Source organism: Rhipicephalus sanguineus, chromosome 8 (assembly GCF_013339695.2).
Source record: "Rhipicephalus sanguineus isolate Rsan-2018 chromosome 8, BIME_Rsan_1.4, whole genome shotgun sequence".
Lineage (NCBI taxonomy): Eukaryota > Metazoa > Arthropoda > Arachnida > Ixodida > Ixodidae > Rhipicephalus > Rhipicephalus sanguineus.
In genome coordinates this window covers 141,074,401-141,190,675 of record NC_051183.1, presented here as the reverse complement: position 1 = coordinate 141,190,675, position 116,275 = coordinate 141,074,401, and the positions used below count along the sequence as shown (strand labels likewise).

General features: G+C 47.2%; 1 protein-coding gene and 1 non-coding gene across 2 annotated transcripts; both read left to right on the top strand.

Annotated features, from left to right (window-relative positions):
* The first annotated feature begins 27,803 nt into the window (after window positions 1-27,803).
* LOC119402989 (A disintegrin and metalloproteinase with thrombospondin motifs 16) lies at window positions 27,804-84,116 on the top strand. Its single transcript, XM_037669977.2, has 9 exons — window positions 27,804-28,024; window positions 45,294-45,332; window positions 45,409-45,533; window positions 50,362-50,433; window positions 50,495-50,625; window positions 57,097-57,146; window positions 63,443-63,551; window positions 66,323-66,463; window positions 83,774-84,116. Exons 1-9 carry the CDS (start codon window positions 27,985-27,987, stop codon window positions 83,901-83,903), a joined length of 837 nt encoding a protein of 278 aa, XP_037525905.1. The 5' UTR covers window positions 27,804-27,984; the 3' UTR covers window positions 83,904-84,116.
* An 11,047-nt stretch (window positions 84,117-95,163) lies between these two features.
* Window positions 95,164-95,235, top strand: Trnat-ugu (transfer RNA threonine (anticodon UGU)). The gene has a single exon. It is a non-coding gene; the product is annotated as a tRNA-Thr (tRNA).
* The last annotated feature ends 21,040 nt before the right edge of the window (window positions 95,236-116,275 follow it).

The window sequence follows — 116,275 nt, the reverse complement described above, 5'->3', positions numbered from 1 at the left end:
GCATAACCGGCTCGTGTACACGAAACCTTGACATCTGCATCTATCGTTAGCCCTCTACGACAGCAGTGGCCCAACAGATTGCGTGACGAGTCCCCAGCATCCGAGCGAAGCCTTACGCCGCCTTCGAGACGACCACGCCGTTCGCCATTGCGTGGCAGAAGCGTAGAGTCGCGCCAGGCGTCAAAACTTGTGTATTGTGCAACGAGCGGGTGGTTTAAAGCTACCCACCCCTTACAAAGGGAGCAGCTGCGAGGGTGCGCGTGGAAACTTACGGCCGCGCAGTGGGTGCATGGTCAGTTTTCTGAAGGAAGAATTATCGCGTATTGGGCACCTAACAACTGTACTTGCAGGATGCATTCTAGGATAGTTTTAAACGACCCATGTTGCGCGCACAGTCGTTCGTTTCCTTTCGGCACGGTTGAGGCATTCACCGAAAACAGAAGGCAGGCTAGCAATTGAGAATGCCATGCAGGGCCCGATTACGCTATCGCGTTCTACTCTTGAAGGTGAAGCTCAAGCGTCCTCCGAGTTTTTGTAGCGCAGCAATGAATTTTGCTTTTCTTCAGATCGCTAGTACTATTTCTCTGTGAGCATGAACCCCAGATCTCGGTATATAGAGCTATTGCTTCCAGAAGTAAACCAGTAGGTAGTGCCCGCTCATCTTTGTCGCCTCGTCTCACGTACTTGCGTTTGGGTCCGCCGCTCCTAGACGTTATTCATGTACCAACTAACCCAGCAACGCACTTTATTTACTAAGGTATTCTCATATGTATCATTCTGTTCCTCTCCTTTAAAGACACGGTACACTTTTGCTGCGCACACACCACAGGCCGGCTATTTTCATTGTGTCGTAGGTCTGAAAAAAAATCACAGTTTCGCCGCAAGGGCGAAGCAATGAATGCGATAGCAAGAAACTAATGTCATACGAAGTGAGGCTCGCCAATGGATACCCTCAGTTTGAACAGCGCTCCTGTTGCAAAGGCGGCCGAAGCAGCGAAGGAAACTAGCGTGCTTCAAGTGTCGAGCTGTGACACTTGATACTAGTTCGCGCTCATATTCTGTTTGTTCGTTTAGCGTCGTCTCTTGAGCTTGAGTGACTTTCGTACGCTCCGTAACATGAGCGCGGACATCACGGTGAAAACTTGAAACATCCCTCTTGCCCCCACCACGAGAAGACCGCGCGAGCAGACAGCGGAAGGCCAAGGTTCTCCCTGCGTAAATATAAGAAGCGAGCGAGCTCGCCGACAATTTTAAATGCACCCGTCGCGCTCCTAGCGCCATCTCGCTGGTAATGAACAAACGCTTATAAGCGCCGGCCGTCTCTGAGTCCGGCCCGCGGTAAAGGGTGTGTATATAACGCTCGCCGTTAGCTCCGTGGAGGATCTGCGTTCCGTGGCGTAGTGGTCAGCGCCACTCGCTGCGGAGCAAGAGGTCCCTGGTTCGATTCCGCGCCTCGGAAGCGTTTTTCTTAATCACATTTCTTTAGGGCCTTTATATATATATACATACTTATGCATATACGGTGCATGACGGCGACGGCAAAATCCAGCCGAGACTGTCCATATAATTGCTATCGCAATAAAAAAAAATGACCCACGATTGCGATACTGCCTAATGCCAATTCTTAGCGCAGCATCATGTTGGGGCAAAGGCAACTGTATTTGAAGTTTTGGCTTTCCGCAAGATATTGACCACGCCGTAAATCATAATTTCTGTGAAGTAGGACAGCATTCTTCTCTCCGCGGATAAGCGAGGTACCCGGTACACACGTGTAAAGTATTATGTGCACTTTGTTGTTGCTGCATGTGGCTGATGACGATTAAGAATTATGGCTGAGCACTTTGAAGTGGGTGGGAAGCATTAAATCACACACTCGTTGCGCAATTAGCATTGTGTGATGACTGGTTGTTATTTTCCTCTTCATCCGCGCTATATTACATAGGTTAACGTGATTCCTTGCCCGACATGACGCCTGTATAGGGTCTTTTTGCAAATGCGTTTTAAGCACCACCCACAGACTATACGTTACCTTCTCCCTACCTCTCTTGATGAAGTGCCCTTTGATATGTTTTTCCTTACGGGAATGCACAGTTTGTGGAAAATCCGCCATGCAAGATCTTAATGCAGGACCAACCACTGCTTCAAGTATGCATTTGATTAGTATGACTTCATCGCAAGGACATTTATGAAGAACTTGACATCAGACCAGACTGGCACCCTATCTTGATGAGGTACTCCTCCTTACCGGCCTTCCTGTGCGACAGGTTTTGAGGAAATTTCTTGTTTTTTTGGACTTGTACCGCATATATTTCTTAGCATTAGAATGCCTGTCCTGCAGTGCTTGTGCGACTAATGTCACTGAGTGAATGCATCACTAGGTCATAACATTTGTGATAATTTCAGATACGCATTATAATAAATACCCTAAGAGAAAAAAAAAGCCATTGTGGGTCTGTGGTAGGATACTCGATTGCCATGCAGAGGGCCCGGGTTCAAATCCCATTCGGTCCTGGGTATATTTTTGTCATTTCATTTTTTCATGTTTATTGGTTACGCCACCGACGGCGACGGCGACGCCGCTCACAGCGGGAACGGGCGCCTACGAGCTGCACTCTAAGGAGTATACCTGTAGCTAGATGCTGATGATAAAATACCTAGATGTAGAATGATATGTGACTATCATGGTCGATAATGGGCAGGGGCTATAGTAAACATCCTTCATTAGAACAGTTAGAAAACTCAGTTGATCATATTATCCAACTCAAGTTCTAAATAAAGACGCAAGCATGATAAATGATCTGCATGGTGACTATATGCAATTACTAATCTTTTGCACCGTTACTTATCATCTGGTGAACGTTGTATTTATAACGTGTCTAACACCTTAGTAAACATTAGGCGAGAGTACTGGACTAATATATTTAGTTTCATTTGTACAGATAGAATTTGAATTGGCCCATGGAATCCTACGGCGCATCACAAGCTTTTAGATCATTCGTCGATTAAGGATTAGAACTAATGGTTTCCTGAGGTGCTCAATGTATTAGGTAATCTCAACGATTGATTGAGTGTATAGATGTTCCCTTGCTTTTCGTTAGCACGACCATTCTTGGAATACTACCTCATCGAGCAACCTTTATTCTTGAGCATGAGACTAATGACAATGTATTTCGAAGTCAGTTTCTTTGTTGGACATGATATTTAGTTGGGTCCTTCAATCGTCAATAATGTTGTGCTAGGAAAAACGATTTCGGAAGAGATAGACTCTTGTCCATTATTACTGTCTGTGCAAGTAATTCGGCTGGTACATTTGTAATGCGATCATGCATGGATGTATCAGTGGGCTTTTCATAATTGCGGCATACGATGGCTGCATATTCTATCCGTCTCAATTGATTTAGCCGCATAAATGTTCTCCTTTGTTGTGTATTTTATTAGCTAACCGGACCTTTTGAATACTCAGTAACATGATTGTTATTATCAAGCTTCACGCAGATGTTCATCATATATTTCGAACTAAATTTGTTTTATTGTTAGATTCCCACACGTAACACTTAATTAGGCGCTGTAATCATTATTGCAATATGTCACGAAGAAAGCATTGAGAAAGAAATTGGCTGTTGTCAGCTAGCAAGTTTAATGAGAGTAGCATTTGGCTGCTATATAGGCACGAAATGCGCGCACGATTGTATAAATATTTTAATTATTAGGGCATACGACGACATGCGGAAACAATGATTGATAGAGAGCAAGTTTTAATGATAATTCCAGATATGTTAGCCCTGCCTAACGATTGGCTTTCTAGTGCTAGAGTGAGATTATGACCATGTATCATAGGTCGGCAAAAAATTTGGAGCTCACTCAGACTCCCTCATGAAATATATTTTGCTCTGCGAGCTCACTCGGACTCAGACTCACCAAAAATTTCCTCAGCCGGACTCACTCAGACTCAGACTCACGAAAATATTTTTCAACCGAACTCACTCGTACTCAAACTCAAGAAAATTTTACTCACTCGAACTCACTCAGACTCAGACTCACGAAAATATTTTTCAACCGAACTCACTCGTACTCAAACTCAAGAAAATTTTACTCACTCGAACTCACTCAGGCTCAGACTCACTAAAATATTTTCCAACTGAACGCACTCGTACTCAAACTCAAGAAAATATTACTCACTCGATCTCACTCAGACTCAGACTCACGGCTCGATCTGAGGCTGAGTGAATCTGAGTGAGTCCACTCATGAGTCCGTTAGCGTATATTTAGCTTTTTCGACCAATGTGTCAAAGCTTTTTAACGCGATTATCTCGCATAATCGGTGCTCTAATTGGCATCTTTTTATCTCATACCTTCATATACGAGTTACCAGTGGTTACAATCAAGTAAAATCATTTTTATTGCAGTATTATACAAATGGCGCCAACCTTGTTTTTCGCGGTGAAAACAAAGTCAACATCGCGACGCGATCCACTTCTTTGACGCGATTAGATAGCGCATGAATGTACAATATCACCGCGAAATATTTCTTGTATAACGGCCGTACTTTTGAGGCACACTCTTCTCCTGCTTTTACGGCCTTTAAACATTTGAAGCTGGCAGCAGTATTGGCAATTACTGGTTATTTTCTCTTTTTCTTTCTTTCTATCACTTTCTTTTTCTCTCGCTCTGTCCTTATTTTCTTTCTGTTTCTTTCTGTCTGTTTGTTTATCCCTATTTTTCTTTCGCGTGTTTGACATGCTCCACTTCCCCGAGAAGAGTTTTCGTTAAATACTCGCACCTGCTGTACTCTGCAGTGGGCTTGCCCAATTCCTGTCAAACATACCGACCTATGGTTTTCTGTGGATACCGGAGTTCTTACGCCTGCTTAAACAGGTTCATGTGTTAAACATGATGTTGTTTACGATGACATAAGGGCGCCATCATTCGAATATAGAAGTGCAATTGTCCCTTTTCCCGCACGGTACACAGAACACGGTTTTTCCGTGTAGCATGGTGAGTATAGTGTACACTGTTGAATCAACCCACTTTCGGGTGTATTTATTTTCTGCAAGACTTTGAAGGCCAGATCAGGAGCGATAGCCAGGCCGCTCAAAGACCAGATGGGAGAAATGAATGCCGCGCGGCGGCGCATACCGACCGGGGCGTTCTACTTCGCTGCTGGTAAAGGTTGTTTTCCGGGAGTTGGTTGAATTAGAGGACGAGGTTGAACCACTTAGATTTCTGAACAATGCTGCCCGATAACATATATAACGATCTCAAACTGCATCCGAAAGAGAAACTTGAGGCTAAATAGCACTGATATAGGTGCCGAATTCGAAAAATAGGTATTCATAGGCAGTTAGACACAAACGACAAAATAGGCATGTAGAGGCACTATAAAAACGCTCTAAAGGCCCTTCTTAAGCTCTAATTCAAGCTCAGTTATTAAAGTGGTGCAATAGGAGCGCAAGGATCAAAATAGTCATTTGCCTAAAATTTGGTTTTTACTTATCGTGGTTGTGTAATGCGCCGGTGCATCACAGTATAGGGAACTTCTCAGGTGCGACCACGTCCTACATAGTTTACAAAAGCATGTCTTCACTTCGTAGCTCTCGTCTTAAAGCCAAAGAAAATTGCATTGGCAACTACTAGAAGACTTATTCGTGCGACATCGATTCTCACAGTACGCGAAATTTATTATACAATAATAACTAATGGCGTTTCTACGCCCCGAAACCACGGTCTAATTATGAGGGACGCAGTCGTGGAGGGCTCTGGAATTTTCGACCCCCAGGGCTTCTTTACCGCGCACTTAAATCCATGTAATACAGGAGCCTGCAGCATTTTTATCTCCATCGAAAATTCGGTCGCCGAGGCCGGGATTCGATCCCGCGACCTCCGGGTTAGCAGCCGAGCACCATAAACACTAGCCCACCGCGGCGGTTCAGAATGCGGAATGTGTCTTCTAATATTTATTGGTGTTTCTCCGGTGCAAATATGCCCTGCTTCTATGTAACTCGTGTGTATTCGTGTTTTGATGGTCAACCCGTGGGGAGCGCCGCTACGCCAGTAGCCGTTATACAAATGGCGCGGCGTCAGCAGGGCGTAGGTGACAAAACCGGCCAGATGCATCACCCATCGGAAACCCTTCGTCACAGCAACATAAATACCTAAACAATTTCAAATTGCTTTCAGAGTGGCGCTAATTTAGGCGTGCATTGAACGTTGCTTAGTGTTCAGCCTGGACCGATGCTCTGGAGCGTGCAACGTATCAGTACGAATTCTGGCTGGGAGCTTCTGCTTCAAGTAGTGCTGCTAATAACAAAATTCTTGGCTTTAATCGGGCTGCGGCGGGTACTAACTAAAGGGACTAACTACCGAAGCATACTAATTAAGGAGCAAGTCCAACAATTCCAGGGGTTCGGAATTATTGCCTATCGTTACATTATGGCATTTCACATAATTATGTTGTACAACAAGAAATTAAATGTCGTTATTCAATAAAAAAAGTCATAGTTTCGCCGCATGGCGAATTAATGAACGCGATAGCAAGAAACTAATGATATACGTAGTGAGGCTCGCCAATGGATACTCTCAGTTTGAACAGTGCTCCTGTTGCAAAGGCGGCCGAAGCAGCGAAGGAAACTAGCGTGCTTCAAGTGTCGAGCTGTGACACTTGATAGTTCGCGCTCATCTTCTGTTTGTTCGTTTAGCGGCGTCCCTTGAGCTCGAGTGACTTTCGTACGCTCCGTAACATGAGCGCGGACATCACGGTGAGAGCTTAAAACATTCCTCTTCCCCTCACCACGAGAAAACCGCGCGAGCAGACAGCGGAAGGGCAAGGTTTTCCCTGCGCAAATGTAAGAAGAAGCGAGCGAGCTCGCCGACGACTTTTAGGTGCGCCCGTCGCGCTCCTAGCGCCATCTTGCTGGTAATGAAGAAACGCCTATAAGCGCCTGCCGTCTCTGAATCCGTCCAGCGGTAAAGGGTGTGTATGTAACGCTCGCCGTTAGCTACGTGGAAGACCTGCGTTTCGTGGCGTAGAGGTCCCTGGTTCGATACCGCGCTTCGGAAGCATTTTTCTGAATTATTTTTCTTTGGGGCTTTTATATGTATATATATACTTATACATATGCGGTGCAAGAAAAAACCAGCCTAGACTGTCCATATAATTGCTATCGCAGTAAAATTTCTCTCGCAGCAACTCAAGGAGCTACCACATTTCGAAGCAGTTGAGCGTCACGGCCTTGACAACTACTGTGGAGGTACCCGCCCTGTTCATCCGCTGAAGAGAGAGAAAAACAACAACAAAACATATAGGATCATGTTGTAAACTGCCCACTGAATCTGTGGCCGTTTCTTGGAAATTACATTTCGGATGCAAGCGCGCAAGTAGTGGGAATTATATGTGAGGGAAAATATGCAGGTAGGCGCTTCTAGAAGGGAAGATTTCATGGGCATACTTCTATAGCTATTTGATAGCGCGAGCAACTGATGGCATGTTCCTTGAGGACAGGCCCCATTCGCGGCCGAATGGGGGCTGTCTATAAGTTCTGAAAAACAAACAAACAAACAAACAAACAAACTAACGAAACTAAAACATAGAAAAGGAGGTTGTACTAGTTGTATGTGGAAGCTAAAGGGATGAGTGAGTATAAGCTTTCTACTGCGAAGGGCCAGTTAACTGTAAAAATAATTAATAAAATAATTGGATGCTATAGGTGCTGCGTATCGAAACTACGGAAACGAACAGATGGGTTCGTCCTAAGTGAATTGATGTTTGGTAGGTACAGTTCACTCACCAGTTGACTCGTTACTACACACCAGTGCATCATTTCACTAGAGGGTGAGAGAAGAAACTTGCCAAGCTTGAAGACTGGGCGTGTTGGTAAAGCATCACTCTGTAGCGCAACTAATCGGCGGTACACTAGAAAGATACACACACAACAATCTATAGTGAGAAACGAGCTGACACACACCGTAGAGTGCGCCCCGTCCAGTGGCGCTTACGTGGAACACACCCGTTGCTGTCGCGCCGGCGCCGGCGTGACCTAAGTGCCAGGCGTCGCCTAACACGCGCTTCGCGTAACGCCCCTTTATCTTTTGAATATACCAAACACCACAACTTCAGCTCTGCCGTCGCCGCGCGACCTCCTGGCGGCTGGCGCGACGTGGCGAGCTTTGCATGGTGTGTTTTTCTGTACGTTGTGCTAGCGATGTGCTGTGTCCTTTCGCATATAACAGCAATGAATGATTGTGCAGTTTTAATGATGGCACAGGAAAAGCTTCAAAGCCTACACAACAAGCAGTGACTTTACAACATTGACTGAAAGAACGCTGTTCCGGCAAACAAGTGTCATTTGCGAAGAAAGGGGAGTTTCTTATAGCTGGTACCAAATGGTTCCCTATTGATGCATTTTTACAGCGAAACCTGTTATGAGATCATTTCAGCGGCCGTTTTTGGCGCCGTAGTTGTCCGCCGCCGCCGCCGCCGCCGCCGGTGTCCGTAAACACTATCGCTCGGAATAAGAAAAAAAAACAAAATAAGAAAAAAATTCCAGGATATGGAACGAGCTTCGAACCTGGGCCTTTTGCGTGGGAACCCAGTATTCAACCTCTGAGCCATGCCGGCGCTTGAAACTTCTTTGCAAAAATGTCGTATACAGGCTTCATCTCGGGAAGGAACCACATTAACATATGCAATGTAGCGTGGTATAGGAGTAAAATAAGCACCAATCATCGCACAACCCGAATTATGTAACCAGGCGTCACACAATGCGAATTGCGTAGCGAGTAGGCTGTTGAATGCTTCCAACCCATTACAAAAGGCTCCGCTATAATTCTTCATCGTCATCAGGCACAGCATCAACAAAGTTCTCATAATGCCTTACATGCGTTTAGCAGGTACCACGGCTCTCCGTAGAATGACGAAAAATAGCGTAGTGCCTGCTTCCCTGCTTCTCAAAAATGACTATTTATAGCGTAGTGGGTTCCTCGCAAGTGCACTTGTATTGGTTGCCAAGGAAGCCCATAAGCCCATGATCCATTTCCTCGGGGTCACAGTAAAGTTCTTTGCCCCTCCCCCCTCTCTCCACACGTCAACGTATATTATACAGCATGGCGGGAGAGGGAAATAGCGACCGGGCGTCACCCAATGCAAATTACATAACTGGTGGGCCATTTAAAACTTCCAACCCATTACAAAGGGCTAAGGCATAATTCTTCATCGTCATCAGTCGTCGCGTCCACAAAGTGCACATAATGCCTTACAGACGTGTAGCTGGTGCCTCGCTTCTCCGCAGAATGACAAATAATGGCTTAGTTGGTGCTTTCCAACTTCACAAAAATTGTGATTTATGGCGTAGTGGGTACCTTGCTAGTGTACTTGTATTAGTAGCCCCAAGAGAGCTTACAAAGGGCTCTAGAAACGCCGCTCTTCCAGCTTTCGCTGTCACTATGCTGGGGTTTCAGCGCAGGCCTGGCGTTTTTAAGTATACTGGCGTGCTAATCAACGTTTTGTTTTGGTAATGCGTATGTCAATTAAAAATAAGGTTTTTCTCAGTATGCCGAATATATTGAGTGACTCCGTATAACACCTTGGGTTCGTCAACTGTTATTCTGTCAGAAATTGAACGCCATATAGATCTTGATTTCCACCGTGAACAATTCTGTGCGGATATACAGCGTCTGGATCGCATTCTTCGTGACTTTTATGATCAGGCTGCCTGCTTTCCTGATAAATCAAAATAGCGGCTTACAGTGGAGTTATTCTCTCTAGATAAGTTCGCTGTGTGCAGCAGTAACTTACGTCCAATGAATGCACGCCCTAAAAAATAGCTAATCACAAGTATATCACAACGTTGGCGGTCCTTCGTGATCACACCGTGGTTTTTGGGCGTAAAGCCCCAACAATTTTTATACAAGAACGTCATGACACACGGTCCACGCTGTTGATTGGAAGGCATACTACACAGTTGTTTGCCGCTTTGTTTTTCGCAGTATCCGACTACAGAGCTCATAGAATTAGGAGCTTTGTGTGCATGTTCTATATGAACAAATGTCAGGTGCATCCGGGCATTGTATATGCTTTGCAAGTAGCAGCTCGCCTCAACAGAAAATGCGATATCTCTTGTACCTACAATTGGAAAGGAGAATCAGTTAGAGCAGCATGTCCTCGTTGGCAAACTTTCGGCCGCACTGAAGCTGTATCATGCATAAAACGGAGTTGGTTCTGCGATGATGTACTACTGATTGAGTTGTGTTTTCGTGTGAATTTTCTTTTTCTCAGCTGTCATCCATACTCTACAAAAAATTTCTATAGAAGCATAAATTTCGATGCTAAGTGTTATATAATGCTCTTCTCAGTGACGCGAATCTTCTTTGCAAACGTTCTTGCGCATGTCCGAAAATAAAACGCCGTTTTAGTAGCACTACTACATATTGTAGAGGCATTTTGGTGCGAACAAACAGAATATACGCCTTGTGCACCGCCTATAGAGGCGCCACTGATAGCCACCTAGCGGGCGCCGCCGACAGTACGTGCGGGAAGCCGAGCAGACGACAGCGCTTTGCACAGCTTTGCTGCGAGGAGATGGATGAAGTTCACGGCTGCTATTTCCCCTTCGTACGGGTGCCAGACAACTAATTCTGCACTGGCAGCTGCAGGAAAGGCGCGGGCCTCTACGAAAGTGGACTTGTGCACGATGTTTTTCACGAACCAGCGGTTAACTAAGCGCAAGTCGCCGATTTCGAACGACGGCATGAAAACCTGGCGCTGACGGTTCGTGCGCGACAGAGCGCGCGCATCGAAAAAACAAGTATAAAAAGGCGCCGGGAGCGCGCCCGTGCGCCCGCGCGCCTCTTACCCTCTCCGCAGAAGACGCCACCGACACAGCCAAGGAACGCGAAAGATCGAGATATTCGAGAAAGCAAAGCCGAGCCAGCGGCGCCGTCTGATTCCGCAGACGAATCGGTGGGAGGATCTCGCCCTTTTCCTAGCTTTCGCTGTGCTACGCACAGACGAATCATACGCACTTTCCAGAACCTAGGCGCGAGCCGATACAGGCAATGCAAGCGCAGCAAGCGCGCGGGGGCAGAGTCAGTCAGTGAGGAGTTAGTCGGCGTAGATGTTATGTCGTTCTAGTGATAGCATCGTTCGCTCTACCGCAGAAGACGTGTTGTTTGATGATCTAGTGCTGTGAGTTAAGTATCAAGAGATGACAGTGACAAGTTTTGAAGAGGGTCGCCGAGAAGACATGTGGTGACCGACTGCGGAGGAGAACGAACGTTCACGTGGAGTGAATCGTCATGCCGGTGAATATCAAAGGTGCGTCGCTCAGACCAGCGTAACAAGATCCAGCTATGAGGTGCAGCTCGTGGCGAACATCCGCTTTGTTTTGTTTGCAAAGGTGATGTCTCAATCACTTCTTGTTCTTTCTGAAGTCAACCATTGCTGCATTTCTGTTTCTGTAAACAATAAATATAGAACTTAGCTTGTAATAGCGCGGTACATGTACCGCGCTAGTACAAGCTAAGTTCATGGATGACCAACTCGCCCGAACTACAACACTTCTAAAATATAGAACGTTTGAGCGAAGTGCCCTGCACGGCGGCCGAACCGAACCAACGCATGCTCAGGCTGATAACTTTGGTCGTCTACCAGTGTCAACATGATCGAGTGCATTCAGCGAGCACCGATATAGCAGAACGAAAGCATTAGAACAAGAAGCGACGTGTTAACCCGCACAATGACGAAGCGGCTCGTCTTTGCCAACGAACAGCGGCGATCCATTGCTTCCGTCGCTCTTGCTCAGGAGGCCTTGCGGTAAGTGAGAAAAACCGTGTTCCGGGCGCGTTTTTGTAGGTGTTTGAGCATTCCACTCCACAGCAATTGTTATTCGACATCCCTTGAAGTTTCGGCCACCACACATACGACGAACGTTGGTTATTTCACTACGGAAACGTGAACAACGTGGAAACACACGTACAACGACGTAGGAAACCACGGCGGCCGTCTGCTTGCTTTCCCGAGAGCAATGATTGAGTTCGCCGCCTATGGCGCTTCCGTCGGCGCGCACTAGGCATATACAATGTGAAAAGAAATTTTTCTCGGCTAAAAAATAGAGAATGCTGCCTTCTCTTTAGGTGCATTTTGTAGTTTGTAAAAGCTTCCTTCACACCAATACTTAAATAATATTCTGCAAATCCTTCACCTTATTCAGCGTTGCCTAGAGATGGTAGTTTCGGAACATTCCAGCCAAACAAGTCAGTAGTACATTAATTATTAATGACGTTTTTCCCTAAGGCCGCAGATCGAAAATGATTTGTATATAGTTGCCATAACACCGGTCCAGCTTTAAGTATGGTGAAGCATTCCCAGGAATTGGGCACATTTGTGGTGTGGCGCGATCTCTTGGCGGTAGCAACGGCGTCCTCCCATAAGTGAATGGGAAATGGGTGAAAAAATATCGTATCTCTTGACAAAAGCAAGCTATGAAAAACGACTCGATGTCCCCTACAGTAGAGACCTACTGGAATATTTCGCTAAAATTGCAGAATTTCACTACAAAGCGTGTGGCTCCCCAGGACAATTGAACAGCGCCCATTAGAAACACATGGGGTCCCATTGTAAAATTTTGAACACTCCGGGAAGCCAAGCGGTTTGGGGTGCGACACTTGAATTTTAACAGAATGTCCAAATAAGTCTCTACTGTATAGAACCGGGAGCCGTTTTTGACAACTAACTTTTTTCGTCAGCTAGAATGTTTTTCCCCTATTTCCCATTCAGTTACGCAAGGTCACCGCAGTCAGCGACGAGAGATGGCGGTACGTGCATATGTCCCCAAAGCCTGGCCATGTGTGCTTCAAAATGAACATTCCATTTTGACTTCATTGTGGATGGCTGTTTTTCTCAAGGTCATACGAAAACACACGCTGCACATTCGCTATTGAAACTGGTGCGTAGCATTATCGTAGACAGTTAAAAGGGTGAGCAACGTGATAGCTACGCCTTTGCCAATATGCGCGGAACTCCTTCACTCCACCTTTGCAGGCGCTACGCCCGCTGCGTTGGTGCGCCTCAGTGCACAACAGAATACTGGCAGCATCGAGGAGGGAGATGTGTGCGGAGGAGTGTGTCCCTATCATAGAGTTTCCTAAAACTAACTAGAGGGGACTCTGGCGCTGCGATCGTTCAGCCACCATGGGAATGATGGGTAGTACACAAATTTGCCTAGTCTTCGTACTTCTGGGCTTCGAACGCACTTGTGGCTTTGTTTGTTGGTGTGTTTTGGTTTTCTTTTGGATAAAAGACTGGATCGTTGTGAACTTCGTGACGAGATTTGAATTGGTGAGCCTAAAATGTTAAGTGGTGAAGTGGAACTGTTGAAAGTTTGTTGAACTTTGTCTTGCGACAAAGCGAATGCAGGCGACGCCCAGCCAAACGGAGCCGAAAGTACGATGTTTAGACAAATCCGTGCACTAGCCATCATTCCCATGCTGGCTAAAGCGCCATGCGTTGCAGCTCCCATAGACACTAGCGCCATAGTTCCCTCTAGTAAGTATTGTAGGAAACTCTACGGTCCCTACATTGCAAAATAAAGGGGCTTTAGCTTGGCGAGGCCTTCGTTTGGCGGTGGGCCGTTTTCCTCCATGTTAGAGTTATCGTGTATGCTACCTTTAGGTAGCAGAGCTGCGCATCTGTCTTCCAAACGCCGCTATCAACGATGCATTGCGGAGGACCTGATGTTCGGGTCAATTTTCCTATTTCTCGATGGCGCCGTTGCAGCGAACTTGATTCACACTAGTTGTTCACAGTAACGTTAATCACCGGTCTCCGGCACACCAAACATGTCGATCGGTGACCCGGTAGGCATGTCGCCTGCAAAAACGGAGTGCGCCTTCGCCGCATAGCTGTGGTTGCTTGCCAGACCTATGCGCAACTCTGCTATCAAAAGAGTAGCATATACAGTAGTAACTCTACTCCATGTTACAGTTACTGTACGTGCTACCTTTAGGTTTCAGAGTTGCGAGTCTGTCTTCCAAGCGCCGCGGAATCATGCGTTGCGGAAAGCTGATGTTCAGGCCAATTTTTGTTTTTTTGCGACGCCGCCGCTGCAGCGACTGGACTGGCGCTAGTCATCGACGGTCAAGTTTTTCACCGGTCTTCAACACGCCAAACATGCCGATCGGCGACACGGTAAGCATGTCGCCAGCAAAAACGAAGTGCGGCTTTCCTGCATGACTATGGTTGCTAGCAAGACATAGGCGCAACTCTGCTGTGGGGTGTCGGTACGGGCTAGTTGGTATTCCATATTGAACTTGCGTAGAGCGTAGAACAAGACGAGGGGACAAAGAACCGACAAAGACGAGCTTAACTCTGCTATCAATAGAGACAGTGCTAAAGACGTAGGACACAAGAAGACTTAACAGCACGAGCGCTGACTGACAACTGAATGCTTTATTCAAACGGAACAGAAAAAGAGAGGGAAGAAGAAAGAACAAAACATGGGCACGCAACCTATGCACATGACAAAAGACCACACTGTAACATCATTCTGTCTTCTCCAAGTACGTCAACTCGCAATCAACTAACGTAATCGACGGTGCGCTGACACACGTGTCACCATTTTTGCAGATAGCGAAGTCTTCAGATATCTCTCTTATGCGAGAATCCATGTATAAAAGCGGTGGTCGTGCGGAAGAATTCTGGGATGCATCCACAGGCGGCAGAGTACGTAGACAAATGGGAAAACGGTGCACCCTTTAAAGAGCTACGGTGCTCACGCAGGCTAATGTTGAGGCAGCGCCCCGTTTGCCTCGCATAAACCTTACCACGTGAAAATGGAATGGAATAAACGACATTGTTTATGCAAAGGCCAAACGTCATGCGGTGCTTGATTGTGCACGTTCTGCTTGACGACATATTCACACTCGTGGACAACTTATCAATTCTAGCACACAAGCTGTTGAGCTTATTTTCGCCACCACCGTGCAACATTGCCTTCAGAAAGACCACGGGCATAGTATTGTGCAACGATTGCAAACCATTCTGCCCACCTTCCGTCAGATTTCTGCCCCACATCTAAGCCAACGATACCTACTTGGTGCTTCATTGGACCTGAAGTGCACCTCAGCGTACCGGGAATCAGAAAAAAATCTGAGCTCTCATCTCCAGTGCTGAAACAGCTATCTCTGATTCTTTTGCACGAGAAGTACGCTGATCACGTGCATGTTTATACCGATGGTTCAACTACCCTCCAGTGTTCGTCCGGAGCAGTAGTTGTCCCAGCAAAAGCTATTACCATCAGTTTCAAGACAGACCACCCAACGACATCGACGGCAGCAGAACTTGCCGCTCTTCGCGCTCCACTTTGTGTAGTCAACCACGAACAGCCTCAACGATGGTCAATCTTCTGCGATTCGAAGGCAGCCCTGCAACCTTTGCTATCAGCCCTGGGGCACGGACCATACGAGCAATTGGACATCGAGGTTAGGTATCTCCTACATACTTCGTTAGAGAAAGGACACCACGTGGCTTTACAGTGGCTGCCAAATCCCTGCGGCCTGATAGGCAATGAACACGCCGACAATGATGCTCCATCAGCTCTTCAAGGTGACAGGCTGGAGACAATACAGCTTAATAGTATACGTTGCTGGGCGAGTTGGTTCATAACCTTCAAAAATGGCTAGCACGAAGTCGATAAGGACTACGAAGGAACACAGATGAAGGAACACAGCGCCTGTCCTGTACAACTGTGTTCCTTCGTAGTCCTTGTCGATTTCGCGCTAGCCAGTTTTGAAGGTCGAGACAATACCCCTATCAAGGACCGATGCTGCTAGCCAACTTCGAGTAGCCGCACAAGAAATGACTTCCTGCACTTGTAACACAGCAAGCAGACTGCACAACAACCTCTACGGGACCATGCCGAAATGATGCCACTCTGATTTGCCATTTATGGCTAAGAGTGCCTTTCTGAAAGTCATTCCCCTTTCAAATCGCAATGGCTGACAACCCGTTTTGTGACAACCATGGTGGCGAAGAGACACTACAGCACATCTTCTGCGACTGTCCTCACTATAATGCGCAGAGCAAATCACTTGCAGTCGCTCTTGCTCGTATAGATGCCAGACCGATGACGTCCCCAGTGGTCATCGCGGGTGAATGCGACGAAGGCAGTGCTCAACTTATTGAAGGCATCAGAATTCCACAGGCGGTTATAAACCAACGACGTTAGCTTGACTGTGAGATGTGTGTGACTTTTTGTGCGTGCGTGCTCTCCTTCTCTCTCCCCCTTTCTCTATCTTTATATCTCCCTCATCCCTTCCCCCATTGCAGGGTAGCATACTGGTACCTCTAGACTGGTTACCATCCCTGTCTTTCCTTTCTCTCCTGCTCCTTCCTTTGGCGGAAAAGTGAGTATCAAAGTTGAACTTGTCGGCAATCTTTTTATACTGTGAGAAGTACCACGGATATACGGAATCACCGCTAGCCTCTTACCCATTCCTGATTTTGCATTACGTGGTCCTGCTTGAACAGCATCTTTAACTTTGTTCAAAACTTTTGATGATGCGGAACCAATGGCATCACGGCAGAAGGCTGCATGTTCCAGACGTTGAACTTGCTATAAAAGGCTGGAGGACATTTTTGCGAACACAAGACTGTGTTAAGGCACAGAAAATGGTGTTAACAACGGTGCCAGATTTTACAAGTTTGGAATGACTAGAGGAATAGAACAGCAAGGGCTCCCTGGACCTGGGGAAAACTACCAGCAAACGTGGTCCTCAGTAAACGTAACAGACAAATCCAAAAACTGAATAGCCCCTTCCACATGACCTTCACACGTAAACGTCGGGCCTTGTCTTCTTTCTTTGAAGCATTTCACAATATTGGTAATGTGGTGTGTTAAATTTCCTTTTTGGATGAAATAATCATCCACGTAGCGAAAAATCATCACCATTCCTTCCAGATCATTAGTCAAAACATTGCCAATGCCTTTTTTTACTGACAAGTGCATGGTTTATTCAAGCGAAACAGAAAAAGAGAGGGAAGAAGAGAGAACAAAAGAGGTGCACGCAACCTGTGCATATGGCAAAAGACTACGCTTGTAACATCATTGTAACTACACTTGTAACATCAACACAAATCAAGTAACCCAACTCTCTTTTGCTACCAATAGAGGTAGCATATACAGTAACTCTACTCCATGTTGTGTTCTCCTCCACCGCCTCATCCCGTTGATCTGCGGGCGCGTCAGGACACGTCGTCATTTGCTGCTCTTGTTGTGCTACTAGAAGGACGTGCACTTGCTTGGCCCATGGACAATGAAAGCCCACAGCGGTGAACAAGCAGGTCCTAGTGAATTGTGTGCGCCCACTGAAGCGATCAAAGCCGACGAACAAAAGTGGAGGTCTACCCAAGTCAACCGAAAGTGCCCCAAATGCTACGGCCTAGCGTCATTAAAGACACAAGTCCAATATTGCCTTCCTTGTTGCGAAAATAAAACTTTTTGCACATACCAAAATTCCAGTATTTTTAAATACAATAAATATGCTTTCAAAATGCAGGCGAAAGGAGGAATAATCCGAAAACCAGGAAAACTTAGCATTATATCTAGAAAAAAAATGAGTGTCCACAGATGTGGACGCTGGAGACACGTTACGCTAGGTAACTTCAACGTACATAGGAACCTTGCTTGCCGACAGCTACGTTGCAACGCGTTAATATTTATTGTCATCACCACCTATCATAATCGACGCCTTCACCATCACCTCAACGCGTTCATAATCATGATAACCGTTCACGGGGACTCTGCTTGCTAACAGGACTGGATCAACACGTTCCTCATCATCGTTCATTGTCGCGATTATGAACGCGATTATCCTCATCTTCAACGCTTTCATCGTCACAATTCAAGGCGTATTTTCTTGCCCACAGCTCTGCTTCTACGCGTTGATCATCAATGCGTTCCATCGTCACAATCCGTCACAATCACTATTTGTCTTGATCCATCACGACAAGCCGGCTCGAAACAACAACCGCGGCCCCCTAGCGGACATTTAGAAGGACGTATGTGACAAGTAGTGGACTGGGCTACCTCCGCTTATTTGGTGCCAGCGTATATTGAGGATGTCACCTGCATAAGTGGCAAAACATCTAAGTAATTTTGTTGATACGGTTGTGTTGTGTGAAGTTGGAGTAAATCTTTTAGAATAAAGAAACAGATAATCGTCACACATCGTACCCAAAGAATAAAGTGTGCACTTGTGTATATCAGAATGCTTGCCGATTTTCCTGATTAGATTCTGCTTCGGCGCGCCTTGATTCAAACTGTGTCACTTCCTTGTCATGTGTAGTTCCGGTCTTACGTAGGAGAGAGTCCCCATTTTCTGCGCGCCGGGCGGGTAGGTTTTGATGTCGCCCTTTTGATGAAGAATACTGGAATTAGGTAAAAATCCTGTGATTTCTAAAAAACGATTATGTTATAAATTGGCACACGCTACAACTTTCTAATATAAATGACTACCAGGAAATGAATAATTCAAGGTTAATTATTAGTCGCGTCAATGCCACTTTAGCTATGGCGAAGAATTTGCGCCTCGACATAGAGTTCGTGTGCGAAAAAGACAGGAGCCTGACTGTCATGCAATTTTTATTTAAAAAATTGTATTGTCTAAAAAAACACCATGTATAATTACAAGTACATAACAACTGAGCCACATTGAGCACCCAGACATATTTTCATTACAAGATAAAATTTCCTCGAAAGTACAAGTAAATAGATACCAGGAAAAAAAATCTGTCGAAGTTTGCACTAAGCAGGCTTGGAACAGAGAAACAGGATAATTTTGAAGGCTAATCTGGCTGCTTATAGGTTGTTTTTGTGCCTTAGCTAGGTGATGCAGGTTCTTTCTAGCTTGCTTCTGGGTCGGAGCTAGGCTTTAGCTAGGTGGTGCTAGGTTCTTTCTACGTTGATTCTCAGTGCATAGAGGTTCGAGTTAAACCACAGACAGTCACAGACACGACACGGTTGTCTGAACTCCTGAGACAGAACCTTGCGCTGAAACCAAGCGTTCGCACCTCTCACAGATCTATGAGCACGGCGTCGTTGGCGTAGGCCTTCCATCGCTTCGATGTCTTCTAGCAGCTTCCGTTGCCTTTCCCGTACCCTAGTATCTTCTCCTTGTAGGTACTCGGGGTCTTCGGCTCGCCGCCGTCGCTTCGCAGCCATTTGTTCGTGTAACTGTTGCCTTCTTTGTTTTTAGCGGAAGTAATTCGTAGTGGGATTTACCCAATTTCTGTGGCCCATCTCGTTTATGATGATTATAATTATCTGATGGGCCGCACACTGGCACATACCCGTTTCATGACGATAGTTTAAATTTTGTTCTTCATTTTTAGTCGACCAATGGTGAGCGGTGGGATTTCTCCAGTTTCTGCGGGGCACAACCTTTTATGATGGTGATAGTTTTTTTGTTACGGGGTGAACAAGGAACGATTCGCTAAACAGCTTCGGTAATAAAAAAAAGCACACATATTTTGAGTGCTATTGATTTTCTCTTTGTCAACCTGAAGTTATTCGTAGTGTGAGAGTGTACGTGATTCGCCACGTACTCTGAAGGACATTAGATTTTTACAACAAACACAGACACCTCCTTTGCTATTAAGCTTTTTTGAGCAATTTTCGCGTCTCCCAATCCACGTTTCAATATCTGACACTCCATTCTTGAAATAATGGTTCACATCCGCAATCGTCATGGTGCAACGGAAAATGACAATCTGGGCAGCAAATTAGGTTTTGCCTGTGCTCCAATAATATGACATGGATTTATCTGCTTGTCTGCATTATGTACACGAATAATTAACTGTAGGGGTTTGACGTCCGAAACCCACGATGTGATTATGAAGGACGCCGTAGTGGAGGGCTCTGTTTTGAAGACCGTAGGATCTTTAGCATGGACCTAAACATAAAAACACGGGCCTCAAGCATTTTCCGCCCCATCAAAAGAGGCCGCCGCGGCCGGGATTCGATACCGCGACATCCGGACCAGCCGTCGAGCACCATAACCACTAGACCACCGTTCCTGGAATGTGCACGAATCAGCTGGTGCAAAACAGGCTAACTTGTAGTTGAAAATCAATGTGTGATGTCTTCGATCCTGCAGAGTACATAAACATGGTCTGGGTATAATGTACACTCAGCCGCATGACAACAGGAAGCTATAAACAATTCCTGCTGTGCAGGACATTAAAGTGGCCTTTCGCGCATCCTCGGTGGCGTGTCTTTTGAAATGGATGAGTAGCCCTGGATATGCTTGATAGTCTGCGTCGAGCTTCGAGTCTTACGTATACTTCAGCTTTACTGGCCACTTTTTTAACCCCATGCTTGTATGGCAAGACTACTTTCCTTCTACCTTCGCTAATAGGCTCTCACGGGCCACCCGGTTCCAATAGCATTTATATAGAGTTTTCTGTCGCTCTTTTTGTCTTCAAGAACACTCAGGTATCTGATGAGGGCGGTGCCTGCACATGTATTGAAAAAAAATTCGGTCAATTAGGGCTCGCTTAACCAACTTTGAATGAAACAAATCAAACGGTAGTGACATCTTTTTTCCCCGAGAGCGATATACCCAGCAGCAAAGATTTATTTATTTATTTATTTATTTATTTATTTATTTATTTATTTATTTATTTATTTAAATACTCTCGATTCCATTTGCAGCATTAAAGATAGGAGTGGTGTTAAAAATTTTTTTTATGTGTGTACGACTTATGTACCTTCAGTATCTGCCGGCGGTAAGTCATCTTTTCGTCCACTTTACTTTCTTCACATTTATATTCTAAATACTACAGATCACACCCCCTATACTTTCCTTGGCGTTATTGTCTGTTAGTTCTCCTTAATATTGTGTCTAACAAAGATAAAACGAACCCTTGAAAATCATCTCCTTTCATTCATAGCAAGGGTCTCGTCCTGGCAGACTTAATGCCTTCAGGTAGTATGCGAGGGATTATTGGTCAGCTGCCAGCTCGTAAAAAGATCACGTGCTACGTGACACCAATAGGCAAAAAAAGAGTGTTCCACACTCGCCGCCATGGCTGCGATTGGCGCTGACTAACACTCCTAGGTTTAAATCAACATATTGCCACGCCCGCTTCTTCTTTTATTTTGATGTGTTCGAGTTTGACCAGCAAGGACGGTTATCAACGCTCGACGCTGGCCGTGAAGCAGTGTTCGAGAAGCTTCACGATTTTAGTAGATCGTTTTGTTAAGATTGCGTGCCGCACGCGAATGTTCCAGCTTTGTCGAGAGATAACGCCGCCACCAGCGATGGAAAGTTCCATAGCGCCCGTATAAAAGCCGACGCGCTTGACCGCTTGTCAGTTGATCGACGGTCGACTCTCTGTCCGCCGCTATCAGTGTATTGCTGTAGCTTTCAGTTTCTCGGCCACAAGTTCGGCCTAATAAAGAGTTTCATCTCGACTTGCTGACTGCTGCCTTCGTCGACGTCATGACCACGTGACATCTGGTGGAGGTGCTGCTTCTTCCGTGATCCGGACGCCCCCGCGAAGTGCTGACCCAAGCCCAAGCCGCGACGAGGACGACGGCAAGGAGAACCCGGATCGTCGAACAAGCCGCAGGCAGAAGGGACTGCCGCCAGAGCACGGGCTCCTTCCCGAGAAAGACAGACAGCCGCAGATCCCAACATCGACCGCAGCGACGATGACCGACCCCGTGCAGCCTGCGCCGATCCTTCTTCGGCATCCCAAGGAGCCGCCAACCTTCCGCGGATCGTCGTTTGAAGATCCGGAAACCTGGCTTGAAACATACGACCGTGTCGCCATCTTTAACAACTGGACCAATGAAGACAAGCTGCGTCACGTGTACTTCTACCTCGAAGACGCGGCCAGAACCTGGTTCGAGAATCGGGAGTCCTCACTGCAGACCTGGGATCTTTTCCGCAGCGCATTCCTGCACACGTTCACAAGCGTCGTCCGCAGGGAAAGAGCCGTTTCTTTGATGGAGACGCGGGTGCAGCTGCGAAACGAAAACGTCACCATCTTCACGGAAGAGATGACTCGACTTTTCCGTCAGGCCGACGCTGCGATGGCGGAAGACAAAAAAGTTGGCCTGCTCATGCGGGGTGTCAAACAAGAACTTCTCGCGGGACTTGTCCGCAACCCGCCCACGACGGTCGCCGAATTCCTCACCGAGGCTACGACTATTGAAAAGACACTGGACATGCGGACGAAACAGTACAACCGCTCACCGCTGTCTGCAACCTATTCTGAAGTGCACTCACTAGCCACCGACGATTTGCGCGAAACCATCCGAGCGATCGTGCGAGAGGAGTTGCGCAAGCTGTTACCTTCGCCGCAGCCTCAAGTGGATTCGATCGCCGACATTGTCCGCGAGGAAATCAAAGAGTCACTGGGTGTTCCTCAGCCGGCACCGCCGCAGCTTCAAGCAATGAGTTATGCTGCTGCAGCCCGACGCAACATCCCCCGTCCTCGCCCGCGGCAAGACGCCGCGCCGCACCAGCAGTTCCGCCGCCAGGCACCACCGCCGCCACCACCGACGCCATACCGCCCGCCAACCGGCCAGCGATACACGCCGAGGAAGACCGACGTTTGGCGCGCCCCCGACCATCGTCCACTCTGCTACCACTGCGGAGAAGCCGGCCACACCTACCGCCGCTGCCAGTATCGACGGATGGGACTGCGCGGGTTCGCCATCGACGCGCCGCGTCCACAGCAGGGTGAACGACCACGTGACATCACCGACTATCTGGCAGGGGCGCAGTGGACCCCCCGAGGACATTCCCGATCGCCGTCGCCAGGCCGCTACGCCTCTCCCCAACGCCGCCAGTATACTGGCCCATTCCGGGGCCGGTCGCCTAGCCCGTGTCCGGAAAACTAAGGGCAGCAACCGATGGAGGTGCGGTTGCTGTACGACGAAACATCGAAGATCCTCCGCCGCCGACGACGACGCCACGACGAAACCTTGAAGACCCGACGCTAACCAGACAGAGCCCTGACGACGAAGCCTCGCGGACCGAAGTAGACCTGACGACGCAACGTGGAAAGAGCGGAACAAACCGACGTAGCCGTGACCCGACGCCACGACCTAACTGCAACGCAAGACGACGAACTAGCGACCTCGACGTTCTTATCGACGGCCACAGCGTCACAGCCCTCGTCGACACCGGAGCCGACTATTCTGTCATCAGTGGACCGTTCGCCGCGAAGCTGAAGAAAGTTAGGACAGCCTGGGAAGGCCCCGAAATCCGGACAGCTGGAGGTCACCTCGTAACGCCAGAGGGAATCTGCACAGCGAGACTCACCATTAACAACCGGATTTATCCCGCGAACATCGTAATCCTGCCGCGTTGCTCGAGAGATGTCATCCTTGGTATGGACTTCTTAGGCCTTCATGGTGCAATCATCGACCTGAGGTCTAAGTCAATAACACTGTCCGCGGAAAAGGCACTACCGCCGCACACTCCGCCAAGAAAGCACGCCTTGAATGTGCTGGAAGACCAGGTCACCATTCCACCTCGCTCCAGCGTCATCATTTCCGTCGGCACTCAGAAATCAGCAGACCTCGAAGGCGTTGTTGAAGGCGACCAGCACCACTTGATTAACCGCAAGATTTGCGTCGCAAGAGGAGTAGCAGAGCTGCGGGCAGGGAAAGCAACAGTTATGCTCACGAATTTCAGCAACGAGAACAAGCACGTGAGCAAAGGCACGACGGTCGCCTACATCGAAGAAATCGTAGAAGCCAGCAATGCTTTCGGCCTCACCGATTCTCCCGAGCCTACTCCGACGAATAAAGCGCCGCAACCAGCTTTCGACATCAATGCCAGCCTTCAGAAGCACAAACAAGAACAGCTCAAAACCCTGCTCTTGCAATACAAGGACTGCTTTTCGTTGTCGTCAAGAATTAGGCAGACTCCCGTGGCAAAACATCGCATCATAACAGAGGAAAGCGCCAGACCACTCCGTCAGAGCCCGTACAGAGTTTCGACGCGAGAACGCGAGGCCGTGAAGAAACAGGTCGACGAAATGCTACGCGACGACATCATCGAGCCGTCGAAGAGTACGTGGGCATCCCCGGTGGTGCTAGTGAAGAAGAAGGATGGGACTCTACGTTTTTGCGTCGATTATCGTCGCCTGAACAAAGTCACGAAGAAGGACGTGTATCCCCTTCCCCGGATAGACGACACCCTGGATCGATTACACAACGCAAAGTACTTTTCGTCGATGGACCTCAAGACCGGTTACTGGCAAATAGAAGTCGACGAGAGAGACCGAGAAAAGACTGCTTTTATAACAGCAGACGGCCTGTTCGAGTTCAAGGTCATGCCCTTTGGTCTTTGCTCGGCACCTGCGACTTCTCAACGGGTTATGGACACAGTATTGGCCGGCTTGAAGTGGCAGACGTGCCTCGTGTACTTGGACGACGTCGTTGTGTTTTCCTCAAACTTCGACGAACACCTTCGGCGCCTTGAAGTTGTACTTCAAGCAATCAAGACCTCCGGACTCACCTTGAAGCCTGAAAAGTGCCGCTTCGCGTACGAGGAGCTCTTGTTCTTGGGTCACGTGATCAGCAAGGATGGTGTTCGCCCGGACCCGCGGAAAACAGCTGCCATCGCTGACTTCCCGACGCCCACCGACAAGAAGGCCGTACGCCGTTTTCTCGGCTTGTGCGCCTATTACAGACATTTCGTCAAGGAATTTTCACGGATCGCCGAGCCACTGACGCAACTCACGAAGGCCGATGTCGAATTCAGGTGGGAAACGTCGCAAGTTCAAGCATTTCAAGAATTGAAACGACGCCTGCAGTCGCCTCCCATACTTGCGCATTTTGACGAATACGCCGATACGGAAATCCACACCGACGCAAGCAGCGTAGGACTCGGCGCCGTCCTTGTGCAAAAGACCGACGGATTCGAAAGGGTCATCAGTTATGCTAGCCGGTCGCTATCAAAGGCAGAAATCAACTACTCCACAACAGAAAAGGAGTGCCTGGCCATCATCTGGGCTACATCGAAGTTTCGCCCCTACCTCTACGGCCGGCCCTTCAAAGTTGTGAGCGACCACCACGCCTTGTGTTGGCTAGCTAACTTGAAGGACCCTTCAGGTCGCCTCCCACGGTGGAGCCTACGACTTCAAGAATTTGACATAACCGTCGTTTACAAGTCTGGAAGAAAACACTCCGACGCTGACTGCCTGTCCCGCGCCCCCGTCGACCCACCGCCGCAGGACGACATGGAGGATGACTGCTTCTTGGGAACCATAAGTGCCGAAGACTTCGCCGAACGACAGCGAGCGGACCCAGAACTCAGGGGCCTTGTGGAATACCTCGAGGGCCGGACCACCGTTGTTCCCAAGGTATTCACGCGAGGACTGACGTAATTTTTCTTGCGCAACGGTGTTCTCCTTAAGAAGAACTTCTCGCCGCTTCGAGCCGATTCCCTTCTCGTAGTGCCCTCGACATTGCGACCAGAGGTCCTCCAGGCTCTGCATGACGACCCGACGTCTGGACACCTGGGTGTTTCTCGCACGCTCGCAAGAATACAGGAAAAGTACTACTGGCCGCGCCTTGTCGCCGACGTAACTCGCTACGTCAAGACCTGCCGGGACTGTCAGCGACGCAAGACACCGCCGACTAGGCCAGCCGGACTTCTGCAGCCTATCGAGCCACCTCAACGGCCGTTCCAGCAAATTGGGATAGACTTACTGAGGCCGTTCCCGACGTCCAATACCGGAAACAAATGGATCGTCGTAGCTACCGACTACCTCACCCGCTACGCCGATACAAGAGCCCTACCCACAGGCAGTGCCGCCGAGGTAGCAAAGTTCTTCGTTGAGAACATCCTCCTGCGTCATGGCGCCCCAGAGGTCCTCATCACGGACAGAGGTACGGCGTTTACTGCTGACCTAACTCAGGCAATACTGAGATACAGCCAAACAAGCCACCGTCGGACCACAGCGTACCACCCACAGACCAATGGCCTCACCGAGCGGCTAAACAAGACCATCGCCGACATGCTGGCCATGTATGTCGACGTCGAACACAAGACGTGGGATGCCATCCTTCCGTATGTGACCTTCGCATACAACACGGCCATGCAAGAGACGACGCAAATGACGCCGTACAAGCTGGTCTACGGAAGGAGCCCGGCAACGACGCTCGACGCAATGCTACCAACCGCCACCGACGAAGACGATCTCGACGTTGCCGCCTATTTGCAACGTGCCGAAGAAGCTTGACAGCTCGCCCGCCTGCGCATCAAGAACCAGCAGAGGGTCGACAGCCGTCACTATAATCTTCGACGACAACACATGGAGCACCAACCCGGTGACCGTGTGTGGGTCTGGACGCCGATACGCCGACGTGGGCTCAGTGAAAAACTTCTTCGGCGATACTTCGGCCCATACAAGGTGCTTCGACGTCACGGCGCTCTTGACTACGAGGTCGTCCCACACCACACCCCACAAAGTGGACGGGAGGATTGGCGCTGACTAACACTCCTAGGTTTAAATCAACATGTATACCCCACAAAGTGGACGGGAGGATGACCGCCGCCGTAGCTCAGTGGTAGAGCATCGGACGCGTTATTCGAAGGTCGCAGGTTCGGTCCCTGCCGGCGGCAAGTCATCTTTTCGTCCACTTTACTTTCTTCACATTTATATTCTAAATACTACAGATCACACCCCCTATATTTTCTTTGGCGTTATTGTCTGTTAGTTCTCCTTAATATTGTGTCTAACAAAGATCAAACGAGCCCTTGAAAATCATCTCCTTTCATTCAGTATCTTAAGTGTGTCATGTGTTGCTTGTGCTGATCGCAGTATTCCTTTGTTAGCGCTCACGTGGTTTTATGATGCGTCAAAACTTGTTTGTTTGTGCTTATGTACAAGAAATATGTTGCGAACTTCAGGTACAGAGGCCTTTGTCAGGCGCATCAAACGCCTTTTGCCTCTGTTCCATTTTCTTGTATTCCAAGAAATAAAATAAATAAATAAATAAACTTTAGAATGGCAGTCTTAAATGCTACATGATCAGGGTTGCTGGTGATAGAGGCAGGGAGGTGATTCAATTGAGAGGACGTCTTCAGCACGTATATGTGGAAGTACATGTTGGCCTGGCAGAACGGCACTTGAGCTTTGAAACTATGGTAGACGTGAGATGAAACGTAAGAATGTGCCGAGTTCAAAGTGCCTTTTAGTTCACCATTCATCAAGAACATTTAATGAAATAGGCATAGCCGTGCCTGCTTCTTCCTGTTAGGAACGTTAGGGAGGTCTAGAGAAGCTTTTATTGGAGTGATACTGGCAGTACGGATGCAATTAGCGACAGTGAAACGAGCTGAGCTATTTTGGATGGTTTCTAGTGCGTTTAAAGTGTACAAGAGTGAAGATCCCAGATTGAAGAGGTGTACGCGCGTTTAGACATGATTAGTGCTTCATAAAAAAGAAGAGCCAATGCGAAGTTACGACGCAAGAAGCGGACAGCACGGTTCGCATTGCTAATCACATAGTTAATATGAGTATGGTTAATACCACATAGTTGATATTGGTGGTAAAATTGCATTGATATTTAAAAACTGCAAGATGGTGCAAGACACTGCAGGAATAGAGCTCTTCCGTAATGACCACATTGTCAAGATATTTAAGCAATAGGGCAACCACAGTAATTGTTCATGAATGATTACTTTCCCGACTACTTTCATAGCCTATTCAGCGGTGTGGATCATCAGTCATCATAATTATTAGGTATAAATAAATCTCCTCCTTCCTGTAGCTGCACGGGGCTTCCGGAAAAACGCTGCACCTCTGCCAGATAAGTAGACCTGGGTTTATTGTGGCGGAAGATTAGCATGTAAGAAAGCGTGTTTATATATTAACATATAGGCAAAGCTTCAGAAAAAAATCCAGGCTACCTTGACACGCACACGTACACAGCCTTCAAGCCAGCGCTATACTATCAAGCCAGAATGTTTATTCTATACATTTGCTGCTGGACTGTAGCAGTAGGTAAGGTTCCTCAATTTATTAAGATTGTGATTGTACTCTTACATGTACGTAAAATATGATAATTGCTTATCGACCAATGAAGCTTGGTATGTAATTGTAAGACCTGTGACACTCCAAAATTGTACTGTCATGGGGGTGTGGCAATGAAGAATTCGAACGCAGTCCGACGAAGATGCAGCTCTTTACTTGGGGAACCTACGCCTATAAAAAATAGGAGCGGCGATTGTAATCGTCGGTGCTCGTTAAACTGGTCACCGGTAATGCACGTCATGTTTTATGCTGGCATGATCCAAGAACGCAGCGTTGTCGTTGGCCTTTAGGTTATTTGGGGAAAATTATAATAATATCTGGGGGTTTGCGTCCCAAAACCAAGATATGATTGCGAGAGATGCCGTACTGGAGGGCTTCGGAAATTTCGACCATCTCCTGCTTCTAACGTGCACTGAAATGGCACAGTACACGGGCCTCTAGCATTCCGCCTCCATCGAATTACGACCGCCACGGCCTTTGGAGGTTATTTGGAGAATAAGTCAACTACATACGTCGTGCGTGCAGTCTTAGCAGCAAATTTTAAAACAAACTTGAAGCTTCCCCTACAATCCGCGAGGTCTCAGTCAGGCCCTTACTTAGTACAGCAGACTGCGAAATTTGGTGCATTATAATGCCATTTTGGTATAGCGACGCTTAATAATAACTGTTGGGGTTTAACGTCCCAAAACCACCATATTATTATGAGTGGTGCCGTAGTGGAGGGAGAACTCCGGCAATTTCGACCACCTTGTGTTCTTTATAGTGCACCTATGTCTAAATACACGGGCCTCAAGCATTCTCCATGCAGGCGACAATGCGGCTGCCGCGGCCGGGGTTCGATCCCGCGAGGTGCGGGTCAGCAGTCGAGCACCTTAACCACTAAACCACCGTGGCGGATTATAGTGAAGGTCAGTTTGAGCGAGAAGGAAGGAGAAAATAGCAAGGAAGGGAATGACAGGCAACAGTATGAGCACTTATTGTCAACATGTCCGCCGCGGTGGTATAGCGGTTACGGTGCTCGGCTGCTGACCCGAAGGTCGCGGGTTCGATCCCGGCCGCGGCGGTCGCATTTCGATGGAGGCGAAATGGTAGAGGCCCGTGTACTTAGATTTAGGTGCACGTTAAAGAACACGAGATGGTCGAAATTTCCGGAGCCCTCCACTACAGCGTCTCTCATAATCATATCGTGGTTTTGGGACGTAAAACCCCAGATATTATTATTATTATACTTATTGTCAACAGAATTAAAGCTCATCCTGTTGCTCGTCGTTTCCTTCTTTGCCATTGGCTCCTTCCTTCTTGCTCAAATTGAGCTGCACTATAGCAAAGTCATTACCTCCGGCAGGCGTTGGAACACGTGTAACGGTAACGTGGAAATAAAAAAAGTCACAGTTTCGCCGCAACGGCGAAGCAATGAATGCGATAGCAATAAATTGGAATGTAACGCGAAGAACGGAAAGCAGCTCGAAATTGCCAGCGCGTCGCTCGAGCCCAAAGGATGCACGAAAAGAACGCACACAGGACGAGCGCGAACTATCATGCGTCACAGCTCGACACTGGAAGCGCACTGCTCAAACATAAAGCAGGACGAACGAAACGAACGAACAGGTACACACAGGACGAGCGCGAACTGTACCAGTCGTTACTTATTTCCGTTTAGCGCGCCTCTTTCGCAAACGCGGCCGCTGCAGCGTCGAAGCGACCTTCGTACGCTCTGTCACTTCAGCGAAGACATCGCCGGAAGAGCACAAGACATACAACCCCCCGCTCCCCCGCCAACCGCCCCCTTCTTTCCTCAAGATAAGCGCACGAAGGCGACCACGTTCGCAGGAACGGGGTCACGATCTTTAAAGCGCGCCAGGCGCGGACATCGCGCCATCTACGTGGTAACTCAGAAAGGATACTGATGCAAGATGTGTATATAAACAAGACGAGCGCGAACTAATTGTGACAGTTGTTACTTATTTCTGTTTGAACAGCGCGCTCCTTTCGCAAACGCGGCCGCTGCAGCGAGCGAAGCGAAGCACCCCACCGGCCGCCCCTTCTTTCCTTGAGATAAGCGCACGAAAGCGACGACGCCCTGTAGAGCGAACAGCAACGGCGTTCGCAGGGGCGGGGCGAACGATCTTTAAAGCGCGCGCGCACGTCGCGCCATCTATGTGGCCACTAAGAAAGCAACCTGAACTACATGGTTTACATAAAGAGCTCGCCGTTAGCAGGCTGAAAGACTGTGCTGTCGTGGCCTAACGTCTAATGCGGCGGGCTGCAAAGCGAGAGGTCGCCCGTTCGATTCCGCGCGTCGGGAAGAATTTTTGAATTATTTTTCTTTGTGGCTTTTCTATATATATATACACGCATATACATATACGGTGAATGACGGCGGCCACCGACGGCAAAAATCAGCCGAGACTGTCCTTATAATTGCTATCGCAATAAAACGTGCGCACGTGGTAATGTTCCACACTAAAAAAGCATTGTCCCTATGCTTAACACAGGACATCGAAACAAAAAGAGCAGGTGCAAGAAAGAGAAATGACTAGAGCAAGCAAAATTAATATTATTGTCTCAAGGCGCACGATATGTACGACTTGAGGCTTTGCGCAGCGCCGCTGAGAGATTGTGATGACGTCGGGTATAACCTAATGGAAAACGCCAAACCATGGAAGTACTTTGTATGGCCAGAAGCACCGTAGAAGTTTTAAGTGCGGAGCAGTTAAGGAGCCCATGCTGTCGTCTCATGTCATCACTTGGCGTCCCGCTTAAAGAACCAAAATGAACCAAAAGAGAACAGGTCAAGTCAGTACCAAAATAAATCAAATGAGGGCGCTACAAGGTAAGTCAAACCCAAACTAGGTCATGAGAGGGCGCCACTGGATCACAAATTAAGGTTTCCGTTCCCGCCACGGAGGTCGAGCAAGCTGCACGTGTGGAACACTAGCTCTTGCTTGCCCAAAAACGCCAGCATCGCCGAACAGCTAACTAGCCTGGTCGAGCCAGCGAAGCAAGAGCGAAACGCCAGCGCTGAGACTTAGACGTAGATTACGGAAGAGAGTAGGGGAGGCGGAACGCCAACGAATGCGAGGTAACCCTCAGCTTCGGAAGACTCAGACCCAAGCTGAGCACCTAACAGGCGAACCGGCACCATGGCTTCCGACAAACACGAGCCAAGAGTCAACAGAGGCAGGCGAATCGTCAGCTCTGCTGCGTAGTTGGTGCAGTTTTCTCGGTGTGGAACTGGCGCAATTTTTAAAGACGATAGCCTTTCTTGGGGAACTCAAACGCAGAAATTTTGGTCTGTCTGTCTGTCTATCTTTGGTGTACGTCGTCCGCGTTTCTGCGTCTAGTCCCTCATTTCTCGACATTTCTGTCAGTTCGATCAGCGATCCTCGGACGTGGAGACCGTAATTGAGTTGGAATGAAAAGGAACCGAGGCTTGCTTGTAGGATTTCGCTACACGCCAATATCAGCAGGGCGAAGTAACTATCCCAAGATCGAGGTCTCTCTTGGTACATTCTCTTTAACACAGTCTTAAGAGTGCCGGTAAACTTCTCTACGAGACCGTTCTCCACTGTGGGATATGGCGTCGTGTCTTTTGGCAAGCCGATGCGGGAAAAAAATCTCGATCAGTGCTTCAGCAACGTGAAGTGCGTCAATTGCAGGCAGTGCTACAGCGTTAAAATAACGAATAGGAAAATCGATTAGTGTTTGAACATATCGGTTCCCGCGGTCATCTCTTGGTGAAACAAGACCTATTAAAAAAACCGCGAACAATTCAAAAACTGCCCGGAGAAGAGGCATGTTGGCTAGTGGTGCGACTCCCACTTTTTTTCTTTAGGGGTAGTTCTTTGGCATTTGTCGCAAGAGTAGACAAAACGTTCTACGTCCCCGTTCAGATCAGGCCAACAAAAATCTTCCAATGAACGATCAGCAGTTATTTTGGTGCTTTGGCGTCCCGCCATAATGATTCAATGAGCAACGTCTAGTATGCCTTCCCGGAGCACTTTCGCGCAGGTCGCGGGATTGAATCCCGGCCGCGGCGGCCGCATTTTTAATGAAGGCCAAATGCTTGAGGCCCATGTACCTAGATTTAGGTGGACGTTAAAGAACCCCAGGTGGTTGCAATTTCCGGAGCCCTCCTCTAGGGCCTCTCTGATAATCATATCGTGGTTTTGGGACGTTAAACTGCAACAAGTATTATATTGTTGATTCGAAGTGGTCATCTGCTCAAACGTTCTGCGAGTAGCAAGGTAGTAACGACGATAAAGCAATCCTTTATCGTCAATGAATCCGTAGGTGTGGCCTTTTCTGAGTTAAACTCTGTGCTAACTTTAGCAAAGGTAGCTTTTAGTGTCAGGCCCTTCCGTTGCTCCTCAACGAGTTGGGCTGCGCTAGAAGCTGTTCTTGGCTCCAAATGTAAGCAAACACTGCAGCGGACTGAAGAGGCCACCCATACCTTCAAAAGAGTCAAGTGTACCGCCGCCACTGCTATGCTGTTTAAACACCCCAAGCCAGACGCATCCATAACCATCATGACAGACGCTTCCGACACCGCTGTGGGCGCGGTTCTGCAGTAATTCATCGACAATGTATGGCATCCACTCATTTTGTTCTTAAAGAATCGGAAGCCTGCGAAGTCCCGCTAGAGCGTCTTCCGCCGCGAATTATTGCATGTTCATCCGGCTCTCGAACATTTCCGACGATTTTGCGAGGGCAGTAAGTTTACTGTGTTTACAGATAACAAGCCACTCGTGCAAGTAATGAGCCGCTTGATGTCCTGTTACTCGCCACGTGAGACCCGACACCTTACCTACACCTCGGAGTTAACTAGAACATTCCATCACATCAAGGGCATAGAGAACGTCCAGACGATGTCCTGAGTTGCGTCAGTACTTACCGATCCAACGTCAGAGCACTTCATCGATGTTGATCTACTCGCCAGTCACCAACGTAATGACGCCGAACTTCCAGCCATCCGGATTTCATCATCAACCTCCCTGCAATAAAACGATGTCGTGCTCACTGTAAATGGTACACCAGTCATCTGCGACACTTCTACTGGTAGTCTTCGAAAATTCATTCCGGTATCGCTTCGTAGAGGCCTGTACGAAGCCGTACACACGTCGTGGCAGCCTGGAACTGGCGCGACGCAAAAGCCTCTAATTCAGTCATTTCGTTTCACCTTGGCTGAACGCATAAATTCGCAAGTGGGTCTGACGGTGTTTGCTAAGTTAACGCTCCAAGATACAAAATCGTCCTGTTGCTCCTGGTTAGCCGGTTTGTTCCACCGGATGCTCGTTTTGACACGGTGCACATGGATTCACTCGGCCCTCTTCCAGGTTTTAAGGGCTACTACTGCATGCTGACACGCATAGACCGCTACACACTATGGCCAGAAGCGACAGCCATATCTCACAACTCAGGGCGAGAATCTTGAGCAGCTTTTGTGTCTACGTGGATTGTCATATTCAGGTGGCCACTACGATATTCACCGATCCTGGTCGGCAGTTCGACTCGGCCCTTTTCAACGAACTTCTCAAGATGCTCGGAACAACACGACTGCTTACCAACCACAGTCAAATAGATTCCTCCGAACATTTTCATCGGCGTCTCATGTGCTCGCATGGGGCATGGATCTCCAGAGAAGTGAGTTCTCCAGTTTCCTCTCTTCTTGCATGGCATCAAAGCCGCACACAAGAGTGACCTGGACTGCTCTTATATTAAATTGGTCCACGAGACTCAGCTGCGCTTTACATGCGGTTTCTTTGCCGCAACCTCCACAACACCTATACCATCATCAGTGGACTAGGTTTGCGAACTACAAGCCTTCTTCTGTCACATACAGGGTTGCCGTTGGGTGGATTTGCAAAGGAGCCAGAATTGAATGTAAGGTGCCCAAAGTAGGCATGCCATTTGAACTTTATCGCCAAATATGTAGTCAAAGAGTAGAAAATCACTATTTTGACTAGAATTATGATTTTAATTCAATAAATTTGATTTTGAACATACCAAAATAGAAAAATACGGAAGATCCCACACCTTGTGGGAATCGGTTTCATGCAAAGCAATCAGCGAGTAGTTGTAGGGCGAAAGCGCTCTCCGGCAGCTCATAAGCGTTGCTTGTCGACTGCGCTCCCCGCTCGCCCTATGAGAATTAACGGCAAGGCTAGAGGGAAGACACGACGCGCGTAACGTTCTTCTTCACGTTCCACGATGCTTTGAATGGATGGATGCAGGTTACGGCGCGGAACTTAGCCCCAGCTTAAGGACCTGGTGAGCCAGCTCCTAAAAAAACGCCAGGCCTGCGCGGAAAGCGCAGCACAGTGACAGCGAAAGCTCGAAGAGCGGCATTTCTAGAGCACGTTATAAACTCTCTTGTGGCTACTAATACAAGTACACTAGCACCGTACCCTATACGCCACAAATCAATTTTTGTGAAGTTGGGAAGCACCCATCACGACATTACTCGTCATTACTCGGCATTATTTGTAGATTATTTATGCGACGGCTTATGACGATGAATTATGACTGAGCCTTCTGTAATGGGTTGCAAGCTTTAAATGACCCACTAGTTACGTAGTTCTCATTGTGTGACGCCCGGTCGTTATTTCACTCTCCCACCACGCTTTATAACATACGCTAACGTGAGAAAGAGGTAGAGAGAGGGGAATAAACTCTATTGAGACCCTCAGAAAATGGATCATGGGAGCCTTATGGGCTTCCTTGGCAACCAATAGAGGTGCACTTGCGAGGAACTCACTACGCTATAAATCGTAATTTTTGTGAAGTAAGGAAGCAGCGACTACTCAATTTTTCGTCATTCTGCGCAGAACCGTAGTACCTGCTAAACACCTGTAAGATATTATGTGCACTTTGCTGATACTGTGGCTAATGACAATGAAGAATTATGGCAGAGGCCCTTGTAATGGGTTGGAAGCATTCAACAACTCGCTGGTTGCGCAATTCGCATTGTGTGACGCCTGGTTACAGAATTCGCGTTATGTGACACTTGTTTGTTATTTTACTCTTCTACCACGCTGCAATACATATGTTAATGTGGTTCCTTCCCGACATGAAGCCTGTATAGGGTCTTTTTGCAAAGCAGTGTCAAGCACCGGCATGGCTCAGAGGTAGAGTACTGGGCTCCCACGCAGAAGACCCAGGTTCGAACCTCGTTATATCCTGGAAATTTTTTCTTATTTCGTTTTTTTTTTTATTTTGAGCGATACTGGTTACGGACACTGGCGGCGGCGGCAGCGGCGGCAGCGGACAACTACGGCGCCGAAAACGGCCCTTGTTGTGATCTCATGACAGCTTTCGCTGCAAAATTCTGCTCAGAACATGCCGCATTTTCGCGGGCGCCGATTGCGGCTGCTGCCACGGGCACATACATACCGGCCAGTTGTGTGGCTAGCCGTCATAAACAATTATTATTATTTCGTGCAGAATTTATATTCGTTTCAGGAACCGGTTACGTGACGTATGCATAACCAACTTGCGGAGCCACCTCACGTGGAGCATTCACGTGTTCCACTGGCAGATTTGGCTTGGTGCACTCCCGGTGCTCGCTCCAGGATTTCGGCGGCCGCTCCGGATCTTCCAGTGGAATTCGCCATTAATTTCTAGCCAGACGGGCTCCTAAAGTAGCCAGTTTGGCGCAAGGTAGCCACCAATGGCCAACCTGGTCAGATACGCAAGTGCCAAGGCTGTCGCGGCACTTTGCGCCAAATTGGGGACTTTTCGACCCCATCTAGTGACGAAAATATCAGATTGGCTCCATCGCTACCTTCTGGTTACTTTTGAACATTTGTTCTGGAGCATTAAGCAGCCAGTCTTCACATTTAACACGAAAGTGTTTTATGCCGGAGTCCACCTAAACTTTCATGACGTATTTCTGTCACGGAAGTACGTCAGCAAAATGAACGCCATCAGATGGCAAAGAACAAAAAACTAAAACGTTCTGTCGACGGGAGTCGAACTCATGACCTCTCGGTCAGCGACGACGGCCGGTGGGCGTTTAGCCCACTGAGCTACCGCCAAACACTTTTTTATTATGGTCTTTAATAGAATGCGTATGAAAACAGTACACAGTATCACAACAGTCTATAACACAGAGTTACACTACTACAGTCACTTAGCGACAATGAAAGTACAAGCACTGCTACCGCCAAACGCATTACGGGGGCTACATTAACGCGCCTTTTATCTTTCACGCTTTCTTCTCGCAGTGCTCTTGAATAGATGGATGGATGCTATGAGCGTCCCCTTTATAACGGGCAGTGACATCTGTGCCACCAGGCCCCAAAAAAAAAAACGTGCCGTTGCTTCGACCATCCAGTTCGGCGCGTTTCTAATACAAGTTTAATTTCGTCAACGCTTTAACACACCGTGAGATGGCAGCTTTAGTTCAAGCCTCGCTCATAGCATCCATTCATATAAAAAAATAGCTCTCCGACGCTCGCCTGGCTCTCGCACTGCGTTCCCCGCTCGCCCTGTAAAAAGGAATGACCAGGCTAGAGGGAAGACAAGCCGCGCGTAGCGTTCTTTTTCGCGTTCCACGATACTTTGAATGGAGTGATGCAGGTTGCTTTGAATGGATGCTTTGAGTAGATGGATGAAGGGATCGATGCAGGTCACGACGCTTTCAAGGAGTGCATATCGAGTATCAGTGTTTATTATGTGCTTGTTCATGCCATCTTTCCGCGGGATTCACCATATGCAGTGTCCACCTATATGTTAAGAACTTCAGCTACTGCAAAGGTTAAATCATGATCATAGGCGTTAGTCATCGGTACGAAGACGAGCCACTAGGCGTCAACGTGAGCGAGATGCGTCCACCCACCATCAAGCGGTGCTTTATCTGCCAAACAACAGTAGACATTGTACACGCTCTCATATACGAATGCCCTATAAACAATAAACTACTTCTGTGACGACACGTTTCACTTTCGTGTTATACCGATTCCCATGACGGAAGGATCAGCCATGATTTTTTTTTCCCAGCTGTTCTTTCGTGTCAGCCAATGAACGTGCGTTCTCCCCCACAAGCAGGCTGGCGCATCGAGGCACCCCAAGGCAACGCGCGGGGAGCCTGTAAGTGCCAGCTGGCTGTTGCATGCATAATGGCAAACGCGTGGCTGCACGCTGCTCACCCTGCCCGCCATCTATACTGATGTTACAGGCAAGTTATTATTTTGACGCGCAGCGAGTGTTCTGGTGTGAAATTCACAAAACAGAGGTTCGCAGGAAAATGAACTTGGCTGTTCAGCTTGTACAATACAACTTAGCAATGTGCATGTTTGGGCTAGTTGGTAGTACATTGATGCCACTCGTACTATTGGCCGCGAGATCGACCTATAGGTGGCAGCACTGTCACCACGTTAGTGTGAAGAGGCCTTCGGCGGCACGTATACAAATGCCCACAGCGGCGCTTCGTTGTGAGCGGGTTGAGCCTATTGTCGGCGAATAAAATGCGTTCATTGAAGCTTACTGGTAGTATATACGCTCTTAATTGTTGAATCGATGCACAAAGATCATCCAACGTTACTATTCCTAGTAAGAGAAGCGCAATCTGTCGATGAAAGGGATGCTCGCCCTGGATGACTGTCTGCGCTTACGCACTATATGACGTTTTTGGTTGTTTTCTCTGTACGTGTTTAGCTTGTGTTCTGCGTACTACGCACTGCTGTAGCACGACCGCACTACTTAAATGTTTATTTCTTGTTCTTTTGTATACCAGCCCATATTACTGTGGAATGAGTTCAATCGCACTGTTCGCGCGAATACGCATACGCATTTGTGTATTGTTCAGTTCTTCATGAAATATAGGGCAGTTGATAAGTTAAGTCAGGAAAGCTACGTGATTGACAGCGCTTTAGCGCCACGGAGTCGTTCAACGCGTGCGCACTTGTTCTTGCTCCCGTAACAGAATAAAAAGGTAAGAGTTTAGCACAGAGCTGTGGTCGATTGATTACGCGCACGACAGTGATGCAACAAAGGTCCGGTTCTTTCGTGGAATAATTGTCTTTTCTTTTTTTTTTAAACTAATAATGTCCGCTGCCTTCCATCAATTTCTAACAACTCCACACAAATGCTCAAGATAATGTAAAAAAAAGGATGAGGTTTTGCGTGAAATTATAGGACAGAAATGTAAGGCACGCCGTCGGGATTAATTCTGAATATTGGGGTTCTTCAAAGCATACCTAAATCTAAGCACACGGGTGGTTCTGCATAAATTTCGCCCCAAGTTAAAATTGCGCGTGGAAACTATTTTATCACTGCCGTGTCATTCCATTGCTGTTTTTTAGGGGACAGTTTGAGTACCGAAGTGTCAGACTTCACGTGATAGAAATGTTTCGCTGTAGCGGGACCACTACAATAAATGAACATCTTAAGCATAACTAAGGATCATCGCATAACCGATGAACTACACAGTGCCGCAGTTATACACCTAACAACCACGCGAAAGTGCATGGCATAGAGCCTCGTTTTTGTTTACCAACGAGTCGCTCAAACGGTGCCTTCACGCACCATTTAATGCTCCTCACGTTTGGGGCTATGCCAAGTGCACTTTAGGATGTGCTTGAACCAGGAAGCGGCACCAACACTGAAATGATTCTGGCGAACGAAGGGTACGACACAAATACACAGCCCTCTCGGAAGTCGCGCTCACTGATCTTATTACAGTGCGCATGCAGCCGAGCAAGCCCATTTGCTCCTGCACACCATGTTAGGTATACGTAGGCGCAGTTAAACTCGCGGTAACATAACAGAATACACCAACCTTTGAGAACGTGCAGGACGCACGCGCACCTGCAAACGCCACGTGGCTAGCAGACGACGCAGGGAGCAATCCACACTAGGTGCGCTTCAGCCAGTAGCCACCAGGCGGCGACTCCGCTCGATCTCGCGGCCAATAGCCCAAGCTTCAGAGACGAGGGACGAAAGAACACCACACACACAAGCGCTTGTGTGTGTGGTGTTCTTTTGTCCCTCGTCTCTGAAGCTTGGGCTATAGCAGCATCTATCTTGAGCAGGATTTTCCTATCTTAAGCTGGACTGGTATTACGTAAACTCCACAAACTCACTGCCGTAGCTGCAGAGGCTGCTCTCCTAGGTTATATCAGACTGCTATTATCGGCAGGAATGTTCATCAGCTGGAGAGAGATATTGTAGAGACAGTGACAATTGCTTCAAGGAGATGTGGAGTTTTTTAGTTCGCTGTCGGTCTCTGTTACTAAATACGAACTTTTGTTTCTTTGCACGTGATATTTACGTGGTCGGCACCTCTACGGATTTCAGACGTTTATCTAGAGTCCGCTTCGCACATTTGTTGAAGCTTGATCTGTTATTTATTGTTTTTGTTTTGCTGTTGTTGTTGTTGGATAAACACGTGTGTCTCATCTACGTAAGCTCGGCGTTGTCTCATTAAATGAAGAGGGATTTTTCAGTAATGCTTCGGGTTATCTTTTTCAGTGTCCCGTGTGCTTGGCAGCTACTTTTCCTAATCCGCTGATGAAATTCGTTCTGTGGATTCATGCAAAAAATAGTTAAACGTTTAATAATTGTACTCACTTGTTCATTGGAATGTTCCAATATCACTCTGCATCTGGCAAGAATTCTATCTATTCTATATGAACTGGATGGAGGCGCGCTGAATGTAGTATAATTTATTCATTTATTTGCAGCTTATCTTTGGCTTGAAGACCAAGCAAGAGGAAAACAAAGAGGGCTCTTATTTCTATGGTCTTGCATATTCAGATCAATGATAAAATCGTTATTAATATTGCCGCTTCTTTTTTGTTTAGCTACAAATTCGAGTATAAAGTTAATGGCATGGCTACTTTGCCTACTTTTGGCTTGAGTTCAGGCTCCTGCTCAAACCCACCCAACGGCAGCACTGCCCCGTGCGTAAGCGTTCGCTAGGAACAGTCTGCGTACATTTCCCCAGAAACCACTCCTGGTACCCACGGTTTGGTGCGTAATTGTGCTCTGCGCTCGCCTCTAGAGCTCACTTCTGGGGACCTATCCCGTTCTCGAGCGACGTCGACCAACCTTCATCATGAATGTACATATGTACATGGCAGAGCCGGTGCAGTTGCCCTTCGACGGCTCAAGTCCGCTTACCTTAAAAGATGCTCGCCGTCGTCTTCACCTCTGCGCGATGCAATTCTACTGACTACCTCAGCGCCGTCTTCATACGTCACCCTCAAAAGCGTCAGCTGGAGTTTACATCCCTCGTCAGATTCTCCTCCTCTCTAAGGCTAAGCCCTCTGTAGCGGCAGCAGCATCGGTGGCGCACGACAGAGACGCTGACGCTTAGGGCGAGACAGACGGTCCGATGTTGCGTATGATCCGACGTGCGGCATCAGACGACCCAGCATGCGGCGTACGACGATTCCGCGCACATGAGGTGAATGATCACCTAGCCGCAGGCTTCACCCATATACAGCGCTTCGGCATGCACACTCGGAATACTTCGTATCTTCGGAATGAAGCACAAAACAAACAACTGCGCACAGGCACGCTTCGCTCTATCAGAAAATGAATGAAACTACGCCTTCGCTAGCGACAAGCACATCGCAAGAGCGCGCCGTCAGTCACGACTCTGAGAGCTAGGCCTAACAAGGCGGCCGTCGCCTACGTTCGTGATGAAACGCGAGCTCGTCATATAGCTCTTGTATTACAGCGATAGCAAATAGACGGACACTCTCAGCTGCTTTTGCCGTCGCCCTTGTGCGGTGCCGTCATGTCCCGTGTGTATATATATATATATATATATATATATATATATATATATATATATATATAACCCCCAAGAAAAACACTTCAGAGAAATGTTTTCCGAGGCACGGAACCGCACGGGTGACCTCTCGCTGCGCAGCGCGGCGCGCGGCGTTAAACGGTTACGACACGAGGCGAACGCCTTTCAGGATGCTATCGGCGAGCCATTTATATACACGATTTACTAGGGTGTGCGAACATTCGAAAGTTTCGAATATTGGTCGAATATTACATTCGAATATTCGTATTCGATTCGAAAATCGCGTATTCGAAAAGTTTCGAATATTTGATAACTTCGAATATTCGGAAAATTCGAATATGCGATTCGATTATCATGCATAAAATTACTCGTCTTCCACATTTCTGCTGCGTTCGTATCACTAAAAACGTTGCCGAGAGGAGCGATAAACATCGTAAGTACACGGAGGCACGATATCTGCCTGCGACGAGCGCCCCAATACGTATGATTTATTGCTGGTGCATCTCCGACGTGCTGCGTTGATGGCGATCATGTAACCGTACATTTTCAATATTATGCGGCCATAACGTGCCGCACTACCACTCGTTCACTATGCGGGACCACTTCTGAAGAAAGACAGTGACCCACGTGAGTGGTGGCGGACTGTAGGCACCTTCAGATGCCCCAGTCTGGCAAAGCTTTGCCCCATGTAACTCCTTATACCGGCTAATTCTGTTCCAAGCGAGCGTGCCTTTTCAGTGGCAGGGGGGGGGGTGTCCCTGTTACAAGGGAGCGCCTGCTGCCTGATCATGTGGAGCAACTCATATTTCTTGATGATAACATCTAGTCATTACTTTCATTGTGCCGTGATATTTGCTTGTGTTGTGATGTGCATTGTGCTAGCCTGGACATTGTGTTCTGGAGATAGCAGTGTATGTTGTGTTGCCAGTCAGGCTGTTAATGTTTTTTTTTCATATAGCTACATGTTAAATAAAATATTGTTACTGTGGAGGCATTTTTCCTTTGATGTTCGATATTCGATTCGATATTCGAAGGTGGGTATTCGTATTCGATTCGTATTCGAAAAATCACACCATCTCCCGCTAAAGGGACCATGAGGCGATGCGAAGCAGTGTTTCGGCATGTAGAGCCCTCGTTTCAGAGGTGGAGTGGTGAGGGGGAGAGGGGAAGTGGAGAGGGGGAAAGGGAAGGGGCAAGGGAAAGGGGAGAGGTGATGTGGAGAGGGAAAGAGAGGAGGATGAAAGGGGCGTGGGAAAGAGAAGTGGAGAGGTGATGTAGAGAGGGCAGGGGGTGAAGGGGGAGGGGAGATGTGCTGTGGAGAGGGGAAGTGGAGAGGGTTTGCGCATGCGCAGTAAGGGTGGTCATGCCGCACACCCACCACCACCACCGCCACCACCGGATTGAACTCCGCTATAACATGCTTCACATTTAAAATTTGATATTCGCACACCCCTTACCATTTACTTCAGTGTGCGTTCTCGGTCATCAGCGGGATAGCGCGAAGAGCACGAGGGGCACGCTTTAAAGGTTGTCGCGCTGCTCGTTGGGATGCGCGCGTGCCTCCAGTGAACTTTGCCCTGCTGGGCATGGTTGCCTGCGCGCGCGCTTATCTCGTGAGGGGGTGCTTTGTATGTTTGTGCTTTCGCCGCGATGCCCGCGCTGCAGTTACAGAGCATACGAAGATGACTTCGCTCGCTGCAGCGGCCGCGTTTGCGAAATGAGCGCGCTTTTCTAACAGAAACGAGTAACAACTGTGACAGTTTTTATTTCGCGCTCGTCCTGCGTGTAGTACTTAGATTTAGGTGCACGTTAAAGAACCCCAGGTGGTCGAAATTTCCGGAGCCCTCCACTACGGCGTCTCTCATAATCATATGGTGGTTTTGGGACGTTAAATCCCAGATATTATTATTATTATTATTATCGTCCTGTGTGTACCTGTGCGTTCGTTTCGTGCGTCCTTCTTTATGTTTAAGAAGTTCGCTTTAGGTGTCGAGATGTGACACTTGATAGTTCGCGATCGTCCTGTCTGTGTTGTTTTTGTGCGTCCTTTGCGCTTGAGCGACGCGCTGGATAGTTCGAACTGCTTTCCGTTCATCGCGTTACAATTCAACTTGTTGCTATCGCATTCATTGCTTCGGCGGTGGTGGTGAAACTGTGACTTTTTTACCAAAACGTGAAGCGTTGAACTCTTACGCCACGCGTTTGTGTATGTAAATGAATTCGTCGACACCCTCAATGTGAAAAGCAAAAGTGGATGCGAAGCGAGCCGGCTCGCCGAGACGGCCGGTGTCGCTGTGTTTACTTGCTTAATAGCTTTGCATCGCTGCTCGCGATCTCGCTAGTGATTTTAAAACGGGCGCTGTCCTGTAGCAATGGCGCACTTCAGACATCAATTTATTCAGTTATGAATTATTTGGTGCCACAAACAAATTATACTCGATGTTTATCACGCCGCCGCGAGTGGCGATGCCGGCAAGTGCTCCGAGGCTCACCTCGCCATTGGCCACGGTGACCGGAGTAGGGATAGGTGCGCTACCAGCGGCGTCACACTTCCCCCGCTCTGCCAATGGCTGCTGCCGTTCGACGGTCCGATGCGGAGACGAAACTATCTGCCCGATTTGATGCAAGCGGGGCTTGCGATCCGGCGGTCCAATACGACACAACGTCGCCATTTGGGCAAACCGTCCGCATCGGACGTCGGATCGCATAAAAAATCGGACCGCCTCTCTCGCCCTTCACTCACGAGCGCAGGTGCCACGTTCATGCGCCAAGCGGGCTAGCGTTACAGAGAAAAGAATTCGCAGGTTGCGTTATGGGTCTGCCGAACACGGCGAGAATGCGAAAGCCATTTTCTACATCTTGTTGTTAGTCTATGATTTCGCACTGGCTCTAGGATCGGAGGCAGTGCAAGCCTTCTGCACTTCACCTGGTTTTACACTTCCTCAGTGATCAGCGCAGCTTTGACAAAGCGACGATGTCATGTGATGGCGTCAAGTGACGTCACGTTAGGTTGCTTACTTTTCGCGTAACTCGTGTTGACGTTGACGGCGCGGGTAGACGGTCTACGTTGATGGCCAATTTTCGCGTTGCATGAGGCATCGAAGGCATTCGCCTCAGTAAACGCAGCGCTGAGCCATCGCTGACCTGTTGACTTTACTCCCTTGAGAACTCGCCTCTACGCGGTCGCTCGTCGCCGCAGTTTCAAATTAGTCCGCCAAACATATTTCGAAAGATCTCGGAAGCAGGAATCAAATAAACAGGAGTATTGCTATGTTCACATGCACGCTTGAATTGTTATATAAATATTGATTCTTCTGTGATGCTCCTTAAGTTGTATCTGATCACACCCATATGCTAATGGCGTTTGGCTGCGTGAAGCAGTTTGGACACCGGCGTCGGGCGTTTTATGCTGGGGTTCACCAAGACTTCAGTGACGTATTTCCGTCACGGAAATGAAATCTAAAAAATGCACATGATCAGATGGAAAAGACTTGGAAGGAAAAGCTTCCATCAACGGCAGTCGAACCCATGACCTCGCGGTCCACGGCAACATATGGCGGGCACGCTATGCACTGCACCACGGTCACACACTGTAGAGGCTTTACAAACGCGCTTTTTATATCTCACACGTTCCTCTCACAGTGCCGTTGGTCGGCGGGGTTGTGTCGCTGTCTGGGAGCGGTAAAGTAATGCGTCATGACCTCCTTGGCCTCCGCGATTAGCTTCTGCAGCGCGTCGTTGCTACGCGTCCGTTCCATTCGGCGCGCTTCTAATAGGAGAAGTGCAATTTTGTCGAAGTCTTAACAAACCGCGAGGTGGTGACCTTACCCCAACCTTGGCCTCGCTCATACCATCCACCAACATTAAAAATAGCTCTGTGATGCGCGCCTGCCTCGCCTGGCTGTAACACTGCGTTCCCCGCTTACCCTCGACCCGACAAAAATCGCGGCCGGGCTGAGGGTAGACACGACGCGCGTTGCGTTTTCCTCTTGTTCCACCGTGGTTTTCAGTTCCTCTTTAACATGCGGCAGGCAGGATGGCGACATTAGTACAAGTTCTGCATTCGATCAGCGACGCTCTTCTGGCTGTCACACCGCTTTCTCTGATTACGCACTCACTGTTAACTACTATAGCTACTACAAGGGTTTGTTTAGTAATTGGTCATGGACGTTTGTCATCGAGATGGAGTTGTGCCGCCAACCGCCAACATGGGTGCGTCCAAGTTGAACGGTGCTATGTCTGCCAAACACCAATAGATCTTGTGCAAGCTCACTTATATCAATGTAAACGTTCAAATTTCAAATATAGTAATGTAAACAGTAGACATGCAACTATTTTTGTAATGACACATTTTACCTTCGTGTTATACCGATTCCTACGACGGATGGATCAACCATGTTTTGAATTGCTGCGCAGTGTTGTCTTGAGGCAATATATCCCCTTCTTATGTGCCATTATACTTGATTGTCGCTATTGCAGAAGTTCGAGCTCACACGAATGGACATGTACCCCTTCCAGGTTTGTACGCTACCACTGTAAACCTTCATGCTGGTTTCTTACAAATGCAGTGAGCATGCTACTTGTTTCTTATCAGATGCAAGGACGCAGTCTATTCCACTTGCCGTTGAGGCTTACGTCATCAGCGATTACAACCACACGGTAGGACTTCAAATGCTGTCGTTGAATGCCTCAGAATACATGGAAACGTATATGTACAAGGTAAATATTTTTCTTACTTTTTCATCCTTTTGCATTTCAGGCCGCAACTGCTATGGAATTCCTCGCGCATTTCATGCCGGGTTTTCGAATGTACGATTGAACTCTCGGGACATTTAGAATTTAGTAATATTGTAATCTTCTGTACCATTCACTGCGCATGCGGTCTTATGTTATTTATCATTGCAGGAACAAAAAAATACCCGAAATTCAGGAAGTTTTTATGACAGTGAAATACAGCAACATGGAGGAAAACGCGCTGGATATTTATTTTAAATTAGAACAGTCTAGTCTGTCCACTATTCTGCCATACTGAAAAGCGTAGCGGAATACCAGATAGCATAGCAACGCTCGCAGAAGAACGTTAGCTTACGTGCGAGCAAAATACTCCATCAATGTCAGCTATCTGTTAGTCGCCGCATCGGTGTATGCACGATGTAAACAATAATAAGCTCGCCATCACTGCCACAAACTGCAACATTGCAGATAGTGCAGACGCATGTCTCTTTAGCTATTATAACTCTCTACTTGCTTTATTCACGCGCCTTGAGGTATCTTTTGAAATAAGAATTAAACAAACCACCAGCGTGAAGTGGCGCCAGCTGTGGAGGATAAAAGAAACCACCAAACGAGTAATCTATGCCCTCTGAGAATCGGGAAGCGCCGATCGCCACTCGCGAAGCTTATCGCAATATGGCTCTCACTAGCGGCACTGAACGACACGTATACTTCACTGTCGAAGCTTACGAACATGAATCTAAAGCAAATACAAGCCTGAGTTTGGAGCTAACGAGCTACAGCGCGCACGGCAGCCCCATGATAGATTGCAGGTGGACGCCAACCGTTTTCGGCTGTGCGGTCATGTTTCTCGGGCGTTTCTAGGCGTATCCGGCGTTTCCAGTAAGGCTCGCGCATGCGCTGTTCACACACTCTCTTCAACTATACGCAAAATTCTTTACGTATAGCGGAATACCAGCCAGATTAAACGTTCCATTTACAGCGACTTTAGCGCTCACTGCATTTTTATGTGCGCTGTCTTTCGTACGTCATTTAATATTTCTATAGGTACCTCCAAGCGAAATTACCGCTATACAGTCTTAATGCCGCATAGCAGAATAGGAGACGGAACAGAACAGACGGAAAGACGCGAAGTATGGATTCATTATGAAGCATTCACAGCGCATGTCTGAGTAGGAAACTAAAAAGAACAAACACAGGCAAAGAGCGCCCTTTGCCTCTATTTGTTCTGTCCCATTTCCTAATCTGGTATGCGCTGTTAATGCTTTATAATGCATCCAAATTAACTTTGCCAAGCTTCAACTCTTTCAAGCTTTGCCACCTTTGACCTGTTTTCCATGCCGCTGCAACATTCTATGACGCCCATCCGCTGTCAACGCGGGGGCTAACTAAACTGGGCGGGTTGTAGGGTCTTCAGACCTTGAATTCTACATCCAAGTTTGGAAGTGAGTAGCAGAGTAATCAGTGCAGGGCCATTCTCGGCCCGAGTTAGGATACAAGAAAATGCGCAGACACGAGAGTACGGAAGCATTTCGACGGCAATGAGACATCGCTTCTGCGTCTTGTTAAAACGGCACCTTTCATGCTGAAATGGTGCTATGATACAACCATCGAATCTGAGAGCACGCGGTGCTTAACCGCGTACGCGACAGGCAAGAACGGCTACGCAATGTCTATTCTAAGCATGTAACGTCATGGTTGGAAAACGAACATATACCCATCAACACTGCATTTAACGATTGTGTAAATGTGCGCTGTGAAGTGCGGGCAAATGTTTCTATGCGCACAGACGTTCCACTAACGTATCAAGGCAAAACGCTTCCGTATGGTACGCGATGCGAATGCGGCGTGTACTTAAATCAGTTTGAAAGAGAGCGATGTTGCCAGGCTTAGAGAGACAATTGCCTCATCAAGCTCAGCAACACTGTTACTAAGGCGCACTCTCAGGTAGCAGCGAATTACACAGTACCAATAAATTTGCGTTTTGTGAGGAAAACGATCAGACAAGCAAGCACTAACCTGGGGAATATGAACTTGCCTGCCTCTGTAATGCTTGAAGGAAGGAAGGAAACAGAAAAAAGAGAAGGCAGGGAGGTTAAACAGAAACACTTCCGGTTGGCTACCCTACACTGGGGGATCGGGGAAGGGGAATAGAAAGACGAGAAATAGAGAGGAGAGAAGAGAGAGATAGAAGAGATGCAGCAAATTCACTGCAGCGTGCGGGATTGCACCACAAGTCAGAGGCGTTCGCACAAGCCCGTCGTTCTCAAAAAACACAAGCGTGCTTTCACTGCCTTGTGGGCCGTCGAGAGATGTGGACGGTGCTGTAGTAGCACCTGCACGGAAATTGGCCGATCATCCAGTCGCCGCAGTGCGTTGGACAGTACTTGTCTCTCCAAGGCAACACGAGGGCACTGGCACAGCAAGTGTTCGATGTTTTCTTCGGTGCCGGAAACATCGCATGCCGCGCTGTCAGCCATTCCGAATGACGTAGCATATGCCTTCGTAAAAGCAACTCCCAACCCAAGGCGATAGAGAAGCGAAGCTTCGCGTCGATGAAGGCCGGATGGAGGTTGGAGTCGCAGTGAAGGGTTCATTTGATGTAGTCTGGTATGTGTTATGCTTGGTGCGTTCCACTCCATCATTGTGAGACTGCGGGCCATTTGTGGAATTTGCCTTGCAGCGTCTGTCCTTGAAAGCGGAATTAGGACGATGTTTGCTTCCTTATGTGATGAGCGAGCAGCGTGACCGGCGGAATCATTTCCACTGATGCCACAGTGGCCAGGTAACCACTGGAGGTCAATATCATGGCCTTTTTGAATTACGTGGTGGTGAAGTTTCACGGTTTCATACGTCAAATGTTCGTGGCATCCTCATTGAAAAAACTGACCGCAGGCACTGTAACGCCGGTTTTGAGTCAGAAAACACAGCCCATTTAATTGTTCTTTCAGTATCAATAAATTCTAGTGCGCTGCGCAAAGCCGCGACTTCTGCCGCGGTAGAAGTCGTCGCATGTGAAGTTTTAAGACGCAGAGTTATCTCTTGTGATGGTATAACCACCGCACCACCAGAACTGGACGACGTAGTTGAGCCATCCGCAGAGATGTGGACGTGGTTATTGTAGTTTTCGTACAGTAGGAGTAGGCTCAATTGTTTCAGTGCATGTGTCGGTAGGTCTGACTTCTTCCGCACTCCCGGAACCGTTAGGTGAACTCGTGGGCGGCTCAAGCACCACGTAGGGAACACTGGTTTTGACGCAGGTGCGTACCAAGCAGTAAATGATGAGCGAAGTTTGCCGACAGTGGAACTATATGTCGTGCGGGGCCTTTCAACAGCGAGGCTCGCCAGATGGTGGGAAGGGGTCCTGGCATAATGCCTGAGGTACGTGCGCATTGTCTCTGTGATAATGTGTGTCGTGATTGAGTAGTCTTGCGCGATGGCAATGGTTTCAGCCGTTGACGTGCTGCGGGGTAACCCAAGGCATATCTTAAGAGCTTGGGCTTGAATGCTCTCAATCGTGCGCAGGTTTCTCTTGCCGGTGTTCGATATTGCAGGTAAACTGTACCGTAGGAATCCAATAAACAGAACCCTGTACAGTTGTAACATAGATGGTATCGGCACTCCCCATTTTTTCCCTGCAAGGAATCTGAACATGTGACATATAGCCCTCAGCCGCTTCTTCACGTAGTTCACGTGTGGAGTCCAAGACAGGTTTCTGTCAATTATGACTCCCAAGAACCTGTGACAACTTAGTATTACAGTAGCTGAGGAGTCCCTCAAGGAGGAGTTCTAAGCCCTACCTGTAATGTTTGAAAAATCGACGAACCCAGCACCTGTAATGCAAATAAAATCTGGGGCTGGTCGGTCATGCATGCCCTTGCGCCACAACATACTCCCATCAGCGTCCTCTAATGTAAAGGTAAGAAGAGCACTTTAAAAAGTTTCTGGCGGCCCGCTTTCTGTGATATGAAATAGCGAGTGCTAAGAAAACGTATTAACGAATTCCTGTGCTTTGGTCGGACTCTGCGCAACTTTCTTGCATGGGGTATTTTGGATCTGATCCAGCTGCCGTCAATTACCTTCTTTTAGGGCATTTTCAAGGAGCTTTCTTGCAGCGTATTAACAAAATTAATTTTCATTTCTGTTAATTAAATATTTATTACCACATTCTTGGCAGGTCCTTCAGGGTGGCTGTGAGCCAAGTATCTTCGGATATACGTCTGCATTTACCGATGTTCCCTAGCTCGGCTGCTGAAGCGACTCCTAAGCTGGCATGTCCACGCTGCATAGTAGGCCCTCTGAATAGTTCCGTATGTACACTAGGGGAAGTAAAATTCGGGAGGGGGGTCACATCACAGGTAAGAAGCAAGAGGGGCCACGAGAAATATATTACACATTGCTTATGAATTCGCGATTGAGAGCGTGGACCCCGAGACTAGGTAGCAGGTAGCAAGAACATAAATTTGGAGCACAGGTTGACAATAATAATAACATTAAAAGAATAAGATAAAAAAAAACGTTCACGTATGCCCATGCCGCTCTCCAAGCGAAGGCTATATAATCATGATAATGCGATTAAAAGGCTTAAGTAAACCATTCATTCATCTACTATGCTCACGCAGCTTTCGAAGAACTCCAATCAAAGACAATAGCGCCCAGATAAAAGCGCGTGTTACACAAAACGATGGTGTTAGCATCAGCGTACTGTTATAGATACTGCACTGCATACAGTGGTACGTCCTCTACTGTGTCTCCAAGCAGCATGACATGTTACTCGTCCCAATTACAGCCGCTTTCGTTTTTCTGATCGCAGGTGAGCCTGCAGCTACAGCAGTTAAGTCCACCGGTTCATATCGCTCTAGTAGGATACAGCACCACAACTGAGGTAACTACTAAGACAAGGAAGGTACGTCTCATTTGCATACAATAGAATGAAATGTTTGCAGGGAAACGCCGATTATATAAGCTCCACGGATACTGGTGACCTGGACGCGGATGGCACAGTCACAAAACTAAGGCAGTACGCGGGAAAAAGCACTTCAGTTCAACAATCTGATTTGGTAATTTTAGTCACGGGGTAAGTAAACTTTCCCTCTTTTCCAACGTCTAATTTGCACATCCGAAGCGATGTACGAAACCTCGTTATAATTGAGTAAAACACTAGCCAACAGAGAAAATATGCGGTTCATCAAACACGGCTCATAAATGAATCTATATCTTGCAATTTAACAATTCATTGCTTATGCTTTCACAATGGAAGCACGCGTCCCTACATCTCTCAAAACTCTCACTGCGTACGAGTTCTTCGATGTCTATGCAGTACTGTGTAGCATAGCTAAGGGCTCGGCAGACTAGCCACAATTTCGATATTGTCACGTGGTCGTGACGTCGACGAAAGCAGCAGTCAGCACGCCCGAGATGAAATTCTTTATTCGGTGAAGTGCGTCGGTATTTTACATGTGCCGTCGAATATTCCAGCGTTATCTCTGGTTGTCGTGGAAGTTCTAGAATAAGCTCGAGTTTTCGCGTCTTGCGCGCAATCTTAACAAAACCATCTACAATAATCGGGAAGTTTCTCGAACAATCAGGCGCGGTTTGCGCTGAGCGTTGCTGACAGTCTTTGTGGGCGAAAACCGAATACAGCAAAAGTGATAATAAGAAACGCCCGTGGCAATATCACTAGACTAACCAACTCGATGTACTAGACTCATAATGCCTGCATAAGTGGTGACGTTTCGACCGAATCGAATGCTTTCTCGCAAGTGGTATAGACTATGTATAGGGCGTAATTGTATTCTCCGTATTTTTCTATCATTTGGCTGATACCTGATACCTATCACCTGATTGAGTGTGAATACTGTCGGTTGTCGAGGAGCCTGCTTGGTCCTTTGGTTCTAAGGTTATGCTGATATTTAGATGCGAAGTATCTTAAGGCGGAGCTCAATCCGGTGGTGGTGGTGGTGGTGGTGGTGTGCGGCGTGACCACCCTTACTGCGCATGCGCATACCCTCTCCACACACCTCCTCTCCACTCACCCTCTCCCCTTTCCCTCTCCCCTCCTCCTCCCACACCCATCTCCACTTTCCCTTTCCACTTTCCATCTCCCCTCCCCCTCTCTCCTCCCCCTTTTCCTCAGAAACGCGGGCAAGTCATGCCGAAATTCTCTCCTGCGCAACGCCGCGGTGAGATCGAGCGCATGCGCGTCCCCTCCCATTCTCTCTCCTCTCCTATGGTGCCCCCCTCTCGCCCGCCTGTCGACCGCGTTCCCCGCTCGCCCTGTGAGAATTAACGGCCAGGCTAGATGGAAGATACGACGCGCGTAGCGTCCCTCTTCGCGTTCCACGACGCGAGGTCGGTAGCATGCCCAACGATCGCCAACGGAACGCGATCGTGCAAGTGCTCCGGCTTCGCATCGCCTCATGGTCCCCTTTAGCGGGAGATGGTGTAATTTTTTATTGGCAGCTCCCTTTGTAGATAACTGCCCGCAGCGGACAGTAAGCTCATCAGCTTGTACTTTTTCCAAGATTCTTGTGTGGTCATGGTGAAAATACAATGCGTATCCGGTCGCCAGTTTTTTTAAAGAACAATCTGCCCTCCGTCATTCCACAGATCTGCTCTTACATGATCCTCACCAGCTCTGTACCCAATTCACCTGAACACCAATTTTGACAAAGTGGGTCAATTATCCTTTGGTAAAAATGGCCAGCTTATGTGGAATGGTGTAGTAGTGCGTTCGTATGCAGGCAATGTTGTGACCAGCGCTGTTCTGAGATTGCCGTACGGCGGGGGATAGACACGCCTGCGGTCTCTATGTCAACCTGGCAAGTCATTCTATGGAGTGACCGCCACACCAGGGGAAGCCGAGTACGGTGGGCGCATCTCGCGGTTTGGTAAACCAACGCCTCCTCTATTTTTTTAATGTCAGCGCAAACGCTCGCTCCTCAATAGGATCCGTTGGTCCGCCTTAGTTGAAGGAATTGTGGTGCGACGCCACGTAAGGACACGACTGCTTACATCACACGTGCGTCTGAGAGCGTTCCCGTGGATTCGCGGTAGACATGCCGTCCCTCTCCTATTCACGCGTCTGTCAGATTTGTTCCTTCGTACTCTTCCTTTGTGGCTCGAAGCAATGCCACCGCCGCGTCACAGCGCTTGTGTTGGCTCGTGTGGCACGTCTTAAAGCCAATACATTCAGTAGCGTAGCAGTGACGCCTCCTCCCGCATAGCGCTACGAACGGTGATGCCTGGCTGACCACGCTGCTGAGGAGGCGGAGCATCTCGCGCTTTCTATGGAGACGTGCTGCTGGTGCCGCCATCTTGTCGCACTAGTCTTCCACCTTTGGAAGTCTGGCGCCTTCACAAGTGTCCCTTCGTTCACGGTATTTCTGGATCTCGGCTTTGTCGCCCGCTGCTGCTTCCTAGGTGCCTATCATAGATGAATAGATAGGACGAAGGAGACTGAAAACATGGCGTCCTAATGGTCACTTCTTTTGTGGCACACGAAGTACAAACCTAGCCCTTTCGGCCCTGGCGGTGTCAATTGACACCACCAAAGAAGATTTCCCCTAGCACCCCGGAAATGAAACCAAAAACCAAAACTGCTCATTCTCGAGGGAATACTTATTCAATGATTCCCACTGCGATTGACACCAGAATTGTGGCACGTTCGCGAAGCTTGGAGTGGCAAAGAAGCAGCAGCGTGACTGAATTACGAAAGAATATGATGAAATTTTCCCCCAAAATCTCAGTTACAATCTCTCAGATTTTTGAATAACAGGTTAAAAGATTACTTGGTACATGTAGAAACAAAAAACATAATCGCCACTGATGCTTCTGTGAATAATCAAAAGGCAGGCGTAGCGAATTGCTTCCGCTTTCCTTGGCTGGTCATTCTCAATGAGGCTGCAAGATTTTACTCCTGTTCTTGAAGCTGAGCTCGTGGCTATTATTCTGGCGCTTCGAAAACTGCCTTCAACCGAAATTAGTGCAATCATCATATCAGATTCTCTTTCGGTATGCACAGCACTTACAGCTTCGGAACAATCACGAACCCTCATGACTTTGCGCACATTAGTACCGCCACAGATGAAACTCCTGAAATTATTGGGGGTCCCAGGTCAGTGCGGGATGCAATAACTGAATTGGCCGATTCCTTTGCCCGGGCTTCCATTTGATGGACGAATAATCTCGGTACTCACAGAAGTAGAATACATACCAGCGATCAGATATCGAAAATTAGGAATTTGTACAGATATGATAGAAACTACAACTAAATGGACAGAATATCAACACCTTAAATTACCATGGAAACCTAAGTGGAGTCAATCTAGAAAGCTTTGAAGTTATTATTACCAAATTTCGATGCCGTGTCCCCCAATAAACTTGTATTTACACAGAGCTTGTCTGGCGATATCACCCATTTGCCCAATTTGCGAAGAAACAGAATCTGTTGATCATTATTTTATATCATGTCGCAACGATTCAATAATCAGGAAAATACTTCTGGTTATTCCGTTTTCGACGATAGGTTTGAACTGCAGAAAATGTTCTACATTTCAGTGCCTCTGTTCCTGAACATTGCGACAGAGATATTTTTGACGCTGTGTGTAATTTCATTCTAGCCACTAAACGTATTCCAACATAATGTCTACTTTAAGAATCTGGAAAAATACTCGTCAATTATTTATAAAATGTCATTATAGGTAAGGCAGTCAAATTTGGTCGTGTCAGGTAAACTCAGCTATCTGGTCGGCTCAAAATTTCAGACTTCCGTTATTATAATACCACTTATTTCCTTCCTTTTTTGTAATTAATGTAATTATCATCCGCAGGCTACAATACCTTTTGTAAATTTATTGCACTTTATCTTTGTAATTTCTTTTGCTTCTTTAGTGATAGAGAGCTAAAGCTTAATACAATTGTCATTCATAGGCTACAATATGTCTTCTTGGCCAATCCCCCAGAGTGGGTATGTGCCAAACTTGGTAGGCTACAAACAAAGAAGTCATGGGGGACGCCGAGGCGGGTAAGCTGAGGAGGGTAATCGCCGTTTTCGGGACGACGTACCGAAGCTGTTTCAAGGAGTATCACACTGAAAAATAAAACGTTGGTTTACATTTTGGGTACTCTGGTGAATAGCCGGAATAAAGAAGTAATTTATCCCATTTCACAACCACTGAGCCCTGATGACTTACTTTGACTCCATGCCTATTAATCCATAAATACTTGCACCACTGGCTCAATTTTCCGTTTGTGGTCTTTTGAGGTCCTAACTATTAGGAAAACACGCCCAAGGAAGGTCTCTGACCAAAATAAAAAATCCAGGGCTGAAACGGCTAAAAGCTCAAATTACACAAATTATATATATGCCGAAAAAGAACAGACGTGAAGTTAGCAAGCAGAAATGTAGTTCACTTGCACCATGATTGATTTACGACATATAGATTACAAATGATTTTAAGTTGCCTGCAACTTTAGCTTCAAGGGGAGTAGAGTTCCAGATTTTCGTGCCAGTGAACCGAAATAATCTTTCGCCGTACGGCTTCCTGCAGGTAGGATGATGGAAGTTGCCGTTAGATTAGCAAACAAAACGAGTTCAAAGGCAGGGGAAAGTTAGAAATATTCGTGAAATGCCACTTCGCCAATGTCGTTAATATTTTCGCCCCGCCTCGTAACGAAATACGATGGATCACACCAACTCTTTGTTTCCTGGTATCTCAGAATTGATTTCTCGTACAACACCGCATAGACTTACAGTTCTGCAGAGAATACAGCCGTTCGGCCGGACATGTGGATACCATTTCTATTATCTCAACGAAATGTTCATATTTTAGATGCCCAAGCGCTGCTGTCGCATGGCGTGCTTAGTGGCAGCGGCAGAGCGTAGAGCTCCGGCAGATAAAATCGGCTCGGGAGCGATCGGGTTAGAAGCGGTGTTGAGCGTTAGCTTACGCCGCTTTGAGAGGAAGTTTCCCCCGCTTTCCGCTCGGCCGATTTGGTCGCTCCGCATTCGGTGTGATCAAGCCTTTACACTTCGTACTGAGGCCTGACTTGCCACGAACAAAACGCTCTTTAAATATGCACTTTAACTCTCTTTGGAGAGCCCTGCCTCCCACGATCCTCCTAAGAAAGTATAAAGATCATACTCACTGAAAGATAATAGAACTATCGTTTGTTGAGTACATATACTGTACGTTTCTTTGAATACTGTAAAAATATTTTTTTGGCTTCACACTTAATACTAACGGCCAACGTGGATTGTTTAGAGAAGAGGCTCGGTGCTTAACCGGGAGCTCTCGAGATCACCCCAGTATGTTGCAGTACATAAGCAGTGATACCGAGAATGGTTTCTGAAGTTTCAGGCGTATGCACGTTCAACGCGTTCTTCTGGCAATCATGACGCGCAATCATAAGGAGAAGGTCGTTCGGAACATTTCAAATCCAAATATATAAGCTGCGCCAAAGCTACATCGCAAGCGTGTTGAAAACAAGGGTGGGAATAATATACCTTATCGCATTTCAGTGTCATCGTGGAAGCGCAGCTCCAGGTTATCCGCAGGCGCCTTCAACTCGACAACCGCGTAGCTCCATTTCCCAGAGTCACTGATCTAATCGCCTATTTTAAAGAGAGAGCAGAGCAGTAGTCGCACTTCTGGAGCAGGCTCAGCATGGGCAGTCCGCTCATTGCTGAGTAACGTTAATCAGCTTTGTTTTTCGCTTACTGATCCTGCCTTTTAAGTGCGGAGCACTTTCGGAGCCCGCGCTGTCCTATAGTGATGCCGTCTCGTGTAGCTTCGCGTAACGCTGGGAAAACCACGTATAGCTAGCGATCTGTAGCATATTGAGATCGCGCTCGCGCCAAGGAATAGTCTTCTTCCTCTTGTTCTTCGAGCGCCTTGATGATGATATCAAGTGCGGAACACCTAAGGATCAGGGCTGTAGTTGCTGTCGTCGATTGACGTAGCGCCTTCAAAACCACGAATAAAAACAGAAAAAAAGCAGGAAGCAAGCGAGAAATAGAAAAAAAGAGAAAAAATAGAAGTAAATAGAAGTAAAGCGAGAAAAAAAAGACAGAAAAACTGGAAAAGAGAAAAAGAAAGAAAGTCAGGAGGAAAGAAAGAGAACACCAAAGACAAACAAAGAAGGCCGCCCAGCTCCGCGCTTCCTTCAGGCTTTTTTCACCCCTAGTGCGAAGCTGACAAATTTTTCAAATCTACAACCTCAGAAGGCTTCATTTATGAACCTGAGAAGACTTTCTGTTAAGAAGGATTATTTCTTACAAGATTCAATTCCTTGCAGCGATTTTTTTTTATTTTTGGTATTTAAGATTTACCGATAACCTGATGAACATCTTCTGAAAAGTGTACTGACGACTAGACGGTTCAAAGGTAACGAGATTATTAGAACGCAATTGTCGGATGACTATGGACGTATTCTTTATGCTATCGAATGATATTTTGGTTTTGAAATAGCAATAACTACTGTGGCTGAAAGCCTAGTTCTTTCTCTCTTAATGATCATTACCGAAAGGCTATCTGTTGTTTTTCAGATCACGGATTGTTGACGTTTCAGAGAAATTTGCGGCTCCGGAAATGCTTGGTAAGATTATTAAATTTCGTTTGGTCTTTTCTAAAGATGAACTTGTATATTATCCACTCAGCACACGTTCTTACAAGGATTCGCGGATGATGCCAGGGTTTTACATGAAAAGAAATACAACTGCAGTAAAAACGTCATTCACCCTATTTTCTCAGGCAAGCCTCGAAGCACGCCGTTTCCTTTAGAATGCTGCATCCTTTCGTGGAATATTCTACGAAACGTGTCCTTCAGCTCAACGTTACTAGGCTAGAATCAGTTGTCAAACTCTCCGCAGGCGCCGTACATAGTGGGCGCCCCTCTGCCTTGCTCAGCCTTGGTTTGCCACCAGATGGCGCGAGCGTAGCAAGGAGCAGTACGCTAGTGCACCTCTTGAACTGACCAACACACTTGGGTCCACCGACTTCAGTGCTTGCGCGTTCATCGGTGCTCCCACCTCACACTAAGATAGTGTCCGAATCTGAATACCTCGCGCATTTTCCACTATACAGTAATTGCTTTTAGCTGCAAGCATTACGAAGCAGTAAACGGTAGGCTGTCATGAACAGAAATATAGTTGAACATGTATCTTTATATAACGCGTACTTGGGAATTAGTACCAGATGCTTGGCCTCAACAAATCACTGCTAACAATTTGATGAGTCATCAGTTACCCAGGAAGGTTGTTTGTGGTATGTTCCTTAAATTTGTAAATACTGGAAAGCCTCTTTTATTCTTTATGCCAATATTGAGCGCATATCTGAGCAATAAATCTGGAGCCCTTACATGGCACGGGTTATATTTAACCATCTTGCAAACACCAAACAAAACACATCAACAATGTGGTATGATTGCTAGCGTAAAGGGGAGAAGGACGTGAAGAAAGAAGGTATGACCACACTAGTTTCATGAACAACGCTAATTCCGTGAACACCCTTGTTAATGGTCGCATGCTCCTTCTTCTTGTCCTTGTCACCACTATGCTAGCAATCATGCCCTGTCACGCTCGATACCACCTAGTCCAACTTTCTGCCTTAGCCTAGGTACATTTGTCTACAGTTTGCCTATTGCTGCTCACGCCGTCTAAGCTGAAAAATTTGCAAATCCATAATGATCGTAGCATGCAGGAAGTGGTAGAATGAATAGACTGTGCAAGAGATTTTAATTTTCGCAGATTATCCGAATTGAATTATTCAAATCGTGATCCATAGGAAGTTCGTTTTCTTTTTGCATAGAAAACATCATTTGGGGAAAAGTACGTAGACTTCTGGATTTCTTATACACCTCGGTATTCTACGTGCCAAAGTCGACGTTATGAATGGTCACAGATAAGTTCCGGGATACGTTGAGAAAAACGTAACCTGCGCTGATTACAGAAGAACTTCAGCCTGGCCTAGTTGGTGCTTACTGTTTGACTGTTTTACTGTTTGCGCTGATTACGTTTGCACCAGTCGTAATGACAAAAAAGAAGCCCAGGTTAAAGAAGACATGCTTGGTGACCAGAAATCATAAACAAAAGTGTTGAATAGCGCAAACAAGATAACGACTAAAGGAGGAGACGACGAGACACAGAGCGTAAACTACCAACAGAAGTTTATTTCCTTGAACACGCAGTTTTTATACAAGCGCAGAAGCGCCATCACACATGTAGATTTGCTCGGAAGATTTCATGACCTACGGTTGCTTCGTCGGCGATGCCTGCCCGCCGAGCACCGCTCGGCGATCGGGGCTTCGCCCAGTCCGCGATGACCTCGCGCCTAAGTCCTCTCGCCAATCGTGGCCCCGTCCGTGAACTTCTTTGACCGCTTCCACCCGTTCTTTCGTATCATTCTTTTATCCCTCCTTACCCCTCCCCTCAGAGCAACTGCTGAGGTTTGATCCTAAGAGAGAAACTTGCGGGGCTCTCCATTTAGGGGCGAAGCTCCTACGCTGTGGCTCAGTCCCTCCGTTGTCGTAGCCACCCCAGCTGCTTCTCGCAATGTTCACTAGATGACGCTGCGCTGTGACAGTACATGAATTGCTCACTAGATGGCGTGGAGGCGCGCGCTGCGTGTGGGGTTAGTGTGATAGGAGAGCGCCAGATGGCGCGTTAGGACTCGAAAAGGCGCTCGCTCTTGGCGGGCTTCCTCTCTCGACGCTGCGCCATGAACAGCGAAGACAAGGCGGCGGAGCGGAGGTCACGGAAAGCGGCTGCGGCGCGCGCTCGCCGACAGGATTCGGCGGTGAAAGCCCGCGAAGCCGAAGCTGCACAGAGGCGCCGAGAAACGGATCCTGACGTTCGAGCCTGCGAATCAGAATGTGAACGTTGACGGCGAGAAGCGGCGAGGTAACGCGCGTACAGGCGTGCGGATCCCGAGGCTGTGCGAGCGCGGGAAGCTGCTGCCAAGCGCCTCAAGCGAGCTCTGCCCGAAGGCGCAGACGCGCGTTTCAAGCGCGACTTTCTAGACAACAGTTTCGGCGAAAGCTGCAATGTCTGCGACAGATTGTGGCACCGGAGCTTCGCCCACTCATCATCATTCACCCCGTGGATCTGCTGTGATTTTTTTCTTCACTTCCTATTCAATATAAGAATTACCGCCAACCCCCTATCACACATGTAGTAATAATCGACTTCATAGAAAAGCAAGCCCATCACTTTATAATTTAACAGACGGCGTACTGACGCATTCAGGACCTAATCTTACAATTTTTTTCAGCTTCTATGATCTCCATTGTAGACTTACATATGGCTGAAACAACAGTATATGCGCCAAAAAGAGGTTGACAGCCACAGGTCTTACAATGAATCGCAATGAATCGTGATTTATTGTAAGTCATGTGGCTGTAAACCTGTTTTGGTGCATGTACTGCTGAATATAAGTGCACAAGGGAGATTATAGAAGCTGAATACATTATAAGATTAGGTCCTGAGTGTGTCACAACGCCGTCTGTTACCTTATCAAGCTTGTTGTTCTAAAAAGTTGTCTGTTATTACATATTAGTTGGCACTTCAGCGGTTGCATAAAAAAATTACACCATTTCCCGCTAAAGGGGACCATGAGGCGATGCGAAGCCGGAGAACTTGCACGATCGCGTTCTGTTGGCGTTCGTTGGGCATGCTACCGACGTCGCGTCGTGGAACACGAAGAGGAACGCTACGCGTGTCTTGTCTTGTCTCCAGCCTGGCCGTTAATACTCACAGGGCGAGCGGGGAACGCGGTCGACAGGCGCGCGAGAGGGGGGCAGAGTAGGAGAGGAGAGAGAGGGGGAGGGGACGCGCATGCGCTGGCGCTCATCGCGGCGTTGCGCAGGAGAGAATTTCGGCATGTCTAGCCCGCGTTTCAGAGGAAGAGTGGAGAGGGGGAGAAGAGAGGGAAATGGGAAAGGGGAAGGGGAGATGGGAAGTGGAGAGTGTGAGTGGAGAGGGTATGCGCATGCGCAGTAAGGGTGGTCACGCCGCACTACCACCACCACCACCGGTTTGAACTCCGCTATGAGATGCTTCGCATCTAAAACAGTGTATTCAAGGAAATAAACTTCTGTTGGTAGTTCGCGCTCTGTGTGTCGTCGTCATTTCCTTTAGTCGTTGTCTTGTTTACGCTCTTCATCATTTTTGAAGATGAACCATCATACCCAATTGTCAGCCATTCAGAAATCATGAAATTACTGTCATTTTACAAACATAACCCCAAAATAATGATACATGTTTTTGCAGCTTTTCACTTTGATCGTACCGAGATGTTTGAATCGTACTATTGGGATAGCAATAATTGAAGCGCCACTGTATTTTCTAGCACACATTATGACGACATATTTGGAATATGGTGTGAAACTTCTGAGTTCTTTTTATGAGATGGGAGCTCCAGTCGAGGTTCATCTTGCGAAATTGCGTGCGCCATACGACTCAGTGAAATAAATGTTATTTACTAATTCATCTAGCCATATTCAATCAAATTAGTCAGAAAAGTCTTGCCACTGTTTTCGACACAGTTGTACAAGCCAGCCGGAAAAACGAAAGCGCTTTCTGGGGTGTTTTCTAAAAAAAAACATGGCTGATCCATCCGTCTAGGAATCGATATAACACGAAAGTGAAACGTGTCTTCACAGAAGTAGTGATTGTTATGTAGTGGCATATGAGAGCTTGTACGATGTATATTCGTATTTGCCAGCTATAGCAGCGTTTGACGTGGACGCACCCTTGTTGACGCCTAGTGGCATGTCTCCATCGCGACGACTACCGCCCGTGATCACGATTAAACCGTTCTGGTAGCGAAAGTTCTGGACATATATTTGGGCACAGCGAATCGTGAATCCCGCCTAAAGGTGACATCAACAAGCTTATGCAGTGAAACCTCGGTGATACGAATCTCACGGGACCACCAAAAATATTCGTATCATCCGACATTCGTATCACCAGAAAGCATGGAAAATTAGAATGCTACAAAAGAAAGCTGGCGAAGATATTATTTATTGTTTTTAAGGGCCGCAGCAACGTCAGAAAGAACCCTGAATGAATGTCAGTTAAGTTTTTAGATGTCGGCCATCATACCAGCACTCGTAAATATACGGCCTGTACGCGCGTATTTAATTAATGAACCAGGTGTGTTGTGACCCGCGACAGCAGGGGCCCCTTCGAAATTTTTGTATGCTTTTTTGCATCACACCAGAGTACTGCAGCAAACGTAACAACAAAAAGCGCTTTGACGCGATGGATGAAGGCCACAAGATTACAGAACCACGGTCTTGTGTTATGATTTTGTTATCACGGAGGCGTTGCGGATGTGTTTTGGGAGATTTACGGCCGTGGCCACACAAGTGCGACGTTGTGAGGCCTGACTCCTTCGCCAATGCACGAGACAGGCACGTCTAAACACAGTACAACGACAGCAGCCGACGTCGACGCGTTAGAAATAAAAAAATGCACGGCGCTAATGTCCTGTAATCTAAACGCGCAGGCACACGGAGGCACATAGGAGCCTCAATGATTCGCGCACACAATCTCGGAGGCCGTGACGCGACTCTATAGGTTTATTCTGAGCGTAAGGAAAGTGTTTTTTTTTAACACCGTGATTCTGACGATGTGCCGATGAGGCGAGCATGCCCACGCTTGCGGTCCCCCGCTCGCACGTGCTTGGCGCGTCTTCCGCGATAGCGCGGACAGCACCTCTTCGTACCTGGGCGGTAGCGTACGTTCATACCAAACGTCGCTGGGTGAAAGTCGGTTCGCAACAACCGTACTTCATTACACTGCAGGCCAATGGGCCTTGGCCGGGACCAACGAAAAATTCTTATCACCCCGTTTTCGTGTGAGCTGTGATCGTATCACCGAGGTTTCACTGTAATCAACACTGGTACACGCTATGCACTCCTTCAAAACTTCGTCAATTAAGGAGAGGAACGGCACGGTGTGCGCTTTCTAGTAATGGGTAACCGACGCCTGTGCTCATGAGTACACTACCACAATGCGCTTCAGCAACGCGGGAAGCAGAGGTTCATAGCTTGAGCCCCAATCGCGTGCGTCCCGCTGGCCTCTGTCTCGCTCCACCAAGGCACGGCATTCGCTCATCAAAATCGTATGCTTTCTACAACGCGTATTGTAGCAGTTTTGTTTCTCGGTGCTCTCGCAATCGAAGCAGTCGGCGGCGGAGAAATCCCACTGGTGCATGTGGAAGCTGCACTACTCCCATGAGCCGGGACACGCTAACACGAAGCGAAAGGCAAAGAACGTAACTGCGTCTAGGGTGCCTTGACGTCGCCAGCGCGGCCAGTGTCTCTCGTTGGTATCGAGACGCTTTATTCATGACGTCTGATGTCGAGCGCGGTCTCGGAGTAAGCGCTAGTAAGTGTCGATCGTGTCGCATTACTTCTTTTCACCTCTCTCAGACCACGGCACCGCCCCGCTAAGCCCCACTTACTTGCACCGCCAACAGAGAACACCGTGCGAGAGAGAATGTGTGAAAGATAGAAGGTGTGTTTGTGAAGTGTCCAGCTCTGCCAAGGTAACTTAGTCGGTTGAGCATCGGACGCTTACCGTCGCGGTCGCAAGGTAGTGGGTTCGATTGCTAGATGCGGATCTTTCTCTTGTTTTTTTCTTTCTCAGCCGTTGACGTCCATTTTATCAACGTCATATACGTAAAGGAAGTACTTGGTGGACGCCGGCATAAAACACTTGCGTGTTAAAAAAATATATAGTGATTAAAATCCAGGTACGTAAAAATATTAGCACACTACTTGCCTCTTATTGAATGTAGTCATCCAGTTGTCTAGCTTGTGTTAATGGTGCCTTAACATTCCTTCGACAAAAGCGAAATAATTATTTATATTGCTTATTATCCACGCAGGAATTGCACCCTTTGAGGGAATTTGCAGCAATTACAGTGTAGCAGTAGTAAAGGACAAGGCTGGCTGGTACACCGGTGTGCATTCAATGGTCCACGAAATGGGGCATCTGTAAGTGCATCTATTATTTAGGCCATGTGCTTTAAAACCAAGCTATTACATTTATAAAACTTTTTGTAGCATATGGGGTTGCCTACCCGGTTGATACAATTTATTTTTGCTAAGCTAAACACGGTTTGAAGCAAGTTACTTGCACATTATTAGAGTAAAACTATGGGCATGAAATGTACGCGTTTGTGCCTTCGCCAGAGGCACACCAGGCGTCGTTGCATGGTCATGGTATTGCTGTTTTTGCGAGAATTGACTTAAGTGTGGCGCTATAAAACTATCAAGCTGCGTGACGAGAAGCTGAACATCCACTTGTACGAATAAACACAGTTACAGTCAAAAGCGTAGTACGATAAAGCGCTACTGCCACCATATAGCTTAACATACAGTAACAAATAAAGAATAACGATACAACACAGAAATAATTAGAAAAGACTTGCAAACAGAGAAAGGCAATTGCACGACGAAAATCTGCATCATATTCTCTGATTTTACGGCTTTCGCGGAGCGGACTTGGTTCGAATTCTTTTTCATTTAGCAGGCAAAGGCAAGAACCTCCCATAAATAAGCCCTCTGGGTGGCAAAATTTCAAAACAAGCACGGCTGTCTGAAAATAAACTGCTGCGGAGAATAAGAATTTGTGCATATTGAAGAAGCGGCAGTTCTCAAATATCTCGAGTTGAAAATATTATTTCCTGAAGATGGGCTGCGAAGTAGAACTTTCAAGTAATAAAGCCTCATGACAGCAAAACTTCAGTCTCAGAGGCAGTACCATTCGTTCATTAAAGAATAACTGCCCTTCCACTGTCGCTACCAAATATCTGTACTTTAACTGCAAGTATTTTCTCTTGATATCACGCGTCACTCGCTAAGGCTAAAAGTTTTCGGTTTCATATTGCCACGCGGTAAGATCCGCCGTTCTCCTCTTTGATTTTCGAGGATGTCGCGTGGGGTTGTTCCTCGAGGATCTTACCGGAGAACAGGCGCGAGATTGGCGTCGAGTGCAAACTAACACTTACCCTCACTTACAAGGACAACACCACATACACCCCACAATGTACGCGCGCGGCTGTCCGTGGTGTGGAGAACGGCCAACTCTCGCCCACATCACGTGGGAGTGCCAATCGCGGCCCCCAAACGTCAATTCTCCCCTTTTGGGGACACAATCTCGATCAAGGCAGTGGGAGAGCTGGCTTGCTAGCAAGGATCGGGAGAGACAGCTGGCTCTGCTCGACCAAGCCCAGCGAGCCGCAAAGGCCAGTGGAGCCCTGGACTGAGGACCCCACCCACTTGCCCAGAAACGTTATATAGGCAATAAATGTTTTTACTACTACATATTGCCGACGCACGCTTTTTTAACACGAAAGTGTTTTATGCCGGGGTCCACCACGGCTCCACCGACGTATTTCCGTCACAGATATGACGTTGTAAAATATAAAGACTAAAGGTGGGCAAAGAAAAAAAAACCAGAAGAAAAAGTTCCGCCAACCGGGAATCGAACTTACGACCCCTCGCTCCGCAGCGCGCAGCGCGAAACGATTCGGCCACGGACGGCATGTTCTTCGACCTGCTAACGGTGAGCTATTTATATACAGCATTTGCCGGTGGCTGTACTCAGAGATCTGTGTTATATCGCGCGTTTTCATCATCACTAGCCAGATGACACGAATGGCTCAAATAGCGCGCTTTAAAGGCCGTCGCCGTTGCGACGAGCGGCCGCTTCTGCAGGGTGTGGTCGCTACTGCGCGCGCTTATCTCGTGATCGCGGTGGTTTATACGTCTTGCGTTGAGGGCACGAACGTCACTTGGTTCACTGCAGCGGCCGCTTTTGCGAAAGGAGCGCGGTGCTAACGCAGAAATAAGTTACAAATGTGACAGTTAGTTCGCGCTCATCCTGTGTATGTTCGTTCCGTGCGTCCTTCCTGCTTAAGCAGCGCGTTTCAAGTTTCAAGTTACTTGCCGTTCTTCGCGTGACATTACAATATGTTACTGTAGCATTCATTCCTTTGCCCTTGGGGTGAAAGAATACACAACAAACGCTGAACTACGTCTGTGAAGACACGTTTCACTTTCGTGTTATACCGATTCCTATGACATAGGGATTAGCGATGTTTTTTGTCATTTTTATGTAACTATTCCGTTGCACGCGTAGCCGCCGCCTTGCGCAAGCCGCGCCCTTATGCCCGGGAACCTTCCAGATTATTTTAGAATCTTCTTATGGCTCGCCCCGCCACGGTGGTCTAGTGGTTATGGCGCTCGACTGCTGACCCGAAGGTCGCGGGATCGAATCCCGGCCGCGGCGGCTGCATTTTCGATGGAGGCGAAAATGTTTGAGGCCCGTGTACTTAGATTTAGGTGCACGTTAAAGAACCCCAGGTGGTCGAAATTACCGGAGCCCTCCAGTACGGCGTCTCTCATAATCATATCGTGGTTTTGGGACGTTAAACCCCAGATATTATTATTATCTTCTTATGGCTTGAGCGCGCAAACGTGAACAGTTGAGATTCTTCTCGAGCTAACGCAGCCACCAGCGATAAGGCTCGAATGTTCGATGCTGCATGTATAAATGCCGACGCGCCTTACCGCAGAGCAGTTTATCGATGGCCGACGCTCTGTTCTCCGCTATCAGTGCACAGTGTGTACTGCTGTAGTTTGACTTTCCGTTTCCCGGCCACAAGCTCGGCCAAATAAAGTGTTTCATCTTCGACACGCCGACTGCTGCCTTCGTCGACGTCACGATCCCGTGACAATATATATTCCATTCTTGATGACAGGTTCGGCTCCTGTCACGACGGCGAAGACACAGCAACAAGCTGCCCCGCCTCACATGGCTATATTATGAGCCCAAGCTCTCATGGAAACCACAGTGAGAAGTTCTCAGATTGCAGTAAAGCAGCAATTTCCAAATATATCAGGTAAGTAATTTCTTAGGCTACCTATAGAACAGCTGATGTATTCCAGTGCATTAGACGTTTCTCCCGGTAAGCTCAACAGATATTTCAACATTGTCTGCACTAACGGACGGCACCATAAATATATCTAAAGGCTACGCGTGACGCTGCCTTCTCAGATTTTGTGACATACAAGTTTGCATCGTATGCATCGCAATGCTCTAAAAACAAGTCTAATTAAAAATAAGTAAATGAATAAATGGTTGAATAAAACCTGTATTTCGTCGAAAGGAATGGCTCTCGGTCGCAGTTGGAGAACTGGTGTAAGTGTTCGTTCGTCCATATTGAGCGCAAAATTGTACCTCCATCATCACATCTTCTATTTAGACAAACCGAGGCACTCACCACACTAGAAAATTCCCCAGTTCAAGTTGTTTGCACAGAGCTAGCATAGCCGTGTATTGTATGGTATTACAAAGGGGTAGGAAAGGGTAGTGAGGGTGAGAAGGAGTGATGCTATTGTGAAGAGGAGAGTAATGAGGAGGGAATAGTGCGCCACTGAATCGCAAATGAACGTTTCCTTTCCCGCCATGGACGCCGAGCAGGTGGTACTTTGGGAACGCCAGCGTCGCCAATCGGTCGGCGAGTCACTGCTCCGTAATTCCTCCAGCTTTCAGGTTGAGTGAAACTACCAACATTTTTAGAAAACATGGTGAAGGGCTTCCCCTCACGCATGACACCCCCTTCCATGACAACTGCGGCCTTCAATTTGAATTGTAACATCATCACGGAGAGAAATCTACGGTACAACTGGCCGAGATCATTACTGGACTTCATACACGAAGCAACTTTGTATGTGTATTTTTGTATCAATAATTATTATGCCTAAGGGCAGACTTTCGAAAAAAAGGAAAAAGAAAAGCTGGGCGCGCTGCCGCAAAAGGGTTTCAACCTTCGGTTAGGAACCTAGTAGTCTTGCTAAGAAGTCACTAGCCTGCATGTACCTTCAATTCTCGTTGATGTGGTGTTGTGCTCACAAAATTGAGGGTAGTAAATACAAGGTCGATAGGCTACGTTCTGAAGGGAACCTCTGTTTTGCCATGGTAGCAGCGAAACCTCCTTCAGAAACTGAAGGGTAAACTGAAAGCAAATGCGCGAGCGAGAATTAAAAAAAAAGCCTTAGCACGTACCGCGTATGCACAAAGTGGCCCACCATTCAGTGAAAATGCCCAACTGGTACAAGGTACCTATTGTTTTTTGGCTCGAGAAGGCTCCATAAGATGGCTGTAAGGTGGCTGTGAAGTTTTTGTTGCACTTTTCTGTGACATACGCACGCGAGCATACTTTGTCAAGCCTTGCATATTTCAAGAGCAAGCATAGCTAGAAACCATAGAGTTTCTTACAATATTACCTACAGGGGAATCTGGCGCTAGTGTCTACGCGAGCTCCTTGAGCGGCGCTTCAACCACCATGGGATTGATGGGAAGTACAGGCTTCGGATTTGCTTCGGATGGATTAGGTTCTTGAGATTCGCAACGCTTGTTTACCGAGTGTAAAACAAAGTGATATGAAGTTATATCGAATTAAAACTCGCTTCATTCTTTTGTATGTAAAACTTATTGCAAAAACGTTTGCGTGACCGTGAGATGGAACTTTAACCTGCACAAATTCAACCACCAGGGTATGCATTGCTCTGCAATTGTGTTCTAGATTTGGCATTACCAAATATTTAATTATATCTTTACAACACTTGAAAACAAACCCGCTTGTTTTTCCCTCGAAAGTACGCATTATGTATTTATGGAAATAACAGTATTGTATTGAGTGAGAAACACTTAAGGTATCGTCTGCTGCGATGTCAGGTGCGTCTGTCCAAGTGGTCTGTCTCCAACGCATCTCTCTTTTTGTTGTGAAGTCGAGTCGGAGATACGCGACAGGGCATCTACTTAGCTTCGCCGTCGTATTGCAGTCGATTTGAAAGAGTTTTGATAAGTAGCGCTCATCACAAAATGTGAACTCTGTGCAATTTCCTGCACTGGCATGGGACGCTACATCTATGCACAGCGGTGAGTGCACGACGCTTTGCTAAAACTGTCAAATAGAACCTGTAAAGCTGCAACGTCGCAGCAAACCAAGAGATCCAGCGGTCTTCAGCCTCTTTCAATAACAAAGACACTGCTTGAGTGCTTTGCAACGCACCCCACTACACACGCCTCGCGAAGAACGAAACTGAAACTGTAGAAAAAGATCCGTAGAAAGTTCGCTAGCTAACGCAATCCAATCCGAAGCCAGTACTTCCCATCAATCCCATGGTGGTTGAACGATCGCAGCGCCAGTTTCCTCTCTAGGTTATTGTATGAAACTCTATGGCTAGAAACAGATGGAATGTAGATGCACGCCGCACAACTTACTAACGCGATAGCGTTACAACTGGTTTTGGCGTGGGTGTCGGCGTCGTTGGTTGTGTGAAAAATGAAGGTTCATCGTCAGCGAAAAACACAGAAAGATGCAAATAAAATAAATAATGAAAATCTTTGGTTCAAGCGAGAATCAAACCCAGGCATTCTGCGTGGCAAAGAAGTGTTCTACCAGAGAGCTATGCTATTGCTTGAAACTACTGCAAAAAAAACACTATATTGCCATACAGGCTCCTTTCTTTCTATGTTTCCTGTTACCAGCCCATTGCACTTGTAGCTCTTGCCTTGCGCAAAGCGCGCCAGAATGTCTGGGAAGGTTCCAGATCGAGTAGATCATTTTTTAAGATTGTGCACATGACGCGAATAATCAAGATTATTCCAGAGCTTGCGCAACCACCAGTGATAAGGTTGGAAGGTTGGATGCGTGACGTATAAAAGACGGCGCATGCCAGCGATTTTCAGTTTTTTCGACAACCGACGCTCTGTTCGCTGCTATCAGTGTATAGTGTGTATTGCTGTAGTTTGACTTTCCGTTTCCCGGCCACAAGTTCGGCCAAATAAAGAGTTTCATCTTCAACACGCCGACTGCTGCCTTCGTCGACGTCACGACTCTGTGACAATATGAGTGTCATGTAGCGGGAGGAGTCTCTTTTATGCTTGTAATATTGCGTGGCAGAAGCGTAGAATCACGGCAGGCGTCAAAACATGTGAATTGCGAGACGAGTGGTGTTTTAAGGGTCCACCCGTTACGAATCACTCAGACATATTTAATCATCATCAGCTGCAAAAGCATCATCAAAAAGTGAGCAGCTGTGAAGGTTCACGTGTTGCGCTACGGACGCATAGTGGGCCCTTCGCTGATTCACAAAAGGAAGAGTTACGGCTTAGTGGGCACTTCGCAACTGTACTCGCAGTAGGCATTCTAAGATGGTTTTAAACGTTCAGTTTTGCGCGCACAGAAGCGCTTTTCCTTGCGGCACGGTTGAGGCATTCACCATAAACCGAAGAGGCTAGCAAATGAGAAAGCCCGGGGCCTGATTATGCTATCGCGTTCTACTCTTGAAGGCGAAGCTCAAGCGTCCTCCGTGTGTTTGACAAGCTGTTGAGATTCAATTGGCGTGGCACTTTGGTTGAACCATTCTTTGCCAGGGAGAAATAAAAGCGACGTCTTTCACACTGCATGTTGCGTTAATTTATGACCCCCCTTCCCCCCTCTTTTTTTGACTGCGAGGGCTCCCTCATCACTTCCGCCGGTCCACCAGGGGTTCTGGCAACATCCATGGCTGAGAACAACTGCGCTAGACTATAGCTTGCTGAGTGACAGGCGTATCTAATTATGTAAGCGTTTATGTGTCACATCCAGCTCTAGAACTCTAACAAATGATATTATCACGCGCGTTTATTGCTTTATCTTGATGTATTCGGGTTTCATACACAGAAACTGTTAGCAACGCTCGGCGCAGACCGCGCCGCAATGTTTGGGAAGCTTCGCGATTGTTTGAGATCATTGTGTGAAGATTACGCGCAGTACGCGAGCAGTCGCGATTATTCGAGAGCTTACGCGAGCACCAGTGATAACGCTGGAAGGTTCGATAACTGATGTATAAAAAGGGTGTGTTTCACCGGTGATCAGATTACCGACGGCCGGCGCTCTGTTCGCCGCTATCAGTGCAAAGCGTATATTGCGTGTACATTGACTTTTCGTTAGCCATTCTGCCCTTGCGCATTGGCGGCTTGCAAATTTCCTGGGTCCACTAGCTCCTTGGTTTCCAGAGAGAGAGAGAGAGGTTTATTTATAGAAAGGCAGAGAGGTCGGGCTGAGCGATATTATGCTGTAGCCTGCTACTCTACACCGGGGGTGGGGAAAGGGGAGAAAAAAGAATGATGGATGACGATGGTAAGTAAGAGAGGTGAGTATGTACAGTCCCGTCTAGGTGGTGCTGTGCTATAGCCGCGCATCCAGTCCAGTCCTTGGTTTCCAAATTTTTTTTTCCAAATTTTAAAGCTATCTAGTGTTTCGTCGGAGTTGGGATGTGTGCCTGTGACTTCTACTGCTTGTACTTTAACAAACAGGGCGTGGTCGCCCGTGCTCGCGCGCTTACCTCTTGAAGAGGGAGGTTTGTACGAGTGAAAAAACAGCGCTAAAAAGACTGGACAAGAAAGGACATGTAACCACGGCATTGCGGGCGTTATGATGGCGGTCAGACAGGGCGGTGCTCTAATGACCACATGCGCGAGCATTCGAACAATGTTCAGAAACAAGCTACAGATAGTTATCTCTTCATTTTAACAATGGCGGTTGCTATCTATCTTTTAAACACACCAATTCCCTATCAAACTACCATGACGAACGCGCGCGTGTCATTTCACAAGCTTAGCACATCCACAACAGCGGCGAGGCATGTGTAAGCCTCCCCCCTCGATTTCCCTCCTTCCGAAGGAGATAGAATTTATGTCCCATTGATGGCCTTACTGCCTTTGCGCAGGCTGTGTCTTCAATTTTCTGTAGTTTCATTGCGATAGTGGTGAAGTATATTTATGCTGACAGAAGGAATGAAACACATTTGATTATTATTCAGCGTCATGGCCTCGTGTCCTTTCTGGTCCCGTCTTTTTAGCGCTGTTTGTCACTGGTAATCATGAACCAACCAGCCCAAATGCGTACCCTACTACAGAGGTTTGTACATTTTGCGCTTTCACCGCTAACTTTGCGTTGAAGCTGTGACCACAGGAAGGACACGTCGCTCGCTGCGGTGGCCGCGTTTGCGAAAGGAGTGAGCTGCTAGCTAGAAGAGCCAATGTTGTAACAACTATGACAGCTGGTCGTCGAGCTCGTTGTGCAGCTGGAGTTTTTCAGTGTGACTGCAGCGCCAGAACGCACAGCAAAAACAATATTGAGACGGGTCCGGACAAAATGGCACGTGATGCGCGCATCTCCCTCCCCGCATGAGTGGGCAGACTGTGGCCAGTCTGGAGGGGAGATGCGTGCGCACTACTGTTTTCTGCGTGCCCGTAGTGAGGAATGTAAGCAAACTCTGGAGGGGTCACTGCTAGCAATGCAGGTCCCTCTGGTCAGTGGACGGTGCCTTGTGTGCGTTCTCTTCACGCGTCCTGTTTTATGTCTGAGCAGTGCGTTGAAAGTGTCGAGCTGTGACAGTTGTTAGTTCGCGCTAGTCCCGTCTTTGTTCTTTTCGTGCATCTTTTGTGCTTGAGCAGCGCGGAGCAAGTTTCGGAGCTGCTTGCCGTCCTTCGTGACACCCCAATTTGTTGCTATCGTATTCATTGCTTCGCCCTTGCGAAACTGTGACATTTTTTTCCATAGATTTGATAGCGAAAGAAATCAAAGAAACAAGAATTATGTTTGCGTTTCTTAGCTTGCTCTTCTCGACGCACGGTGACGTCATGTCGCGAAGAGGTCATCCAGACGCGTTCCATTCCTCGGAGCACGGATGCTCGATGTTGTCTTCCAAGCTGTCAGCGTTATCTAGGATGCTGTCTAGGGTTGGAACACAACCTCAGATTGCAACAGTGAAGATACTGCTCTTGATCCGAGATAGAGAACGCGTGTCCAAGCCAACCGTGCAGCCGCTGGCTAGAGCATTTGGAGGCTAGAAGAGGATACACGTCAGCGCATCTCTGAGCAAACTACAACCGTAGGAGCAGCGGTTGTTAGGTTGCTCGGTGAAGCATCGCAATCCGGCCGTTTCCTGCACCTTTCGGGTTGTTTATAGGATTCCCCTCTCCTGCTTCAAGGCGTACATAGACCAGTCTGGTAAATGCATTATGGAATTATTTAGCCAGCACAATACCTTAAAGGGACCGCCAACGTGACGTGTTTCAGCGCATGGGAAGTCGTGTGCGTGTAACCCTTTTTTTTCATTAACACAGTGATCATGATGAAGCACAAAGATAAAATGGCTTGTGAACTCGCGGAAGCGTTCTTCGTCGAAAGTATGGGGGAAGACTGCATATCTAGATTGCGAGATATGGACAATTAGCCAGGGCTTAAAGCCTCCCTTGATTGGAGGGGGGCCCTCATAAAGCACACACACACACACACACACACATATATATATATATATATATATATATATATATATATATATATATATATATATATATATATATATATATATATATATATATATATAAAGATCACCTAGCAGCGATCTTTTCGCAGCAAAACCGATGCTGCTGCGGTCTCAGCGGCTCTGCAACGCGCAGATCATGGGTAGTTGGAACGCAGTGCGAACTAGCATACCGAAGAATAAACGCAGGATTCCTAGACCTATCGGTCCAGATCCGCTTTTGTCGTCGTGTTATCCAATTTTGGGCAAACATGTGACCGTATTAAACGCATGAAAATGCATTATTTCCAAGGGGTGTTTACCTGGACTAAAAACAAACACGTATTAGGCTGAAAAACGTAATGTGCAGAATCGTATCAACGAGATTCCACTGCATATATATATATATATATATATATATATATATATATATATATATATATATATATATATATATATATATATATGCTATAGATTAAGCGTTAAGAGACGGGTGTTTGCGATGATCACAGTGCACTGAAGCCAGCTGTCTCTAGAACTGAACAAGTGCTTATGAGGTCTATACAAATAAATATACCATTCCGAGTGTATTGCGGGCATTTATTCAACGTGTCAATCGAATCAAGCAATAAATGAATTATTTCGGGAACAATTTTTCAAAAATAACTCTGGATGTAAAGGCGTAAGACATTTTGAGCTCAAAGTAAGCAACATTAGTTGACTCACTGCATTCAGAATCTCAGGCACGACAATGCTATATTTTATTTTCACTACCACTTGCCTAATAAATTAGGCATAATACATGCGTCCTTGCAATTACAACATACTTTTCGTTCACAACTAAAAGTATGAAAATTGAGTGGCAAACTAAACAATCCAAGGTAAACCATTACTGATTCATGAGCAGGTACCTTCAGGCTCAGGTGCCTCGTGAAACAGTATGCTGTGCCAAGACGATCTGTCGAACAGGTTGGTGACCCGTTGTTTCAGGAGACGTTGCCCGTGGTGTTCACTGTCTCAGTGATTTACATTCAGCAGTACGACGATACCTGTTTTCTTCTGTTTTGCTGACGCCCCTTCAACCAAATATTCGCGAATAAATCATTATTCGGAAAATTGCAGAGTATAATTACCCCGCAGAAAGCATTACTGCCAAAATATTCAACTCCACCACTTACCAAATGGGTGCCGCAGTGCCACCGTCGGACTGCCGAGGTGGGGCAGAGCCCCTCCTTGAAAAAATCACAGCATATCCACGTGGTGAATGATGATGAGGGGGGCGAAGCGAACTCGCGCTGCAGCACGGCGATGGCACTGGCACGAGCGTGGTCCTTCTTCATGGAAGATATTAAATGCGAAGCATTTCTTAGCGAACCTCTGGCACTTTGAGCGTTTCTATCTACGTATCTATCTATCTAGCTATCTAGCCGCCTACGTCTCGGCGCTCTCATGATCACCTCCTTAACTTGGTATAGACCAAAATTTGCATGGGAGGGTAAGAGGATTTGACGAATATGATTCTCGGGTCATGACATGCATAACGTGAAAATCTTGTCGCGTACGTCGCCAAACCCTTTCCCCTAGACACGTGAGGCACATACCCGTTTACCACGAGCCGCGGTGTACGGGTATGCGCCACAGGTGATTGACAGTTTATGTCTACCCAGGAACGGCGAGAACAGACATTGGTAACCTAAATGCTAGAGAGTTAAGTAAAACAAACATCGGCAGCGTTGACACAACGAATGGAAATAATGAAAATTAGGATCCCAGCAGGAATCGAACCCAAGCATTCTGCGTGGCAATCAGGTATTCTGCCACTGAGCCACGCCAGGTCTATAAATTGGTTTGGAAAAACAGCCTACGCAGGCGTAATATCGGTGCAACGTCAATTGTGGTTGTGGTGCTGGCTATCTATTTTGACAAGAAAGCAATAAACACTACATGATACTCTTACGATAAGTACTCCTACGATAGAGGCGTCATATCAGGTTAACGTCTGTAGTTCCAGTGTTGGCTCCGCTTTTATAGCAGTCTAATAAACATTACGTTTGTATTCCTATGATTCAGCAAGCTATATTTAAGCATTGCTCAACCCCGGAGGAATACATTAACGAATGTTACATATGATATCCACATCACCGCATCGTAAAGTGCACTTCATTCACCAGAACGACGAAGTGTCCTCTTCATTTCTTAAGAGGCTGGGCGATGGCCGCATGCTGACCGATGATGATGTCAGATTGATTGACAGCCATTTGTAGACTAGGCTACGTAGGCCACATACGCCCAGGTAGTCTACAAATACAACGCCATCCACTGATGTTGGTCTACGTAGCACTATCCAGGCCTACGAGCCTCGACGGCCTATGCCTCACCAACGCGAAGGGTGGCTTCAGGTTCCGACATGTCACCGACTCTGTCAACAGACAATTTGTCGACGAAATGACCGAGGCATCCACGAATTCCAACAGCTCTGCTATACCACATACTTCAATACATATGGACCCCTCTTCACCACGGTAACGACCGAATTCTATAACAAGTCATGACCAGCTGCTGGTGCTCACTGATCACGGTGATGATGCCCTTGTTCAAGAACTGTCAAGAACTTCTTGTACACATGCACACGGGTTCGTGAAACGCGCGTGCGTTCTCGGGACACGTATAAGCACTACATATCAGCTTACCGCTTCTGGTGTTGGTAATACCCACGTTGTCATTGGCAGCGTTACCCAACCGTAAACAACTGCTTATATAACACATATGCAGCTCTTCAACATATATATGTGTGCGTATAAGATATATACAAATCTTTAGCGTCATTTCGTAACGTGTCGCTCAGTAAAAAAAGTTACGCCACAGTCACCTACCCGCCGCATGCTTCGCATAACATGGACTCCCACGGTACGTGGGATCTGCCGAATTTTTGTGACTAGATTGTTTGAGAACCACAATCTGTTGCACACACCTCAACTATGGCCGAAGCTGTTATCAAGGAAATCCCGATGGAAGCGCGCGTCGGCGCCTTCGGGCAGAGCTCGCCTGATGCGTTTTGCAGCCACTTCACGTGCTCGCACAGCCTCGGGCTCTGCCTGCCGGTACGCGCGCTTTCTCGCCTCTTCACGGTCCTTCACATTTTGAAGATCCGATTCGCGCCGCAGCCGTGCAGCTTCGGCCTCGCGGGCTCGAACGGCGGGGTCTTCTTGCCGCAGCCGTGCAGCTTGTCGAGCAGCTTCGGCCTCGCGGGCTCGAACGGCGGGGTCTTCTCGCCGCAGCCGTGCAGCTTGTCGAGCAGCTTCGGCCTCGCGGGCTCGAACGGCGGAATCTGCTTCGCGGCGTCGACGTGCAGCTTCGGCCCCGCTGGCTCTTACCTCAGGATTCTGTCTGCGAGCGCGCGCTGCCGCTGCCTTCCGTGCCCTCCGTTCCGCAGCCTTGTCTTCCATCTGGCGACTCCGATCTAAAGAGAAAGCGTGCCAAGAGGGAGCCTCATGGCGCGTTACTTCTGAAATGTCTTCGGGCGTCGTTGAAAACACGAGACGTAGTAAAGAAGAAAGAACGCCACACAGGCGAACACGCACGAGAGTGTCACTCGTCAACGTCGTCTTCTTCTTTTGCTGCATACCAGAACGCGCGCAGTAAAGAAGAAAGAATGCCACACAGGCGAACACGCACGAGAGTCTCACTCGTCAACGTCGTCTTCTTCTACTGCATACCAGAACGCGCGCTTCTCACGAGCTAGAGGTGGCTTCTACAACGCTACAAACGGAGGATGGACAGACCCAGGGTATAAGGAGCTTCGCCCCTAAAATGGAGTGGGGACTAGGCCCCCACGGCCCCTCCTGACTTTCAGCCCTGCGCATAGCAATTTCTTTCCCGTGACGTAAAACACTGCGCACTCATGGTGTTGGTTTTTCGTGCGCTCGCTTTTGTTTCAATAAGCTTCAATTGTCAGACAGCGCTCGAACTGTGTCCTCGTCTTGCGTTTCCGTCGTGGTCGCACTGATTTTCCAAGTATGCACCGCATCTTTTGTTGCAAAGAGACGAGGTGCGGGAATCACGTAATCAGATCTCTCGATCGCGCTCCGAGATCAAAGTGAGAACGCCTCAGAGCGCTCTGAGTCGCAGCATGGTGCTCTGAAAGAACCAACCGAAAGAACCAACCGAACGTGACGGGCTTCGCCGCAACGCTAAAAAACGTCACAGTTTCACCGCAAGGGTGAAGCAAAGAATGCGATAGCAGCAAATTGTAGTGTTATACGAAGTGAGGCTGGAAGCTAACTGTTTTGTATCCAATATTGCGTAACTACAAAACGCTGGTGTAAGAGAATACGGCCGCTCCAGGGAGACATGCTCCCCGTATAGTCACTTCGCGTTGACAGCACAGCACGTAGAAGGGTATACGAGCCGCCCACTGTGATGGCTGTGGAGATAGAGCGCGCGCCAGCGATCCAGGCCGCGCCCTCCGGTTCGAAGTTCAAAGTTGCTCCTCGCGCGACACCCCCACCACCTCGAGTCTTTTTATGGTTGTTAAAGACGGCGGCGCGTTTCCTGTCTACTTCGACGGCAGGCCCCCCGAGTGTGGTGATGTTATCGCATGCACCCTCCGAGCGACGAAAATGGGCCGCGCTCGTTTGATCTCTACTTGGGCCGCGTTCGTCGCCCCCGCTCGCGCTCTTTTACTTGCGGTACAACATACGATGCGCGGGATATCTTTTCAATTTGGACTTCATACGTGATGGACATGACGGCGACGGCGACAGCAAAAACCCGTCGAGACTGTCCATATAATTACTATCGCAATAAAACGAACAGTTGAATGTACCATGTCTGTCTGGCTTTCTCTCTCACACACCACTGATGAAACGGACAGACAAGTAAGCCAAGGAAAGCATAGGGGCCATTATTTCTGCCTTCTTAACAATATTGTAATAATTATCGAAAGGTATTAAAGCGGACGAAAAATAACCCTTTTCGCCGGGGGGATCAGGACGCACAATCTTCTAATTACGTGTCCGATGCTCTACCACTTAAGCTACGATGGAGGGCGCTCCCTTGTCCACTCTCTCGTAGGGTATTTATGTGTACTTAACACTTGGTACTGTTAGCCAGCGTTACTCGTGGCCCAGGGGAAGATTGTGGAGTACTCTTTTTTGCCAGATGTTGTCACCGGGCACGTGGTCTTTGCACGAGGTGGCGGCTGACCAATAAGCCCTCACATGCTGCCCTAAGGCATCAAGCCTGCCGGAACCAAGCCCTCGCTCTTAAATTACTAAAGAAGGGGAACTTTCCGAGCGGTTCGTTTTCTGTGTTATACACAACTAATGAAACCGCGTATTTCGAAGGTTCAGGGTTCGGATCCGATCGACGGAAAGTGTGATTTTTCGTCCACGTTAATTCCTTTCAATTTAAAGGGACGGACAACCAATTTTCTCGACATATTTTTTTACGGCGCGACAGAAATCTCACCCTTCGCAGTGTTTGTAGCTGGAGTAGTTAGTCCCAAAAGCACGTAGTTATTTTTCAAGTAGTATTTTTAGATCTGAAAGGCTCTAAACATCGACGTACCTTTCCTCCAGCAACGCTGAGAATTGATAGCGATGCCGCCAGCCCATCGCGCGGTTTGTGAAAGCTGTCGTTGTTCTGCTTTCGCAGAAGTTCCTGTAACCATGCTTAACCACATTTATTTAGAGCGTTTCTATTCTTGAAAATAACAAGCTGTTACAATGAAATGATGTGACATTATACACTTTCCCTCTATTTGCAGTACGTTGTGTGCGCATGCGTCCAAGGTTGCCTGCGCCTGTGTCATGGGTGGCTTGTCCCGGTGTCGTTACTCTGTCGATGCACGAGCCAAGCCAAGTCATAGAAAACATCACTACGCATAGGTGCGGCCGCGCCGAGTAGCAGCGCGCGTCATTTCTGAGACGAAGTGTAGGTAGCAAAGCTATGTCGCTCCGAAATCTCAGCGACTTAAAAACTGCGTGCACGGTTGCATGAGCACGCTGAAAAGTTGCTCGAGACGCGCTGCTGAGCATGGTATCATTACGTCACGCGAAGGCAGCGCCACTTTATTGCATACTACTAACGGAGGCCTATATGCACATTTTATCGAGTAATACCTTTTAATATAAAGAAACGAACAATATTTCAATACGAACAAAAAAATCGTCGTCTGCGTAGAGCAATCAACGGTCACGTGGCAAGGTACATCGGATCGTTTATGTTTTTGCCGCTAGAGGCGGCACAGGTCGGTTTTCGAGACTTTCAATTAAGAAATAAAAATATAAATCTGCCCCTCACGAAAAAAAGACAGGGTTTGTTTGAGTCAATGCGACGGACAATCTTTCCATCAGTGGAGTGATCTCACTTCATGTTCTGGGCAGTTGTCGGTCCCTTTAAATAATAATCATTACACTACAGTTGAGAAACCACAAATGATATCCCCTATACTTTGCTTGGCTTACTTGTCTGTCGGTTTCATTAGGGGTGCGTGATACAGAAAACGAACCCGTCCGACAATGCCCCTTCGTTTGGATTCCTATCTATCTATCTATCTATCTATCTATCTATCTATCTATCTATCTATCTATCTATCTATCTATCTATCTATCTATCTATCTATCTATCTATCTATCTATCTATCTATCTATCTATCTATGTCTGTCTGTCTGTCTGTCTCTCTTACTGGCTGGCTGGCTGTCAAGCCACCTATGTATGAATGTTCTCATGGTCGCCTCCTTAATGTGGTAAATACTGGTATTGCCACGTGATTGATTCACGTATAACCATCAAGGAACGACAAGGGGCGTCAAAGGCGAATGTCACGGAACGGCGGTCGTCAAGCAGGCAAAATCCTGGCAAGCGCAAGGTCGGGTCACGTGGCTACCACTAATGTTGTGGCTTGCTTGCTTTACTGTTTCGTCGTCGTGTAATGTTTATTACAGTATAGACAAAACTGGCATTTGAGGGCGTCAGCGTGTGACGTACACGACTGAAAGGGATGACATCAATAACATGATATGCCTGTCATGTACGTTATGAAACCTTTCTCACAGTCACCTGTGGCTCAAGGGTGGACGTCTTTCTTGCCTTTCTTGGCTTTCACTCCCGCTTTCAATGGCCTTGATTATATTCACGGATCACAGGCTGTAAGTGTGGGTCATCCTGTGTTGTCAAGAAATAGGCATGTTGTCTTCATGGCATTTTTCTAGACTATTCAATAGAACTTTGTTACGAGTTCACATTTCAATGGCCCCGTTCTCGTACGCGAAAAATTCAGCGCTGATTCTTTCAGTGTTCAGAAATGCGTGCTCGAAGGCGCGCCGGCTTCGTGAAGATTTGTATGCGCGGTTTTCCAATAATTGATGTTTTTTTTTTGCAGGCTTGTCCGTGATCAGCCCGTTTCTGATATGCAAATATAATTCGTTATCGAGTTCTCTTGACATTTCTGGTTGCCACATTTCATCGTTTCCTGGATATGAACGCGTGACCTCACGTTCCGGCGCCGGCACCGGAACGCGAATCATAAGGCACGATGCCAACTGCGCAAGCACGCCCTCACGCCACGGCCGAAATCAATCAGAGTCGTTTAGCATCCGCCAGGGATATAAAGGACAGAAACAAACAATGACACAAAGAAAGAGAAAAGTGGTAGGTCAGGCATCCACACGCCAATGTTAGCCTACCCCCATTCCTTGATTAGGGAAGGGCTCCTGAATTTTCAAGCGAAGCCTGTATTTTTCACAGGCGGCTGCTGAGCCGATTCTGTAGCAAGCTATATGCCACCAAAGTTGAGGCATTTCCCGCACAGATCACATTCTGCATGGCTGTCGGCTACGCTCGTGGCTGCCATGAGAATGTAAGTGTATTTGTAATATATAATAATGATCTTTGCCCCATTCCAGATTGCTCCAAAACTAGTAATGTACGCGGACGATACTAACATCTTTTTTGAGGGTTCTCTTGTCGAGTTTGAAGGAAATGTGAATATTTTTTTTTAACCAGCTCTTATCATGGCTAAAGCTCTACAGCACTTAAACGCTAATAAGACAAGGTCATTACATGCTGTTTGACCCCGTGAATAAGCCAAGAAGTTTTAACATGAATATCACCTGCCAGGGCCACATACTGGCGCAGGTACTCTGAAGCTTCCATTTGTGAGGTTTCGAGAAGGCTTACGTTGGAATGAACATATAGAAAAGTTAACGGCATAATTAAATCGATGCAATGGTTGTTGACGGAGGTTAAACTCTTTCATAGCATTGCGGCTAAAAATACACTTTATTACGCTCTGTTCTACTCACAACTCTCTTATTCCGCAATTGTGTGGAGGACAACAACACTAATGAACTATTCCAAACTTGTTATTTTGCAAAAACTGGTCCTGAGAATCTTCAGAATTTTCATGGCCCCACACGTTACTAGCAGACAGAACCGGTATTTTTGAAGTACCTCACGCTCAAAGCCCGTCAAATTTATTATTTAAAATTATTTCAGTTTATGAAACGCAATAGACTTATGATTCGCGGGATCATCGGGGTTCTTTGTATTCTTTTCATATATATGCTACTAGGATTCCAAAGATTCAAATGATTTACGGACTGCACCACATATCATTTCAGGTGAACGTCTTTCAAAATAAAATCGCAATCTTCTAAATAAGAATAGCATAGTCTCCAAGCAAATGATCAGGGTGGCACTGATTAAAAGCAACATTCAATTTCAGTCTGTCTATGTTGAATCACATGTGTTTTTGCTGGTGCAAATGCTACACCATGTGACTATTCCTAAATGTATCTCTGTCTTTTTTCGCCAAGGACCTCGGTGTTTATTCGTTTTCTTTGGTTTATATAAGGGCGATGAGCGCTCACATCTAGTATTTTACTAGTATGTTTAACGTTGCAAGTGTTGTAGTGTATTATATGCATACCACCAATAATGCTTTGTTATTACTAAATGCGCAACAGTATTTTGCACATGCTCCTTTTTTTTATTTCTGTCTGATTCTCATTATATGTATTTACAAATTGTTTATGATGACCTGCGTGCCGCACTGCATTTGTAGCAAAGGCTTTTTGCCAGGCTCCTAAGCTTTCTGGTCTTGCTTCATTTGCTGTTCTACAGAAATAAATAAATAAATAAATAATAAATAAATAAATGTTGATGTAATAATTATTTAAGTATTAATCATTATTTAAATATATAATAATTTACTTCGTACAAGTTAGCCCAGCAAATACTTCATCATCAATTTGGCGCCTTGGCTGCTGCAGTTTTCAATGTCACAACAATGTGACAGCATAGCCCTTTATTTTTCTGTCTTGCCAGTGTAGCAGACAACGTCGCTTGCCCCGCTACGGTGGTCTAGTGCTAATGGCGCTCGACGGCTGACCCGAAGGTCGTGGGATCGAGTTCCGGTCGCGGCGGCTGCATTTTCGATGGAGGCGAAAATGTTTGAGGCCCGTGTACTTAGACTGAGGTGCACGTTATAGAACCCCAGGTGGTCGAAATTTCCAGAGCCCTCCACTACGGCGTCCCTCATAATCATATCGTGGTTTTGGGACGTTAAACCGCACATATTATTATTAATTAAGAGAATGTTGCCATTAGTGAACACTTCATAATCATCACTTGCTGTCCTAACATCATTGAGGCGAAAGACGTCCCAGCTGACCCCTCAAAGTTCATAAAAAAGGCCCTGATAGGGCTCCTCGGTCACTGTAATTCAAATTACACATGTACACAAACAAACGTGAGCTTCAGTCGATGTCCGCCTTTTCTTGCGCCCGCTGTTCCTACAGTCGTGTATTCCAAAAAACCCAACTCACGTTTCCTTTAACTCACGTTTCCTTCACGTTTCCTTCATTCAAACAAAAGACAACGAAGGTTAGAAAGGTGTAGAGGACCTTATTTGCAGATTCTAACTGTATTTGTCCTGTAGCTCAACAGAACAAATGTCTTATAACACCACGGAATGAAAACAAAAGACAACGAAGGTTAGAAAGGTCTAGAGGACCTTATTTGCAGATTCTAACTGCATTATAGCAATTATGGCATCAACTGAAAGCAATTAAAATTATTAAAATGAACTTCCGGAGGGTAGGAACCGAACCTGCCAATCCCGCCTCTTTCGTTTATTCATAGCGGGGGTCTCGTTCCTGCAGACATGATGCGTAGGTAGTACGCAAGGGTTTATTGGTAAGCTTTCAGCTCGTAATGAGATCATGTACTATTTGACGCCACCTGGCAAGAAAAGCGTGTTCCACACTCGCTGTCACGGCTGCGCGTGGCGCTGGCTAACATTGCCAGGATTACATAGACGTAAATACCCAATAAAGTGGGCGGGAAACATCCCGCCACTGTAACGTAAATGGTAAAGCATCGGACGCGCTGTGCGAAAGTAGTAGGTTTGGTTCCTGCCTGCGGCAAGTGGAGATTGCGTCCACTTTAATTCCTTCCAGTTTATTTCGTAATAATTATACTACAGTTAAAAGCTACAAATAATGTCTCCTGTACCTTCCCAAGCTTCCGTCTAACAAAGCAACGAACCCTCGATCGACCCCCTCTCTTAGTTTAAACTACTACCGCTACTTTTAAATCAGACAGGAAAGGAAAGTTTACTGTGGAGTAACCCATAAACTTGGTACTTTTTCAAGCAGAGCTTAAGTTTGGTTGAACTGGTGCTTCGTCTATGGTTGTTGAAAGCAGAGCTAAAACGTAGGTGTCGACACATAGGCGGCCCAACGTGCGGCTGCGTCCTTTATAATAATTTCGAACACAACATCGCGTCGTAAAACAATGAGATATTTTCGATTACAATGAGTCTCTTATCTCTTCCTTCATTGCAGTTCAGACGCTGCGAGGTGCTTGAGATACGCAGCATCAGTCAACGCTATCGGTGTCTACCCTCGCAAGTTTACATTTCCGTCACATGAAGATACATCTGACTACGAGTATGAGGAATCATACGAGAATTAGGTACGTCACAACGAACTATAATGAAGCCAACCACATGGATATTGGAAACGTCAACAGTGGTGTTTCTTCACTGCAACATTTTAGCTTGAACGTTTTTCTAATTTTTCTAACAAAATAACACTGTAGGTGAGCGCAGTAAGACGTTTCTTGCGTTTACCTTATATTTGCTCATAATGTGCTCTGTAATAAAGTTGCGGTTGGTCTTTTTCTTTATTTTCGTGAAACGTGCCACTTCTGTTACGTATCTCCTAGACTTTCTTAACCTGTCAATCACCCTTCTCTCATGATATGGTCTTGTCTTTATTCATGTGTGATGAACCTCTAAATAGTGAAAATGCGACACAAATGCTTACGAGCAACGACCGAGCGATACACATTCTCGTACTCATTAATATAGGCCAATTGCCACGCGGAAATACGCGATGTCCACAAGGGTGACGGCTTGAAACCTAACATCTGCGCTAAACAACGCATTAACTTTTGCTGTCATTGTCTTACTGACTTTGTCGAAATGCTTACGAAGATTAGAATAACAGACAGCTGAGCTAGTTGGGAAGTATTCATTCTAAAAAGACAGGGCGTGCAGACATGGACACAAGAAAGAAGTCAGGACACCGAACACGCCGACTAACAACTGAAGAGACGCAGAACGGCTGAAAAGAAAGAAGGCACGAAAACTTATCTGCGCATGCCCATGCAGCAGGCGAACCTATCAATCCGGCACGCGTGGCGGTCTACGAGGAAGATAACTGTTAAGGCATTTGATTTCATCTTTATGCAAGTTAATCGACGATTGGCTCACCCATGCGCTACCACTATTCTCGCGGGCGTGCGAACAGAGAACGGAAGATGACGTACAAGATGGAATGGCCCTAAGTAGACAATAGTGCTGTGACGTCGCTCCTCTACGTAGACGACTGTGCTCTAACGTCGCCAACAGTAGAACGTGACGCTGCGATAATTATTTGACACGACGTGTATTTTGTGTAATTTGATGCTTGAACCATAGAGTTTCTTACAAAAATACCTAGAGGGATATATGGCGCCACAGTCTATGCGAATTTATTAAGGACCGCCGTTGGAGCGCTGGGAATGACGGTATATGTGCCTGCGAGGCTTGTGTTGGCTGGTGTTGTTCGAGGCTTCGGCTCAAAAGCGGATACGACTGCGCAAATAAAGCTTCTCTAAAACAAAACTTTTATCGGCGGATCTCATTTACGCGTATTATATTTTAAAATAAACGGCCACTCACCTTGACGGCATAACCAAACGGCGAAAGAAAGAAACAGACGACGAGCAAACGACGAACCCAAGGACAAACCACGCGAAGAACAGTGGCAGAGGGAACACTGCACGCCTTTGTCGTCTGCCCGCCAAGTTTAGCAGCCGTTGGTTACTTTTTATGCTTTGTAAAACTATACGTCGACGCAGATGTTTCCAGTGTTAAATAAAACTCGTTTTTCTGCAATAATAAAAAAAGAAAAAGCTCACTGCGTGCTCCTTCAGTAAGAAATCAACCACTTCGACGCAAGGAATGCGTTGAAGCCAGACGTGTCTTCGAGGTTTCTGGGCTCTACGTGAAGGATACGAATCCGAGTCAAGTTCGAAGCTCACATATCCCGGCATTCCCATGCGTCCAACAGCTCGCAGCGCCACTTTTCCCTCTAGGTAAGTGTAGGAAACTCTATGAACAGATGAATAAAACTTGAGAGCAATAATAAAACACACAAACGGACTGTGTGCGTTTTTTTAATTATTACAGTAAATCGCAGCGTGATGCGAGACTAACGCCACCCCTTACAAAGAAACTATCGTGCACTAGAAAAATTTCCTAGTGACGCGTCCAGGAGAGAGGGACAATAGGCCGGTTGAAGCAAACGCCAGTAGACGCCACTGGTGGCATTGCTGCGCTTTTTTCTAGCCGCCGAGCGAGTTCCCACCGGTTTGGGCCGGTTCAGACGCGCTTTGCGGTTGCTTGCTGGTGTGCGTCCCCCGCGACGCTACGTTCAGCATGGTAGTTCTTGTGAAAAAAAATGGTGGATGACTTCTTTTTTAGGGGCGAAGCTCCTTAAGACGGCACCCGCTCGTCCCTCGTAGTCGTAGTCGTAGTAGTCGTAGTGCGTAACCAGTTTTACGCTTTGACCTCCAAGGTGGTGCCGGTGGGAGATTTTTCCTGTGCGTTGTTGAACAATAAAACATTCGCAGCGTGCGCGTTAACTAAAAGCCGAATTCTTCTGTCTCTCATTCCCCATTAGCAGCCATTGGCATGTTCCAGTAGGAAACGTTACTAGAAGTAGAAGTGTAAGTGTTAGCTAAAAGCCGACTTCTTCTGTCTCTCATTCCCATTAGCAGCCATTGTTTACCTCCAAGGTAGTGCCTGGTGAGATTTCTCCTGTGCGTGATTAAACAATAAAAATTTTGTTCAAAACGCCGTTGACTGATGAAATAAACCAACGAAAGACGCCAGATGTTTTCTAAAAGCAAAACGAAAGAACGCCAGATGTTTCTAAAGCAAAACGAAAAGACGCCAGCTGCTTAACGAAAGACGCCAGATGTTTTCTAAAGCAATGGTTTTCTAAACAATGAAAATTGACAGCGTACATGTAAAATTAAAGTGAGCTGCAAGTCGTCATAACTCATCGAACCTTTAGTATCAACGCGCCCGATCTCACGTCGGTGATGATGTACTGGGCAGAATTCACGGAAGATTCACGGTTTACCGATGAACCTTCGCAGCTTCGCCCACTCATCATCATTCACTCCGTGGATATGCTGTGATTTTTTTCTCTCTGGCGCTTTATGTCGGACGCTTTCGTGTAGTCTCATTACACGCCGTGAAATAGGGTAAGTAAACGCCGGAATGATTTCATTTAGCTGCGTTTCTGTAACCTACAATAAAGTGCGAGATGTCTACCACTGTCAATATGGGTCCGTTGAGGCCGTTATTTAATTGTGCGCCTTCTGGCAGCGTAGCGTAGATGTTGCTGCACACGTTTGTGTAGTTTGTGAAAAGCACGCGATATAATTGTTGCGCAAGATATTGTACAATAGAATCAAAACAGGCAAAGATACTCCTATGCTCGGTTTGTGCAAATGGATTATAAGAAGAATGCGAATACATACTGCTGCAGGCGATGTCCCAAATGCAATGAATCCGCCGGTCTGCGGCATATACGCTAGCAGACGACGTTGTCGATACTGGTGTGTTGATGTGGTTTTCGCAAAATTTCTTTAGAAATGCAGTCTTTTTGTGCAGCATTAAAAGAATCCGGCGCTTAAAGAACGCCTGCAAACACGGACAAGGACAACGTTCAACACAGCGGTAGAGACAGCGGCCGGTCTACAAGAGAAAGGCATAGTGGCGGCGCCTGGCGGCGTCTACACAAAGGGGCACGCGCGCTCCTTCTCAGACACGTGACAAGGAAATTATTCTCGTACACTATAAAATTTTCTACCGCGTTTCAGTGCTCACTAGCCTCATTCATCCTCCCGCGTCTAACCAGATGCTCATGTAGGAAAGAAGATTTTCAAGAGCTTGCTTTTCTTGGTTATACACAATATTAATGAGAACTAATAGACAATAAGGCCAAGTAAAGTAGAGCGAATGTTATTTGTAATAATTGGTCTATAGATGTGTACAAAGTAAAGTGTACGAAAAGATAAGTTGCCGCCGGCAGGGACCGAACCTGCCAACTTCGAATAACGCGTCCGATGCTCTACTACTGAGCTACGGCGGCGGTCATCCTCCCTTCCACTTTATGGGGTACCCAGGCAGCACACAACGTAGAGCCGATATTGGTTTTACGGCGGCTATGCGAGGCCCAATATCGGCCCAGTGTTGCCGGCATTGAGCCATTGTTGGCGGAGCCGCTGAATTTGGCCGGCAATGCTGGGCCGGTTTTGCCACCTTTCATCGAATATTGGGTTTTCACCGGCAATATTGGGCATGGTTTGCCGCCGTCCGCCGAGATCGGCTGAGCCAATGGCTTTCATCGGCAAACATACCGCCAGTTTTGCCGGTCTTCAGCCTATGTCGGCAGAGCCGTTTGTTTTCGCCGGCTAATATTGGGCCACTTTTGCCGTTCTTCAGCCGACTTTCGATTTCAGCATCTAATATCGGGCCAATATTGCCGTCCTTAAGACAGTGCAGAGCTCAGGGACTCTCTATTGTCGGGTATAGTCGACCCCTTATTGCCGCCCGTTTGCGCTCGACCTGATAATTAAGATGCGATCGAGATAACCATTACCGAAATTACATTAATTTATTCTATGTACCAAACAAACATCGAGCGTGCTACGTACAAGTTTCATTGCCGGAACATCACGCGTGCACGCTTCTGAGTAGTTTTAAATGCGAAGCATTTCTTAGCGAACCTCTGGCACTTTGAGCGTTTCTATATACGTATCTATCTATCTATCTATCTATCTAGCCGCCTACGTCTGGGTACCCTGGTGTAGACCAAAATTTGCATGGGAGGGTAAGGGGATTTGACGAATATGACTGCCGGGTCATGACATAAATAACGTTAAAATCCTGTCGCGTGCGTCGTCAAACCCTTTCCACTAGACACGTGTGGCACATACGCGTTTACCACGGGCCGCGTCGTACGGGTATGCGCCACAGGTGATCGACAGTTTATGTCCACCAACGAACAGCGAGAACAGACATTAGTAACGTAAATGCTAGAGAGTTAAGTAAAACCAACATCGGCAGCGTTGACTCAACGAATGGAAATAATGAAAGTTAGGATCTCAGCAGGAATCGAACCTAAGCATTCCGCGTGGCAATTAGGTATTCTACCACTGAGCCACACCAGGTCTATAAATGGGTTTGGAAAAACGGCCCACGCAGGCGTAATATCGGTGCAACGTCAATTGTGGTTGTGGTGCTGGCTATCTAATTTTACAAGAAAGCAATAAACACTACATGATACCCCTACGATGTGTACTCCTACGATACGGGCGCCATATCAGGTTGACGTCTGTAGTTCCAGAGTTGGCTTAGATTTTATAGGAGTCTAAAAAACATTACGTTTGTATTACTATGATTCAGCAAGCTATATTGAAGCATTGCTCGACCCCGCAGGAATATAATGACGAAAGTTACATATGATATCCACATCACCGCGTCGTAAAGTGCACTTCGTCCACCAGAACGATGAAGTGTCCTTTTCATTTCTTAAGAGGCTGGGCGACGGCCTCATGCTGACCGAGGATGATGTCAGATTGATTGACAGCCATTTGTAGACTAGGCTACGCAAGCCACATACGCCCAGGTAGTCTACGAATAGGACAAACACCATCCACTGATGTTGGTCTACCTAGCACTATCCAGGCCTACCAGCCTCGACGGCCTATGCCTCACCAACGCGAAAGGTGGCTTCAGGTTCTGACATGTCGCCGGCTCCTACGACAGTCAATTTGTCGACGAAGTGACCGAGGCATCCACGAATTCCAACAGCTGTACTATACCACATACTTCAATACACATGGACCCCTCTTCACCACGATCACGACCGGATCCTATAACAAGTCATGACCAGCTGCTGGTGCTCACTGATCACGGTGATGATGCCCTTGTTCAAGAACTGTCAAGAACTTCTTGCACATATGCACACGGCTTCGTGAAACGCGCGTGCGTTCTCGGGACACGTATAAGCACTACATATCAGCTTACCGCTTCTGGTGTTGGTAATACCCACGTTGTCATTGGCATAGTTACCCAACCGTAAACAACTGCTTATATAACACATATGCAGCTCTTAAACATATATATGTGTGCGTATATAATATATAGAAATCTTTAGCGTCATTTTGTAACCTGTCGTCAGTAAAAAAATGCCAGGCCTGCGCTGAAACCGCAGCACAGTCACAGCGAAAGCTGGAAGAGCGGCGTTTCTAGAGCCCGTTAAGCTCTCTTGGGGCTACAATACAAGTACACTAGAAAGGTACCCACTACGCCATAAATCACAATTTTTGTGAAGTTAGGAAGCACCTGCTAAGCCATTGTTCGTCATTCTGCGGAGAAGCGAGGCACCAGCTACACATCTGTAAGGCGTTATGTGCACTTTGTTTACGCGACGACTCATGACGATGAAGAATAATGGCTCAGCACTTTGTAATGGGTTGGAATCTTTAAACGGCCCACCAATTATGTTTTTTGCATTGGTTGACGCCCGATCGCTATACCCCTCTCCCGTCATGCTGTATAACATACGTTGACGTGGGAGAGAGACCGGGGGGGGGGGGGCGAAGAACTTTACTGAGACCCAGAGGAAATGGATAATGCACTTATGGGCTTCCTTGGCAACCAATACAAGTGCACTTGCGAGGAACTCACTACGCTATAAATCATTGTAATTTTACTGAGACCCCGAGGAAGTGGATCATGCGCTTATGGGCTTTCTTGGCAACCAATTCAAGTGCACTTGCGAGGAACCCACTACGCTATAAATCATTGTAGTTTTTGAGAAGTAGGGCAGCAGGCACTGTGCCATTTTTCGTCATTCTACGGAGAGCGTTGGTACCTGCTAAACCCATGTGAGGCATTTTGCGCACTTTGTTGATGCTGTGCCTGATGACGATGAAGAATTATGGCAGAGTCCTTTGTAATGGATTGGAAGCATTCAACAACCTACTCGTTGCGCAATTCGCATTGTGTGACGCCTGGTTACAGAATTCGCGTTGTGCGACGCTTGGTGCTTATTTTACTCTTCTACCACGCTATATTGCATATGCTAATGTGGTTCCTTCCCGACATGAAGCCTGTATAGGACCTTTTTGCAAAGCAGTCTCAAGCACCGGCATGGCTCAGAGGGGGGCGATGGAGAAAGGGCGGTTTGCCCCCCCATTCGCGAACACGTTGCTACGCCACTGACGTCTTTCTTCGTAATTTCGTTCAGGCGACGATAATCGACGCAGAAAGGTAGGGTCCAATGCTTACTCTTCACTAAAACCCCGGGAGGCGCCCACTGAGTCATTGACGGCTGGATAAAGCCGTCGCGTAGCATTTCGTGGACTTGTTTCTTAACGGCTTCACGTTCTCGCGTCGAAACTCGGCACGGGCTCTGACGGAGCGGACGGGCATAGTCTTTGCTTATAATGCAGTGTTCGGAAACGGGACTTTTTCGAATTAACGACAACGACGCGAAGCAGTCTTTGTACTGTCGGAGCAGGGCTTTCAATTTTTTCTTGGGTACATCGCTTGTGCGATTCAGCTCACAGCTCAATCCTGCCACTCGGTGGCATTGTAACGTGAGCCCTGTGAGACCAGCTGCGGTTCGGTACCAGGAGCCAGCCGGCGAGAGACGCATATGGATTCCCGTGAGGAGGAGAGCACTACCTTCCGGCGTAGGCGCCGAAAAGTTCATAAAGTTTTTCATTTATTCAATGTCCTTCGGCAAGACCAAACGCGGTGGGCGGGAGCGATTCTTGCAGTGGGCGTCTGCCAATCAAATTGATTCACATGCGATCTCGGGTTCAAACTTAAGGTTCTGAGAAGCCCCAGTTGAACTCGTAACTGTCATAGTGTCGGTGTGCCTGTTAAGCATCGGATGCGGGGGACACAAACTATCAGGATCTTCGCATGAAAAAAATGTGGTCATCTTGCACTAGTGATAAAAGACAGTAGCCATCAGTGGAGAATGTGATCACCTAGGTTCGTCCATCTTTTTACGTGGCTCCACATCGACTCACTCTGCTCAGGCCGCTTTCGAGTGAAGAGCGCGTGAGCTCGCTATCGATTGTCATGGTGTTATTTAACTTTTACTGAATGAGTAAGTTGTTACTAAAGGCGCTAATTATTGCTTGGTTTTGCTATGGTCTTTGTTAACGTCGTCTTAATTAGCTCGGACTTATTTGCACGATCTTAAGGAGCAGAGTTTATTCCCGCGATGTAACTCACCATAAAATTCAAAACGTCGCATTTGACATCATCAACGACCGCAGAACTCGCCGCCATCCGTGCAGTACTGCAATTTGTAATAGACCCTTTTCGTAAAAGGGCGCCCCAAGCGCCCTTCCCGCGAACTACTCCTATCCACCATGTTTAGGGCGCCGCATCAGACGACACTGTCTGCGACTAGGGTGGCTACCTACTGCGATTGCCGGTGCGCGACGATTAGTTAGCGCGGCAGTCTGCCCGCGCGTTGTGAATTGTGCCGGAAACGTGTTGCTGAAGATGGTTGAAGGTGCTGTGTTCCGTTGTGTCACCGTGCGAGGCTACCGCGACGAGAACAGAAAAGTATACGTGCGACAGACCGATGTAAAGAAACACACGTGTCACATATCTGCGCACAGCGCATGTGTCAAGTCATTATGGTCGTGGAAGCGCTAAGCCGTGTAGGCATGCTGTGAATATTTATGTAAAATGCTCGCCCCCGCGATGGATGACGCGGTATCGACCATCGTGAGCGCGTTGCAGTGGCTTCCGTACTTGACCCTGGCGACGTAGAATTCCGACATCGCCAGCTTAGTGGCCAAATGGGAAGTACGTCGCTGGCAGCGCGGTTAAGAGTCACGAAGCGTGCGGAATGAAACTCGCAGTCTGTTGGTGTAGCCGGTGCATGGAGTCAGGGCACGATAGCGAAAGCAGCGATGACGCCAAGTCACCGTAGTATATCCGTATTTTGCCAAACAGAAGGCCGCTGCTGGCAGCCAAGTTGTTGTGATGCCTCGGCGGTCCAGACTACACTCAGTTTCACACATCAAGCGCACCACTGTTGAACCTGTGCAAGCGGTCGGCAAAATATATAAATCCGCGTGTCTGCTTTCTGTGGTTTGCGCGGTTGTGAATGCTCGCGTGAGGCGAGCAAGAGCCTCCGCGTGAGGCCTCGATCGCAACGGCTACAAATGAAATACTGAAACAACTAAGCGTCAGGTGAGTACATTAAAAGCCGCATAACGGAGTTTGTTTATAATTAGGGCACAAAGAATGTATTACTCAGTCTTAAAAAAATTACACCATTTCCCGCTATATGGGACCTTGAGGCGATGCGAAGCCGGAGCACTTGCACGATCGCGTTCCGTTGGCGTTCGTGGGGCATGCTACCGACCTCGCGTCGTGGAATGCGAAAAAGAACGCTACGCCCGTCTTCTCTTCCCTCTAGCCTGGCCGTTAATTCTCACAAGGCGAGCGGGGAACGCGATCGACAGGCGTGCGAGATGGGGGCAGCGTAGGAGAGGAGAGAGAGGGGGAGGGGACGCGCTGGTGCTCATCGCGGCGTTGCGCAGGAGAATTTCGGCATGTCTAGCCCGCGTTTCAGAGCAAGAGTGGAAAGGTGGAGGGAGAGAGAATGTGGAGAGGGGAAAGTGGAGGATTGGTGAGGGGGAGGGAAAGTGGAGAGGGGAAGGGGAGAAGAGGAAAGGAGAGGGTGAGTGGAGAGGGTATGCGCATGCGCAGTAAGGGTGGTCACGCCGCACACCACCACCACCGGATTGAACTCCGCCATAAGATACTTCGCATCTAATAAAACTAAATCACAGTGTGGCGGTAAAGACACTGAACTACTTGTTAGCGCAAGCGCATTTGTTTTTCTAAGTATCGACAATAGAGAGTTTGAGAATTGGGGTCACAAGAAGCTTGGGTACCAAGGAGCTTGCGAGCTACCAGGGCGCATGCGCAGAACCCAAGCTACTCTTGGGCTTTTGTGCTCGCGTTGGCCCAAGACGCAAGAATCGAAAACTATACTCACAGACAACATTTCTTGGCAATGACGCGAAGGCTACACAGCCACAATGAACGTATTCTACCGCTCATGAATGTAATCCCACCACCGCGTCCATATTTTCTGCGTGAGATATATAAAATACTCCTTCATTTTCTACATGTAGCTTTTTGAGGCGGAACGCAGCACACACAAGCGAGATATTTGCCTTTCTTTTACTTCACACGTTGTCACTTTGCGTATTTGCATGCGTGAAAAAGTCGCGCCTTTAACCCGTACCTTTGACGCTAAGTAGCGTTTGCGTCGAAATGCAACTGTAGCCATCACTTTGCACGACGTGACGAGACGCTCGCCAAACCGGACTACTTTGCGTAGCAGTACATGTGCAGACGCTCCGCCCCCGTAGCTTTCCCTTCATTGCCAAGAAAAGTTGTCCGCGAGTATAGCGTGGGTCCCCAGGACGTCTTGGGTCACCGTGAGACTATGCAGAAGCCGTGCGGGTCACGGCGCTGTATGGCCCGCGTCTCGCATGGTTTTAATTTCGCCACGTGTGGCGCCCCGTGCGTTTGCGCCAACGCAGCTTGCGTTTGACCCAATTTTCAAACTCTGCAGATCCTCCGAACGCAAGAGCAGCCTACCCAACGCAGCTTGGTGACACAATGTCTTGGGTCCCCAATTCTCAAACTCTTTAATGGAGAGTCAGATGCTCTTAGATATTTCTTTTCTTTTAAACTGCGGCGCTTGTAGTGACCTCCAGCATTTCCTGCCATACGGGGGCGTCTGATGCAAGGTGTGCCTGGTGTGCCTGGAGTGCCGGGTGTTTTTTTTTTTCTTCCACATCAAGAGTGGGTACAGAAAAGGGCCACTTTGCCGTGCGCGTCTCAAGGACATTTTTCAAATTGAAAGAAAAGTAGGAGCGTTGCGTGATAGAAAACATGCTCAAGCTCCTGCGACGTTTGCTTACCACCAGTGGTAAATGGTGTATATAAATAGCTCGTGCTTATTAGATTTGAAAGCATCTGATGCTCTGGGCAGTGTCCGTTCTGCGGCGTGCGCACCCATATTGCGCATGCGCGAACTCTCCCCCCTCTCCTCACGTGAGCACGAGGAGGTGAGAAGAGGTGGCGTGAGCGCTGCCTCCTCTTCGTTTCTCCTCTCCCGTTTCTCTCTCTCCGCCACAGCTGTGCCCTCGTATAATATGCGGCGCGCTCGCTCCCGTTGCACTCTCCTTCGCAACGGCGCTATGGACGCTCGCGAAGCTGAACGTAAACGGCAACGCCGGCAAACGTTGCACACTCCTTGACAGCGGCACTATGGATGCTCGCGAAGCTGAACGTGAACGGCAACACCGGTAAGCGAATCTCGAATTTGCGAGGCTGCGAATATGGAACACTCTTTTTTGTGCCTGTCGGCGTCACGTAGCACGTCACTTTTTTTACGAGCCGGCAGCTGACCAATAATCTCTGGCATACTTGTACTTATCACTTATGGAAGTGGTGTTCCACACTCGCCGCCATGGCTGCGATCGGCGCTGACTAACACTCCTAGGTTAAGATGCCCATTATGTACCCCATAAAGTGGAGGAGAGGATGACCGCCGCCGTAGCTCAGTGGTAGAGCATCGGAGGTGTTATTCGAAGGTCGCAGGTTCGGTCCCTGCCGGTGGCAATTTAACTTTTCGTCCACGTACTTTCCTCACATTTATATTCTAAGTACTACAAATAACACGTCCTATACTTTCTTTGGCAATATTGTCTGTTAGTTCTCATTATTAAAGTTTGTATGGACATTTGAAGGATCCGTACAATGCGAAGGAGAGAAATTGAAGCGTGCTGCTGCTCACACCTGTGTAGTTCGGACAAGCGGCGTTGACGCAGAGGTGTCTCGCTGTATCAAAATATCCTGGGATCTCGACAGCATTGGTACCTACAATAGGCGACTATCAGAACGATGTTCTGAAGCAATTCATCGAAGCAGTACATTACAAGAAAGGAAGATACGAAGTTCCACTTCTTGGCTGCGGCTTACTACGATTACAGCGAACACCCGAGCAGTTGCTGAGCACCGAGTTTACTATGGTGCTCAAGCAAATGAAAAATACGACAATGCGATCAGGCAATACGAAGCTGACGGACGTGCCTAAAGAAGTCCTTTAGAAAAACGATCCAGGCGGCAAGTTCTGCTACATGCCTCATGGATGACTTCTATGTCGATGAACTTGTCACTGGGTTGTCATCGTCACAGGAAGCTTTTCGAACGTTTTAAAAAGCAAATACTACCGTTATCAGCGCCGGAATGAAACTGCTCGAAGGGTAGACTTTTGACAACACCATGCAACAAATAATCAAACAAGGTTTAGTGACGCATTTGGAAGCGGGTTCTACAAAACTCCTTGGCCTCTTGCGGCACATGAATAAGGCCAGAGTTCGAATGAACATTTAGTCCACTCCAATGTTTTTTCAACATAAGGAAGATTCCCATAAGAATTGTGCTTCAGACAACTTCTAGTATTTGCGATTCTCAGAGGAGCCTATCTAGCTGTCCACACCTGAAAGTCTGGAAGACCCCAGAAGACATAACATTTCTCCTTTCGTGGGTTGACAGGCAGCTGTATCGTATCACTTATGGAAGTGGTGGCTGCGTGAATATTTACTTCTACGTCATAGTCGTAATTCCAAATAGGTAGGAAGTAACCGGGGTATTGAACATGGAGATGCAGTGATTGTCCACAATGATAACGTCCCTAGAATGTTTTAGAAAACATTATTATTCAGGCAATATATGAAGGGTAGAAATGGGGTGGTTCATGCATGTAAAATACGTTTCAAAAAACAATCATACGTTGTGTGGCCTTTTCAACGACTGTATTCCCGTGAATTCTCCCCTCGGACCATGAAGTGTGTTAAAGGAAGCACGTTAAAAAATGTTTGTTAAAAGAAGCGCATTGGCAGCAAGCAGTCGCCATTAAAGTGTCACCAGATTTCACTAACGTCTCAATCATGCAAACTGTCAAAGAACCTAATCTTTAAGCATATCATGGGGTTTCTTGAAAATATTAACATCCTGGAGTGATGCTCAGCATGGTTTTCACAAAGGTTTTAGTACAACAACTCAGCTTGTAGAAATCTCGCATGGCATTTCACATGCTCTTGTCTCTGGATGCCAAATTGATGCAGTTTTCATCGACTTTTCAAAAGCATTGGACACTGTTACACATTCAATGCTTCTACATAAATTTCGCGCTATTCTTAACAATGTTTCCTTAGTTGACTGGACAGTTAGCTTTTTAAACAACCGTTTTCAGTATGTTTCGTTCAATTCCTCAAACTTGTATCTACCAAATCTGTCATCCGGAGTCCGCCAGGGTTCAGTCCTGGGTCCACTTTTGTTTTTCTAGTTCATAAATGCTTTGCCGAATTTTGTGTCCGCCAAACATCCGCCTATACGCCGACGACTGTGTACTGCCAAGTGTAATAATTCGAATGATGACCACATGTTGCTTAATGATTCTTTTGCACAATTTCACAGACGGTGCGAGAAATGGCAAATCAATATAAACTTTCTTAAAAACAGGCACAATTTCCTTCTGCAAACGCGCCTCTGTTTGTCTGTTGAATTGCTCTTCAATGGCTGCTCTCTAAAACGTGTGTCCGATTACAAGCAGTGCTGGGCGGTATCGAAGATACATGTATCTTTGATACTATCTTAGATACACTTTGTGTATCTTGTATCTGTATCGCGATACGTCTCGCAAGACGTGTATCAGTATCTGTATTTCCGATACATTGAAGAATGTATCGTGTATCTTAACAGACAAGATACTGCGATCGCAACCCCACCGTGCAAAAGAATAAACGCTAACTGAACTCCGCTTCTCAATCTGACTGTTGCTACTAAGCCACCAGAATTAAACTAAGGTCAGTGAAAGTTTTTTATTTTTCCGCCAGAGGTTTCAAGCGAGGGCAGGCGATGAGCTCTGAGCGTCCCTATTGATGGAGCAGAATCACGTGGTAGCGCTCGCGTCTCGACAGACAAGGGCGCAAACGTCTGCGCTCAGTCGACCTTTCGTTTTTATCGTTTTTTTTCTTTTAACACGAAAGTGTTTTACGCCGGGTCCACCAAGACTTTCATGTATTTCCGTTACAGAAATACGTCAGCAAAATGAACGCTATCATATGGCAAAGAAAAAAAGATTATAAGGTTCCGCGACTAGAGTCGAACCCAGGACGTATCGGTCCGCGACGATGGCTGGCGGGCGTTTAGCCGACTGAGCTACCGCCAAACACATAACGGAGGTTACATGAACGCGCCTTTTACATTTGACACTTTCCTCTCACAGTGCTCTTTGATGAATGGATTAATGTTATGAGCGTCCCCTTTATAACGGGGTGGTGACATACCTGCCACCAGGCTCAAAAACAAAAAAATCACAGCATATCCACGGAGTGAATGATGATGAGTGGGCGAAGCTGCGGAGGTTCATCGGTAAACCGTGAATCTTCCGTGAATTCTGCCCAGTACATCATCACCGAGGTGAGATCGGGCGCGTTTATACTAAAGGTTCGATGAGTTATGACGACTTGCAGCTCAATTTAATTTTACATGTACGCTGTGAATTTTCATTGTTTACAAAACCATTGCCTTAGAAAACATCTGGCGTCTTTCGTTAAGCAGCTGGCGTCTTTTCGTTTTGCTTTAGAAACATCTGGCGTTCTTTCGTTTTGCTTTTAGAAAACATCTGGCGTCTTTCGTTGGTTTATTTCATCAATCAATAGCGTTTTGAACAAAATTTTTATTGTTTAATCACGCACAGGAGAAATCTCACCAGGCACTACCTTGGAGGTAAACAATGGCTGCTAATGGGAATTAGAGACAGAAGAAGTCGGCTTTTAGCTAACACTTACACTTCTACTTCTACTAACATTTCCTACTGGAACACGCCAATGGCTGCTAATGGGGAATGAGAGACAGAAGAATTCGGCTTTTAGTTAACGGGCACGCTGCGAATTTTTTTATTGTTCAACAACGCACAGGAAAAATCTCCCACCGGCACCACCTTAGAGGTCAAGATCTGGTACTAGCGCTACGACTGGTTACGCACTACGACTACGACAACTACGAGGGACGAACGGGTGCCGCCTTAAAGAGCTTCGCCCCTAAAACAAAAGAACGCGCCGTTGTTACGACCGTCCCATTCGGCGCGTTTGAAATAGGAGTGTAACCACGTGGACGCTTTAACACACCGCGAGGTAGTGGTTTTAGCCCAAGCCTCACTCATAGAATCCATCCATATCGAGGAATAGCTCTCCGACGCACGCTTGGCTGTCGCACCGCGTTCCCCGCTCGCCCTGTGAGACTTCACAGCCAGGCTAGAAGGTAGACACGACGCGACTTGCATTTCTCTTCGCGTTTCACGGCGTTTTGAAGCAGCGCATATCGAGTATCAGTGTTTATTATGTGCTCGTTGTTGCCATCTTTGCGCGGGATTCACCATATGCGGTGTCCAGCTACCGCAACGGTTGAATCATGATCATGGGTGTTAGTCGTCGGTACGGAGATGTGCCACTTGGCGTCAACGTGACTACGTCCACATCAAGCGGTGCGATATCTGCCAAACAACGGCAGGCATTGTACAAGCTCTGATATACCAATATGCTATGAACAATAAACTACTTCTGTGACGACACGTTTCACTTTCGTGTTATACCAACTCCTATGACAGAGGGATCAGCCATCTTTTTAGTGGTCTCAGTGCCATGACACTTGGTTCTTAGCCACTGTCCTGCATTCCAATGTGTGCGGCGTCTTTCGCACAAATGCTGATGCATCTGTAGTGTCGTTATCAAAGTTTCTCCTGCGTTGTGCTTCGTTACGAAGGCAGAAGAATGCAAGAACGCGGTTGCTTTGCGTTTCGTGGATTTCACACATCAGCGACTTGAAGAACCTCGTGGATGTAAGTTTAACTTATATATATGCAATGAGATTGACTTGTATGCAAATAACATTCTAACATCTATAGAACCACCGGTACCGATGCTGCATCCAACAGAACAAACATTCAACTAACAGAGGCTACCTTGGCGTACATCTCTTTCTATTTTATTCAATGAGTTGTTAAAATCATAATTTGATTGTTAGCACAAGCTCTTTCTAAGCTGTCTTTTTCCATCCCATGCATTGCAATGTGTCTCTATTGTTTTTTTTCGGTTTGCTTACTGCAATATGTCTTTAGCGTGCTGACGAAATAAGCTTTCTGCTTTATTCTTACTCTTAACTGTCCGCGTCATTTTGCTACTGTTTGCGTACATATATTCCACTTGAGTTTACTGTTATGTCAAGGCGACGTTGACGACAAATATATAGTACTCTGCGTGTGCCTGGAGTAACGAAAATTCTGCTTACTACATAGTAATACAGCGAAATTGTGTTGGCAATACAACAACGTAAATTATTAGGAGCCATCTTACAAATATTGGCAAAGGGACTGGAGAAACATTGTTCTACCACATGCTCCGTTTTCCTCATTAGCGTCTCAATGAGTGGTTTCGCGCTATTTTCTATAGGCACTAAATTTTCTGTGGTCTTACCTTCAATGCTTAATTGCCACAGCTATTAGGGGTTACCCCTCCCAGTGGTTCTGGTGCCTAAATGCGGATCCGAAGATCGCGGTGGCCGTATTTCGATGGAGGCAAAATGCTAGAAGCCTGTGAGCTTATGTTAGGTTTTAGAACCCAAGGTTATCGAAAATTTCGGAGCCTTCCGCTACAATATCTCTCATAATGATATCGTGGTTTTTGGACGAAAAACGCAACAATTATTATTAGCTCTTGGGGGTGCCGCCTGTGTCGGTTTCTGTACTTATTCACTGTGTTTGATACGGAATCGCTTATCGATTTTAGTTATATATATATATGTTTTCCTTTTTTAGGCTTCCGAAATACTTTGAGCTACTAATTACCAGGTAATTGGAAATATAAAAGTGGCAATATATTGGGAATAGCGGCGGTTGGCGCTTTGTGCAACTGTACAATACGTCTGAGACGTTTCTGGGCTGCATATGTTCTCTCGTAGAAGAAAAATTATTAGAAAATTGCGCATTACTTTGTACGTCGTAACGAACGCTTTCCACCAGGAGATAAGTAGAATGTAAAGGTGACTGCAGTTTTATGTCCTCTACGTTAACACGATGCGATGTCGCTGCCAGCTTTCTTCTTCTGTACACCTGCCTCGTGATCCGGTATTGCGAAAACCACAATACCCTTACAGGCAAGGTAGAACACGCAGTGCTATTTGCACCACGTGCGGATGCTTCTTATTGAAGTCCTTGCAAGTAGATGGCAACCCACAAGCTCATCGGCAAGCAGAGCAGCCAGTGCCACCAATTACAAAAGCGACAAGCAAAAAACACAATCAGCGAAGCGTATAAAAATCTGTCGTGCTAAGCAGCTAAAGGAGCGCCAATAAGATGTTTCGGAATGAAACTATTAAACCTTGGGCAAGAAATACAAAGCCTTTGGGATACTAACAGGCATTTAATTCAAATGAAACAATTTCGGTCGCAGTGAATAAATTTTCAAACGAACATTTGGTTCATAGACGTTTAGTGTGACATTGTAGATATATATAATAAGAAATTTGCGAATGTGTCGAAGTATCTTAAGATACAATTGGAATGTATCGTATCGGATACAATCAGTGTTGTGGTATCTTGTATCCGTATCTCAAATACTTCTTGCCTGAGTATCTTGTATCGTATCGCGATACAATTTCAAAGTATCTTTGCCCAGCACTGCATACAAGTACCTAGGCTTCATCTTCACACCCAACATGTCTTGGTCCAAACATACGAAATAGATGTGTAATAAAGCCTTAGAGAAACTGGGCTATCTAAATCGTACGTTGAAAGATTCTCTACGGGATAAAACATTGCTAACATATAAATCACTCATCCGTCTGATCCTCGAACATGCCTGCCCCGTATGGAAACTTCATAGAGCATTGGACATGAACACACTCGAATACGTTCAAGAGAAAGTCATCCGTTTCATTTTCCGCCGTTACGACTGGAATTTCTCACCCTTAGCTCACCTTGCTACGCTAGGTCTACAACCCCTGTCCGAGCGACGCGATCTCGAGTGCCTAAAATTGCTGCATATTCTCGTTAATACTCACCGCCACGCATTACCTAAGGAATATCTGTCTCCCGATATACTGAAACCAACAAGGAATAGCTACAAACTCAACCTCACACCCTTCCAACCACGTGCTAACCTATTTAAATTCAGCTTCTTTCCGGACTTTACTCAAAAATGAAATGTATTGCCTGGTTCAACTAGATTGTTGAGTTTAGAAGATTTCTTACCTGAATGTGTTGATTCGCGCTTTGTTTCTTAAGAGTTGTAGTGTTCTCTTTTATTTCTCTCTTTACCTTGCAGTGTTGCACTGCATTTCTATTGTGTGTCGATGTAAAGAAAACCCACTCCTGCGATAGCCCAAATTAGGCTGCAGTATGTAAAAATAAAAAATAAAATAAAATAACAAAGAAGATTTGTGGCACAAGACGAGAGCTCGCGTTGGGTGCAGCACGCAGCATACGTGGGATGTGGAGTTGATGATGAGTAATTTATTACAACAGTTTTCTGCACCACTCTAACGGTTAGCACAATCTTATTTGACAAAATATTATACATTTCTTACACATACGTTAGGTATTAGTGAGTCAATATTTATGCCTGTTCCTCTGCCCCAACTGGGCCAAGCATAGGAAAACTTATGCAGAATATTTAGAGATTTTGTGAACAATATGGTACTATTTTTCTGTGCAGTAAGCTAGATTTGTTTCTTTTGCAGATTGCCTGAAAGAGACAAAGGAGAAGTCTCACACGGAACATATTCCACGTTTTCATAGTAGCCGCATAGTGCTTGCAAACAATGCCCCGCATATCTGTTGTCTGGCCAGGATACAAACAAATAATTTGATTTTGCACGCACAATTATTGCCTTCGAAACAATTGTTGCCTTCAGTGATGTCAGTGATGACATCAGACACGTCAGCGATGACGACGATAAAAGAAATACTTGACACGAATACACATGGCTGGCTTCTGCTTTCTTCATAAGAAATTTTGGCATGGGATCCGGCCGTTGGACCTACAGAACCGTGCACGCCCTTCACTCAAGGCAAGCACACCTTGATGATCAAGATGGCGAGGAAGGCAGACACAATCTTCCATCCTCTTGGCACCCCCTCAAGTCCATAACGCTGAGCGGTTGAGAAGATGTGCCGTCGGGGGAAGGGACCGTATTTTCCCATGATCCCAACAGCCCAGCTATTGGGCAAGAGTCCGTGTCGAGAAAAGCCGAGTGTTTCCAATATTTCTTCCGGTGCGTGGTATCCTTCATATACAAGGTCTTCGAAAACAGTGTCACGGGAAATTAAGTCAGAAGGTTGGACTTCGTTCGTCATTACTGAGACAACGATTTCGTGCTTCAGCGCTTTTCCTAAGTGATCTCTCCGCTATCGAGCTTGTACGGCAATATCACAATTGCTCAAAACTCGTTACGAGCATATTGCTCGTAACAATATGCTCAAAAACGGCAGCAAGAATATCCATGAAATTAGAGCTGCATAGCACAGTTACATGCGCAGATGAATTTAAAATATTCGGTGCATGAACGGTTCTAAGCGCCCATGCTCCTATATATCGCCACCTGCACTCTGACAAAAAGCTGTACCGTGCACTCATCAGACAGCCAGTATGGAGGATTCACTTACAAAGTGGCTATACATGATTTCTATCTATCAATCAACGGTGGATTCATTGTCACATTATTTAGGAAATGCTTCACCAAGGCGGGAAACGTGGTCTTGAATGAATAATATATTTGATTATGGGTCCCGCTTTTACTGATATGCAGTTTCCACCATAATTGTTCCCCAAACAAACTTCATGAAATCCTTTTTTTCCCTCGTGACTGTGCACCATTCGCGTTACAGGCAGTTTTTCAGTTAGGCTTAGTGTACACTCCGAACAGGCATTCAGCTGCGCAACTCCTAATCTTAAATTATGCAGGCGATTGATATGTCCAAGTGAGGCGCCAATACCGAAAAATAACATGATAGAACCAATTGAAAATTAAATAGTTCAAAAAATTGCACACCTGCAGCGTTCACTTTTAAAGCATTTACTCTGGCAACGACTTAACAAAAGCTTCTCATCAGTTACAATTAATCAAGCTGGTGACAGCAACATGTGTGTTTTTTTCAGCGAAACTGTGTTTGGTTCAGTTTGTCTTGGAACAATCGACGTAACGCAGTACCTAACGCATATGTCTCACAGAAATTGCCACTACCACGGTGTTGGAATATTTACAGCGACGGGAATCTATTCTTCTCGAAGTATTCCTGAAACTATCGGAGTTACGCGGATGGTAGCGCGTATGTGCACATAAGTTTCCGCTATTACGATCTAAGAGCGTTAACAGCGAATGGAAGTTGTTCTTGGTCGAGGTCTTCCCGGGACAATCACCCCAACGTGGCTCGCGGTGTGGAGAGAGTGTAATTTAGGGAGAGGAGGAGAGCAAGTGTCAAGCGATTGTGCAGCTGAGTAGAGATGAGAAAGAGCAGGTGCCAAGTGCATGTGTTGCGTAATGGAGATCAGGGCTCTCCGAAAAAACGCCAGGCCTGTGCTCAAACCGCAGCACAGTCACAGCGAAAGCTGGAAGAGCAGCGTTTCTAGAGCCCGTTAAGCTCTCTTGGGGCTACAATACAAGTACACTCGAAAGGTAGAAAGGTAGCCACTACGCCATGAATCACAATTGTTTGTGAAGTTGGGAATTTTGAAGTTTTGAAGTTTGAAGTTTGAAGTTTATTTTTGCTTCCATTACAGAAACAAGAAGCAGGAGCAAAAGGCTACAAAGGCCTGACAAAGGGATCCCGCTCCTGTTGGCACTCAGCATCAGCGGCACAAATGATAATACGAAATACATCACACATGGTCATATCAAATTAAATGTCACATAAGCAGTATACAGATCACATGATGAATAACAGATGAAGAAAGAGAAAAAAAAGAACATGTAGTTAAATCAAATTAATCCGGATAAGTAGCCCGGAATACAAGAGAAATATGCGCAGTAAACAATAGTTAAATACAGATTATCAAGAATCTGCAGAATAAATTTCCTGTGACTTAAGTAAAAAAATAACATAGGAAACGAGAGTGAATTGCATAATTCAATTGTAAAAAAAATAAAAAAAGCGTAACAGTATGACACGAAAATGATACTCATCATGCATACTCCATTTGATGCTCTATAATATACAGTTTTATAGATTTTTTGAGAAAGCACAAAAATAAAGGAGACTTAGGCGATTAAATAATTGCGGAACCTGGTAGCCTATATGCTGCCTGCCATAAACTGTTCTGAACTTCGGTATTACCCTAGTTTCATTGCGTAGGGAATATCGACTTTTTGATTTGGATGATTTAGCACCTACTGAGCCATTCGTCATTCTGCGGAGAAGCCAGGCACCAGCTACACGTCTGTAAGGAATTATGTGCACTTTTTTGACGCGACGACTGATGACGATGAATAATTATTGCTCAGCCCTTTGTAATGGTTTGCAATCTTTAAACGGCCCACCAGTTATGTAATTTGCATTGGGTGACACCCGGTCGCTATTTCCCTCTCCCGTCATGCTGTATAACATACGTTGACGTGGGAGAGAGACGGAAGGGGGGGGGCGAAGAACTTTACTGAGACCCCGAGGAAATGGATCATGCGCTTATGGGCTACCTTGGCAACCAATACAAGTGCACTTGCGAGGAATCCACTACGCTATAAATCATTGTAATTTTTGAGAAGTAGGGCAGCAGGCACTGTGCCATTTTTCGTCATTCTACGGAGAGCGTTGGTACCTGCTAAACGCATGTAAGGCATTATGCGCACTTTGTTGATGCTGTGCCTGATGACGATGAAGAATTATGGCAGAGCCCTTTGTAATGGGTTGGAAGCATTCAACAACCTACTCGTTGCGCAATTCGCATTGTGTGACGCCTGGTTACAGAATTCGCGTTCTGCGACGCTTGGTGCTTATTTTACTCTTCTACCACGCTATATTTCATATGCTACTGTGGTTCCTTCCAGACATGAAGCCTGTATAGGACCCTTTTGCAAAGCAGTTTCAAGCGCCGGCATGGTTCAGAGGTTGAATACTGGGCTTCCACGCAGAGGGCCCAGGTTCGAACCTCGTTCCATCCTGGAATTTTTTTCTTATTTCGTCTTTTTTTATTTCGAGCGATACTGGTTACGGACACCGGCGGCGGCGGCAGCGGCGGCAGCGGCGGCGACGGACAACTACGGCGCCAAAACGGCCGGTGAAATGATCTCAACAGCTTTCGCTGTAAAAAGTCGACCATCGGTAGCGCCGCTGGGAATCGGCTCGTGAACGCCAATGGCGTCGTTGTTCTGATCCAGCATCTTGTGAGAGACATACACGGTGAAGAACACGAAGAAGAATTTGATATTTCCAAAGACTGCAATGGTTGCTAAACATTGCCTTCATTAGTTGTGACACAAGCACAAAAAATGAGTACTGAAAATGAATTTGAAAAGCCCTCTATTGCTACAAAAAAATAAAGAAACCACTTAACCAGGTTAGCTAGATAAACCGATGCACTGGCTTTGAAATTCTTGACTGCTCGTCTAATTAGTGATGATTTATGAGCGAGACAAAGAACGCTTCGCTATTTCATCAGCCCGTGTGGCGTTAAGTTAATGAAGCTGGGCTAATTTTTCGTTTATTGATTGTTCTAAAATCTTTACTCAATATGATTTATCCCCCGGGGTTTTACAGCTTGTAATTGGTACACTTGAAAAATCAGTGTCAATGGATCGCAACTATGCATCATAGAATTTTACCGTCGAGCTAGTTAATTCTTGGCAAACATATTCTCTGCCAATTAACATATTCATTTGCCGAACAAAATGCACAACACAGCTGAATGCATACAGGGTGAACACGAGGACATCGAAGACGTTGAATCTGACAACAAAAGTAAACAGAAAAGGCAGTGTAGACAGGCTGAGCAAATTATAGCAGATCCGACGCATTGTGGCAACCAATTTCACGCGATTTCAGTTAACCAGTAACTGCCTATGCCAAATTTTGAGCCGAGCCTTTATCGGTGAATCGACGTCTTGTGGTAATTATGGCCCGTTTGTGAACATAGCTGACGTAACGGGCACGTTGAATACACGGTTGTCAAAAGGCTAGGTCACTGTCTCATTTAACAACGGCATTGACGTTAGAGCACAGACGTCCCTTCATCGAATCGAAGTGCGAGCAGCACTTGTTGGAGTGTTCCTCAGGAGATGAACAACGCTTAAATATTAGTTCTTGAGTGATAGGCGCACATAGGCGTTGGCGCGCTAAATTAAAGCCGCCATTTATGAATAAAAGGTGTACAGTTTGCTGTTGTATTATCCAAGTAAACTGACTTTTTAGCTTCCAATATCCCAAAGAGCTCACAAAGCTAGACAACTCTCCGCTGCTTTTTAGAATATCTACCAATGCGAGATAAAGCGATTGGATATGCTACATTTCTAGTTGAACTGCAGAAGAAGTCACATCACGTGTTCTCGGTGTTCCAGAAATTACACGCGTAACAGCAGGCACTATAGCAAACGCGCAATAATGAATCAGCGGTACATGAATTGTCCACCATGTCGCTTGTGGTTCTTGAGGACTGGTTCTATAAATACGAATTACCAAGCTAGCCATTTAACTTAATGAGCAAACTTCTTTACACTGCAGCTGTATGCGGCACACCTGCTTGACATCCCATCGCCTTTGCGCGTCCAGTCACGAACTGAAAACCCGCATGACCTCCTCTGAGCGAACCGCGACGTGATATGACACCACCCATCACAACATTTCTGACGTCATCTTGACGTAACGGGATGATTATGTTCATTAATTCATATCACCGATCGGCCAAAGGTGGGCGGATCCCAGAAGCAGCTAACACATCGTGAAGTGCAGAAAGCTCCTGGCGTTTCGCGTTACGCACATGTTTCTCCAAATCGTTCGAGTGTAAGCATTACGGGGCTGTTATGGTGGGCCCGTCCAACGCGCACACGATGTCAGGTGAACGTGCACAGGAAGGCGTTAAATCATTAATGATTTAACACTAATGATTAATGATTAACATTAATCATTAATGATTTAACGTCTTCGACATAGAAAAATGCGAGTGCGTGATATATTTATGATATGGTGCATTAAATACTTGCCAAGTGACTCTGTAGATAATTTTTATTGCATTGGTTCTTTAACATTTTGTTCAATTTCGTTCCATCCCTTCAAAGTCAAATCAGCCCAAGCTGGCTGTGCCTGTCCTGCAGCTTGTCGCTGAACCTCCGTCTAAAATGTCGAAATTTCTTGAGTTCAGTGCACCTCGAATTATTGCTATGAGGATGCATTGCTGCCAACGAAGAGGTCAATCGCAATTGCATGGAAGGACGAATATTTGTGAGCTGACGTAAAGAGTCGCTTTTTCGTCGCTAATGCTTTTGTTATTTACTTTAAAAATTTATGCTCGTATGAGGCAGCTTATTAAATTCGTTTAATATGATACTTCGGAGGAAATGGGCGACATTTGTCCTCCTTAAAGAGCTATGCTTACAAACTTACGTCCAATGTATCTCCATGGCGTAACGGATGTCCATCTTTATAGACCTGCAAATTCAATCACATGCGACGTGAAATACCTCACGTTGGCCCCAAATCGACGATTTAAAGTACGCAGGCTGTTTTCTGAATTCCGAATGAAAATACGAAGAATTTCTTAATCAATAAAGCTTCTCCTCTTCCTTCATCCATCTACGCTACTACGTCTAACCAGTTTTACGTTAACTCGAGGAAACAGCTGTTCTTCCTTCGCCAGTCACGTAAGACAACAATTGCCATAAATAAATAAATAAATAAATAAATAAATAAATAAATAAATAAAATTTCCTTGTTGAGGCTGGTTTCGAACCTAGGCCCCCATGATCCGACGGCGAGCGTCATACTAGATGCAGGTCTTGTTATATCCTTAGTATGTGCAGCGCAATGAAACGAAGAGAAGACACATAAACGACATAGACTGGCGCTGACTTACAACTGGTTTAGTGAAAAACATGAAGCCCGCTTTTATACATGCGCACATGCTATAAACACCTCAAACGCATCGCGGGGGAGCATAGAAAACCTGCATCTCAATATCGGTTAGATAGACGTCAGACTCTGCCCAGGCGGCGCTGCGAAAAACACCGCCACCAGCGCCCTCATCGTAGCCCTGGCACTAACTGGGTAGTGCAAAGAGAGCCGCCCTCAAGCGGATGTGCATAGGCCGCAATATAACCCTCCTCTTTCGTTGGTGTCGAGGCGCGGTTTCCTGAAAATCAAGGACCTGGAAAGCTTCTTCCGCCAATCCACGCTTCAGAAACAAAAGAAGCTGATCAAAGCGAACTGCGAGTACAATGCAAAATAAGTTTTAGTTATTGCCGCGCGCTGCAACTCGCAAGTACAAGCGAGCATCACACGACACCGAGTTCGAGGCAAGCACTCTGACATCCGTTCTCAGCCTAAATGCGTTAAAATCGGGTATATACGTATGCCACAGCGATAAAGTACCTACATACACGATCAATTTACTTAGCTATGCATCTTACGATCAGTGGTACAAAACTCGGTTCATCAGGGGCGAATGGCTCCGGCGATTTTCGCCTTTTCAGTTGCATTCTCCCTTAATTCATCTCTCGCTTCCTGTGCATTGGAGTGTTTTATTACGCATCCTCAAATGGACTCTTGATGGTCGTCTTCCGTTTGTATGTACTGCAAATGGGGATACGTGCGTGTCCACTTTCGCGGGGTACAACCAAAGGCAAAACCGTGGCCTCCGAGATAGCTACGGCAACCGCGGAGGCCACGGGCGAAACAAACCTGAAGGGGGTCACGACCAACATTCTGCGATTTGCTTGTATGACGCACGTGGTGTCAGCTAGTTAGAACCAGAACTCTGAGCCTTCAAAACGTACATACGTCCGCGATGCTGTGTTGTGACGACCAACTCGTCGCGGTGTGCGTATCACGCGTCTCCAGTCTGCCTCTAGCTGCTCACTTCGTGTTACACGACAAGCACCGCGGTGAGAGCCTCTGCTGAGCTTCATAGTCATGGTTACCACGGTTTTGCATCAGGGCTACGCAAAACAACAGCAGAGCCACACATTCATACCACCGGCTGTGGAGAACGCGGGTACTTCGCTTACCCAACACGCTCGCAACGGCCCGTATCCAGCGCTCTCGCTTTTCTTCTTCGTACGACAACTATGCAAATCGGTAAAACTCATAGAAACTCTATAATAAACTGAACGTTGTTATTCAGTCTTTTAAATCCGTGGCAATTCACAACGCAACAGTGCGTCTTTTGCGGAGTTTCTTCGTAGCGTGCGGAGGGCTCTCGTCTGCTGCTGTTTTCGCCGTCGTTCAGGCGAGTGATCCAGCAAGCACTTCACGACGGCTCGGTGGCGCGTCTGACTAGCGGAGAGCAATTCACAGCTCTCGTTCTGAGTGCTAAATGCACAAACACACGCGATATTAAGCTCAATCGTTGTTTCGCACTCGCTAGTTGCACCTGGTCCCATAGCAAACTGTGCGAGAGAGTCGGTATCTGCACTACTCAATACTTCTCCGACAGGTGGCGCCACACATCTTGGAAACTCCAGAGTCTGACGTCTATAGACGAGGAGACTGACTGAGACGACTGAGAGAGAAGCCAGAAGCGGCGCGCCACCCTGGCGCCAACCCCGTCTCCGTCGGCGAGCAACGCGCCACAACGGCGCCAAAGGGCAAGCGCGCGATATGTATGGCGTATACTGCGTATACGGCGGCTCTTTCATGACGGAAGCCAATCGAAACGCGCTTCAGGAGCGTCCAGTGACTCCTTCCAAACTACTAACTCTTTTTCTCTGCCTGTACCTTCCAAAAGGGGTCATATGGACACCCGAAGAGAGTCACGGTTCCATGACCCTCTTTTGACTCTTTTTTTTTCTTAGAGTGTAGTTTGGGAGACACTGTTGGCAGCCCCTTAGTTCATCTGGCCGGTCAGTTGCTCAGTGGTAGCACGTCTATTCGCTTGAACGCATCTCCGCAGCCGTCGTTGATCTCTGTCATCTATGGCCCGTGGTGCACCACATTTGCCGCGTCGCTGATTTTGGACAGCCCCATTTTGCTATAGACGTCAGACTCTGCCCAGGCGGCGCTGCGAAAAACACCGCCACCAGCGCCCTCATCGTAGCCCTGGCACTAACTGGGTAGTGCAAAGAGAGCCGCCCGCAAGCGGAATGTGCATAGGCCGCAATATAACCCTCCTCTTTCGTTGGTGTCGAGGGATGGTTTCCTGAAAATCAAGGACCTGGAAAGCTTCTTCCGCTAATCCACGCTTCAGAAACAAAGGAAGCTGATCAAAGCGAACTGCGAGTACAATGCAAAATAAGTTTTAGTTATTCCCGCGCGCTGCAACTCGCAAGTACAAGCGAGCATCACACGACACCGAGTTCGAGGCAAGCCCTCCGACATCCGTTCTCTAGAGCCTAAATGCGTTAAAATCTGGTATATACGTATGCCACAGCGATAAAGTACCTACATACACGATCAATTTACTTAGCTATGCATCTTACGATCAGTGGTACAAAACTCGGTTCATCAGGGGCGAATGGCCCCGGCGATTTTCGCCTTTTCAGTTGCATTCTCCCTTAATTCATCTCTCGCTTCCTGTGCATTGGAGTGTTTTATTACGCATCCTCAAATGGTCTCTTGATGGTCGTCTTCCGTTTGTATGTACTGCAAATGGGGATACGTGCGTGTCCAGGTACAAGCAAAGGCAAAACCGTGGCCTCCGAGATAGCTACGGCAACCGCGGAGGCCACGGGCGAAACAAACCTGAAGGGGGTCACGACCAACATTCTGCGATTTGCTTGTATGACGCACGTGGTGTTAGCTAGTTAGAACCAGAACTCTGAGCCTTCAAAACGTACATACGTCTGCGATGCTGTGTTGTGACGACCAGCTCGTCGCGGTGTGCGTATCACGCGTCTCCAGTCTGCCTCTAGCTGCTCACTTCGTGTTACACGACAAGCACCGCGGTGAGAGCCTCTGCTGAGCTTCATAGTCATGGTTACCACGGTTTTGCATCAGGGCTACGCAAAACAACAGCAGAGCCACACATTCATACCACCGGCTGTGGAGAACGCGGGTACTTCGCTTACCCAACACGCTCGCAACGGCCCGTATCCAGCGCTCTCGCTTTTCTTCTTCGTACGACAACTATGCAAATCGGTAAAACTCATAGAAACTCTATAATAAAACTGAACGTTGTTATTCAGTCTTTTAAATCCGTGGCAATTCACAACGCAACAGTGCGTCTTTTGCGGAGTTTCTTCGTAGCGTGCGGAGGGCTCTCGTCTGCTGCTGTTTTCGCCGTCGTTCAGGCGAGTGATCCAGCAAGCACTTCACGACGGCTCGGTGGCGCGTCTGACTAGCGGAGAGCAATTCACAGCTCTCGTTCTGAGTGCTAAATGCACAAACACACGCGATATTAAGCTCAATCGTTGTTTCGCACTCGCTAGTTGCACCTGGTCCCATAGCAAACTGTGCGAGAGAGTCGGTATCTGCACTACTCAATACTTCTCCGACAGGTGGCGCCACACATCTTGGAAACTCCAGAGTCTGACGTCTATAGACGAGGAGACTGACTGAGACGACTGAGAGAGAAGCCAGAAGCGGCGCGCCACCCTGGCGCCAACCCCGTCTCCGTCGGCGAGCAACGCGCCACAACGGCGCCAAAGGGCAAGCGCGCGATATGTATGGCGTATACTGCGTATACGGCGGCTCTTTCATGACGGAAGCCAATCGAAACGCGCTTCAGGAGCGTCCAGTGACTCCTTCCAAACTACTAACTCTTTTTCTCTGCCTGTACCTTCCAAAAGGGGTCATATGGACACCCGAAGAGAGTCACGGTTCCATGACCCTCTTTTGACTCTTTTTTTTTCTTAGAGTGTAGTTTGGGAGACACTGTTGGCAGCCCCTTAGTTCATCTGGCCGGTCAGTTGCTCAGTGGTAGCACGTCTATTCGCTTGAACGCATCTCCGCAGCCGTCGTTGATCTCTGTCATCTATGGCCCGTGGTGCACCACATTTGCCGCGTCGCTGATTTTGGACAGCCCCATTTTGCTATAGACGTCAGACTCTGCCCAGGCGGCGCTGCGAAAAACACCGCCACCAGCGCCCTCATCGTAGCCCTGGCACTAACTGGGTAGTGCAAAGAGAGCCGCCCGCAAGCGAATGTGCATAGGCCGCAATATAACCCTCCTCTTTCGTTGGTGTCGAGGGATGGTTTCCTGAAAATCAAGGACCTGGAAAGCTTCTTCCGCTAATCCACGCTTCAGAAACAAAGGAAGCTGATCAAAGCGAACTGCGAGTACAATGCAAAATAAGTTTTAGTTATTCCCGCGCGCTGCAACTCGCAAGTACAAGCGAGCATCACACGACACCGAGTTCGAGGCAAGCCCTCCGACATCCGTTCTCTAGAGCCTAAATGCGTTAAAATCTGGTATATACGTATGCCACAGCGATAAAGTACCTACATACACGATCAATTTACTTAGCTATGCATCTTACGATCAGTGGTACAAAACTCGGTTCATCAGGGGCGAATGGCCCCGGCGATTTTCGCCTTTTCAGTTGCATTCTCCCTTAATTCATCTCTCGCTTCCTGTGCATTGGAGTGTTTTATTACGCATCCTCAAATGGTCTCTTGATGGTCGTCTTCCGTTTGTATGTACTGCAAATGGGGATACGTGCGTGTCCAGGTACAAGCAAAGGCAAAACCGTGGCCTCCGAGATAGCTACGGCAACCGCGGAGGCCACGGGCGAAACAAACCTGAAGGGGGTCACGACCAACATTCTGCGATTTGCTTGTATGACGCACGTGGTGTCAGCTAGTTAGAACCAGAACTCTGAGCCTTCAAAACGTACATACGTCCGCGATGCTGTGTTGTGACGACCAACTCGTCGCGGTGTGCGTATCACGCGTCTCCAGTCTGCCTCTAGCTGCTCACTTCGTGTTACACGACAAGCACCGCGGTGAGAGCCTCTGCTGAGCTTCATAGTCATGGTTACCACGGTTTTGCATCAGGGCTACGCAAAACAACAGCAGAGCCACACATTCATACCACCGGCTGTGGAGAACGCGGGGTACTTCGCTTACCCAACACGCTCGCAACGGCCCGTATCCAGCGCTCTCGCTTTTCTTCTTCGTACGACAACTATGCAAATCGGTAAAACTCATAGAAACTCTATAATAAAACTGAACGTTGTTATTCAGTCTTTTAAATCCGTGGCAATTCACAACGCAACAGTGCGTCTTTTGCGGAGTTTCTTCGTAGCGTGCGGAGGGCTCTCGTCTGCTGCTGTTTTCGCCGTCGTTCAGGCGAGTGATCCAGCAAGCACTTCACGACGGCTCGGTGGCGCGTCTGACTAGCGGAGAGCAATTCACAGCTCTCGTTCTGAGTGCTAAATGCACAAACACACGCGATATTAAGCTCAATCGTTGTTTCGCACTCGCTAGTTGCACCTGGTCCCATAGCAAACTGTGCGAGAGAGTCGGTATCTGCACTACTCAATACTTCTCCGACAGGTGGCGCCACACATCTTGGAAACTCCAGAGTCTGACGTCTATAGACGAGGAGACTGACTGAGACGACTGAGAGAGAAGCCAGAAGCGGCGCGCCACCCTGGCGCCAACCCCGTCTCCGTCGGCGAGCAACGCGCCACAACGGCGCCAAAGGGCAAGCGCGCGATATGTATGGCGTATACTGCGTATACGGCGGCTCTTTCATGACGGAAGCCAATCGAAACGCGCTTCAGGAGCGTCCAGTGACTCCTTCCAAACTACTAACTCTTTTTCTCTGCCTGTACCTTCCAAAAGGGGTCATATGGACACCCGAAGAGAGTCACGGTTCCATGACCCTCTTTTGACTCTTTTTTTTTCTTAGAGTGTAGTTTGGGAGACACTGTTGGCAGCCCCTTAGTTCATCTGGCCGGTCAGTTGCTCAGTGGTAGCACGTCTATTCGCTTGAACGCATCTCCGCAGCCGTCGTTGATCTCTGTCATCTATGGCCCGTGGTGCACCACATTTGCCGCGTCGCTGATTTTGGACAGCCCCATTTTGCTATAGACGTCAGACTCTGCCCAGGCGGCGCTGCGAAAAACACCGCCACCAGCGCCCTCATCGTAGCCCTGGCACTAACTGGGTAGTGCAAAGAGAGCCGCCCGCAAGCGAATGTGCATAGGCCGCAATATAACCCTCCTCTTTCGTTGGTGTCGAGGGATGGTTTCCTGAAAATCAAGGACCTGGAAAGCTTCTTCCGCTAATCCACGCTTCAGAAACAAAGGAAGCTGATCAAAGCGAACTGCGAGTACAATGCAAAATAAGTTTTAGTTATTCCCGCGCGCTGCAACTCGCAAGTACAAGCGAGCATCACACGACACCGAGTTCGAGGCAAGCCCTCCGACATCCGTTCTCTAGAGCCTAAATGCGTTAAAATCTGGTATATACGTATGCCACAGCGATAAAGTACCTACATACACGATCAATTTACTTAGCTATGCATCTTACGATCAGTGGTACAAAACTCGGTTCATCAGGGGCGAATGGCCCCGGCGATTTTCGCCTTTTCAGTTGCATTCTCCCTTAATTCATCTCTCGCTTCCTGTGCATTGGAGTGTTTTATTACGCATCCTCAAATGGTCTCTTGATGGTCGTCTTCCGTTTGTATGTACTGCAAATGGGGATACGTGCGTGTCCAGGTACAAGCAAAGGCAAATCCGTGGCCTCCGAGATAGCTACGGCAACCGCGGAGGACACGGGCGAAACAAACCTGAAGGGGGTCACGACCAACATTCTGCGATTTACTTGTATGACGCACGTGGTGTTAGCTAGTTAGAACCAGAACTCTGAGCCTTCAAAACGTACATACGTCTGCGATGCTGTGTTGTGACGACCAGCTCGTCGCGGTGTGCGTATCACGCGCCTCCAGTCTGCCTCTAGCTGCTGACTTCGTGTTACACGACAAGCACCGCGGTCAGAGCCTCTGCTGAGCTTCATAGTCAAGGTTACCACGGTTTTGCATCAGGGCTACGCAAAACAACAGCAGAGCCACACATTCATGCCACCGGCTGTGGAGAACGCGGGTACTTCGCTTACCGAACACGCTCGCAACGGCCCGTATCCAGCGCTCTCGCCTTTCTTCTTCGTACGACAACTATGAAAATCGGTAAAACTGAACGTTGTTATTCAGTCTTTTACGTCCGTGGCAATTCACAACGCAACAGTGCGTCTTTTGCGGAGTTTCTTCGTAGCGGGCGGAGGGCTCTCGTCTGCTGCTGTTTTCGCCGTCGTTCAGGCGAATTATCCAGCAAGCACTTCACGACGGTTCGGTGGCGCGTCCGACTAGCGGAGAGCAATTCACAGCTCTCGTTCTGAGTGCTAAATGCGCAAACACACGCGATTTTAAGCTCAATCGCTGTTTCGCACTCGCTAGCTGCACCTGGTCCCATAGCAAACTATGCGATAGAGTCGGTCTATGCACTACTCAATACT

Coding starts and splice junctions, on each gene's coding strand:
- LOC119402989 (XM_037669977.2), top strand. CDS start 27,985: ATGTTTATTCTATACATTTGCTGCTGGACTGTAGCAGTAG. Junction 45,534..50,361: donor TGGAAACGTATATGTACAAG/GTAAATATTTTT, acceptor TTCTGATCGCAG/GTGAGCCTGCAGCTACAGCA. Junction 57,147..63,442: donor TGCGGCTCCGGAAATGCTTG/GTAAGATTATTA, acceptor TTATCCACGCAG/GAATTGCACCCTTTGAGGGA.